General features: G+C 44.8%; 1 protein-coding gene across 1 annotated transcript; it reads left to right on the top strand.

Moving 5' to 3' along the window:
• The first annotated feature begins 34,091 nt into the window (after positions 1-34,091).
• LAPTM4B (lysosomal protein transmembrane 4 beta) lies at positions 34,092-136,519 on the top strand. The gene is made up of 7 exons (XM_074985675.1): positions 34,092-34,193; positions 56,538-56,649; positions 76,006-76,079; positions 77,087-77,209; positions 95,986-96,084; positions 104,000-104,095; positions 134,599-136,519. The coding sequence occupies exons 1-7, from the start codon at positions 34,092-34,094 to the stop codon at positions 134,671-134,673; spliced, it is 681 nt and encodes a 226-aa protein (XP_074841776.1). The 3' UTR covers positions 134,674-136,519.
• The last annotated feature ends 1,102 nt before the right edge of the window (positions 136,520-137,621 follow it).

The following is a 137,621-nucleotide window of genomic DNA, read 5'->3' as shown; positions in this document are numbered from 1 at the left end:
GCAGAACCCCAAAACTCATTCACTTTAAAACCTGATCATGTTCAATCGTAACTATACTTATTAGCCCTAGAACTCATTTTAACAGTGGCCTATCCACATAAAGGGTATCTCTCAATTTACAGGCCTGTTGACAGCTTCTGTTTTTAAATACTTCTCCATTGCAGTAATGCAGTAAGCTGATTTTTCTAGTGAAAGTACTTTTGCTTCGATGGTGGAAAGAGGATATTATCAATGTTTCTAGTACAAGAAGACACAAAAATATGTGTTTACGGATCTGCCAGAGACTGGCAATCTCAGATGAGGATTTGTGAAGTTGAAGCAATTGTAGCAATTGTCTTTCTTACCTTAAATTTACTCAGCATGTTAATTTCAGTGCATAGTGGAGCAGAAGGTACAATTCAGTAAGGAATCAAGTTTCTCACAAAGAAGTCTTAAGGGGAGCTGGGACCAAAAGGAGCTCCGCATGCTTTGCCCTGGCATGGATTCTCTTGGTCAGATTTTTGCTGGTGAATGTTTCACTGAGCTACGCCATGAAATTTACTTTGTATTTGTTCCTCCCCATTTCAAAGTTCTAATCTTGCAAGTCACTGTATTACTGGGGTACTGTGATTTCCATATCCTTGTGTGATGGGGAAGGCTGTCCGTCCTGATAAGGTGCCAGTAAATACTGCCACAAGAGCTGGTAAGCATTCAGGATAGTGGATTTGAGGAGGGTGGGGTCATTGTGGCACTTTGCTTAAAGTTGTTAGTGGGCCTATCAAATGGTGTTTATGCTTCATTCTACAGGGCAGCACTTATATGACTTTCAGTATCTAGACAGCTAGCCAATACAGGTAAAATCATTTCAGGTATCACTCAAATTGTCAGTGAAGCTTGGTCCTTCCTGGAAGCTCATTCTGGATTATAAAGGCAGCCAGAGTAAACCACTGACTTCATGCGCTGCTGTAGAGAGGGGTACTGGTCTCCATTCTTGAGCACCCAACCCATAATCTGTCTTTTTTTGTGGTGAAGTCTCTCATTCTGCTGTAGTTAGAGCTATTGAACATATGGGTGGGTGGTCTGAGCCTCGGCCAAAGTGACTTAGAGTGAGAGCTTTCTCTGTCAAGTGGTGAGTTTCCTTGATGATAATGGGAGATGTAGGCACAAGTGATGTAGTGGTCACTGAGGCTAGTTCCCTATCTGTAGTTGTCCATGCCTTCACTCATGAGACTTAAACAGGTATATGCCATTGCCATCTTGTGAATAGAGAACATCTTCAAAAAAAATCCACATCCATGGATAAAGATTTTTCTGGTAGTTGCAAAGTAGTCCAGGAGACACCTCTCTAATTCCCATAAACCTGACCCTTAGTGTTTGCCATCCATCTTCCTCTTGGAAGATCTATTTTTCTGTGGCCAGTGTTCCCATGGAGCCTTTGTCACCTACTGCTACATCCCCTAGAGCTTTGGGGGGGAGAGTGTTTTTTTGTGGCGGTAGAAAATACGCACCATGCTCCATGCATGATAAGTTTACTATTTTTGTTTTCATGTGTTTTGGTGGACTACTGCACGAAGATATGTGTGTTTGTTTACTCTTGAAGTTCCTAACCTACTTCCATAATAAGCAAGAAGTTTGCTATTTGCCTGTAGATTGAAGCTGTGGTCTTTGAACATCTGAAGGGTAAAAGAACATCCCCCAAATACTGTTTCATGTGTTACTTTCCTCACGGTTTTATTGTGAGTAGCTCTGATGAATGCAGTCTAGTTTGTTCATCTGCCTGCTAGCCTTTAACTTAGAATTCTCCATTTTTGAAAGTTTTTTTTTTTTCCTTATCTTTGATGGTTTCCTATGATAGATTTCAAAAGCGTTTATTCAGCTGGCATGGTTCATATTATAAAGAGATGGTTTCCCAAAGTTTTACTTTTTCTCCAGTTGCAACTAGGGCATTTTATTACCAGCTGCCTTGAATGGAGAACTACTGGACCAAGAGAACCTATAATTAATATGTATTTGTAGGCAAGACTCTTTAAAATAGTTGGATAGTTACATTACTTTGGGTTATAACCTGGGAGAGTGGAATATTTTTAATACCACATTGCAGCTTCCTTTTTCTTCTTTGAGTGGTCCCCATGGGTGCTGCACAGTAGGTGTCGGGCTCACCCAGCGCCACAGATCAGAAATTTTTTTAGCAGTCTCCGTCGGGTTGCGCATGCACCCATGCTTTGTGCGCCTTTGTTCACAGGCGTGATCCGGTCCCCGCCAGTTCCTTCTCAACCGCCAACGGCTGCAGACGGATTCCGCTTCGGCTCCAATACCTGCAAAAGATAAAACTGTGTTTTAATTTTGTTAATAGTTAGTAGTTGATAGTTTTAGTTAGCACTGTTAAATTGTTCCATTAAATGAAGATATAGTTTTAAAAAAAAAAAAAAAAAAAAAAAAGGAGAAAGAGAACGGAGGCAGCTGCCTTAAGCAGTCTGCTATCCTAAAAGCCGCAAACGTTAAGTGCCCTATTAACATTCAAAGGCTTAAACGCCCGGGCCGAGATGTCCTCGCCGGGGTTTAAGAAATGTGCGTCATGCTGTGAGGCCATGCCTGCCTCAGATGGGCAGAGCGAGTGCATTCATTGCCTGAGGGAGACCCACGTTCCACAAAAGTGCCCTCACTGCTCCAAGCTCACAGCTAGAGCCAGAAAGGACAGGGAAATGAGGCTGAAAATAAGGCCCTCCACCCTGAACCATTGGAGAAGCCCCATAAAGAGGGGCCCTCAGGGTCACACAAGAGGAAGGTGACTTCCCTAACCTCTGTACAAAAGAGAAGGAAGCTTTCTCCAGCTCGATCCTTGCCGGTAACACTTGTGAGCAAGACGAGCGGAGCACAGGGCTCTGGGCCGTAGGCTGATCAAAGCGGGATGACTGTAGTGCACACAGTGGTGCCGGGGCCTCCAACCCTTAAGCAGTCGGCACTGGGGGCGCCGCAGGCGCCAGAATCAGCAGCACCAACCACGGCACCGAGCCCTGGGGCACTGACGGCACCAGAGCAGGAGTACACGGCATGGTACCCAATGGTGCTGGAGGAAGCTACCTGCGCGGCGCAGTGCACAGGGGCACCGAGGTCCCCAGCACGGGAGGGGGCGGCACCTGCTTTGCAGCGACGAGGAAAAGTAAAGGCCAAAACCCGGCACCGCAGCCCATCCCCGGAGGTCGCTGCGTTGCCATTATCGCCTAGCCCCCCACCCCCACACCCCGAAATACATTGGGCAGCAACTCCAAGGGCCTGCTTCAGACCTCCATCCCCGTTCCTTCAACCACCATCCCCCTGGCTCAGACAACCTTCACCAGTCTTCAGTATGGACCCCTATGAATACTATCAAAGAGCATCTCCACCACTGTCAGCGTCATCACGGAGGTCACGCTCGTCTAGACCCCATGCATATGTTTTCCGATCCTGGTCCAGATCCCCATCACTGGGCCCTTGCCCCTGCCATTACGGCCATCCCTACCATACTGAACACTGGCACAGGGGGGTCCAGATGCAGGGATAGATCCCCACCCACACCTCGCCAACACCCCTTCACACAGTCTCACTCCGTGAGAAGAACACAGCCTTCCCAGGTGGATGTTGGTCCACAGGCCCTGGACCTCCCCTCTGAATCCTCAAAAGGGCAAGCATATGAATGGATCCAGGAATTGGAGGAATTAGAGGAGGTATATCATGGTGGTGCCTCTTTGTCCTCCCCAGATGAGGGGATTGTCCCCGGGGATATTCTCCCCCCCCCCGCCCCCCGGATGACCGTAGGCAATTCCAAGAACTATTCAAGAGAGTAGCACAAACACAGGACATTCACGTAGCAGAGGTGCAGGAGAAACATCAAACTCCTGAAAAATTTAAGACCCCCGGCTTCATCTAAGATCGCTATCCCACTAGATGAAGCGATTATGGAATCAGCCACCAACATATGGCAGACTCCAGCCTCCACCCCTGCCACAAATAAGAGGGCGGATAAGAAATACTTTGTTCCAGCCAAGGGCATGGAATTCCTGTTTAGCCACCCCCAACCAAATTCCCTGGTAGTCGAATCATCACAGCAGAGATCCAAGACACCCCAATATAAATCAGGAGGGTCAGAAAAAGACACGAGGAAATTAGACATGTTCGGTAGGAAGGTCTATTCCTCCTCTACCTTACTACTCAGAATGGCAGACTATGCAGCACACCTGTCAAACCACAACTTCAACAATTACTCCAGACTTACTTCCTTCATGGATTTCCTTCCAGAGGGTAAGAAACTGGTGCTAAAAGCGATCGTCCAAGAGGGCTATGCGGCCTCACGAACAGGAGTTCAGATTGCCCTGGATGTGGCAGACACGGCAGCACGCTCCACAGCCACAGCAGTGGTAATGCATAGGGAATCGTGGCTCCAGAGGTCCAGCATTCCCAGAGATCTGCAAACAAAAATCGTAGACCTTCCATTTGATAAACAGAAGTTATTCGCAGATTCAACTGACTCGGTCCTACACTCCAGCAAGGACTCGAGAACCACACTTAGGACCCTGGGCATATATACCCCTCCATACAGGAGGAGGAAGTTTTACCCACAGCAAAGACGCTACGCTTATCAACCTCAACGTACACAATACCAACGGAGCTATGACCAAGGGCACCACCAACAGCAGCAACAATATAGGGCCCCCAGATGACGCCCCCAGCAGGGTCGCGCACCCTCGGGGCAAGCCCTGAGACAGCATGTTTGACAGGTATGTCGAGGACTGCAGTATCAAGATCATCCCTCAATGACAATCCCAGCACATGTTCCATCATCGACTCAAACCATTCTACTCTCAATGGCAAAACATCACCACAGACAAATGGGTACTGGAAATTATAGCCACGGGATACACGATCCCCTTCCAATCACTACCTCCACCAAAACCGCCCACCCAGCCCTTCTTCAAGGACCCCTCCCACGAGACAAGGCTAAAACAGGAGGTAGACCATCTCATGTTTATAGGGGCGGTGGAGATAGTTCTGGAACAATTCCAAGGGAAAGGGTTCTACTCACAGTACTTCCTAACAGAGAAGAAGACAGGAGGCTGGAGGCCAATCCTGGACCTATGGGCCCTCAACCGGCATCTGCGCAAACAGTGTTTCAGGATGATTACAGTTGCCTCCATACTTACGGCATTGGATGATGGAGACTGGTTTGCAGCCCTCGACTTGCAGGACACGTATTTTCATATAACTATTCGCCCGGTACACAGACTTTTCCTCCGCTTCACAGTAGGCAGGGAGCACTTCCAATACAGAGTTCTTCCATTCGGGGTCTCTTCGGCGCCCAGAGTGTTCACCAAAACACTGGCGGTAGTATCAGCTTACCTACACAGACAGGGTGTGTTCATTTTTCCATACCTGGACGACTGCCTACTGAAAGGGGCCTCAAAGGCAGAGGTCCTACGCATGAAACACATCACTACAAACACAGTCGCCTCGTTGGACCTAGTTATCAACCTCTCGAAATCAAAGACCGAGCCTACGCAGAATATAGAGTTCATAGGGGAACACATAGACTCTACCACATCAAGAGTATACCTGCCCAAGGCCCGTTTCCGCACCATCAAATCCCTGGTACAATTGATGACGTACAGCCCCACAGTGCCAATCCTAACATGCCTACAACTGTTGGGGCACAGGGCGACCACCACATTCGTGGTACAGAATGCCAGGCTGCATATGCGGGGCCTGCAGCATTGGCTGGCGAGCGTTTACAAACCAATAGTCCATACCATCCACAGGATAGTATCGCCCACAGCGGAGGTGCACAAGTCACTGGCATGGTGGGCAGATCCCAAGAACTTACTAGTAGGGGTGCCCTTCCACCAACCACAAATTGCGATTTTTCTTACGACAGACGCATCCCACATAGGATGGGGAGCGCACATCGGCAACAAAGTAACTCAGGGGCTATGGTCCCCCACAGAAAAGACATTGCACATAAACATACTAGAACTCAGAGCAGTGTTCAATGCGTGCAGATGTTTTCGGAAATACCTGCACGGCAAAGTAGTCAGGATAAATACCGACAACACCTCCACCATGTTTTATATCAACCGGCAAGGAGGGGCCAGATCCCATGCACTATGCGCGGAGGCAGTCCGGTTGTGGAACTGGTGCATTGTCGTCAATATAATGCTGGAAGCCTAATACCTACCCAGTGTCCACAACGTGAAGGCAGACCAGCTAAGCAGGCGCTTTGCGCTCACGCATGAGTGGCAGATCCGTGCCAATCTGCTCCGACAAGTTTTTCACAAATGGGGGGTTCCCCAAATCGATCTGTTTGCCACTTACAACAACAAACAATGCCCTCAGTACTGCTCCAGAGCAGGCATAGGACAGGGATCCTTGGGGGACGCCTTCACAGTGCCATGGAAGGGACCTCTACTCTATGCGTTCCCTCCCATGACACTCATTCACAAGGTTCCAGAGAAAGCCAAAAGAGAGAGAGCACGCATAATACTGATAGTCCCGACCTGGGACCGACAGCAATGGTTTTCTCTGCTTCTGCACATGTCATGCCGCCCGCCACTCCCCCTACCACTAGTGCTGGACCTTCTCACGCAGGCTCAGGGGTCCATAGTGCACCCACACCCTCAAAGACTCCGCCTACAGGCTTGGCTAATCCATGGCTCAGCGCCTTAGAGAGCACATGTTCGGAGGGAGTGAAACATGTCCTGGAGTCCAGTCGAAGGACTTCCACCAGAAGGACTTATGCGCAGAAGTGGAAACGATTCATTTCCTGGTGCTCTTCCAAGCAGTTGGCTCCTCAGGGCATCCCTATAACTGCAATTCTAGAATACCTGCTGGAGCTAAAACAAGACGGACTCTCCCTATCCTCACTAAAGGTCCATCTTGCAGCTATATCAGCGTTTCAACATAAAGAGGAAGGGCCAGCCATATTCGCCCATCCTATGGTCACACAGTTCCTAAAGGGGCTGGTAAACCTGTACCCCCCTCAGAAACCGCTATCGCCATCATTGAGTTTGGACTTGGTCCTCCACATGCTGTTGGGACCACCCTTTGAACCATTGGCCACAGTACCCCTCCAGCTACTTACCCTGAAAACACCCTTCCTTCTCGCCATCACATTGGCCCACAGGGTGAGCGAACTCACAGCAATAATGGCAACACCACCCTGCACAGTATTCTCAAAAGAAGCGGTGATCTTACGATTGCACCCAGCCTTCCTTCCACAGGTTTCCTCAGAGTTCCACATTAACGAACCAATAGTATTACCCTCGTTTTATCCTAAGCCTCACAACTCTAGCAAAGAGGTGCGGCTGCACCTACTAGCGGTAAGGAGAGCATTGGCCTTTTACATAGACAGAACTAAGCCCTTCCGGAAAACGGACAGACTCCTGGTATCTCTCGCACCCAGGTCGAAAGGGGAAGGCCTATCCTAACAAAGAATTTCAAATCACATCGTATCCTGCATAAGACTGTGTTATGAGCTGAGCAAGATCCTTCTGCTAGTTCCGCCCAGGGCTCACTCCACCAGAGCGATGGCAGCGTCGACGGCCTTCTTCAAAGGCATCGCGTTAAAAGACATCTGCAGAGCGGCGACTTGGTCATCTTACGACACCTTTGCCAAGCATTATGCCATGCATTGGGTGTTCGATGAGGATACACGCCTATCAACAGCAGTCGTATCAAGGGCAAGCTGCACATAAGCAGACACCCACCTCCTTAACTGGGGTCACTGCTGGGTAGTCACCTACTGTGGAGCACCCACAGGGACCACTCAAAGAAGAAAGAGAAGTTACTCACCTGTGTAGTAACGATGGTTCTTCGAGATGTGTCCCCGTGGGTGCTCCACTACCCACCCGTTCCTCCCTGCTTCGGAGCTCTGTTTTCACGTTTTTCAGAAGCATCCGGGGCGGTTGGTCAAGGAACTGGCGGGGACCAGATCGCACATGTGACCGAAGGCGCACGAAGGACCGGCACGCGTCGGCGCATGCGCGACCCAACAGAGACTGCTTAAAAAAAATTTCCAATCTGCGGCGCTGGGCGAGCCCAACACCTACTGTGGAGCGCCCACGGGGACACATCTCGAAGAACCATCGTTACTACACAGGTGAGTAACTTCTCTTTCTCACTACCAAAGAACTCTAGAAACTATCAAGATTTAAACATTTCATATTATACCAGAGTATACCTTCAGATACAAGTGAGCAAAGTGGGGGGCGGGCCTCTTTGGGGGGGCATGAAATTTCATAAGGGGGAGCACAACGATCAGCTGCTAGGTCTCAGTCTTACCCGTCTCCTTAAACATCTGAGATGTTACTGTTTTTATGTATGTGTATTCACATTTATAGACCAATTAATACAGTTTTTACATTCTACGTACTTATTTTCTTACACATCAAAAGAGGTCTTTTCATATGAACATAACCAAAATTTCCATCCATTTGGATTATATTAAACAGTTTGGGGGGCCCTGCTACTTACAGGGATGAAAAGTGAGGCCCAATGTAAAAAGCTTGCTCAACCTGGCCATAGAATATTTTACATTCCAATAGGAAATGAGCAAAAAAGGCTCTAATAAAAACAGATGGAATTTTGGCCCTGTTAAAGTCCAGGGCAAAACTCCAGCTGATTTCAGTAGGGCTGAGTTTTCACTTCAGGTGTTCAGGCCAAGTGGCATCTGGTATTTCGGAATAGAAAATGTGCATATACACCCATAAATATTTGCTTTTTGGATAATGAGCTGTTGAGTTTGTGGCGTATTCTAATGATGGTACTTACCTGGATTTTGTAGAAAAGCTAGGATGGGTCAGGTACTGCTGGGGAAGATAAGATAGTTTTCCCCATGCATTTAACTTGTTCTGAATTTGGTCTGTCGGAAGCCTTGACCCTCCCTTCTCCCATGGCAATGCAGCATGAGATGTCTGTCCAGGCCACATCAGTGAGGGATGGATTTTTTGTTTCTCACTTGTGTGGCTCCTGATTGATTTTTGTGGGTCAATGGCCCCTGACCCTGCCATAAATAAAGACAATGTTGACACCTTTTGTTTTGGGCATAAATTAATAATATAATATAAATATTTAATATTTAAAACAAAGTTGCTAAAATAGCAAGATCTAAATACACACCCTCATGTTATAGTTGTGTATTTGGTTTTATGCTCCAAATGCCTAATTTGAATAATTTAATATGCTCCAAATGCCTAATATGAATAATATTTAAGGTACAGTAGTCCCTTGTTATGCAAGGGTTGTGTTCCCATGCACCCTTGCATAACTCAAATTTCATGTAAGTTGGGGGCGGGGTGGCTCTTTCCCATGGCAGAACACATGTTCTGCAGCTGGGGAAGCAGCAGGAACACCTGGATCTCTTTTTGAAAGGTAAGTCCTGGGGTTGGGCGGGGGGAGTGCAGTTAGGGAGGGTTAAGCATGGCAGTGGGTTGGGGCCAGGGAAGGGTTCAAGGGGGTTAAGCCAAGGGTGGGTTAGCGCTGCCCTGGGCGGGGGGGATGGAGAACAGGGGTTTGAGCCAGGGCTGGGGGGAGCAGGATTTTGAGTTGCGCTTAACTTGCATTAATGCGAGTTAAGTGCAAGTCAAAATCACACATTTTGAGGGATAAGCATTTCCCCTGTGCATTTCGAGGGAAAAGGATTTAGAGATAAGCAAATGCATTTTGTCATTGTGGGTGGTTGGCTGGGGTCTGCAAAAAGGTTTGCATGGAGTGGGGTGGCCATATGCCAAAAAGTCTGAGTCACTGCTGTAGTAGAATAGTTAGCAGTTTTGCAGTAAACTCTTTCATATCCAGCATTCTGTCATGCAGAACTCTCAAATAACCAGTATTTTAACCACAAGTAAATGTAGTTTGTTTTCCATAAGTACACTATAATGAAAGTAAATATAAGTACAATAGTTTACTGTGTACTAATACACTCATCCCTCACTATGCAAGCACAATTGGTTCCCAGCTTTCTGCTCATTAGTGAAAACTCGTAAGAGGGATGCTAAATTACCATTAAAATGCATGTAAAAGTCTGATAGGAGCACTAGGAACCAAACTCAGGAAAGGAGTGGCAGCATGTGCTGCTGCTTTTGAAAGGTGAGTGAAGTTTGGGTTTGAGGGAGGTTGAGGGAGGGGGTTGAAGGCTGGGGGGCAGTTTGGGGCCATGTGTGGGAGGAAGGATTAAAACCTGGTGGCGGATTGGGTTGAGGCTGCAGTGGTTTCAGTGTAGGGGGCCGGCAGGGTTTCAGGGTGCAGTGGGTTGGGGGTGTGGGGCCAGAAGCAGCACTCCCTCCATAGGAACTGCTCCTCTGTTCACCAGCTAGGGTTAATCATACGGCAATGCACTCAAATTCCAGTGCTGCACAAGAGAAAGAAGTCGGAGCGGGTCTGGTCACCTATAAAGGTATTGCACAAGAGCTCAAGCTGGGCACGCTCAGCATCAGAACACCCACAGGTTCCATCACAGCCAGGCTGGTGCAGTTGAGCCCAGTCATCCTGGTCTCTCCAGCTAAAGACCAATTGGAAGAAGATGTTGACACCCTACACCGTTGAAACCATGAGGGATCTTGTAGCCATGATGGTACAGTCCCTGGTATGACCAGGCACCATTTTAGCACTGGAGCAGGAGTCACTGCAGAGATCTCTACCTTTTGTCTTGCAGCAAGTGACAACAGCACCATGTGCTGTAATGTTCATAGCACCAATGATAGCACTACCATCAATTTAACGTAGGCTTGTCCCTAGAATGCTTCTGTGACTCCCCTTCACTGCAGTGCCGCTGTCCAGCAGGGTCAGGCTCGGTGCCTCTGGGGTTTCACACAGAATGTTCCTCAGGCTCCAGCGATGAATGTTCAGTGTTCTCTCATACCTAGTACCGCTCTGGCTCTTGGCACCACAGATAGTAGATCAGTAGCCACTGACCTATGATGGCACTGATGGTCTCCTGGCCCCCTCTATGGCAGGGTCCAGCATCCTCACCCTTCTGAACCACTCTCCAGGACCTGCCCTTTGACTGTGTGGGCCTGTTCACAGAGAATACTGATTGCACTGGCACAGTCTCAAAGACTCTCAGGCCACACTAAAATCCTTGGGGACTCATATGCCAGCCCTACCCAGAAAGTCCTTCAAGCCATGCCCCAGCCTTCCTCCCACTTCCACCCTGGTCAGCAGCAGCACAAATCCAGCAGATGAAGAGGCAGAAACAGTAAAATACACCAGCCCCACTTCTCCTCAGGAGAGGGGTGGAGCCTTCTAAACAACTGCAGGGTCCACAACCCAAATTTTGAGGGTGGGCCCAAGGTCATTGTACCAGAAACCAATCCAGGTCCTTCCTCTCCTTTGGGAATTGTCTGTCCCACTTGCACCATGTCTAGTCCCAAATTGCATTAGACTGATGGATCCTAAGCTTGGTGGGGTGGGATACCCTATTCACTCATTCCTTACCACCTACCCACCCTCCTTCCCTTTCCTTCTCTTCCAGCACCCTTCTCACAAGCAGCTCCTGCTGGAGGAGGTTCAATCATGCCTAGTTCTTGGAGTGATAGGGGAGGTGCCTCGTGAATTCAAGAGCAAGGAATTCCACTCCAATGCTTGCTAATTCCCAAAGCAAAAGCAGGACTCAGGACCATTTTGGACCTGAGACCTCAAGGTGTTTGCAAGAAAACACAATTTTTGCATCATGTCATTAACCACCATTTTTCTCTCCCTGGATCCAGGGGATTGGCTTGCTGCTCTCAACATGAAAGACACCTATTTCCATTATTCTGGCCCATGGGTGATTTCCTATACTTCACATTCAGGGGTCAATATTATGAGTTTCATGTGCTCCCATAAGGCCTCTCAACAGCTCCACAAGTTTTTATGGAATGCATGGTGATCCTCTGCAAGTGCATTCTGGTGTTTCCATGTGTGGACAATTGGCTCATCAAGGCCAGCTCACATGCACTGGTGGCAGAATGTGACCCTGGCATGTGCCATGTTCCACAGGTGGGGAGGGTCTCATATTGACTGTCTTCAAATCTACTCTTGTTTCTAACACACAGGATAGAGTTCATAGGGGCTCTACAGGACTCATACCTCACCAGAGCATCCCTACCAGAAACATGCTCACTTCCAAACCCTCCATCTCCTCACTGAGAACTTCATTTGGTTCCTCACCACAATGATCAGGGACAGCATGGGGCTACTGATGGCAGCCTAGGTTTTTTTTTCTTATCCCCCCCCCCTTTTTTTTTTAAAGAGTTGCAATGTTGTCATCTTCAGCACCACACTGCTGCCCTATTTTAAACAAATTTTAAACTAAAATCCTGTAAACTAACACAAATCCAGAAACTGTTTTGCATCACTATATACCTGTGTTGGCCAATGCCTGTTAAACGGCTTCATTACCACTGGAGTGGCTCTTTCTCGGGTTCAGTGTAGGTCTGGTAGGCTTTTTTACTTGTAAGCTAACTATATCGGTGGTGTCCCATAGAAGCTTAGGAATCATCACACCTCCCACCCCACTCAAAATAAATGCTCTCCGTCACCTCCAGAGTCAGGCACCCCCCCCCACCCCCCCAAGCTGCTGGCGACTCACCAGAGCACCAGGGAGGTGCCGCTGCTGCTGGAGCCACCATGGCTGCGCTGCTGCTGCTGTCATGCACTTGGCCCAGTGAGGGGTGGGGCGTGTGTGCAGAGTGGGTGGAGAGCAAGCCGCATCTGCGGCTACAGGAGCCGCTTTGCGCCACGTCGAGGTGTCCAGGTCACTGCACGTGGCACATTGGACACCGCGGAACTGGATCCCCTCCAGAAGAAGCGGAGCCCCAGAGCAGTGGTTGGAAGAGGCACGTTGGTGGACATTAAAACACAGCAATGCCCTAAATTTTCAGATTCCCTATGCAGCTCTGTGTATTCTGCGTACGGGTAAGACGAGTCCTTGCAATGACAGGCACACTAATGAGAGGAAAGGCTCCAAACCAGTAGCTCTAGGAAAGCAGATGCCTTTCCTTGCAACAAACTTCTGCCTTACTCCATGTTTTGCACCCGTGAGATATACAAGGGGGTGCATTTGTGAGAGAGAGCGAGAGACAGACACAGTCGACTGCATTAGTCTCTTACTCAAAGACCCATGAGGAAAAATCAGTGTCCTTTACTGATAACCTCTTGCAAGTCTTAATGTCACATGTGACTACACAGTACAGTAATGAGCCTTCAGGATGCCATCGGCAGAGAGGAATTAGGAGGAAATGGAGATACTTTGTACAAACTGACAGCCTACGAATTTTAGGAACCATGCAGCAGGATGATCATGATCTTCATACTCAGAGAGATTTCACGTAAGTGAATGGCACTGGGCGTTAAAGTACACCATCCCTATGGTGGGGGGGAACTAATACTGAAATAGCAAAACGTGGAAGAGCAGAACTTTTCATGCACCTTTTACTTTGCACCCCAATACAATTCATTTTCATTGCATCTTGCACACTTCTCGTTTTGGTTCTGTAGTGTATTAAATAATGCCTCATAAAATGCAGAAGAATTAAATTCAGTGCTAGCGTAAAAAGGTGCAACTCCTGTTTGAGTCCGAATTTAGTCTCCTTTATAAATTGGGGGGTACAACAGTGTAAGATCAGACATTAGGCCTGCTGAGGGGTAAGGGATGATGTGCTTGTTTATCCCAAGGCTGAATTTGGTCCAGAGTCCTAGATGCTAATGCGTATTGTAACATATGTTATTACATCACAGACCAGGTGAATCATAATAGCGGCCTTCAACTTCCTGACGGGGAGCTCTAAAAAGGAGGGTGAGAAACTGTTCTCACTGGTGTCAGATGGCAGAACAAGGAGTAATGGTCTGAAGTTGAAGAGGGAGAGGTGTACGTTGGATATTACGAAAAACTACTTCACCAGGTGGGTGGTGATGCAGTGGAATGCGTTGCCTAGAGAGGTGGTGTATTCTCCATCCCTTCAGGTTTTTAAGTCCCGGCTGGACAAGGTCCTGTCTGGGATGACGTAGTGGGGGTTGACCCTGCTTGAAGCAGGGGGCTGGACTAGATGACCTCCTGAGGTCCCTTCCACCCTGTGATTCTGTGATAATGGATTGACATAACAGGCTAACCTCCAGATAAGAAGGGATGTCACTCTTCAAAGTCACAAAGGAGTTTTGAGAGGATATCTTGCCTGTGTGGAAACAGGCAGGTAACGTGACGTCTTCATCTTACTTAATTACACCACTCAAATTTACAATGCCAGCTTTAAAGGTGTTGATGTAATCTTCATGTTCTTTGAGTGCTTGCTTACATCCACTCAATGTAGGTGTGTGTACTTGCCACATGCAGTGGTGACAAAAGATTTTCCCTCACTAGTACCTGTAGAGGAACTGGATTAGTGCCCCCCCACCCCCCTGGAGTGGTGTGCTTGTGCCAGTCTATATAGGGCACTTCTGGCCCCTTTCCTCCTCAATTCCTTCTTGCTGCCATTGACGGTGCTTCCAACTGCATGTTCAACTTAGATGTCAGTCTTAGCATACCACTTCCCTAGTTTCCACTTGTAAATAATTCTTTGTTAATAGTTGTAGATCAGTAGTTTGTCAATACCCCGTTTGGAACTTAGCTTGGGGACAAGACATGTCCCGCTCTCAGCCTTCAAAGCATGTGTGTTGAGGGGAGGACCTAGAACTTAGAGCGATCCTTATGCTGATTGCCTTCATTGTCTCGGTAAAGGTCACATCACAGGTAAGTGTAGAATCTGCAGCTCCTTTCATCGGGAACAGTTAAAGGCACAGGGTTATCTGCTTAAAGGCTCTACTTACTTAAATTCCATGCTCATCCCTGAGGAACTACAGTCTGACTAGGCACCAAGCCCCAGCACCTTGGTGCAGAATGCTCCACCAGCACCATAGGCTCGGCATGGTACATCTTTGGCACCCACGTGGCTGGAAGTGGCCCAAAAAGAAAAAGTCCCTGGCTCCTTGTAAAGAAAGGGGCCCAGAAAGCAGACCATGCTGCAGATTGTGCATTGGAAATAACGCCAGCTTTGACAGAACAGCACAGCCCAATTTGGCCCTCTCTCCAATGGTCCAAGACTCATCCTTGCCTGACGCATTCCAAGGCACAGGACATTATGGACATACGGATGGGCCACAGGCATAGTGGGAAGCTGCTGTTTGCTCCTTAGTCACCGAGCCCATCGCTCTCGAACTCCCATGAAGAGGATGAGGAGAGCCAGCTGTAGCCCTGCATGATCTGTCAGAGACACCGGGGCACCAGAAGCCAGGTGCAGACCTGTGGAGGCACATGTCCCTCTGGCACCAGTGGCATGAGGGTATTGGTCACTCCTCACAGCTGTGCCATTGCTCTCGGGATGGTTCCCTGAGAACTTGGTGCTGCCGCTACTCACTGGCACTGTCATATCAGCACCGACAAAGCAGCTTATGGAGCTTGTGGTCATCATCCTGGCACCAGGGTTCTACCACTTCCCATCATTCTCTGTTGACTAAGAGTAGACCTCGGGATCACAGATGGTCTCCAGACCACTGACCCAGATGCCTGAAAGGTTGCAGGCGGCAGCGATCTCAGAGCTCACACCTATGAATGGACATGGGCAACACATGCATGTTTTGATCACATTTGTTTCCAAAGCCAATAAAGACTGGAGATACTTGATTTTGACTGCTACCAAGGAAATTATTGGAGGGTTATTGAAAGAAGGATGAGAAAACAAACATGGGCCAGTGCCCCTGTTGTCCAAGCCCTCAATTTCCCTTCCTTGACACTGCACTTCCTTTCTTTCTGACCCCCCTCCCTTGATGTTTACAGTGTAGCCTCCTCACTCCTTCCAACAGGTTAAGCCCATCACAAAGTCTTCCTTTTTTGTCAGTTGTTCTAATCATCCCACTTATTCTCAGTACGTATTCCCCTGCTGACTCCCCCTTCTCCACAGTTTCCAAGTCAAGCGCCCTATAATTACCTTCAAATCCCTCCCTACTCTCATACGCTTGTTACTTGGACCTGGCACACACTTCCCCTCTATTCTGCTCATGTCAGTCTTGACATTCTCTTTGTGTGCTTCTCTTAAAGTAGCCCCTCTGCTTTCTTCTGTGCTCCCCCCATACAGAATTACCCTTCCTGAGCTGCACTGCAAATCCCATTACCCTCCTGCACACCATCTGCTTGAACTGTGCCTACACCACACCATAGCACCAACATGGTCTTGTCAAAGTTGCATCTCAAGAGGTCTTGTCATGACCAATATGGTTTGATTTAAAATTATTACCTAACCTCCTTCAGGATTCAAAGCGGAAATAGGATGTCCAAAGGTTTAATGTATGAGCTGTGCTCATAAAATGTTTATGGTGGAAATGCAGTCATATATTTTCTATATAATCCATCACAAAAGGGAAAACACATGGGTAATGCATGCTTTGCTTGAACTGACAATTTACGGAAACAGTGTTTATAATGAAGTTTGAGAAGAGTTGCCAAATAATGTGATTTCAGTAGAATTACAATAGTGTATAGTGCAGGAAGGGATGAAAAATTAGATATTTTAAGTCTCTTTTTTTTTCTGGCAAAAGGGATTGTAGAAGGAAGTGCTAGAGGTGAACTGATCTATGGTGGAGAGAAGCCAAGAGCTTCTTGTATTTCTGTATGCAGAAGAACAGCATTAGTGGCCCAATCAATCTCTTTTTAGAAGGAGAAAAAGAGAATGCGAAGCCACAAATTAGACTTCAGTCTTTTCCATATGTCAGAGCAGGAAACTCTGCTACATGCTGCTTTTGACCTTGTATTCCTGTCTGCATTTCCTGATATTCCATAGAGAGTTTATTATTGAAGCTGTCCTAAGTAGGACTATTAGTGGCTTTAAAAAGTATCTCTGACACTCAGGTGTTTATAGAGTTCAAATTTCAGCACTCTGCCTTGGACAAGTTGCTGACCCCTGCCATGGAGTATTTCTAAATCTAACTAAACTCGATCCTTAACTTCATATGACATTAACCTAGAAATGACTGCCTTGTTTCATTAAGTAAAGAATTCATAAGAGATGTACTTCAAGTGCTCAGTGATGGAGAAACCCCGAACTGTAGTATACATGCCTTTGCAGAGTTGTGAGTTGCTAGTTTATTCCCATGCAAGCTGCCTTTATTGCAGACTACAGGACTGAAAACACCTGATGTGGCCGATACTTCCCCCAGACAGACAGGCAGGCAGCATATGGGACTTCTGGCTCCAAGCCAGCAAGTTGGAGGAAGAAAGCTGTACCAGGTGAAGGACTTACACCCTTACCCTGTCAGTCCTAGAAACAAGAAGAAACTCCCCAGCACAAGACCCAGTTCAGTGGCTGGTCTGCTGTTGTGGCAAGATAAACACATGCTGCCCCTTCCTCAGGGGTTGTTCTAACCCCAGGACTTAACCCTAAAGAAAAACACATTTGCTATTGGCTATGGTTTGGGTTCCATCTACAGAGTAGAAATGGAGTGTTTGTTTCCTAACACATTGTGATGCATTGTGTGTGATGCATTTATTGCTATCAGTTTAGATTACTGTTACAAGCTTGTAACAGTAGTGAAAGGATTTTGGTAGGATTAACTAGATGTTCTGTAAGAAACTGTTGTATTGCCTCTCTTCTTCCTCCTTCATATCTTTACCCGTTGGTATTAGAAATTCCAGTTGTGGAACAACTCTTTGTTTTATGTATTCCAGTAGTGTCTAAGAGTCCACTGAAGATCAGGGCTGCATTGTACCAGACGCTGGACAAACATTCACTGCTGTGTAGAGGTACCCTTAGCATAAGCCAAGGGCTAGTAAAACTCACGTCAGCTGATCAGTGTCTATGAGCCCCGGACTTGAATGGCTATACGGCATTTTAACCCTAGGTTAAGGACTTCCTGACCTGTGCTGAAACCTACATCTCTGGTCTGTGCACTGCAATGTGGATGTCAGAGTAATCCTCTCCCAGAGTGCCTAGAACCCCACACCCAGTGTTAACACTCTAGCCCCATGCATATGATCCAGCGTGCAAAAACTCTATGGCCCATATTGCCCCAAACTGACGGGGGAGGTGGAGAGATGGATGGCTCCACGGTCCTAGAAGGGGCATAGCTTCAGGCAGAGGGACACGGCAGCCAGCCCTCACCATTGCTTGAACTGTCCACCCTTCTGCCTTTAGCGCCACCCGGAGCACACCACAGAGCATTTTAAAGGGGCCCATGGCTCTAGCTGCTGCCCCAGCAACTGGGAGCCCAGGGTCCCTTTGAATCTCTGGATCCTGGGACAATTGCCTCCTGTGCCACCTTCCCCATCCCCACCCTCAGCAGGTCTGGCCTGACACTGCACACTTTTGTTTGCAATAGAGAGCAATAGACTACATAACAGCTTGTTGGCATGGAGAGGACCAAGGAAGTTGCCCAAAGCACAACATTGGAGGGGAGGCTTTGTGTACACAAGCAAGCAACAGGGCTTGGACCTAAGGCCCCAGTTTAACATGGGCTTGAATAATTGAACTTTGCAGGGACCTGGAGCCTTAGGTTAGCCCAGTACTAGATTAACACGATTGGTACGCAGACACAAGGGGAGTCTGGGCTTATGTTGCTGTGTAGACCTCTGCTACGGAAGCAGCGACTGCTCTGAAGAGCTAACACCCTGAACAAAGTTTACTGACAAAGTTGGACAGGCCCAAGGCACAGCAGGTAAAGTGACTCAGGTGAGGTCATACAGCACCTCAGTGGCAAATCTTGGAAAAGAACTCAGGTCTCTGACTACAGGTCAGGGCTTTAACCACCATTCAATGGTTTCAAGCAGGGATAAGCCACACTGATGTAAATACAGGCTTTGCCTCTCCACGCTAAGGCTCTTCGCCATTCCAGTTATACGGATGGCTATACTTGAGAGGAAAGGACAAGGGTTATGCAATGTACTCAAGAAACTCATGGCATGCATATCAGCAGGGTGGAGTAAGAATTAGAGACATACTCTAGCTACATCATATAACCAAAACGATTCCTTCTGCAAAATTCAGCAGCTTAAAAGTAAAATTGCTTTTAAAAAATTCCCTCACCTCTAGACATTTTTCCATTGACAATATATAAGCCATTCATCAACTTTAATATCAACAGATTAACAACTTCATGGCTATGTCTACACTAGCACATTACGTCGAAGTAGCCTATTTCGAAGTAAGAACATCAAAATAGGCTACTTCGACGAATATCATCTACACGTCCTCCAGGGCTGGCAACGTCGATGTTCAACATTGAAGTAGCGACGGGGAATGTTGAAAAGAGCCGCCCTGGAAGGAAATGCAGAGCGTCTACGCACACAAGCACCCTCTTTCGAAATCAGGGGCCAGGACAGACCGCGGACTGGGTCACAGAGCACTCTAGCCCTTCCGGGGCAGCTGCAAGCCGCTCCTTTAAACGGCCCCCCCCCCAGACACACCCAGCCTGCACAGCACAAGATCTGCAGAGCAGTAGCCACTCTCTCGCAGACCAAGTCACAGCAGATATGTAACCTAGCAGCAGCTGCAGCAGCAGCAGCAGGAAACGGAGGCCCTCCAGGTAGTCAACCAAGGGGCAAGCGCCCTGCTAGGTGCTGCCTGGGAGGCCGCCCAGTGGCTTCTGCCAGAGGAGCCCACCCTGGAGGCAGATGGGGATGCCCCAACCACGGGGCTCCCCTCTTCCTCCCTCACTGGCTGCTCCCCGGCCTCTGGAGCTACCCCACCAGCTCCGAGTGGTGGGAGCAGCTCATCATGCAGGAGTGGCTCCAGAACTTCCGCATGCGCCAGCAGACCTTTCTCGAGCTCTGCCAGTGGCTCACCCCAGCACTGAGGCACCACGACACCCGGATACGGTGCACCCACCCCGTCGAGAGGAGGGTCACACTAGCCGTCTGGAAGCTGGCCACTCCAGACAGCTAGCGCTCCGTGGGACACCAGTTTGGAGTGGGAAAGGCCACGGTTGGGGTCATCGTCATAGAGGTAAGGAGGCCCGGGAATGCACCCACTGGGGCGGGGGGGCGGCTGTGAGCTTGGGGAGGGAGGGATGGGGGGGAGGGAGGGGCCGGGTATGGGACTGGAAAGGGAGGGCTACCGGGGAGGGATGGGCTGGGCAAGTGGGGTACCCAGGGAGGTGCCCGGGAGGGGGGGCCTGGGGGAAGGGCCCTGGGGCACTCTGCACAGCCTCATGGGCACCTGTGTTCCCTCCCCACAGGTGGTCCATGCGCTTAATGCCATGTTGCTCCAGAGAGTCGTCTGACTCGGGGACCTGGACGCAGCTGTCGCAGGATTCGCCTCCACGGGGTTCCCCAACTGCTTCGGGACCCTGGATGGGACCCACATCCCCATCTGCACCCTGGACCACAGCGGAGGAAGATACATCATCCAGAGGGGCCACCACTCTGTGGTCCTGCAGGCCATGGTGGACAGTCAGGGCCGCTTCCAGGACGTGTACGTGGGCTGGCCCGGCTGTACACACAATGTCCATGTTTTTTAGGAACTTGGGCCTGTGCCGCCGGCTGGAGGCGGGGCCCTACATCCCCCAGAGGGAGATCCCTCTGGGGGACACCACCGTGCCCCTCTGCCTCGTGGTGGACGTGGCCTACCCCCTCCAGCCCTGGCTCATGCGCCCGTACACCGGCCACCTCAACGCCAGTCAGGGGCAGTTCAATGCCCACCTGAACCATGCCTGCCAGGTGGTGGAGAGAACATTTGGCCGTCTGAAGGCCCGCTGGAGGTGCCTGCTTGCCTGACTGGACGTCAGACTCCAAAACATTCCCCAGGTTGTGGGCGCATGCTGCACGCTCCACAACATCGTTGAGAGCAAGGGGGAGGCTTTCGTCCAGGGGTGGGTGGTCGACGCCGGCAAGGGCTTCCCCCAGCCAGCCGTTGCACCCAGCCGCCAAGCCCACCATGAGGGGGTACGGGTGCGCAAGGCCCTGCAGGCCAACTTCGATCAGAGAGACCCCTGAGCACCTCCCTGGCCTTCCCCAGAAGACCCCCCCCCCCCACACACAGCCTGCAATGCCCGCACACCACTCCCAACACCCACACGCCACCCCCCCCCAACAAGCACATGACTCCAGCTTTTTGGAAAATAAAACTTTTTTTTTTAAACTGGATAACTTGTTTGATTAAACAAAGAAACTGCAACTCATCTACAAAAAGGGGAACAACTATATACATGGGCCAACAGCCGAGCCGTCCACCGGGCCCCCATCAGTCCGGGGTGGGGGTAGAGGGGTGCGAGCCCTGGTGGATACAGCTCGCAACCCCCCATCCCTGTGTCCGCGGTCCCCGGCGTGGCTGGCTGGAGGCTGGGAGGACTGGCAGGTAGGGCTGGGAGGACTGGCAGGTAGGGCCGGGATGCCTCCACTGACTCGTCTTCAGCCCCAGTGGGCTCTGTGGAGCTTGACGGTGGTGAGATGGGTGGGGCGGCAGGCGGGGCACCAGGCGGGCGGAGCGGTAGGTTGGGCAGCAGGTGGCGAGGCGGGTGGAGAAATGGAGAGGCCACAAGCCAGGCATGAGTGAAACTGACTAAACTGGCTGCACTATGCAGTGGAGCCACTGAAAAGCAGCTCGAGCTGCTTGGGAAAATTGCCTCTGTGGTTTTCCCTCATTGCCTCTTGTTCCTTGCTTAAAATAGTTGGTTTGCCTTTGATTTCTTTTTTCTCTTTATTTTTTTCTCCAGGTAATTGAAAGAAGGACAGTTGCTTGTGACTGAAGCCAGCGGCAATCAGAGAAGAACTGAGGAAGCGGCTGCCCACATGTGAGCAGTGTCACAGGTGTCTCATGCCTGTGCCCTGTGCATGGGGGCAGCCGGAGGGGCGTGGCACTGCTACATACAAGTCTTCAGTCCCTGGGTGCAGTGGTGCTGACATGCCTAGAGATGGAGCACCCATGGAGACCCTCAAAGAATAGGCTTGAGGAGTGTACTCTCTATGCCATTACCTGAATCATTGATGAAGATATTGAATAGAACTGGTCCCAAAAACTGACCCCATGGAACCCACTTGTTATTCCCATTACTAACTACTCTTTGACTGGTTATTCAACCAGTTATGCACCCACCTGATAGTAACCGCACCTAGACTGTATTCCCTAGTTTACTGATAAGGTCATATGATATCATATCAAATGTGTAAGGGACCAAAGCGGAAGAATATTGTACATGCAGATCTAGGGGATGGAGAAGAAGGCCCCTTACGCTGCTGTGACCCAGGGAGAGCAGCCTAGCTGCCCTGTGCATGTGAACAATGACTTACATGTAACTTAAGCAGCAGTGAACAGATAAGGGGGAAATCCAGTGTGCTAACTGAATGAACAGTTACATAATCATGGCTCAGCAAGTCAGGGAACCTGTAAAAACCACACTGCTGGGTAGCAAATTGGACTTCTCCACTGGACCAGGCACTGGTGCCACGTGACTTCCTTGGGGCTGTCTGCAGTAGATCCAGAGTCCCCAACTGCTAAAGGGATGCAACATCAATGCTTCTTGCCATATAGGGTTGGGAAATTTACTTTGGAGTGCTGATTACCTCAAATAAATGTTTTCCAACTAGCCTTGGTGTGAGGTACTTTCTTTTCACTTCTGAACCTCGATCCTGTTTCCCATTCTATCTGGATGATACAAAATGCTCTACTAAAGTCTAGGTATACCAGGGGCACTGCTTTCCCTTTATCCATGAAGAAAGAAAGCTATCAGGTTGGTTTTGTTCGACATGATTTATTCTTGACAAATCCATGGTGTTACCTATCACCTTATTATATTACAGATGTTTGCAGATGAATTCTTTATTTGTTCCATTATCTTTCCTGATGCTACAGTTAAGCTGACTGTTTTGTAATATCCTGGGTTATTTCCCTTTGTATAGAGGAGCACTATATTTGCCATTTTCAAGTGCTCTGGAATCTCTCCTGACTACCATGACTTTTCAAAGATGAGAGAGGTGGTACCCAAGCCATTACCTATGAGCTCCTTGAAGACATCTCACTTTTCTAAGTAATGTTTAACTTTTTCTTTCCCTATTTTAATTTCGTGACCTACCTCATTTCCACTAGCATTCACTATGCTAGGCATCCAGTTTCCATCAAGCTTCTTGGTGAAAACTGAAACAATGAAATCATTAACTTTGCCATTTCCACATTTTCTACAATTGTTTCTCTTCTCCCTCTTCATTGAGCAATGGGCCTGCCATATCCTTTGTCTTCCTCTTGCTTGTAATATGCTTGTAGAATGTTTTCTTGTTTCCCTTTGTCTCAAACTAGACTGAGCTTGTTTTGTAATTTTGCTTCTTCTTTGAGTAGTGTTTCTGTGGGCACTCCACTCTGTGTGTCAATACATCCTTGAGCCGGCACTCGGACATTCTTCTATAGATGTGGTTTCCTGTGCTGCGCGTGCACAGAAGTGCCTCCTCATGCTATCTGGTGCACGTGCGGTGTGGGACCCCTCAGTTCCTTCTCTTCCGTCCTCTAATGTAGATGGAGCTTTGTCCTCTCTCTGCACAAGAAAAGTTGCTTATTTAGTTAGTTGTTCTGTAGCCTATCCGAGTTGCTTTCCTATTAATGTTTGATAGTTCTACAAAAAAAAGTTTTAGTTAGCATAGGTTTCTTCTGCTGCATCATTGTCATGCCGGGTTCCCTGGGCTTTAAGTGATGTAGCACATGCAAGAAAGCTATGCTGGTTTCTGATGGCCACACTTTCTGTGTCAATTGTTTGGGTGAGAGCCACCAGAAGCAATCCTGCACCCATTGCTTCAGCCTTACTGCAAGGGTCAGTAGGGACCAAGTCAACAGACTCAGAACATATAGTTATGAAAAGTCCCTCTGACCACCAGTCCCAGAGCAGCCGTCTATGATACACATTGGGTTGGTGTCCCTCATGTCCCCTGCCCCACAATTTTGTCCATTACTCTTCCCCCGTATGTTTGGCTTTTGATTTTTCCCAGGAGATGAAAAATCACTTATCAGATTTTCAGCTCAATTCCTCATTTTGGAGATTTAGCCTCCATTTACAGATGTAGTTAGTACACCAGAGGCATAGATAATTAAAATTACTTAATACTTAAGTAATACTTAAAATTACTTAAGTACTTAAAAGAACTTAAAATACTTAAAATTAAGTAGAATTATAACATTTGATATTCTGTTACACTTGTGTTTCTGAATGGAAAGAGATGTACTTGGAGTTGAACTAGAAATGCAGGGAAAGGGTGTTGTTATGAACATATTTTAAACAATTCATGTATTTATTTCCTTATTTAAACAATCTATTTTGAGAACTGCTGTGATGCTCTTAAGATGATTTCTCCTAATGAGCTTATGTCAGTTTGACTCATTTCAATTATGGGTCATAGCCTATTATTTAAAGATCAAAAGCTGGTACGGGCTGCTTCCAGTTCTGAGTCCAGAGAAAATGCTCTTCTCACCTTGAGATTTTTGGTACAGGACCAGGGAATTACTGACCTTGGAATGAATCTGCATGGCAGTAATAAACCTCTATTGAATGCTGGTTGCTCACTTTAGCAGAGTGATGCTCCAAGCAATTTAATAATTAGAGCTAAGATTTTGCCCTTAATAGTTTTGGTATAAATCGGGGATGTGTCATGAGCCATAAAGACAAATTTACTTACGCCTGTGACCTGTTCCTAAATTTTACTAAAAATATCCATGGCAAAGATGGAAGCCTCTGGGTAGCAGAGTGGCTGGCGGAAAGCCCTCACCACTCTTGGGGACTTGGAGCTCCATGGTCCCCCTCCACCTAAGCTTGGGGCAGAAGGTGTCCCCCTGCCCCAATGATGGGTGAGACTTGCAGGGAGCCTCCTGTTACCCACAGTAGTGGGGAGCTCTGAGGGTCCCTCCGCTGCCAGATCAGCAGGGTTTAACACTGTAGGCAGCAAGGGGCCATGGGGCTGCAACCACTGGGATCCACTGTTGCAACCAACAGCTGCTGGGGGCTGCCAGCAGCTGACGCCGCTGGCATCTGCGGGCTTCCAGGATCTGCCACCACTGGTGGCTGGAGACTACCAGTATCTCTGGCTGCCAGGGACTGTGGGTGGCAAGGAGTTGCTGGGTATCCCTATTACTGCAGCTCCTCGCAACCACAGAAGGCAGCAGGACCCTGCAGCTAGCTCCCAGGCATCTCAGATTGAAGTCAAGAAGGTTTTGGAAGTCAGATACCATTATTTCTCCAACCCGCGTGACAAAATAATCATTTAAAAGGTAACAATATCTAGAAAACTTTTTAAAAAGCCATATATGTAAGTACACAGTTCACAGCCATGTTACAGCAGAGTGAAATGCAGTATAGACAGAGACTAATTTGCTTTAAATACAGTTTGCACAGTCTCAGCCATATTTAAGTAGAGTTTAGAAAGTGTCCTAGTGTCACGACCAGTGTTCCCTGTAAGCTGTTAACTTATGCAGCCTCTCAGGAGAGATTCAAATGCCGCCCAGCTGATTAGCAGAGCACCCACAGCTAGGTTTTTTGTTTCTACTGGTGGTGCACACAGTGTGTGCCTCAGTGTACATGCATTTATTCTGCATATGGATGGAAAAAAATTAGCAGGAACACAGGTCATAATCCATGAGCCTGAGTCTTCAAAGATCATAGGGGCAGCTGAGCACCAACCCTCCATCTACTGATGCATGTGTACGGAATGTGGCAGCAGGAATGCAATAATGCTGAAGGCTGGGAGGAATGTGTCTCCCAGAGGTCATCTGCACGAGAATGCAAAGGGCTGCATGTGTGATGCTGAAGCTGGGAGGAATGTGTCTCCCAGAGATCATTTGCATGAGAATGCAAAGGTGTGCATGTGTGATACCTTTCAGGCAAAGCCTAATGGGTAGCAAGTAAGCCATGAGATTTGGTCTATTGTAAACACGTTGTTGTAAAATCACAATTTAAGCTGACACTCAGTGTGGGAGTTGTGAGATCTCACCAATGCTCTGGGTTGTTGCGGGGGACAGGGCAGTTGCCATAGCTGTATAAGACATGGACTACACAGGGTTCCCTGCTTTAGCTGTAAACCAGGAGGGGAGAGGTACTAGTTGAGTCAGCTTGCTGAGTGCCTCGGCTATACCGCTATAAGCCTGGCTTGACTAGCCCTCCCCACCTGTTGAAAGATAGAGCTGGATACTAGGGTGTTCATGAAACCCCACACTGGAGATATTAAGAGCTGAAATCACAAAGTGGCAGCTGAGACCATGCAGAGCTGAAATCACAGGGTTCTGCCTCAGGGCAATCCCCAGCAGTGTGATTGGTAAGGGAGTGATAATCGTGGGCAGCCGGTAGGAGGAGTGGCAGATGACAGCGGGTGGCCGGTAGGAAGAGAAGCCAGAGGCCAGCAGGTGGCAGAAAGGGGATGCTGCAGACAAGTGGACAGCTAGTACTGCCCTGATGATGTATCTGTGGGCTCTGGGTTTGGGACTGCACCACAGAAGGTACACCCTGTAACTGTGTGTGGGGTAAAGGGCCAAGAGACTTGGTTCTATAGCATATGGGGATGGTATCTTGTTAAAGGGGTTTGTCTCCTCTTTGCTTAGATATACTGCATCTGTCACTGTAACCTTGGGGTAGGTTATGGTCATTAAACAAGTTGTTTCTATCTTAGACTCTATGCGTGCGAGGGCAGGGGAGAACTGCCTTACAGGCACCCAGCAAGTGGGGTGAAATTGTCCCAGGCCACTGGGTGGGGGCTTGAGCTGGTTGCTTGTATCCTTGACAGGAAACCCCCAGGAGCTGAACCCGGCCCTTCTGGCAGGCACCTGGCATTAATAGAAGGGTTACACATGCTTCTCTGGGACCAAAGAAGCCTAGCTCTAGTTTGAGGCATGGCACCTGCAATCCTATTGATGAAGTCCCAGAACAGCTGATTGGCCTGCTGAACCTACTTAAGCCAGCAGCAGGAATGCAAGCTGTCTGCTTTATGGCTCTATATATTCTGGACTGCGTGCTTTGTGCTTCCTGTTCCTATGGCTTGGTTTCATCCTGACCCTGCATGACTTCTGGCATCTCATTCATGGCGCTGATCTCTTGGCATCCTGACTCTGGTTCCTGACTTGTGGTTCTGACCTCCCGTTCTCCACTGGGTCAGGACGCCAGAAGGACATTTCTATCATGTAACTGCAGACTCTGATTACTAGGTCTGGCCATCCGCACTTTGTCCATGACGGCTTGTTTGGAGCACAGTTACACTGAGGGGCTGAGTCTGGTGTGAGAAAGACGGACCCAGCAGCAGCCATGCAGCTACTAGAAGCATCATCTGTTCCTAAATGGGCCCACCATCTTCAAGCGGATAATCAAACACTGCTAGCCCAACTTGTGCAGTTGATCTCAGACTACCAGCATCTTCAGGAGCTAGAGAGATGACTCAACTTTAAGCAGGGTGACCATGTTTCTCTATGCTGAATATGGGACACTTGGTAAAAGTACTCACTCAAGTGATTTCAATGCCAGCCAATCAAAACTGTACAGTACAAATGTTCAAATTATCAAACTGATTGAGCCCATTTTACTTTTTCACCCTAAACTGGACAGAGTATTCCAGGGGCAAGTGCTCCACCAGTTCATATAGTGGCACAATGGGATTTTGTGCCTCGTAAGAAATCATTGCTGACCATATGTGGGTGACAAATTATGAGCAAAGTGGTACAAAAGGCTGGGGCCAGGGCTAGGATTACAGAGCAAGCTGGATCATTTGGGAAGCCGGACCCATGTGAACAAGACAGTTTTGCACAGAGCCCAATACAAGGTCCTACCCTCATTCCAAAGAACGCAGGCCACACCCCTGAAATGGAGGACTCTACCCAGGCCAGCAGTGACCCTGACAAGGACTTAGGGGTCATGCTGGGCAAGAAGATCAACAGGTGCACCCCAGGTGACACTGTGGTGATACAGCAACGGCCATCACTAGACACACAAGCAGAGGAGTGAGCAGGGCAGGGAGGTGACGCTGCATCAATGAGACCGAGATTGGAAACTGAAGTCTGTTTTAGGGGACCACGTTTTAAAAAGATGTTAAAAAAATTGGAGAAGGGTCAGCAAAGATCCCATTGTTTTGAGGGTGAAAGAAAAACACCTTCTTGTGAGCTATTAAAAGGAGCCCAACCTGTTTAGCTTCTATAAAAGAAGGCTGAGAGTTCACTTCATTGCAGTGTCTAAGTGATTTCCACAGGAGAAAATGTGCGGTATTAAAGCACTGCATCAACAGCGAGACGGATATTTCAAAGGAGGAAGTAGAAAAAGCAGTGAAATGACTAAAGAACAACAAGAGCCCTGGAAATGATAAGATCACGGGAGAGATGATCAAATATGGCGGAGAAAGATCACAGATAGAAGAACATCTAGCAGACGAGCAAAAAGGGTTCAGAAAAGATAGAAGTACGATATAGCAGATATTGGCACTAAGACTGATAGCGGAGAAAGCTCAACAGAAGAACAAAAACGTATACGCTTCCTTTGTCGATTTTCAAAAGGCATTTGACAGTATAGATCAGAAAGGGACTTGGGGGGTGTTTGGAGTCATACGGAGTAGACAGCAGACTAATATGGTTGTTGAAAGATATCAGCGATAATGCGGAGGCAGTGGTGAGAACATGCGGGGAGTTGGGAAGTTGGTTTAAAACAAGCAGAGGTACAAGACAAGGAGAGCCAATATCGCCAAGTATCTTCATCTCACATCTGGAGAGAGCGATGGACAAGATCAAGGAAGAGGTAGAAGGGATATCTGTGCACGGGAAAAGAATTAACAACTTGAGGTTCGCGGATGATATAGTTATCATTGAGGAAGATGAGGAGAAGCTAGCGAAAACGGTGCAGGTGTTAAATGAAGAAGGGAAGCAGTACGGACTGATTATGGACATCGATAAAACAAAAACAATGGTATTTGGAGATAAGGAAATAGGAAGGAAGATCAGTGTGGATGGTATTGAACTAGAAAACGTAGAGAAGTTCACATATCTGAGGAACAACATAACGTATGATCTAGACTGTAAGAAGGAAATAGTGACTAGAACAGCGAAAGCAATAGCGAGTTTGAAGGTGATGGATAAGATCTGGAAAAGCAAAGCAATTAGCTTAAGAATGAAGCTGGGCATTTTGAAAACGTGTGTATTCAGCAGCATGTTGTACGGATGTGAGGCATGGGTGATAACAAAAGATTCAAAAAGAAGAATATTGGCTTTCGAAAGGAGTTGTTATAGAAAGATTCTGAGAATAAGATGGATGCAGAAGGTCACCAATGAGGAATTATAAAGGAAAATACAGACGAAAGAGAACCTGCTGCAGAACGTTATAAAACGGAAGCTACAATTATTTGGACATATTTGCAGAATGAACGATGAACGAAAAATCAAGACCCTACTATTCAGCATAATGGACGGTTTGAATAGGAGAGGCAGACCCCACACAGAATGGATAGATGATGTAGTAGATCAGTGCAGAGCTAGTCTACAGACACTAAGCCACTCTGCACTGGATGGGGAAAGATGGAAGGACATAGTGAGAGAGACATCAGACACCAAAGGGCGCTGAACCCACAGTTATTGATGATGATGATGAATGTCACAGCAAAAGGCAGAACAAGGCCTGTGGCTGGAAGGAGAAAACAGACAAATTCGTATTAGAAATAAGACACAAATATTTCACAGTGAGGATGACTTACCGTTGGAAAAAACTAACAAAGAAAATGATAGTCTACATTTCTGGATGTTTTCTGATGAGGACTAGTAGACTGTGATATGCAGGAGGGCTGGGATATACAGGGGTCAGATTTGATGCTCTGCTGGTCCTTTCTGGCCTTAAAGTCTACTGATTAATGCATGTGCATAGGGAGCAACCTTTGGGGCTTTTGATCCCCAAACTCAGCTGCCATTATGTGGGAGGATTAAGGGGAACGCATTCAAACATCCAAAAAGTCTGGCCAAGATCAGGACATCAGCCTTACAAGGGAGGGGTGGGTGTGGCAGTGACATCACAAAGACCTGTTGCAGGACCTCAGCCTCTTGGGGGACAGTGGTGGGGAAGAGATGACCTCACAGATAGGCTGTGACATCAGCTCCTTCTCAAGGTTTCTCCTGGGGCGTTGAGAGAGAATTAGAATCAACGTGCGTAAGCATAAGGAGAAACCTCGCCAAGTTTTCTCATTTCTTACTATTAATTTTGTAGTCCCTGTAAGAGCCCCAGAGGTCTGGAACCTGTTCAGTCTGATCCACCTAGCACCAGCTGAACTCTAGGTGTAGAAATCACTAGGTTTAAATAGAACTGGAAAGGACCCCGAGAGGTCACTGAGTCCAGTCCCCTACCCTCACATCAGCACCTATCACCATCTCTGATAGATTTTTTTGTAATCTAACCAAGGAAGTGCATGCGTGTATCATGGTGGGGGGTTGCTGTCACTGACCCACACAGAGGTGGAGCAGAAATAGTGCTCTGGGACGCATCCCCCCTGACAGCGACCTGGGCCATCCTTTGGGACATCTGTTGAGACTTCTCAGTCTCCCACTTCTCAGAGTCTCAATGCTGAGTTGCTGAGCAGAATATTATTGATAGTGAGAAGTTTCCCCAATTTCACAACTCTGACCCATGGCTGTCCCCTCCTTTTCAGGCTCTGCATAAGGCCTTGTCTGACCTCACGCACGCCATGCTGGGGAACCTCCTGGCAGACTCCTCAGACACAGACGATCCCAACACATCTTGTTGATGAACATGGTCAGGAGGGGCAGGGGGCACTTTTACCCCAATGCTGGGAGGAACTGTAAAGGCAAGACTGGAAATCCATTTTCCAGTCTGTCCTCCTAGCCTGCACCCCAGTGGGCCATCCTTGGTTAGGGCAGTGCTCTGTTGGGCCCTTTCTCCATGAGGGACAGGAGAAGGAGATGTAACTTCATGTCAGGGCCTTGGCTGGCTTTCACAGCGGAAGTATCAACGCCCCCACTCTCTGTCCAGCCGTCCCGGCTCTAGCCGTGAGATCCAGGAGATGGTGCCCACTGAAGAATCACAGAGTCCTTCCTCAAGAACCAGGTGGGCTCAAAGGTAATCAGCTTCTCTCTCCTACCTGCACTGAGATTTAGGGGAGAAGGTTTGGGGAGAGAGTGGGAATTGTTTTCACAGTTACTTCCTTCCAGGCCAGTGAACGAGGGCTTTTGAGCCAGCAAGGAGAAATAGGTCTGTCCCCATTCTGTTCATGAGTCAGGAGTTCAGAAAGGATGGAACCAACCCAGTACTGACCATTGTCCCAGTCTAAGAGACAAAGACAAACTGACAATCTCCTTCTCAAGCACTATGATCAGTGAATCAGATCCTCCAGCCGGAGCACGTCTCAGTTCTGAGGATGGGGGTGGCCTTGTTTGCACAGCATGTGCATGGGTCTTCTGATCCTGACCTGTCTCCTTCCTCCACAGCATGTCAACTTCTGCATCAGGTCCAGAGTGTTCCAGGAGAGAGCCATGCCCGTCAGGAGCAGCAGAGCACCATTGTGATTCACTATCCCCTGCCCCCCTCCCCGCCCTCAGCTCGCTCCCTGAATTTGATATAAGGAACTGCTGACTCCAGCTTCCTGTTGCCAGGCACAGGCAGAGTGGCACTAGCAGGCTGTTGGATCTGCAGCTCCAGGGCCCATGGGTTGGAAGTGTTCCCCTTGGGAAGGCAGAGCCAGAACAGGGAATGAGATAGACTTGAGTCAAGTTCATCTTCCCCTGGTTCCGTGGAGATTCTGGGACTTTAAGGGGATCGTGTTCCAACCCCTGTTCCAGCCAGGTTCATGCTTAGCGTGGGTCTCTTCTTGCACCCCTGGTGCTCCAGAAGGACAAGTCCTCATGGAGGGTCCTGTTCAATATCCCTGTGCTCCAGGATCCCTTGGGAGCAGAAGGAGCTGAGGGTCTAGCTCCTCTCCCACAGTGTCTCCAGCAGAGGGAATGGGGGAAGAAAGACCCCTCGCCCAGGAGGAGACTGGGAGCTGACAGTAGAATATACTGATGGAGCCCCCTCTCCTTGCCTTCCATTAGAACTCAACACAGTTCCCCACAGTAGGGAACTTGGTGGCTTAGTTATGATAGTCCATCAGCAAGTCTGCCAAGAACATTGGCTGGCCGGCCAGGGAGGATTTTACAGATTCCACCAACTTCTGCTGCGTTAGAGGTGAGGAATCCCAGCTGGGAAGTAGGATCCAGTAGAAAAGTGGCACTGACAGATGCCAGGCACGGCACCCCCTTAAGAAATGATCCACCTTCCAGCTGAGATTGTCCCCCATTGCATAATGGGAGCCCTGTTAATACACACCAGATCCTCTGAGATTGGCCCCAATTGGAAGATGTCTCTCTCTTTCCTTCTCCCCCTACTCCATTTAGGATCAGCTCCCCTCCCCAGGCACCACGGACACTTTAAAGGTGTCAACTTATGGAGAATCCACCGCTTAACACTAGCTGAATCCAGCAAGTGACCCAGGCCCCATGCTGCAGAGGAAGGCAACAAGGTCCCTCGTCGAAGGATATTTATCAAATAAGCTGTCATGGGATAAGAAGGATGTGACACACACCCATGCTCCTATACAGCTTTCTCAGCTGGGGATGGGGATGACTGGGCAACCTGACCCAACTTTTCCCGCCCAGTGCTCTTCACCCTCCATGCCCAGCTGGGCCCCTGAGACGGAACTGCCTATGTACTGAGATCGCATACTTTTGGTCTCTCCAACTGCCCCTGGCATGCGTAACTGGAAGCATTCCAGGAACAATATTTCCGCAGTACTAGCCTTCAATCTCTTACTTAGCAGCTTAAGTTTGGCCACCAGGATCCCTCTTTTTTAACCTTCCCTATGTTCTTAGTACCTACATGTATGTTGAGTGTCTCCATGTAACTGCAACCTACTAGTTACACTGCAGCCTTTGCCATACTGTGGGACGCCAGTATGCATTGTATGTCGTATACATTGCACCCATCCCTTTAGACAGCACACACACCTTCAGTGCATCATCTCTTTGAGGGAACAGCATGTCAGTGTATTACCCTAGTTACCCAGACACTTTAAACACATTGCATTAGATAAAACTATAAAATAAGTTTACTAATTACTTGTGCTTCCTGAAAATCTCTTTGCAAATTAGAAGCATTAATTAGTAATGATTAGAAGAAAAAAGAAAGAAAAAATGGTTATAGGTAATTAACATGATATTGAAGTCAGGCAAGATCTCTCAGCACAAGCTTTCTGGAGTCAGTGATAAACTCCTCAGGTTAGGACCCCTCTTTCAGAGGGCTGTTTCCTTTTGTATTTTCCAGTGCAGAGAATAAGAGGAGCAAGTTTCTCCCTCCTTTTTCTGGCTTCAGGCCACTGAAATGCAAATGAAGGTAAGCATTTAACCCTTTGTCTAGGATCGACCTGTCTGCTTGCTCCTGTGCCGGCAGAGCTGTGGGGTTCGGCCGCTGGGATAACAGCAGCGCACGGGCTATTACACCGTCCCGTACAATGGTGCCACTCACGTTTTATCAGGACACTACTGAGGAGCGAATCTGGAGTTTTCAGATGACACCTCGTGCAAAGGCGGTGCCCGCGGCGCGCAGGACGCGAGCACGGGGTGTGCCGGTGCCCCGCACCAGAACCCATCGCTGTAACCCACCGGCACGGAGAAGGACCTGCGTGCCCCGGTACGTCTCGATCACAGGGCACCACGGGCTCATGTCTGACGCCGTGAGGGACGCCCCAGGCTTGCACGCTGCCTCGCCGGCACCTGCCCCTGCAGCGCCTCGCTCAGGGTCGCAGCCCTGGCCACCGCCAAGGCGGATCCGAGCCACGTGACTTGCTGGGCCCGTCGCTGCGGTCGCGGCTCCGGGCCCGCCCCGCGCGCGCGGGCTGCCCTGTAGCAGCGGCAGTCGGCTGCCGGCACGTGTCGCGTCCTCTTCCCGCACGTGGGAAACCCCGCCCGCCCGAGAGGACTCTGCGGGGGGGAGGGGCTAGCGGCTTAGTGACGTCATGGAAACGGGGGCGAGGCCGAGCTGATGGCGGGCGCTGCCCACGTGGGCTCTCTCCCTCGCCTCGCCCTCCCCCGCGCGCTGGGTCCTCCGCCGCCGCAGTGCTAGCGCAGTGCCTCGGTCGCAGCCCCGGCCCCTGCGGGCGGCCCCAGGGGGACGCGGAGACGATGAGGACCATGAGTTCCCCGTGGGCTCGGTTCTATTCCAACAGCTGCTGCCTGTGCTGCCATGTGCGCACCGGCACCATCCTCCTCGGCGTCTGGTACCTGGTGAGCGAGGCCCCCGGGGAGGGCGGGCGGACCGGCTCGAGCTGCCCCGTGCATGGGACCCGGGAGCTCGCCCTCTTGGGCGGGGGTGCAGGGCGCGACCCAGGACAAATGGGCGGGCAGGTGCAGGGGGCAGGAGAACCCCTTGGAAATGCGCCCCCTGCCCTGAGGCTTGTCCTATTGTTGGCAATAGAACAGCCAAAGCAGGACTTGTCCTTTGAACCGTATGGTGCCTGCCAAAGGGGCATAGCTTGGGTGTGTGGCGGGGGGCTTGAAGGGCCCCGCCAGCTCTGGGCCCCAGCCCTCAAATGTCAGAGCTCGGCAGGCCCCAGAGGCCAGGTCCCAATGCTTGTGTCGCTGTTGGCCACACATTTTTGTGATGCAATAGGTGCCACTAAATCTTGTTCTCTGTTTAGTTGGGGGATTTTCAGAACGAAGGACAAAAGTGAGATGATCCAGGGGCTAGTGCTGTTTTACCAGGATTCACTGAGGCCGGGGGCATTGGGTGCAAAAGCAGCAGTTTGAGTTGGGAATAGGTCTCTTCAGACATAGAACTTGGGGGATCTGAGGTCAAAAAACACAGGAACCTAGTTTTTCTCATTTGCTCGTATTGTTACGTTTGCTAATGCCCAATGAAAGTACCTTGGGAAAGGCTAGGCAATGTGCGCATTGTGGTTGCTTGGAAAAGAAGCTTCAGTAAGTTCCCTAGTTGTTCTTTCTTACTGTCTTTCTGTTAGAGGCTTCATGGAAGGAAGCAAGCCAAATGTGCCTTTTTATGGTTTGAACAGGCAATGTGTATTTGGGCCTGATTCTCTTTTCACTTATTTTGGTGTAAACCAGGAGTAACTCTATTGAACCCACTGGTGGTCCACTGATGCAGGTGCAGGAGGAAGCAGGCTCAAATATTTCAGTGCATGCTAATAAAAGAGCCTCTGACACTGTCTACTGAAAATATCAGTAAAATAAATAGATATATTTACATAAAAATAGCTTCTGAAATTGTGCCTAGTACTGCTATCTACTTATTGCTTCGGAGAGCATAACACACAAGTTTTCAGAAAACACACTGTCCAAATGGAAATCCTGACTGCTGTTCTCCTCTGATCCAGTGAATACTTCTGTAAAATAGAATTCTGTTATATTGAAATGGGAGGTGATTCCACTGACTATCAAAAGAAACTGTTATGCTATGAAAAACAGCTAGCCATTAATGGCTTCATAGCGGGTTGGATGGGGGTGATGGATTGTTTAAAATCTACAAATTCTTTATGTGGGTTCTCTTCTCCATGCACAATTATTTCATTTGTTTCTCAGATTTTAAATTCTTTGGTCAAGGGATTGTTTCTTTCTGGGTCGCATCTTTTTACTGATTTTTAAGCAGTGACTTTATTGATCAGACCTGTCTCAAAATGTTGAGAAAGGATGTTCATTGTGAGCACTTCTGTAACACAAATAAGAAGAATCACTGGTTGTTTGCCTCATTCCATGTTTATTTCAAGTGCTTTCATATTTGGCCTGTTGTAATAATTGTTCTGCATCTTTCATTGTTGTTAATAGCTGGTGCAGAATTCTGATTTCAGCGCTGGTGCTGATTTTCAGGAGAGTAGCTATTTCTGGACAAAAAGCCTCTACAGAATTGTATTATTAGCAACAAAATCCTTATGAGATACAGTAATTCCCTGCAGGCTGCCACAATCTAAATCTGCAAGCAGTTTCCTTCCTAGACAGATCATAATGAACTCAGACAGCATCCAAATGCTAGTCTAAGTAAGAAAATACATTATGATCAGGACATGGAAAATGTATACTTTTTAATATTATATTTTAAATTGGCATTTAAGGGATTCATGGTTTTTAATTTGCAGCTGAGGTGAACTGCTGTAAAGCACTAAACTAATGACCGAATAACATTAAGCAAAAAGTAGTCCTGCCTTCCAGTTAAATAATGATAAACCCACACTTTTACATTTTGGAAATTACTTAAAAAATAGTGTTGAATATAGAGGTAGCAAATGGTAGATTATAATGTTAGCCAAAGTAATGCTTATCTTATTGATGATATATGTTAAATATATACTGGTATTAGGCTGGAGATCTTTCTGACATCCAGGATTCAAGTTTTATAGTCATTAGTGGTAGTACACCTCTTTATTTGCCTCATAATTTAATATTAAGACTTTTATGTCTCATACATTCTTAATTTATTCATCAATATTGTTTACCGGAAAAAGTTCTTTGTCCCTACTACTTCTGTAGGAAATTAGCTAAGCTGCCCTAGAGGTGTGAGTTTGCTTTCTGACTATCGTATTTCTATTCTTTGGTTAGCAATACAGGGAAATCAGCTATGCAGAGGTCACTGCTGACATTGCAGGATTTGCATGCGTGTCACTATAATACAGAAATCTGGTTCATTACTTCAGACTATGCAATTGTATTTCATGTTATGTTCAGTCTTCTCCACCTCTTAATGCTAGAGACCGGAGTCTGAATCTGACTCCAGAGTGGTTCATTTTTCTCAGATATGCAGTGTTGCAGATTTGTCACAGGTTTATTTGCTAACTCCTGAAGTTTCTTTGGGAAACAAGTAGATATAGCAAGGCTGTAATTGTTGTAGGGCATCTTGCTAAATAAATTCATCAGAGTAATGAAAAGGATAATTTAACATTGATCTGTTTAAAGTCATATAAAACAGTCAGGATCCTATAAAATATACGTTATTCTGCTGTGTAAATTATGCAGTGATTTATTTATTGCTTTTACATTAATATAGTGTAATGAAATCATTTCTATGCATGTTCTGTGATATCTGGGATATTTATAGTGCTGAAGGAAAGGTCCTCATTTATTTCAGCTCCATTGTGGTCATGTACTAAAAGCTTTTGAGCCTATCTTCCAGGAGGCATAGCTTTATCAACTCAGTCTCCTGTCCATGTGCAGGGCTGAATGCAGCCTTTTTATTCTGGCTCAAGATAAGCTAGGTGAAGGATAACTTGGCTTTCAAATAATTTTTAAAAGAAGGTTTTCAGTAAGAAATGCTAATTAAATGCAATAGTTAAACTTTCATATGATCAAATGTATACTTATCAGTTTCTCTTACACACTGTCTTAATTGAAATACTACCATATTATTACCCTGGTTCAGAAAAACACTGAAGTGTACGCTTAAGTCAGTCCCCATTCAGAAAAATAGTTAAATACATGTCTCATTTTAATTGTGCTCAAATCCTGTTGACTTCAGTGCATCATAAGCCTCTGCTGAAAATTAGGCAGGTACTCAAGTGCTTTGCTAAATCACAGCCCATATTATCTAATTGTTATACTTTAAAGAAGCACACAGGGTCTTTTCAGATGGAGGTTATAAGCCAAAATGCCACATTATTTTGGCATATATGTGTACTACACGTGTGTGTTCTCATACATATTTCTAATATTTATAGTTACCAGTCTATTGTTCACGTGAACCTAGTGGGCAGCTAAGATGAATGCGAGGCTGGAGCCAGATTTCTGTCTGTCCTGACGGATGCTCTGATTTTTGACAGGATGGAGACCTGAAGAATCATGCAAGACATCCCATCCTCTAGAGCATTTTCCTTCCATTTTAATTAGTGCATTTTACTTTGTCAGTTCTTAATCAGTTAACTTTACATTACAATAATCTGTTGATATGTTTATCTGAGGGTTGTCCATGTCATCTGATGTCAGCATGTCAGTGCTTCTTTCCAGATAGTCCTGGCCTGGATTTGATGAGCTGTATTATCTTTTTAGAGTTGGAGGTGCTCATTCCTGGCTTCAGGCTTACTCATCTGTCCTGCACTGGTCTTCATACACGATGGGTCCATGGATAGTTCCATGGAGCTTCTGAATCTCTAGCTCCTTCTTTGGCCATCTGGATGCTAAACAGCCTTCAAGTTTCTTTCTTTACACATTCACATTCTTCATTTACACAAACAAACATTACATAGTTGCTTTAGCAAAAAATATATTTAGCACAAAAATTCCTAGGTACCATTTTTCTAGTACTAAAACGTCTGATTATCAAGCATATTTACATTTAACTATTACTAAAAGTAGCAGAGTGATCACAATGAATTACAAGGGTCATTTCGATCTGTTTCTGCCTTGACATCAGGTGCAGACACATACAGCCTGCCTCAGTCACTTTACCCTAATGGTGTGGAGGCTGTTCTTTTCCCCGGTCTGAAAGGGTGACTGACAGAGTCAAAGTTGCTTGAGACTGCTACACGAAATTTGCTAACTTAAACATACTACCTCTGATTATATTATTGGAAGGTAGTAAAGTGGTAGGGAACAGCCAGCATGGTTTTGTAAAAAACAAATCATGTAAAACCAACCTGATAGCTTTTTTTGACACGATAACGAGACTCGTAGATAAGGGAGAAGCAGTGGATGTGGTATACCTAGACTTTAGTAAAGCATTTGATACGGTCTCGCATAATATTCTTATCGACAAACTAGGCAAGTCCAACTTAAATGGGGCTGCAATAAGGTGGGTGCATAACTGGCTGGCTAATCGTACCCAGAGAGTAGTTGTTAATGGCGCTCAATCCTGCTGGAAAAGCATAACAAGTGGGGTTCCGCAGGGGTCTGTTTTGGGACCAGTTCTGTTCAATATCTTCATTAATGATTTGGATATTGGCATAGAAAGTACGCTTATTAAGTTTGCAGATGATACCAAGCTGGGAGGGGTTGCAACTACCTTGGAGGATAGGGTCATAATTCAGAATGATCTAGATAAATTGGAGAAATGGTCTGAAGTAAACAGGATGAAGTTTAATAAAGATAAATGTAAGGTGCTGCACTTGGGAGGGAATAATCTGTTTCACACATACAGAATGGGAAAAGACTGTCTAGGAAGGAGTACAGCAGAAAGGGATCTAGGGGTTCTAGTAGATCACAAGTTAAATATGAGTCAACAGTGTGATGCTGTTGCAAAAAAAGCAAACATGATTCTGGGATGCATTAGCAGGTGTGTTGTGAACAAGACACGAGAAATCATTCTACCGCTCTACTCTGCGCTGGTTAGGCCTCAGCTGGAATATTGTGTCCAGTTCTGGGCACCCCAATTCAAGAAAGATGTGGAGAAATTAGAGAAGGTCCAGAGAAGAGCAACTGGAATGATAAAAGGTCTGGAGAACATGACTTATGAAGAAAGGCTGAAAGAATTGGGCTTGTTTAGCTTGGAAAAGAGAAGATTGAGGGGGGACATGATAGTGGTTTTCAGGTATCTTAAAGGGTGTCATAAGGAGGAGGGAGAAAACTTGTTCTTCTTGGCCTCTGAGGAGAGAACAAGAGGCAATGGACTTAAGCTGCAGCAAGGGAAGTTTAGGTTGGACATTAGGAAAAAGTTCCTAACCGTCAGGGTGGTCAAGTACTGGAATAAGTTGCCAAGGGAGGCTGTGGAATCTCCCTCGCTGGAGATATTTAAGAACAGATTAGATAGATGTCTATCAGGGATGGTGTAGATAGTGGTCGGTCCTGCCGTTGGGTCAGGGGACTGGACTCGACGGCCTCTCGAGGCCCCTTCCGGTCCTAGTGTTCTATGATTCTGTGATATTATTGAAGGTCTATTTTCTGCATGTTCCCAGTGAGTAAAATTTATTCAATACTTTTCAGCAATATCTCTAGTTTTAATCTTATATTTTCTTCAGTCTAGTTAAGAAAAATATTGTTTCACATTAGCTAATTCTTAAATCTCACAGTCATTATTTGCATGCTCTTCATTTTTTTGTTTTATCAATAAAACATTCCTTATCTTGCCTTGTATCTCTCTTAGTTTCATCTCCACTCTTTGCTCAAATATCCTACAATATGAATTTGAATGATTCAAACTGATATGAAGTAATGGCATGTGTGAAGGGTAGATTGCCCACGCATGCCATATGGTTATAGATCATTTTTAAATTGAAGTTGAAAAGCTGTAAATGCAATAGAAATTCTGGATTAATATGGGAAAGTGTTCTTGAAGAAATTTACCACTAGCAAGTACACAGATGCAAAGTATTAAGAAATGTAGCTCTGATTTATTTAAGTAATCAGCTAACCTGGTTGAATAGACATAGGATTCACACTCAGGTATGAAAAGCTTTTTTGTATTGCAGGATTTCAAGTCTGACCTTTTAATGCACAGGATGGCAGGGTGTGTGGGTGTGTGAGAGAGAGATGGTGGATGCTAGCTACATGATTCTGAGGTAGTCGTGTTACTTATGAATAGCACAGCCCCAAATGAATTAGGCAGATTATTTCAAACAAGCTCCAAAAAAAAGTTTTACCCACATCCATATGCATTCTGCAGGGCAATATTTTATGATACATGGCTGCAGATGGATTTCAGATGACAGTAAAAACATTTTGCAGCTACCGTTTTTAATATCCCTGACCAGTAAAGGCAGTCTGTTTTAGTATCATTTTTTTCAATTGTACAGATCTCTGAGAGACAGAAATAACTAATATGCTTTTGAAAGCTCTTAAAATAACATTTCCATGAGTTGTGATAATTTCCGGGTCCAAAATTTCACATTTAGGAAGGACACCTTTCTTTGGGTCATTTTCTTTGGCTGCTTATAGTAGTTTGGCCATTCAGAATACTGGGAGCACCCATGGCAGAGTTCTGAACAGAGTGCAGGTGATGTAGTCACAGTGACTTGATCAGCAGATGTTGTTCCATAGCAATTGCAAGAGCTCTGTGATGCTATTTTTATTTTTTCATTTTATTTTGTTTTAACCATTAAAATATTTTTCTATTTATACCATTTACATTAAAATATACCAGCTCTTTGCATGTAAATTAAAAGTGTGCAAACTCCTATTTATCTGTGGTACATCATTTTATGATACCACACGCTGAGTTATTTAACAACCCCCACAACAGTTACCCAACCCAGGTGAAATTTACTCAGTACTGCTGCCCACAGATAATCCCTGCTTCTGCCTCTCGCTCAGTGACACAACCCCCGCCCCCAGGCACTGTGGATCTTCACAATCCTGTTGTGTCCTTTTGCAAGTTCTACTCAAGTCCTTTCTCCCTTTCCCCAAGAACTCCTCACTGAGCGTTAGCATTCCCCTAAAGTTTTCTTCCCTCCTTCACTGAGTCATACCCCTCCCCCATTATTGTCAGAGACCCCTTCTCTATTCTTCTTCCCTTGGTTGGTTGGGAATCCCTGGTGGGAAGAAGGTTACGGAATAAGACCACCTCACGACTGCAGCTTCTGTCTCACAGGGCTGGTCTAGCTCCCCACTGTGGGCATAGCTATTTAGCACATGGGGTTGCAGTGCCATTAAGGTGTGGCTCAGCCTCCCATTCATCATGGTAGGGAGGGCAGGCCAAATATGAGTGAGTAGTTCTGTGAGTGGGAGCCAGGCCCAGCTCCACTGGACAGGAGCTGCTGCTGAAGGGGGAGTTTTCATTTTATGTTCTTTTTTGTTTTATTTTGTATTGTTTCACGTTTGTGAAACGGGGGGTGGTGGTTTAGATATTTCTGTCACATGTGGGAAGGGGCAATGTCTGTGTACACTCCCAACATGCACGCAATAAAGTATGGAATACTGAATGTAGTTTCATATAATTAGATTAGCAATGAGACAAATACTCATCCCTCATTAGACAAGTACTTTACTTATGAGTACTTGCTAACATGAAGGACACACATAGTTACCTTTGTCCACTAGACAGGTGAATTCCCCCCACTAATACGAGCCTGACCCACCTGCCAGCTCCACAGCCCCAACCTGCCACAGCCTGACACCCTCCCCCCGCCGCCGGCTCCATGGCCCCAACCTGCCGCAGCCTGAGACCCACCCCATGACCTGGCTCAGTCCCCTAACCCACACTCCCCAAAGGTAAGTTAAGAACTTAGAGCTGGTGCAGGCTGGAGGAGCTGCTGGTACCTCCAAGCACATGTCAAAACGACTCCCGCTGTGTGGCAGCATGGCCACATACTGTGAAGCGGCTCCAGCCGTGCGATGGGGTACCCACAGCCATGCGGTCAGGCACCTCCAGCCACGCTCCGCAGCTCCCCTCTGGCCCAGCCCGCTACTAACATTCCCCCAGCCCACAGTACGCCCTGGCTCGGCCCATTCCTAGCACCCTCCTCCAGCATGCAGCAGCCCCTGCAGCCTCTGGCCCAGCCTGCCCACCTCCCAACACGTCCCCCCCCACTCACATCTCTGCCTGGCCTGCTCCCGGTGCACCCCCTGGGCCTGGACTGCCCCCCCCCTACCCCAGGTACCGCTGGTGCAGCTCAGAAAAACAAGCCACCACCTCCTCCACTGGAGCCACCACCAGGTTTTAACCCTCCCTCCCGCTCATGGCCCCAAACTGCCCCAACCTTTAAGCCTCTCTAACCCCCCTCCCCGCAACCCAAGGTTCACTTACCTTTCCAAAGCAGCACCACAGGCTGCCACTCCGAGTTAGGAGCACTAGGAACCAATCAGAGACTTTAACGTGTATTTAATGGTAATTTAGTGTCCCCCTTGTGAGTTTTCACCTACAGGCAGGAACCTGGGAACCAATTGTGCTCGTATAGCGAGGGATGAGTAAATTTGTAATGTTAGCAGTCATTTCCATTCAGGGGTTTTTAGTTTATTGCACTGCATTGGGGCTTTAAATGTGACCTGTAGTATTAGATATGAACTGTAAGGGCAAATATAATGTTCAATGACCAAACTAGTTGTAAGTGTTAAAAATGAAATGGAAACTATGAGAAAATGACTTCTGGGTAATGGTTCCTAATTAAAATGTTATGGCAACTGTGAAACCACATCAGGACTGAAACCAATCAATTTCTATTGGAAGTTATAATGGTGTATTAAAAGTCAGAAATTATGCTTGTACTGCTCATCCTAGCTATCCAGTTAACGTTGACTAATCAGTAACAATATCCTCTCATTGCAGAGCTCTGTAATAGCACTTACAAATGCAAGCTATCAGTAATCTAACTTGTTTCCTTGCTTGTTTTTAAATAAATAAAAGAGAGGCAGGTGTGCTGCCGTTCTCTGTGAAAGATTTTTCCATTACCTATATGCATAGTGAGGGATGTTCATGTAAGCACACAGGATTTGCTCCTACACCATTCAAGACCTTGAATTCAACACAATGAAAAAATTCTTAAACAGGATCAAGCCACAAGACAAAAAAAATTAAGCATGTGCTTAATTTTCAATTCAATGGAATTAAATACATGTTGAAGTGTTTCTTTAATCAAGACCTAAGAGTCTCTACTGAAACCTTGCTACTAAAAGGATAAGAAGAATGTTTCTCTCTTCCTGGTCCACTTTTTTGTTGTTCTGTATAAGCGTCTCTGTGCAGCTATAACACTAATGTATTCTGATTCCTGGTCCCCTTTTGATCCCATTCCAAAGCTTTCTTTAATGCATTTGCTTCAATGTGTTGAAAGGAGCTGTCCAACAATTCAGCACCAGAATTTTTTCTGCTGTGGGTCTGGCATTTGCCAGAGGTCCATTCCATATTTAAATAAGGGTCTTAAGGGGAAAATGTCAAAGGTGAATGTACTTTCAAAAACAAAACTATAGCATTTTGTGAAAATGTAGCTAGTGAGGGGAATGACATAGACATAAATCAAATGTCTCAGTTTGTAGCTTGTACTTGAACTATTTAGGGGAAAGACTTCAATATGAATTTCCAATCTTAACATTTTGATTCTCCATTTTATTGCAGTTTATCACTGTTTGCAAGCGCCTCTCTCTCATTGTTCTTTTCCCACAGAAGAGCAGAATGTTAATGTTCTGAACTTTTACTGGCAATAATATTTTTGTAGATGGGAGGCAAAACAATGTAACCTTTATGAGAAATACCTTGTGCCATTGATTTTTAAAGCAGAGTGTAGTCCCCATAAACACTAGAACAGTCAAGTCAATTGTGGTGCCCTAGAAAATGGGGAACATCAACAGCCAGTTCTAGTTCATGAGAGTTCCAGGTGCCTAGTGAAGGTAGGATGAGGGTAATATGTTTTGGTTAGAAATTGCAGGATCTCCTTATTTTATGTCAAGAAAATGGATTCTGGAAGGGCTTCTCTCAGCTTTTAAATGCTGCTTTTGATAGCTATTTTGTGATGGTGCCAGGCTGGTTTCTTCCTTTAATCAGATCCAAGGGACGAAGTCTCACAAAGATGGCCCATGGAGTCTCTCATCATTGTGGTGTTTGAGGTTTATTGCCTTTGCTGAATGACCTTTCTGGCCTGCTGGAGTTTGCGGGACACAAAGGCAATCCCTGTGATTGCTCTGCCAGCTGTGGAGACCAGTACCTCTTCCTGGAAGTGTGGTGACAAAGAGCTTAGTCATTAGGTTTCCTGTCCCTCCACCCTCCTGCCCCAGTCACAGCTGCCTCCAGTAGCTCCCCTAAAGAGGGCTTTTCACTCCAGAGGTATCTTCTGAGTAGACTGGGGCTGTCTTACTTGAGAAAAGGTCACAGGACTAGCACTGGTTTGAGCTCACCAAGTGATTGCAATTCCCTAGTTTACTGTAGCCCAAAACCCAAGGTCTTGTAGGATCTTGGGAACAGTGAGAGCCATGGAGGTGTTTATAATGATGATGCTCACAATGACTAAATATTTGTCTTTAAAATTCTGTGTATATTTAAGAAACTTAACTATAATCTTTACTGCTAGGAACATAATTTACAAAATCAATGCTTAGATTCTGCAGAAAACTGGAAAATTCACAAAGACCCTCAATCCATGGGGAATGCCTCTTTTCTGTGAATTCTGAGTTCTGTTTGCCTAATACAGTTTTTCGAGGAAGAAAATGAAATGAATACACCTAGACCTGCCTCTTAGCACTGTAGAGAAATAGTTTAAAATGAATCATAAATCGTCATCCAGTAAAAAGACTTAAGAAAACCATAGGAACTCCAGGGCTGAGACTTGAGATTCTGCTCCCTTAATTCAAGCTGGCTAGTAACTAATCAAGAGAACTACCCACAAAATGAGTTTCTACTCTAAAAGAACTGATCTACAGTCAAATGAGAGTGCTTGCAAAGGAGGTACTAGTTACTGAGGCCAGGTCTACACTAGACCTTAAACTTGATTATAAATATGCAATTCCCGCTACAGGAAGCTGGAATCAGCTTATCTGGAAGCAGTTTACCTGTCCATCCTCACAGTCGACATCCCTTACTTCTCATGAGATTGAAGAGTATAGGGATTGACTGTTAAACCCAGATAGATCGATTATGTTTATCCCCAGTAGGTGCGTAAAATCAAGCCCAAGAACATGAACCATGAATGGGAAGAAGGGGTCTCCGGAAAAAGGACTTCCTTCTGGAAGCCCCACCAGGGCCGTGCTTCTACATGGCATTTTGGAGTCTGGAAGAACGATCTTCTGGACTCCAAATCACGTGACATTATGCTAATGAGGTGTGGGGAATTTGCATCTGTGCCTCATTAGCATCTTCGCTCCTTGTATTAGCATGTCACTTCCGAAGGAAGTAGACTGTGTAGAAACAGCCATAGTGAATATGGACCTTAATTGTAACCAGCTCTCACTACTTAAAAGAGGGTTTAAAAATGTAAGTGAGGAATCTAAAAACTCTTAGGGCTTGTCAACGCTAACTCCCTACTTTGAAGGGAGCATGGTAAATAGGGTGTTAGGAGTTCACTCATGAAGTGCTGCAGTGCATATGGTGTTTATAATACAAAATTTTGAGTAAAGGGACTTTGAAGTACTGGCAGGTGGGCCGCAGCTAGTCACGAGCCAGCACTTTTGAAGTTTAAAACTTCAGAGTTGCTGGGGGTTGGGAGGGGTGGCGTGGGAATTTGCTTAACAAAGTGATGTGTATGCACTGCAGCACTTCATTAGTAAACTCCAAACACCCTACTTCCCATGCTCCGTTCGAAGTAGGGAGCTAGTATAGACAAGCCCTTAAGGAAACGGGAGAATGAAAGATAGCACATAACTTGCCAAAGGAATTTCAATATTGCTTTTTCATCCACTCATATGCACATTTCTTTAAAAAAAATCGTGGTTTGACATTTTGAACGGGCCATCAAAAAGAGTGACTGTTGCAACAAAGCTCCAGGTTATTGTTTAATAAGCACAATGATACAAAGTTTCTTTTTTTTCAGTCACTTTTCTATAATTGTTGATTTTTAAATTTAAACCAATGGAAGTATATAAAATAATATAAAGTAATATTAAAGTTTATATTTTTAAAAAGGGGTCTCGTAGATCTGTAATAAACCCCTTTTTGAGAAGACCGATGGTTGATTGCAAGAGTGACAAAGTTTACATACACTTGTGAAGGAGGCAAAGATGAATTTATAATATAACAAACATGATAGTTACATTTGTTTTGCATAAAAGTGTAAGATCTTGTATAATAATCTCAACTGCACTTACTGCAAGGAGTTGATGTATTTTGTTAATCAAGTGAAGTATGTTTAGAAGTTCTGATTAAAGGTTGCTCTTAATCTGTGTTTGATAATGAACCAGAGATGAACACACTGAGCATCGTAAATTTACTATTGATGATACTGATGTCAGAGAGATCCTGTCCTGTCCTGTCCTGAGAGATCCTCTCCTCCTTCCACCACCTCCATAGGCAACGCATTCCAGTGCTTCACCACCCTCCTGGTGAAGTCGTTTTTCCAAATATCCAACCTATTCCTCTCCTTCTGTAACTTCAGACCATTAGACCTTGTTCTGCCATCTTTCACCACTGAGAACAGTTTCTCTCCATTCTGTTTAGAGCACCACTTCCGGAAGTTGAAGGCTGCTATTAAATCACCCCTCAGTCTTCTCTTCTGCAAGCTAAACAAGCCCAAATCCCTCAGCTTCTCCTCATAGGTCATGTGCTCCAGCCCCTTAATCATTTTCATTGCCCTCCACTGAACCTGCTTCAGCACATCCACATCCTTTTATACTGGGGGCCCAAAACTGGATGCAGTACTCCAGATGTGGCCTCACCAGTGCAAAATAGAGGGGAATGGCAACCTCTCTAGATCTGCTCAAAATGCTTCTCCTAATGCACCCCAATATGCATTGGCCTTCTTGGCTACAAGGGCACACTGTGGACTCATATCCAGCCTTTCATCCACTATAATCCCTAGGTCCCTTTCTGCTGTACTGCTGCTTAGCCAGTTGGTCCCCAGCCGATAACAGTACATGGGATTCTTCTGTCCCAAGTGCAGGACTCTACACTTCTCCTTGTTGAACCGCATCAGATTTCTTTTGGCCCAATCCTCCAATTTGTCCAGGTCACTCTGGATCTTATCTCTACCCTCCAATATATCTATCTCTCCCCCTCTCTTGGTGTCATCCACTAGCTTGCTGAGGGTGCAGTCCAGTCCCTCATCCAGTTCATTAATAAAGATGTTGAACAACACCGGCTCCAGAACTGAGCCTTGGGGCACTCCACTTGAAACTGACCACCACCCAGCTATTGAGCCATTGACCGCTACCTGTTGGGCCCGACCATCAAGCCAGCTTTCTATCCATCTTCTAGTCCATGGATCCAATCCATACTTCCTCAACTTATAGGCAAGAATATTGTGGGAGACTGTATCAAAAGCTTTGCTGAAGTCAAGGTATATCACATCCATTGACTTCCCCATGTTCTCCAGGTCACTCAAGTGTTCTAAGTTTGGTCTTGCAAGGCTTGTAAATAGCCTGACTCCTGGCAGAGAGAGCTTTTTCTGGCCAATGACTGAGTGCTGGCAAATATCTGTTTGGATTCATTCCTGCATCCTGATCTTCTTTGCTTGATAGCTCCCATTAAACTCAGAAGCCAGGAATAGAGGGCTAGAGACAGTAGGAACTGTTGTTTTTTTTTTTAAATCAAGGTGATTTGAGTCATCAAAAATTTAAATCAAGTTACTAAACAACAAAGATTGACTGTGCTTAGAGTGCACTTAATGATTGAAATAAGCCCCATTGAACTCACTGGCACATCTGTTTTTTTCAGAAAACATGTATAGAACGGAGTTCCCTTGAAAAGCTGAGTTATGCTGAAGTAAAGTAGGGAATACCTGTGGCATCACCATTATGTCTGTGGCCATCATGTTCCAAAATAAGGGACATGTATTATGTAATATAAGAAAACGATACTGGTATCTGGCAACTCTAGATGTCTCTTACTGTAGCATTCTGTATTCTTTACTTGAGTGGTGGATTCTAAACCTAGTTAACTAATTATGGCTACGTCTACACGTGCAGCCAACATCGAAATAGTCTATTTCGATGAATAACGTCTACACGTCCTCCAGGGCCAGCAACGTCGATGTTCAACTTTGACGTTGCTCAGCCCAACATCGAAATAGGCGCAGCGAGGGAATGTCTACACGTCAAAGTAGCACACATCGAAATAGGGATGCCAGGCACAGCTGCAGACAGGGTCACAGGGCGGACTCAACAGCAAGCCGCTCCCTTAAAGGGCCCCTCCCAGACACAGTTGCACTAAACAACACAAGATACACAGAGCTGACAACTGGTTGCAGACCCTGTGCCTGCAGCATAGATCCCCAGCTGTCGCAGAAGCAGCCAGAAGCCCTGGGCTAAGGGCTGCTGCCCACGGTGACCATAGAGCCCCGCAGGGGCTGGAGAGAGAGCATCTCTCAACCCCCCAGCTGATGGCCGCCATGGAGGACCCAGCAATTTCGACGTTGCGGGACGCGGATCGTCTACACGGTCCCTACTTCGATGTTGAACGTCGAAGTAGGGCGCTATTCCTATCTCCTCATGAGGTTAGCGACTTCGACGTCTCGCTGCCTAACGTCGAAGTTAACTTCGAAATAGCGCCAGACGCGTGTAGACGCGACGGGCGCTATTTCGAAGTTGGTGCCGCTACTTCGAGGTAGCGTGCACGTGTAGACGCAGCTTATATGAGCCATAAATATTAGCTAAACTTTTTCCCTAGCAACATCCAACGCAGGAAGTAGCTTAGGAATTTACTTATCAAATCACACTCCTACCAAAAGGCAGAGAGAGTATCTTGAAGAATAATGCATTGCAAAGTGAATTATTTGTTACTGACCAGTTGATCCACTCAACCGTATCCACATCTTGATCCATGTTTTCTCCCAATAAGCAGTTTTCCTTATCATGTTTCATTCTTGCAACTAGGCATTGCATCATCTTCTTGCACTGCATATGTTTGACACCTTTTTTACCTAGGGAACAAATTTCTTCAAAATAATCTCTCTTACTTCCAGAAGCCATGCCCATTTTTCTGTGTGGGGGAAATATAGGAAACTCTGTGTGCACTGAATAATGTCTTGCCTTTTTCTTTCCAGTTGTCCCCACTGTTCTATATTGTCTCCGTCCTTTCCTATATATTGTCTCACTGTCTTTAAGACAATGCCTTAACTCATTCTTCCACCATGCTTGGCCAAGGTCATCCACCACGTTAGCAGAAAAAAATCCCAGTCTTATCCAGCTTGTGTCTTTCTTTGCATGTATTATTTGTTAGTCTGCTGAGAAAAAGAAATTGAAAGCCGAGAACTTTGAAGTAGTAAGAGCTGGTATTTATCCTGGACAGACGAGAGCCATTAATTCATAGTTAAGAGACTGTAAGTGTATGTGTATCAGGTTTGTGGTGAGATTTAATTGTAAGCCTTAATTTTAAATGAGAAATTTAGTGTTTTTATTAATTTAAATCAAATTTGTTTTATATAAACAAATGATATTAAAAAAAAAATGTCAATTTTTGTCCACCCTGAATAGAGACAAGAACCAAGCTCCTTCCCACTCACAGCAAGAGGAGAAGTGTGTTCCAAATTGATCAGAAATTTAGGAACGCTGGCGGGGTCCAGAGACAGTACTTTGATGATTGTTCAACAGTGCATACCTTCTAGCAAGTTCAGGGGAAAGAGCACTTTGAGATTCTAACTAATGCAATGCTCTGGTCCCTGCCATAGGTATCCCATCTTTCGTATGGCTTCCGTGGGCTTAGTTTTCAAGCCCTGGGATTCTCTTCTATTTTACTTTGTTTTTTTATAGAACAAGAACTTGTTCTGTCAGGAGATGCCATGAACCATTTAACAACTTTCAGGATGAAAGTTTTCCGTAGAAATTCAGCTCTGTGGAAACTTTTGGTTTGCAAAGTTCCATGTTCTATCTCCAAGGATAATTTGCAGCTGGTCTAGGACCTGTCAGACTAGTGTGGACCTGTCATTTGCCACATTAGATATATCAGGTTCCGCCACTGTCCTCAGCACTATATACGGAGGATTGCTTCTTTCCTACCTAGAGTGGTATTACCGGCATATCACTTACAGTAATTGCATATCTTTTTTTTTCATGATGTAAAAATTGATGCAGATTCTTGGACTAATAAGACTTACATCAGAACTTTGTGTGCATGTTTCACTGGTTTAGTAATTCAAAGTGTAAATAAGGGGGGAAGAATAGCCAAGGTAGTGGAAATAAACTTTTAGCATAGGAAACCAAGCCCAGACTGGCTCACTGTAAACATATGTTCTCAGGATTCCAATTGATGTAAGGGGGAAAAACGACTTTTCCCAAAAACGTAAAATAATATGAAAACAATCAGAATGAAATTGTCTTGTAAACCAGAAGTCCTAAGAGTGGAAAACTCAGTGATCGGTACTAGGATACCACATTTTCCTCGGCACCAGTTTGAGTCAAACTCAGATACGCGTTGATCTTTCAGTTGTCTTCTGTGTGGGGCTAAGGACAGTGTGACACCTTCATGATAGACTGATGGATGATTTAGAAATGCTGACTGATTTCTAACTACACACTCTTCCTAAACAAGATGAGGGAGATTAAAGGACTGGAAAGGGGTAAATATAGTGCACATCTATAAAAAGAAATAATGCTAACCTGGGGCATTACGTACCAGTCAGCTTAACTTCAGTATTCGGAAAGATAATGCAACAAATAATTAAGCAATCAGTCTGAAAACACCTAGAAGATAATAGGTGGTAAGAGTCAGCATGTATTTGTCAAGGAACAAATTGTGGCAGATCTGATCAACCAACAAGCCTTGTGGACAGGGGAATGTAGTAGACTTGGTATATCTTGAGTTAGGCTTTTGATACTGTCTTGCATGATCATAAACTGTAGAAATACAACCTAGATGAAGCTACTGTAAGGTGGGGGCATAACGTTGAAAAACTGTTCCCAAAGTGGTTGTGAGTGGTTCACAATCAATATGAAAAGGCGTGTCACGTGGAGTCTCCTACAGGAATTACTTCTGGGTCTGGTTGTAGTTAATATCTTCATCAGCTCTTTAGGTGGTGGCACAAAGTATACTTATGAAGTTTGTGCATGATGACAAACTTCAGTGCTGAGAGGGTTTGCAAGTGCTTGGAAGGTTAAGATTAAAATTAAAAGTGATCTGGACAAACCAGAGAGAGTCTAAAGAAAACAGGATGAAGTTAAATAAGGGTCTGTGGCAGGAGAGAGGGATAGCTCAGTGATTTGAGCACTGGCCCACTACCCCCAGCATTGTGAGCTCAATCCTTGAGGAGGCCATTTAGGCATTTGGAGTAAACAGATTAAATAAGGGATGGGGCTCGGTCCTGCCAAAAGGGCAGAGGACTGGACTCAGTGACCTCCCAAGGTCCCTACTAGTTCTGTGAGATGTGCATCTCCATATATTATTATTTATTAATATTAAAGGACCTCTGGAGGTCATCTAGTCCTATCCACTGAGGCAGGGCTATGTATCACCAGACCATCCCTGATTAAGGTTGGTCTATTCTGCTTTTAACATCTCCAATTGTGAAAATTCCACAAGTTCCCTGGGCAACTTATTCCAATGCTTAACCACTCTGGCACATTGAAGGGTTTTCCTAATGCTAAACTTAAACTGCCCTTGCAATTCTATGCCCTACAATTCTGTGCTCATTGGTCACTCCAAAATAGAATTGAGGAAAGGCACAGCAGCAATAACACACTTCCCACTCTAGCACACATGTTGTATGGGCTAATAAAGGGCTTTGGTTATCAGTGTTTAGTTTGCAACTTTTCATTAAATTAACTTGGTTTCTCTCTGCTCATCCGTCTTTGGTCTAGCTCATTTGTCCACATCACAAAAACACCACACAGTTTGCAGGAAAGAGATATCAGGATTGACATATGGTTGGTGTTGAAGGGCAGGAGTGTGTTTGCTAAACAGTGTGTTGAATTTTGCAAAAATATCAAGGAACAGATTTCAAATTCAATAATGCCTTACAATTGATTTTTTTCATCTTCTCCCTTTTGTTTTATTTCTGTTGCAGATCAATCTTTGTTTTCCATGGCTTCAGATAAGACAGCATTGTAAAGTGTGTTCAAATTAGTGGGAAGTATAGTTTTCATTGTATACCTTTTCGTCTTTTTTATTGTCTGAATTGAGTGGATCAGTGTTTATCATCATATAAGGTCATACCCTACCCCCATTCTGTGCTTGTCTCTCTAGTAAACATCCTTCTGCTCAAAGACTGAGAGTAAAAATTCTCCTTAAATATTTTTAAGATTCTTTAAGAATCATAAATCCATTTTCGGAAGCTGAGAGCTACTGCAGGCGAATTAAACCTTTCCTCATTGTCCATTTAAACAATTAATTCTTGCTGAATATGGGTTTAATAGATACCTGATCTTTATTATAGCTGGCTTCTTTGTCTAACTTTATGAAGTCTCTTTGATTAGATATCTTTAAACAGGAATTCTAGCTTGTCATAACAATATTGTAACCTGAACATTAATTGCTTAATGGAATGAACTGTATTTTTCAGATCCCAGTCCACTGAATAGATTCTCAGTAGAAGCCATTCATTGGGGAAAATTTCAGGTCCCCACTGAGGTTCGGGCATAGCTCTTTCTAAGTACAGTGTTTAAAAAACTTAATAAATAAATAAAACAGAGCTCATTGATAAATTTACATAAGTCCGTTTATCAAACTGGAAAGAATTAACATTACCCTTAATTGCTGTGCTTATTAAATTAAACTGATCTCCCCAGGAAGGCAAAAAGATATTGCAACCATCTAAACTTTCTTGTATGAATTTCATAATTCCTGTTTTCAATTTGGGACAGGTCTGTTGTGGTTTGGACTTTGGGGCTTCTTACAAGGCTGCCAACAATCAGAAGTGGTCATTTGCAAAGAAGAGTGGTTGTCAATTATGCTAGATTTCCACTATTAATTTATTAAGCATAGACTTTAAAGTTCAGGTTTATAGTGGCGTTATAATAATCTAAAGCTGAGATGTAGTTAAAGAATAACTGAAATCTTTTCTGCACCTCCAATATGTCTGATAACTTTTCTGCACCTCAGTTTTAATGTGCTGGGCCATTTATTCTCCTCACACTGGTGAGGAAAGTTGAAGTAACAACCTGGTCATTCATGTTAAGCAACAAGAGTGTCAGACTCCAATGTCTTTGAAATCCCTTGTCCCATAAGAATATAATGGCCACATGTGGTCACACTAATGTTCTGTCTTAATCCAATATGTTGTCTGAGACAATGGTCAGAGTCAGATGCTGTGAGCAGTCCCACAGTGGAGAAGTACAGAGTAACGTGTGTGGGGAAAGTCCTGTCTGCAACGCCTATTAATTTAAGCTTGACATATGGCCTCAAAGAGGAGGGTTAATACGTTTCTTAAATGCTAAACTTAATGCTGTAACTATATGTATCTGCATAAATAAAAGTTTTTTGAATTCTGTTAAGCCTGTGTCTGTCAGACTTTTTGAGCTGAGCCTCCCGCTTGGGTTACAAGTTTTGGTTGTGCTGCCTACCCACTCCAAACAAAAGGAGAGGAGTTGGGAGCAAGGTGGACCTGGCACTTTCCCCTCAAGCCCTGTCATGTAGGGTTAAATACAGATCTTCTTGGCATCACTGCTCACCCCCATAAGGGGACATGCCCTGAGCTTCACAGGCTATCTCTGTCATAGAGATTTGTTTCCCCTTTAACCCATGTTTAAATTGCTGTTTTCCATTTCCCTCATTTTTTTGTGAGAGAGGGGGACTGGACTGGTTTAGATTAATAGTTTAGTGCATGCTGGAGAGTCAGATTGCAACACTTTGGAGTTCTGCATTCTAAACTGTTTCTCTTCTCGCTGAGCCCTCAGAAAACTTGGTCAACCTTCTCTATATAGTTAATTAGCGTTGTATATTATCAACATGACTTCCCTGCAACACAGTGTTGTCAGTTGGCAGCAGCAGCTCTTACTACTTTTGCATCACAGAGGATATATGTTTTATTCAGCATTAGCCAGAGGGCTTGTGTACAGGGAAGGAAAAACAAGAAAGATCTATTCTGACAGGTCAACATACGGGTTATATTACTGCTGTTTTCCGCAGGACTTTAAACAGTTGAGTGACACGTTCTCTGGTATACCAGTTGTCCCTGAGCCTTGTACCTCCACTAATTCTGACATACCTATTTTGATTGTATAAACCTTCATGGAAGACATAGGGAAATCCTTAGTCCATCTTTCTCAGAGGAAGAAAAGGTCAAGCAAGATTACCTCTCCTGTAGTAAAATGCCTTGGCTAGTTGGTACTATGCCTCTTTCTCCTTCTTCCACTAAACTGAAACTAATTATTTTGTAGTTCTATAGAAGGCTTCTAGTCTACCCTCACAATGAGGTTCAGGCCTTCTACCTTATTTTAGTCCTCTGATCCTTCTGAAAATGTTAACTCGGTTCCCTTCAAATCTGTCAAGGGAGTCTGTGAGCTAGCCCTTTTCTCTTCTCTTCCTGGGGCTTGTCTACACTACCACCTTCCTTCAAAGGAAGGATGGTAATTAGGGTGTTGGGAGTTTACTAACGAAGTGCTGCAGTGCATAGGCAGCACTTCATTAAGCAAATTCCCCCCCGCGGCAACTTCAAAGTTTTAAACTTGGAAGTACCGGCTCGCGTCTAGCCACAGCTCACCTGCCGGTACTTCGAAGTGCCGGGGCAACTTCAAAGTCCCTTTGCTCCTCAGAATTTTGAGGAGCACTTCATTAGTAAACTCCCAACACCCTAATTACCATCCTTCCTTTTTCTGGTGTTCTGACAAGCACCCTTCACTATCTGTTGATAATATGGATACGTATTTTTCCCTGCCAAAGAAAAATCCCAGAGGAAGGGCTTGATGCTTCTTGACACTATCGGGTCTGCTAATTCTCTCTAATCCGGTGCCATTTTGCCAGCTTCCCAGCCCCAACATTTGATCCATGTGTGAATTGGATTTTGGTATGTGCACCTGTATCCAGGTAATGTGTGCATATGTGCCACCAGTACAAACCAACTAACCTCTCACTCTATATTTTTAGATGTTCACAGATATGGGAGACTGACTATTAAGCATCTGGTTAGTTATCCCTTGCTTTAAGAGATTTACTTATTATGAAATCGGATAAAAAGAAAATTTTAACACTGCCCTTGGAGTACATATATTTTACCATCCTTTCTAACAACTCAGGTTACTAAACACACCAAAATGTGGCATTCTGAAAATAGGTAAGTTAAACAGCTGGTGGCCTTTAAGGCTAGGTCTGCACAGCAGCCTTATTTCAAAATAAGCTATTCTGAAATAGGGCTGTTACACACAGAAATGTATGTCGTAATAATGCTTCACTATTTACAAATACGTAGCACTTATTTTGAAATAATTATTTCAAAGTAGGTGCTATTCCTCCTGCAATGAGGTTTACCATTTTTGAAATAACACACCCACTTCTTTGAATTTATTTTGAATGGCATGTGCAGAGTGTAGACAACAACATTAATTTTGAAATAACAGCTGTTATCTCAAAATAATTGGGCTGTGTGGCTGTAGCCTAATTGTAAGCATAATAAAATATATATATATCAGAAGCCCAATTTAATAACCTATTTCTACCATAGACCACTTAATTTTCAGGAAGAGTTGCTCTCAGAAATGAAGCGCTGTCAAAACACTACTAGCCAGTGCATCCTGGGAGCTGGGACGTGACCAGTTAGAAAATACAGCTTGCCAGGAAGTGATCTCATCCTCATTATCCAGATTAGTAACCTGTGAGGGGTGAATGTTCAGTTACAAAGATCTCAGGATTTTAAAAATAACTAATTCTTGGAACTGAATGAACTATAATAGATGATCGTCACTGTTTATAATCCAGAAGAATAGTGTTGGTGAGGTAGATGGCGTGGTCTTGGTTTCATTTTTTTTAAGAAATGGAGGTGAGTGGAAAAAGAGGTTCATCGGGTTTTGTATCACTCTGTAGTTTGGGGCTCTGGTACAAAGAAACTACACGGTCTGTTCAAATGGGGAGAAAGTTATAGTGACAAGTAAATGCATTTCCTAGTATGAACGTTGTCTCTGCAGCAGTGAGAATATCCCTCTCGATAGTGTTTAAACTAAGACATTACACTTCCTGACCTTTTGCCTTCCTTCTCTCTATAGATCATCAATTCAGTGGTACTGCTGATCCTGCTGAGTGCCCTGGCTGATCCTGACCAGTACCACCTACCAAGTGCTGAACTAGGGGGTGAATTTGAATTTATGGATGATGCCAGTAAGTACATAGTATTTAATTATCCGTGTTCGCCGGTGTTTTACTTCTTCTTCTGAAGTGTCAGTCTAATAAGGGTTTTGTCCCCCAAACATTGTTTCTCTAAACTATCCTAGCATTTTGGCTGTTATGATGGAAGGCATATATACACTACAGCACCACCACCACAACTTGAAATGATTGGTTGAGCAGTCTCATCTAGTTGCCTGTTAACTGAATGGGCACAGAGACCAACTACCCCTTCACATCTAGCAGAGATCCACAGGAGTGGTGTGGCCCATTAGTAGGGCCATGTGGAAAAGGCAACCCTACCACTGGCTGAGATGTAGCCCCTCTCAGTGAACACAGGGAAGACTAGAGTCACTAGGGCCGTGTCTACATAAGCCCCCAAACTTCGAAATGGCCACGCAAATGGCCATTTCGAAGTTTACTAATGAAGCACTGAAATGCATATTCAGCACTTCATTAGCATGCGGGTGGCCGCGGCGCTTCGAAATTGACGCGGCTTGCCGCTGTGCGTCTCGTCCAGACGGGGCTCCTTTCGAAATGGGAATAAGGGGACTTCGAAGTAGGCGGGGTCCTTTTGAAAAGGAGCCCCGTCTGGATGAGACGCGCGGCGGCGAGCTGCGTCAATTTTGAAGCGCCGCAGCCGCCCGCATGCTAATGAAGTGCTGAATATGCATTTCAGCGCTTCATTAGTAAACTTCGAAATGGCCATTTCGAAGTTTGGGGCTCATGTAGACATAGCCTAGAGGTGCAAATTGGCATGTTTATCATCACTTAAAAAGGAGTAATTCAGGATATGAGTAGTATTGGTTCTGAAATTATTATATTAATAAAATCCATACATTTGCATGGAGCTACAGAAACGAATCCTTGTCTTTCCACAGATATTTTCACTATCTCTGTCATGCTAATAAATGGCAATTAGCAGTAACTTAAGGCTGCCTCTTTCTTCCCACTAAAAGATACGGAAAATTTCGTTTGAATTCGTGGAGCCAAAATGTTCTGCCAGGAAGGAGTCATGACAGACTCGTGTAGGCTGTAGTCCTCGGAGGCTTGAGGAGGAACACACACATATCTTTTGTGTAAACTATCCCATATCAGCCATTGGGGTTCCCTACTTGTGGCCTTGTTGTTTGACTCAAGGAATCCTGTGTGCAGAGGCCCATTGTATAAGGGTGAACAGATCGTGGCAGGAATCCACACCCTGAAAGTTATGAGACTTGAGGATATAAGAATTTTTAGGTATGAGTCCTTTAGGGCCATCCTGAGTGGGTTGTGGGCTCCTGGGACAAGTCACTTATATGGGGCATGAGATCTGGTTACAGTCAACTTCAAGGGTGGCTGTAATATTAAATATTGATAATGCCTAGCTGTATAATTTAACATTGTGGTTCTTTTTAATGAAGGTCATAATTAAATAAAACCAAAACCAAAAAAACACCAACCCTCACTGATCATGCTCAATGTCATACTAGTTACATTCCAAAATCCACTTGTCCAGACTTCTGTCCATATCATGATAATAATCCAAATTTGATGCTACTTCCTTCTCAATGGACAGAATGGCAAGTCCACCCAGCCTGTCTTGAAACATAGTTGGCTGTTGGTAGTCCTTAGTTTTTAATTGGGGAAAACTTTGCTCCCCTGAAGCCACTGTGACTAAGATGATCTGCAAAATCCTGTATGCTATTGCTGTGTTTGGGAAAGAACCATCAAGTGATCTAAGAAACGTATCCTTAGTTATGTTAACTGGTAGTGGAGTGAGTTCACAACTATCTCAGTGAAGTCTGTCTGATTCATCCAGACACATATAGTACCTTGCTCTGTGCTTAACAGACCAGAAGGAAATAGGTTTGGGGAGCAGCCTGTAACTCGGGAGTCCCTCAGTCCTCACTAGTGCTGCTCTGCCTCCCTAGGAGGAAGATTTCCAAGCCTTCAAGAGTAGCCATTGTGGTTTTAGAGCACTTGGGTTGAGTTTTAAAGCCCATAAAATGGTGGGAGTCAGTTGAAAACCTTTTGCTATTTTTCTGTAATTGGCCAGCCCTGGTGGGTGGTGGTGGAGTTGTGGGTCCTTAGGCCTTGGCACTGTGTGAAGGGAAGCCCTCTGGTTGGAGCCTGCTGCTGGAGAGCTGAAACAGGTAAGGAGGACCATGAGACAGGAGGGGTGTGTGTGTGTGTGTGTGTGTGTGAGAGAGAGAGAGAGAGAGAGAGAGAGAGAGAGAGAGGAATAGGGAACTGTCTGTCCATCCAGTGCAGAAGTCTGGAGGGGCAGAGGCAGGCCCAGTCAGGCTGTCCATCCCCCTTGCACGCTCCAAAGATGCCTGGTTCCCACAAAGTGTAGGGTCCAGGGTGGTAGCCCCACTTTGTCCTACAGACAGGACAGCTATGGTAATATTCACCCTTCCCAGACAAAGCATTAGCTGTGCTATTTTTGGTTCCTAGATGGCAGGAGCTGATAAAACCAAACAGCAAAAAGCCTAAGTCCCATTGAAATTCTTTCTAGTTGAGGGCCTTTGCCTTGTACAGATATTCAAGTTTCTTATTGGTGTACACCTGGACGGGATACTGGGACCATTCTAGGCAGTAGCAAAAAAGTTGTCTTAATTACTGGGGCAAAAAGCACTTTAAACTAACTATTAATTACTGGAAATTTTGTCCAAGATTTCGTGACTTTTGTTCTTCAGGTGTATGTTTCCTGGAAGAGAAGGCACATAAGTGTAGCAGTTACTGAGCACCGTGCCTTGGGGATAGCAAGATAGACATGTTGGGAGTTGGTGTGGACCAGTATGGGAGTGGTAGAAAATGTGTGTGTTTATTGCTTGAAGGCTTGCTCGGCCTTCGAACACCTGAAGAGCTTGGTAGTTTTTTGGAGCATGACTGCAAAAGGGGTAAGCCTTACTGAGAATGTTGTGGTGAACCACCAGCAGAAGTTAGCAACCTCAGATTTCCTATTTCACAAACATTCTGTGGCACCGGCCACTAGGGGACTGCGTTTCCCTTGCACAGGTCCATGTGAATACTAGCAGGAGATAGAATTCCTTGGGTTCAGCCTATGGAGGACTGATCAAAGGCACATTTTTCTAGCTTAACATGGTGGCCTTGTTTGTGGTGTTGCTTCAGAATGGAAAGGATGTGCCTGGTGTTTTTGTCTGAAAAAATATATATCATCCAGTTATGCTACCATGTATTGGTCCAGAATACCCTGCAATACATCTCATTTATAAATGCAGTATGTTGCATGCCCCTGGGGGTCTAGAGCTCTGGATACCCTGATGGTGCTCATGTGATCCATCATCTTCAAGATTAGTGGTATAGTAAAACCTCGATTTTTACAGACCACAGTTTAACAGACTGTGGAAACAACGGACGTCCCCTGTTGTTCCTGCAGCCCACTAAATAGGCGTCAGTAAAATCTTGAGTCCCTCCCACCCAAAAATTAAGGGACTTACCTGCTGCAACCCAGAGGAGCCTCTGCCCCTGTCACCTATTTTGCCACAGCCACCACATCCTGCCATGTAGGGCCAGGCAGCTCTTGCTGCAAGGCCAGGCACCCAGCAGCCAGGTGGCTTCTGCCATGTGGGGCCAGGCAGCTCCAGCTGCATAGCCAGGCACCTGCAGTGAGACGGTTCCAGCAGTGCAGGACAGGAGGCTCTTGCCGGGAGGCCAGGCACCCTGTGGCCAGGCAGTTCCAGCCGTGTGGGGCCAGATGCCCATGGGCAGGCACCCACCCCGCCGGGACCCACGGCTGCCTGCAACCAGGTGCCTCCAGCCATCGGGCTCCAGTGGCTCCACCACTAAGGCTGGTGAGTGGCAGGGGTTTGCTTTTTTTTTTTTTTTTTTTTGGAGGGTGTTTTTGTGTGGTTTGTTTTTTGGGGCAGGGGGGGAGTTGGAGTGGGACTGGGGCCGGGAGAGCCTGCAGGTGTGGGGAGTAAACCCTGGCATTTATTGGACTGTTGGGAAGAGTGGGCAGCCCTCCCCCCATTAGTCCATTGGAAGGAGGGTTTACTGTAAGGGATGGCTTTCAGTTGGTGCTCTGTTTTAGGAGCCAATAGTCCATGGGTAGTCCGAGGGTTCCATCCTGTTGTAGCAAAGAAGACTGACACCTCTGCTAACAAAGGGGGTTTATGCATAGGTGTGCAGCTTGGCTGTTTCAGGCTCTGACGTAGCCTATACCCATCCACACAGAGTGTTGGGCTCTGGTTGTGAGTCAGTTGTGCAGTCAGAGTCCCTGTGCATGGGCGAGGTGTCTGTGTTGTCTCTTTAAAAGAAATTTCCGGTCACTGTATGTGGGTGGAAGTTGAGGACCAGAATTAGCAAGCAGTGCTTCCATGCAAGCTTCTCCCACCTGTGACCCCCGGGCCATCCTCCTGCCTATGGCTCATTTCCTGGGTGCAAGCAGTGCAGCTGGCAGCATTCTGAGATGTCAGGGGGCAACCACAAGATACCCAGGATCAGAGGGAGGTGCGCAGAATGGCTGGCACTGAACTGTACTTCCATTCTGCATGTGATGCCCTTGGTAGTAACTTTGAAAGGACCGTCTCCGTGGCCACTGGCCTAGAGGATGAACGCGGCTTATCGATAGTCTTTGCCAGGTCTGGAATGGGATTGGGTCACAGGCATCTGTTGTAGCCAGTCTGCCTCTGCAGTGTTAAAGTTCTCTGCTGCATCTGGGTCGGTAAGTGTCTGCTGCAGGGGCTGTGCTTTTTTCTTCCTCAAAAAAAGGGTGCCAGAACTCAAGCCCCAAGCCGCCCACCCCGCTCCAGCCTTAAACCCCCACTTCCCGCAGTGCCCCCCCATGCTCTAAATGAACACCCTCACCCACCCCCAGAGCCAGGCACCCCCAGCCCTCCCTCCCTGCTGTAAATGAATGCTTTCCCCTTCCCCCAGAGCCAGGCACCCCCAGAACCTGCCCTGCCCCCACCCCCGTAATTCAACTTGACTTGCTGGAGCCACTGGTGGAGCTGGGGATGAAGGCATCTCTCCAGTCCTCCTAGGCCAGGACAAGCCGCAGGTGCTGTGCTGGGCCCTGAGGCTGCATGCGCTGTGCTGGGCCACAGCCGCTAGGGCAGCGTCTGGTGGCAGGAGCTGCACAGCTCCTGAGTGGCATGCAGGAGTTGCACTGGGACCAGAGGAGCTGCGCAACTCCCAACTGGAGCTGTGGGGCAGTGGGAGGGGAGCACCACATGTGTGGCTTTACTGAGCGGCATTTTGCTGCCCCCTCCCCTGCATCCCTGAATGGGGAGTTTAGCCCAGAATGGTGGCGCTGGGGAAGAAGGGTGCCAGAACGCCAATCTGTGGCATTCTGGCAGGAAAAAAACGTCTCGTGCAGCGGTGTTGGTTGGGGTGGATTCGTAACTTGACTGGTACTTGTAAGCACGGTGGCAGTCATCAGGGGAACCAGTGGCTGTTCTCATTGGGACTTCAGTTGGGGTTTCAGGGGGATGGTGTCAGGATGCCCAGTCTAGCCCGCCCGTTCGCCAGTCCTGGGCTGTTTGCTGAATTTCCTGAATTCCTTTGGACTGAGTTCCTTGTTGGATAACTGGATATAATGTCCCAGCTAACCACAGTAGTAACACAGGTTGATGTTGCCAGCATATACGCTCTTCAAGTGCAAATTGCTGGTGGGTCATGTCTCAACTGGTGGAGCAGAATTTGATAGTGGGGGGCGGGGAGGCAGTTCCAATACCCCTTTTTCTTTTTTCTTCCTGTGGTTTGCGTGGGTGATTGTCCATGTGTATTACAAGCTCTATGAACATGTCTGCCAGATCTATTAGGTTTTCAGCACTGGCAAGTCCATCCTTAACCTTGTTCTGCAAATTCCATTACAACTGACATCACTGGAGCTACATAGAAGATGTCTGTGCCTGACCCCTGTGGAGTTTATGCAGAGGGTGGCTTCAGTGGAGGAGTGCAGATGGGGGTCATTGAAAGAGGAGGCTCTTGCCTCCTGGATGGCATTCCAGTTAGATAGAACTGAACTCTTGGCTTCCAACAGGAGAGAGGCCCAATTTAATGTCTCCCCAGCCAGCAGGCTGATTATCAAGCCTACCTTGGCATGACCGGAAGCATACCTTTGTAGCTGAAGCAAGAACAAGAGCTGGCATTGTTTCATGAAGCCTCAAATTTCTGAGTGGCGCCTGCAAGAGGGATAGCAGGTGACAGCACAGCCAGGTAGGTTTCATATGGTTTTTGATATGAAGTTGATTATCCTGATCCCGCAACACCTAATTCTGGTGACCAAGTTGCATTCTGCACATGCAGTGCTCAATTATCTGCCTGAAGGCTGATCATCTGCACACACAGGGTGTGGCAAATTCCACTGGGTCCAACCGCTGGTTGGCTGACTCAGGAGTTGATAGTAATCCAAGCAAGCTGTAGGGACTGTGGTGTGGGTGGTCTTGCCTAACTGTTTGAGTCAGGTACCTGGGACTAGAGCTGTTGTCTGTCAGATACCACGCCAAAGGTCAGAGCAAGAGATAGTCAGACATCAAGGCTGGGGTTTGAAGCCAGTATCAGCAGCAAGGGTAGGGCATAGGAACAGGGACCTGGAGCGTGATGGAAAAGCTGGAACCAGGAATCTGGGAGTAGTAGAACAGGAACCAGGCAAAGGCAGGAAGATAGGACTCAGACAAGTAGACAGGGTCTGTAGCAGCAACCAGGTAAGGATTCCCCATGTTGTTCTTCCTGGTTTAAGTAGAGCTTCTCAGCTAATCAGTGAGATTGGACATTGCATCCTGCCAGGAACTTTGTGAGTGAGGCCCTTTGGAAGCTGGAGCACTGGTCTGAGTATTTCTTGATGACTTGCAGACCTGGGTTCCATATTTGTCACTTCTTAATACAATGTGGAGGAAAGAGAAGTTACGCACCTGTAGTAACGATGGTTCTTCTTCGAGTGGTCCCCGTGGGTGTTCCACAATAGGTGTCGGGCTTGCCTGGCGCCGCAGATCGGAAATCTTCCAGCAGTTTCTCCTGGATCGTGCATGCGCCGGTGCGCGCCGCCCCCCTGCGCGCCCCCAGCCGCGTGCACAATCCGGTCCCCGCCAGTTCCTTCTCAGCCGCCATCGGCTGCAGATGGAATCCACTCAGGCTAAGGCCGGAGTCAGATTACTTAGTGGTTTTTTCCCACGTGTAATTTGTTTTCGGTTATCAAACAAAAAAAAAAAATGAGAGAGAGAAAGCAAAGACAGAGAATATCGGCAAAAAAAAAGGAAAAAGAGAGGAGCGGAGAAGAGAAAAGCGGATGTGAAGGCCATTTAGGGCGCCCGCTGCCGCAGGCCGGTGATCACTATTGGGGTGGAAAGGCACAGATTAAGTGCTAAGTACCCTATTAACAATAAAGGACTCACCGCAATGGCCTCTTCAGGTTTTACAAAGCGTGAGTCATGCCGTGAAGCTATGCCGGCCTCCCTGGGGCATAGCGAAGGCATCCGACGCCTGGGGGAATTACGGCTACCCAGACGCGTTCTCACTGTGCTAAGCTCACAGTCCGGGCCAGGAAGGACAGACCGATGAGGCGTAAAATGCTCATGTTGATAAGGCTCTCCAGCCGGACTTGCCGGAGAAGCCTCACCCAGAAGGGCCCTCTGGGTTGCATAAGAGGAGGGTAGTTTTTCTCTGATCCCCTCAGTGCAGAAATGGAGGAAATTCTCCCTGGCTCGATCCTTGCCGTGCGTTTGCAGCGAGCAGGACGAGCGGAGCACACAGCCACCAGCCGCATACTCAGGCAAGCGGCAGCACGGCAGCGCACATGGCAGAGGCTGAGCCTCCGGTTATACAACAGCCGGCATGTGCGGCGCCTAGAGCGTCAGCCAGGCAAGCGCCGGAACCGGCGGCATCGCCACAGGCGGCACAGACCCCCGCGGTGCAGGGGCGCCAGGCACGGAGCCTGCAGGCACCGGAGGACGATACCCGCGCGGCACCGCAGCTGACGGTGCTGAGCACGGCGCTGACAGCGGGGCCGCGATCCCCGGCATGGGAGGGGGCGGTGCTGGCCACACAGCGGAGGGGCAAGGCAACATCAAAAACCTGGCACCGCAGTCCATCTCTGGACAGGGCTGAGCTGCTGTTAGCGCCAAGCCCTCCCCCTGTGATACACACGCCGCACCGAAGGCCTGTGTCTCCATTGGCCCATCCGGGGTTGGGTGGGGGAGAAAGAAAAGAAAAATCTCCTTCTCCGTTCCTCCAACCAATGTCACCATGGCTTGGGCCACCTTCACCCATGCTGCCATGGTCGTCCTTATCATGCTGGACACAGACAAACCACAGGCCTACACCCAGGGGCAGGTCCTCCCCCGGCTGCTCAGTACCCCTGTGGGCACTCCCGATTGGGGACGGAGACATATCCATACTGGAGCTCAGAGCAGTGTTCAACGCCTGCAAACATTTTTGAGATTACCTACATGGCAAAGTAGTCGGGATTCAATACCAACAATACCTCCATTATGTTTCTACATCAATTGACAAGGGGGAGCACAATCCCGTGCCCTATGTGCGGAAGCAGTCCGATTGTGGAACTGGTGCATCGCCAACAACATAACGTTGAAAGCCTCATACTTGCCGGGCACTCACAACGTGAATGCAGATCAGCTGAGCAGGTGCTTCGCAATCACGCACGAATGGCAGATCCACTCCGATCTGCTACAGCACATTTTTCGTACATGGGGGTTTTCCCCAGATCGATCTGTTTGCCACCCAGTACAACAAAAAAAAAAAAATAAAAAAAGTGTCCCCAGTACTGGTCCAGGGCAGGAGTGGGGCGGGGGTCCCTGGGGGACACATTCATGTTTTCATGGAAGGGCTCCCTACTTTACGCGTTTCCCCTGCAGCGCTTATCCGCAAGGTCTTGCACAAACCCAGAAGGGAGAGAGCTCGCGTGATACTCATAGTCCCACTTGGGATTGGCTGCAATGGTTTCCCTTGCTTCTGCGCATGTCGGACCGCCCACCGCTCCATCTACCGGTGGCGCCGGACTTACTCACGCGGGCTCAAGGGTCCATAGTGCACCCGCACCCTCAGGGTCTGCACCTACAAGCATGGCTAATCCATGGCTCAGCTCCTTAAAGAGCACATGTACGGAGGGAGCACAACAAATCCTGGAATGTAGCCAAAGGACCTCCACCAGGAGGACTTACAAGCAGAAATGGACTTGATTCACAGCCTGGTGTTCCGCCAAGCAGTTAGCTCCCCTTGACGTTCCTATACCTGTAATACTAGAATACTTATTGGACCTCAAGAGGTGGGTTTTCTCTATCCTCACTAAAGGTCCACCTCGCTGCTATATCAGCCTTTCGGCATACAGAGGAAGGGCCCACGGTATTCACCCATCCTATCGTTACCAGGTTCTTGAAGGGGCTGGTAAACCTGTACCCCCTCTCGGAAACCGCTTCCACTATCGTGGAATTTGGACTTGGTGCTCAGCACGCTATCGGGTCCATCTTTTGAACCATTAGCCACAGTTCCCATACGTCTCCTTATGATAAAAACAACCTTCCTCCTTGCAACTACGTCAGCCCGCAGGGTGAGTGAGCTCGCGGCAGTGATGGCAACGCTGCACTACACAGTATTCTCAAAGGAGGTGGTAACCTTAAGGCTGTGCCAAGCCTTTGTTCCAAAAGTCTCTTCGGAGTCCAATCTTAACGAGCCAATAGTTTTACCCAAAGCCTCACAGCTCCGACAAGGAGGCACGCCTGCATCTCCTAGATGTGAGGAGGGCATTGGCCTTCTACACAGACAGAACTAAGTCCTTCCGGAAAACGGACAGGCTTCTAGTCTCTCTTGCTCCCGGGTCAAAAGGAGAAGGTCTCTCTTCCCGGAGAGTCTAAAAGCACATTGTGTCCTGTATAAAAATGTGCTTCGAACTTCGAAAGACTCCTTTGCTGGCCCCGCCCAGGGCTCACTCCACCAGGGCGGTGGCGGCGTCAACGGCCTTCTTCAAGGGCATTGCGTTAACAGACGTCTGTAGAGCGGCGACCTGGTCATCCTATGACACCTTCGCCAAGCATTATGCCCTACATCGGGTATTCTGAGAGGATACACGTCTGTCGACAGCAGTCCTCTCGGGGGCAAGCTGCACATAAACCGATTACCCACCTGCTTACTTGGGTTACTGCTGGGTAGCCAGCTATTGTGGAGCACCCACGGGGACCACTCGAAGAAGAAAGAGAAGTTACTCACCTGTAGTAACGATGGTTCTTCGAGATGTGTCCCCGTGGGTGCTCCACCACCCGCCCATCCTCCCCGCTTCGGATCTCTGTCTAGTGTTTTTTCAGGAGCATCCGAGGCGGTTGGTCAAGGAACTGGCGGGACCGGATCGCGCACGTGGCCGGGGGTGCGCAGGGGAGCGGCACGCGCCGGCACATGCGCGATCCAGGAGAAACCGCTGGAAGATTTCCGATCTGCGGCGCCGGGCAAGCCCGACACCTATTGTGGAGCACCCACGGGGACCACTCGAAGAAGAAGCGCTTTTCATACCGTGTATTCACCCTTGTTCAGTCTCATTGTCGTCAGCAACCAGGGGCTTAGTGCCCATTGGTGTCCAGTGCTTCCTTCTCTGTTTTCTTCCATCTTTCCCTGCCCGGTGCAGAGTGGCTTAGATTCTGTAGACTAGCTCGGCACAATCTACCATGTCATCTTCTCATTCTCTGTGGGGCCTGCCTTTCCTGTTTGAACCGTCCATTATGCCATATACCAGGGTCTTGACTTTCCGTTCAATCTGCTTCCCATAATACAAGTGCTTATAGTAAAAGCTCCAGGTCCTTACATTACTTTCCCTTGACTCAATTATTTTAGAATGTGAAAATTAGAGGGAGGTATGCATCAGTGCTTCTACTATGTCACTGTAAGTAACCCGTCAAAATGATATTTATTTTGACACCTTCCTTCAGGTGCCTTTGCCAGAAGCTAAATATTTGAGTCTTTACTTTTTATGTTTTCTCACTGGAAAATAACTTGTCTATGCATCTCTTTATATGACGGTGTTTAGAACAGTAGTGGCTGTAAAGTCAGATGGAACCTAGCTAGAACTGACATATTAAAACTGACTGCCTTGTCCTAATTCTCAGAGATTAACCTTGCAATGATTATCAGCGTGGGGTTTATATAGCTGATGTTAGATGTCTGCCAGTGCTGGAGGCTTTAAAAGAGTAATTGTGCTTTGTAATGCTATAGCTGTCAGACTAAATATGTATGGATTTCAATCTAGTTTTGAAAATCACGTTTTCTGTGTGTCCTTCAGAGGTGAACTCTGAAACAGTAAAAGGATGACTTGTGGGCTGAGTGACCTCGTATCCATTTGAGGATCATTGAATAAGGCATGATTTCTAATTATGAATGGACCTCAAATTCTCCTTCGCTCTGTTTTGCTTGCTTGGTTTTCATGCTCAGTGAAACATGGGTGACTGATTTAACTCATTTGCTATTCAGCTTGCTTTCAATACCTGTTCAGAGAGGAGGGTTTTTAAAATATTATGAAGATTGTTGAAACGTCGTCATTTTCTTTTTGAGATAATGTGTCAAGGCAAATGTTCACATTCATATTCTTAACACATCCTGCCCTTTTTACTGGTCTTGATCAAAATAAATGTTTCATATATTTTGTTTTATGTTTAATAAGAGCTTTTAATTCTTATGCAAATCATGTACAATATATAATGCGTGAAAACTACGAAATACATCAGTTGTCATGGAGTTAGGGCTTTTGGTTTCAAGGTGTTCTGTGAGTAAAACATAGCATTCCAAAATCATTGTCTAATTGTCTTTTTACTGACAGTGCATTCTAGGCAGAGATAGGATTCTATTAGTATTAGAGACCACATTCTATTGATAACACAGAATTGCAGACTCAAGTTGTGGTTGCAGAACTCTTGTTCTTCACTTCCCAAAACAGTGACCCCATCATTGTAAATCAGCCCTTAAAGTGTCAGGTACATACAAACGGGCCCATCAGTAGTCATGACGGGTGAAATCCTGGCTCTAGTGAAGTCAGTGTGAGTTTTCCCATTGAATTCAGTGTGGCTGGGATTGTACATCTTTATATGTGTAGTTGTGAGCACGCCTGACTTCTAGAGCACTTTCAAACTTGCATTAATGGTAGTTGAGAAAATTCCCATCTTTCTCAGGATGCAGTGTCTTGAAACATTCTGCCTTTGTTAATGTCAGTATGACACAATTTCTCCAAATGAATACAGGAAACATTTATAAACTGCAGGGTAGTGAGGGAGGGTTGCATGCCGCAGGGTCTGAAGTGAAAGTAAGGGCAGGGGTTTCACATGGCCAGTTGAGGAGGGTAATGTTTCTCCTTTGGATTTTGAAGACAGGAAAGGGACATGATGGCAAAGGATCTGGCGAGGCAGGCATTTTGGGCAGACCCCAGAGCACATGACATGGCAACCTGTGCCTCTCTCTTCCTCCACCCCTCCCCCACACTCTCTCTCACTCACTCTCTCTCTCTTACCTGAGCTCAGGGTCATTGAGGAAAACTCCAGACCTCATGTTTACACTTAAGATTGGCATTACTGGGTTCAGTAGACCAGGGGTGAGCAAACTTTTTACGTCAGGCCCCACTTTTTGTTCCTGCAATTAGCAGCCCTTCCCCCCACCATCTGTGTAGTGTAATCCAAACATACAGAAATTTCGATTATGTTCATATTAAAAAAAAAAAAAAACCTTTTGTCAAGTGTAAGAAAGTGTCTGTAGAATGTAAAAACTTCATTAATTGGTATATAAATACGAACACACACACATACATAAACACAGTAACATTTCAATATTTGTAATGAGAGAGATCAGCCTGAGACCCCGCTTAGGAAATATCCCATACCCCTAAAGGGGCCCACCCCCCACTTTGCACACCCCTGCTGTTGACGGGGCCCTTGAAAGAATCGCCCCATATTTTTAAGCACCTTGTGGTCAGATGGAGATCTGCCACGCTCCCTGTTCTAGTTTGCAGAGCTTCCCTTTGTTCTTATTTTTTTTTTTAAAGTGTGATACGCTGCATATAAAGGGAATGCAAATGCCAGTAAATAAACCTGAAATATTTGAATTAAAGTTTTCGGTGGCTGTGTTGGGTCTGAGCTCAGGGCCCTAAGGATTTTCATGTTAGTTGCCATCATTTGTTTACTTCTCCCTGTTGCCTGCACGTGAATTTCTGCCACTCACAGGCTTTTCTCCCATCTTCATGGTAAGCAACCCTGTGAGAGGTAGCGAGACCAGGTGAGTGTATGGGATGGTTATTACACCCTGAAGAAAGCTCCAGTCTTGGGGATGGGGGCGGGCTGTGCTTCCTGCAGGTGTTGTCTTACTGTTTTTCTTCCGAGTTTCCACTCTAGGTCCCCAGTCGTGCTGAACACTCTCTAGATGATTTAGGCTGAACACGTGCATTGTTGCTGTGTGTGATGACAGAACTCCTGGCAGGAATCTGCCCCCAGTCCTGTATGGTGGCAGCTCACTTATCCCTAAAACAGGAAGTAAAGATGATTGGGAGAATGCTGTCTATCTCAAATTACGGAGATTTTTTTTGAAAATGCACTGATTATGTCTCTTACACTTGTATTAAAAAGGGTTTTTAAAATCTACTTCAAACAATAATAAATCACACAGAAACAGCTCAGCTAATAATCACTAACAAATAGAATGCATTACATGTTAGTTGTTATGAAAGCACACTCAAGGCTACTTGTTAAATATGCTAATATCTAGTTTAAATTTTAACTAATTTAAACAAACAGAACTGAAAAGAGCTGATGAACATTGGAATCAGAAAAAAAACAAAAACAAAAAAAAACAAAGGCCTGCTTGAGCCAGCTAGGGCTTGACATAGGTGGAGAGAGCATGCCCGCACGCAATCAGAGCAAAGCGGAAGTGTCACGTTTTGTAACAGCTTCTGATGCTTTGCCAGTGAAATGACCCTGTCGCTAGTAGTAGTACTATCACGGTGCTACTTCAGTCATAAATGAAAAGTAAAAACAATTTCTGCTCAAAACAAAGAATGGGTAGTTGGTCTTTTTGATGTGATCTGCAGGCCCCACACTGGGAGTAGTGCAGCGTAGTGCGAGGGAAGTCAGTCTTCAGGAGATACAAACTGTGCTCCAAGGGGAGGGGCAATGTAGAAGGACCCTGTTTGACACAGGAAGAGGGAGGGGCTGTTTGCTGCACCAGGAAAGCAAGGGTGATGCTGAAAGCTATGTCCAAAGTAGCAGCAGCTGTACGAAGGTTATTTTAGGACTTGGATGCTCCACTCTTTGGGAGCTGAAAGCCCCAAAAAGAGATTGAATGGGATGCTGAGACCAAGGATTGTCTCCTAAGCCAGCAACTATCCTGCCCCAAACTGAGAAGCTCCAGATTTGTAGGAAGTGACACAACATAATTTTGGAATAGCTCAGTAACTGTGCCAGATGCTCTGGTTAAACCCTTATGGCCTTAAGTCAGGACCCAATATCATGGGTGGGCTTGGGTCCCACTTCCATCTGTACTTCTCCATACTGAGGGAATGTCTAGGAGAACAATCTGAGCCGGGGTGGGGGCGGGGCAGGGGACATAAAGGCTGTGGCTGAGGTCCCCTCTGGGTGACTAGGATGGCAGAAAATGTAAGATGACACCTGGACATCTGGTCATGGGGCCTTACAGTCTTGAAAATGAATGGGCATGGTATGGGTAAGAGCTTGTCTTGGGAGATGGGCACATTGGGTCCAGATTGAAGAAGTTCAATAACAAAAGTCTGGGACTGATCTAGTCCTTCTTTGCTCAACACAGTTGAGAAGCACTAATGCCACCAAATCTAAGCCAGTCTCTTTCCTTAATATATTTGTACCTGGTTTGCTCAGTCATTTTTAGTTTAAAGTGATATATTCACTGTCATAGGTATTTTGCCATTTCTGTAAATGACCAAAGGAAACAGCAGAAGGAGGCATGCAGGATTGTGGTTCCTACTTAACAAAGCCATGCTTTTCTGGGTGCTTCTTTTCTTGAATTAGTTAGCATCCCTATAAATAAAATATACCCTATGAATGAGTCCGGTATCTCTAGGTGTTGGGTTCTCTGCGTATCGTGTTCCTTCTTCCAACCTTTGCTAGTGCCTCAGAAAAATGGATGCAATGTTCACACACTTTCCATAGCTTATATTTTAAACTTTCTGTACTAAAGGTGAGCAAGTGGGGAAAAAAATAATCAAAAGCTCTGTGGTTAGGGAATGAAAAGACACATTCTCCTTGCAGCTTCTATAAAATTTTTAAAGGATGTCAAGTTTCTAACAATTCTACTTTTCAGGTAGCTTTTCCCAAACTTTTGCTGTTCATGAAAGCTTTATCAGATACATATACATCTTTGAGCGTATGGTGGCTTTGTTCTGAATAAGGATTTTTAAGTTATTTCTGCTGTAGGAGGCCTTGTGGCTGTTTTGCCTGGTTTTATAACATGCTTTTTTTTCATTTAAATTGCCAGAGATGTTTGAGCATTGTTGTAGTCATTATGACAAAGCCAAGGAAGACAGCAGCTGTATATTCATTTTAATTGCTTTTCAAGACCAGTGTTAGACTAGTCATCCTTTCTCTGAGTTGCAAAACAGAATCCGAATTCCATAGATAAAATCCTGCCTCAAAGGGAGTCGGTTTTTGAGTTTGACTGCATTTGTCACTAGCTGGTTGCTCTTAGACTATTACATCAACGTGAGGTACGTGTGCTTTACCAATCAAGCTTTCTCCAGGCTCTTGAAAGCTGAACCTCCACTGCAGCAAAATGAAATTGACAACACTCTCTGTAACATCACCACATGTTAGTCTTGTATATCTTAATGTGTACACTGTCTGCCACTGGGTAGGCTGTGCACATTTCACATTTGGAAGGTAACAGAGATAGCTGTGTTAGTCTAGATTCTATCAAAACAAAAAGGCAGTCCAGTAGCACTTGAGACTAACAAAATAATTTATTAGGTGATGATCTTTCGTAGGACAGACCCACTTTTTCAGACCATAGCCATACCAGAACAGACTCACATTTAGAAGGCTTTTTAGTAACCATAATATCACACAGTATGCTAAACTTATTTTGTATGGCAGGTCTGCCACCTGACATTGGCCTACTTCGGCAAAAATAATTGAAGTAGAAATAAAAATAAGCCATCTTAGTAAGCATTTACATTAACCTTTTGACTTATCGATATTTCCTTTTCTTAAACTTGCTAGTTTGGTGTATCTGCTCTCCAGCCATTGGGTAAGCACTTTTTTCAGTGCCATTTTCCTTTGCCTGGACAAGTACCTTTTTCCATCAGACTTATGTCTCGCTAATGTCTCCTAAACATGACTAAATTGTACTACAGCAGAATGTGAGGCTTAACTGTATTGCTGTGCCAGTCTGGACTTTGGAGTGTGATCTGGAGGGTGCAGCCATGTGTTGTGCTCGAAGTCCCCTCTGTGGATCCTGCTGGTGCACCCACCGTGTTCCTTAGCATGCATTGACATTATCCTGTCTCTCACCTTCGGAGGGTCTACACAGGGGAGCTAGAGCACTCCTGTTGCATGTGTCATCCTGCCGTCTGGAGTGGCTTACAGCTGTGAATGCCAACTTGAGGGCATACTGTCAAGAAGCAGGTAGAGATGCCAAACTGGTTGTAGGCTCTGTAATTTAGAATTCCCCAGCCCAGTAAGAAATGTGACTTCCTAAAGCGCTAAAACAGGTTTATCCTGGAGCCACACACAGTCCACTGGACTTAGTGATAGCTGGTTGCTGAGATCATAAGATACTCAAGTTGCTTTGAGGCCCAAGAAACAAGTCACTGGCACCAAGTCAATTTGTACCTTACACCTCTCACCAAAGACAATGCTTGTAGTCAGTCCTGTAATAAATGAATAGAAGATTTATTCAGCATTTTACCTATAAATTAAAAATATAAATATTACCTTTATAGCAAGTGATAAAAGATATGTGAGAGTATGAAATACTTGTAAATTACTTCATACATAGAAGTCTAACACCAAACATTTTGCATAGTTAATAGACTCACGGGTAGCCATGTTAGTCTGTATCTTCACAAATAGGAAGCCATCCTGTAGCACCTTGAATAAATTTGTTCTTCTTTATTAGGTAATGATATTTCATGAGTAAGACCCTCTTCAGATGGCTCAGATCTGAGGAAGTGGGTCTCAGCCACAAAAGCTCGCTACCTAATGTCAGGGCTGATTCCCCATCCTGGCACTTCTAGTGCGGGTAATGCAGGCTAGTCCAATAAAACGCTGCTCTATCCTGTCTCTGCAGTTTCCAGAGAACTTTCCTGATTTTGGTTTTTCCCTGAAATCCAATGAGTAGCTGCCACCACCCAGTGTACAAAATCCTCCTTTTCCAGGAATGAAATTACTTGGAATCTCTTCCCTGCCCTCTTAATGCAGAAAGCTTCTTTCTGAATCTTATCTCCCGCCTGGTACATGCGGAATTTTCTAAGGTGTCAGTCGATGATTGGAGCAGGAGCTGGGGAGAAGCAGTTAGATGTTGCACCTGGAGCATCCTGCTTCCTACTCCTCTTCAGTTTAATTTCTGCCTGCTTCACTAGTAGCTCCATCTCCACGTGCCTCGCCTCTGCATGCTTTTCCTCTATCTGTACGAGGAGCTTTACCTCTTCCTTAGTGAGCTTACAGCCTGTTTGCCAGGCAGCCTTTCACCCTGAAGTCCATTGCGTGACAGGGTTAAGGCTGTTTCCCCGGTCTCTGTTTCCACTGAACTACTTCCCTCTGGACCCTTAGAGCCGAAGTCCAGTCTCTTCCCCTTGGATTGGGATATTCGGCTCATGTCTGCAGTCGTTTCCAAGCTTCTGTGCCCATCCCCCAAATTCTTGCACTGGACTGTTTCCTGCCCTGTTTTATCCTAGCTATCTGGTTTCTCTGGAGGATAGGAGAAATAAACTCTTGGGGTTGGACTGTCTGGCTTTACAAGGTTAACCTACAAAGCCTTTCCCCAAGACAGCAAAAAAAAAGGGGGCGGGGGGGGGGAACGTTTTCAGTGCTTGCAAACAGAAGAAAAACCTTTGTCCTTTTAAAAATGTTGGCATCTCAGAATGATCCAGGCATGTTGCCCACCACGTCACAGCTGATTCTGCACCCTGGCACTTTGAGTGCAAGTTCTGGGGGGCTGGCTAGTTAAATAAAACACTGCTAGACCCTGTCTCTACAGTTCCCGGAGAAAGAAAAGTTTTCCTGATTTTCGGTTTTCTCTGAAATCAATAAGTAGCGAGCTGCCACCACCAAGTGTACACAATCCCCCCTTTCCAGGAAAGAAATCACTTAGAATCTTGCCCTGAGGGCAAAACCCCCAACCTCCTTTTCCCAAGGGGTTGGAAAGAAATTACAAGAGCCCCCTCCTCCAAAAAGAGAGAGAGAAGGCAGGGAGCTGTGGACTCCTTGATAATCTGTCTGCAGCCAGGCATGTAGTTTTAAGCCCCTGTAGGACACACAGGATCAGCCAGTATTTGTTAAAAAAATGAAATAAAGCAAAACACAGGGATTTTTCCTTGGGTCAGATTCTTGGTTACAGGAAAGAAGAAAAGGAACAAATAAGCAGCTCAGACATAATTTCCAAACCCCCAAACAATGAAAACAGTAAACTGTAAGCTACTACCTAAACTTTTTCCTACTCACAAATTCTGATGAGCCCAGGGATCTCTTCTGGAAAGGCTCATTTCTTCCCTCCGTACTTGGAGAAATACCCCTCTTTCTCTGGAGAGCTGCTTCTGAGATTGTTTCAGGTCTGAATTTTTCCTCTAGCTCCTATTGGCTCTTTCCCTCCACACTCCCTTCCTCAGAGGCAGGTTACCTTAACCCTTCCATAGCTCTCCGGGTGAGTTGAGGCTTTCCTTTGCAGCTCCCATTCCTAACACCTAATAAATAAATGTGTTAGTCTTTAAGGTGCTACAGGACTGCTTGTTATTACTAAACTCTTTTTGTTGTAAGCCCATCTTCACCCTATCGGTACACAGGTGAAACAGCATGGTTTCCAGGTATGGATCCCTGAACACGTGGCTGAGGCCTAAAGCCTTGGCAAGACCTGGCTTTTAGCCTGCTGCATCACAATGTGGATTCTGGATTGTGCAGACAAGCCCAAAGATTCATGGGAAGTCACTGGGCCAGATGACAGTGTTTTTTGGGCAGCATCCAGACAGAAGACTGCACATTTGACACCCTGAGCTAGACACAAGCTTTAATAAATAAACAAAACCTGAGACAGTGGAATAGTGTCAGCACCTCTTGCCCTCCCACTTAATTTTTTGTCCACACAGGCATGCACCACAATGAGGAAAATTCTGCATTAGGCAGATGGCAAAATTGCAGGTAAATATGCAGATGTTTTGCAATCACTTTAATTTATCTATTTCAGATATGTGCATTGCTACTGCGATTTCTCTTCTTATGATTCTGATCTGTGCAATGGCTACATATGGAGCATATAAGGTAAACACAATCGGGTAAAATAAAATGTTGATCTTCATCCCACCTCAGTTATTCCTCCTGTGAAACTCCTAACAAGCAGAGATTAAAAAATCTGTTTTTAACATTTTTTGTTTATAATCTACATTTATAAAAACATTTTGTTTCTTCTATGGGATGACAGGAAACCCTTGTTTTGAGTTTGGATAGTGTCAAGTGACATTGTGCTGATCAGGTGAATGCAAGACTAAGGCTGTATCTGTGCCATGGACCTTACCGCAGCACTGCTACAACTGTACTTCTGTAGGGTCTCTGCAAGTAGTGGCTCTGTTAGCAAGAGAGCTGTCCTGCTGGCATAAACAAACCACCCCAAGCAGGTGTTGGTAGCTACATTGGGAGGAGAGTGTCTCCTGCCAACACAGCAGTGTCCACCCCAGTACTTTGGTTGGTGAAATTTTTGTCAGTCAGGGGTTTGATATTTTTTTCATAACTCTGACAAGAAGCACTGACATGCATAGCTTAGGGTTGTCTAACTGTTCATTGTGTGCAGCTTCAAATGTGAGATCTATTAGTACCATATGGGAGGACTTTAAATACAACTGGCCAAAGCCTGGTTTTATACAAGTGAGTGAAATTTTTTCCCATTCACTTTCCTGGAACTGGAATTTATCTTAAACAAGGTATTTGTGAATCCCACTTGGAAGTTTTCGTATTTTAGGAAGCCAAAGCAGTACTGTGTGGATTTATTTATTTATTTATTTATTTATTTTAAACCTATTACCATATAGGTTCTCAGTAGCCTCCTACACTTCAAATTATCGCAGCTTTGCTGCCCAGCATCTTGGGCTGCATATCATATTTTTTGGCAGATTTAACGAGTTATTTTCCCCCTGGGAAATCCATTCACAGAAGAGTGTTTCATTACATTGTGTCAGTTGCACTGCGGATTCTGAAGCATGAGGAAATAATAATAATTGTATTTGAACCTACAACTGTTTTTTTTTTTTTTTTCTTTTCTTTTCTTTTTGTAGCAACATGCAGCCTGGATCATCCCTTTCTTCTGTTACCAGATCTTTGACTTCGCCCTCAACACGCTGGTTGCCATCAGTGTACTTGTTTATCCAAACACAATTCAAGACTATCTCCGACAGCTGGTAAATCACTTGATGTGAACATTTGTTCTCATGATGACGAGAGAACTTTGGAAAGGCATTTCTTCCTGCACTCTCATCCAAGGCTATGCCAGTGACCTCCTGGACAGCTTTGGCAAGTCATGCCCCCTCTCAGCTTTACTTTGCCAATCTGGCAGATTAGGGTGACCATCCATCCCGTATTAGGGACACCAAAAAGGCATCCCTGTTTAGCTTTTAAAAAGGACCAATTGGACTATATTTGCGCCCTTCTCCTGGCTGACTTCTTCCACCAGCAGCTGGGCAGGCGCAGGTGCTCTCACGAGTCACTTCCCCCAAGCCTGGGGGAAGTCGGGGAGCATGGGTGGCTGCAGTGTCCCTGCTGCTTCCCTGGAGCTCCCTGGGAGGGCCGGCAACTGCCACCTCCTTCCCTGCTCCCCCGGGGCTTGGTGGAGCTGCCCCTCCCCCGCATATCTCCCTGCCCTGTATTTGGGACAGGGAGATATGGTTGCCCTAAGTTAAATGGGACATACTTATAGACAACACTTAGAGTTGCCACTAGGCGTAAGCAGACTAAGCAATTGCTTAGGGCCACAAGCAACTCAAAGGGATTCCCTGTTTGCTTTATGTTGGGCGGAGCCCCCAAAATATTTGTGATTAGATCCTCCAGTGAGCTATTATAACCCCCACACCTACTGGCCATGGTCACCATCCCGTGAAATTGCACTCAGATCACTTACAGAGAGAAAGGAATAAGTCCCAGCTCAGGCTGTAGGAGAGACCCACCTGGCTCTGGCCTCAAGCGGTAGAGGCTTCATGCAGTAAGCTGTAAAGGTGCCAGGTTCGTTTCTGTCAGTATTGCACTAGCATCACCTCTGCTCATTTAATTACCTCACAGGAATGCTGGAAGAGCCAGTTATTTAAAATATTTGTACACTCTCTTGACATTTTACAGGGCTATAGAAGTCTGAACATGATTAAAAAAGAGTTGCCTGGAATCGCAGGTGATTGGATTCGGTGATGTAAGACACAAACTGAATACAGGGAGATCTCTAAGAGATGTGGAGAGAGGAGTGAGTGGTGTCTGTCTGGATTGTTGTTAGGCTGATGCACAGTTATCATTCCTCACTCAGAAGTTTCTGGAAGGAATAGTAGTTTTTGGAACGCTCAGTAGGTTCCATGCTGCATTCGTAGACTCCATGGCAACTACTTTATAGAAGGGCTTGAGACCTGCATGCTTTGAGAGAAACAAAGCAGGTTGCTTTCTCTAACTGGGAATCATTTTGCAGTGGCTGCTTAACTCTCCAACATAAAGAAGCACTGGCAGAGTTAAAGAAAATTTCCCTCTCCAGTGTCTGCTAACTTTTCGTTTTAATTATATACCTTGAGTATTTGATTTTATCCAAATAGTCTTGTTTTCAGCAGTATGGCTCAGCAACAATTCATCTTGTTTAATGGTGATGGGGAAAGGGTCACACACATATTTTGCTCTTCTCAGTTTTGTACTTCTCTTGTAAGAGGGCTTTTCATTTCTGTACTTAATACTGATTGGCAAGTTAGCTAACTAATGGAATGATTCCACAGCTCAGAAGATGAGGAGAAAATGTTTGCATGTGTTCCATTTGGAGATTTCTGCAAAACGGGAGAGAAGACATTGCAGTGCTTTTGACGTAACACTACAGAGTTAAAAACAACAAGCAGTCCTGTGGCATCTTAGAGACAAACCCATTTATTAGGTCATGAGCTTTCATGAATAAAACCCACTTCATCAGATGAGTTGGAGAGGAAATTACAGAATCCAGGGTATATATTTTTCTGCTGTACATACCCTAGATTCTGTAATTTCCTCTCCAGTTCATCTGATGAAGTGTTTTTTTACCAATGAAAGCTCATAACATAATAAATGGATTAATCTCTAAGATGCCACAGGACAGGTGGTGGTGGTAGTTGTTGTTTTTAAAGTTACATAATACTAACACAGATACCTAATATGAGACTTGTATAGAGTTGGTGAATAAAGACTAATTGAGTGGGTGGCGGGACTCAACCCAAGCATTTAGAATTCTAAGTTACTGACTTTGACCTTCACAAAACAAACCAGCAGTCATATAGCACTCGAAAGACTAACAAAATCATGTCTCGGGTGATGAGCTTTCGTGGGACAGACCCACTTCTTCAGAGCTGGAAATAGTAGAAGAAGTGGGTCTCCCCCACAAAAGCTCATCACTTAATAAATGATTTTGTTAGTCTTTAGAGTGCTGCGTGACTGCTGTTTTGTTTTGTGAAGATAGTCTAACATGGCGACTTCTCTGCGCCTATGTCTACGCTACGAGATAAAATAAATTTAAAGTCATTTAGCCTGATTTTACCAAGTGCCTGTCTTCACTGTAAATTCCATTCTCTCGATTTACGGTGCACTAAAATCAACATAATATTGCTATATCGTAGTAACCTGACAGGTGTAGCATTCAGTTTGAATTTCAAATTCCGGATGAAGGGTAGTGAGGAAGCTCCATGTCTTTATATCGGATTCATTAGCCTCCAGAGATGTCCTGTGGATGTCCCACAGTTCTCCACTCTGGCCTCTTCCATCTCCATTGCTCTCAGGTGCAGAGAAATTAGGCAACAGGAAGACCGTTACGATTCGGCACCTGGAGGCCCATGGCTCTAGGGTCATGGGAGACTGAAAAATCTTCTTTGTTTTTCTGTGCTAGTAGCGCGGCTGTGGGGTCTGTGGGTCTATGTATACCCCTGCTAGCTGCCTTTTTCCTGCGCTGCCTGGCGCCAGCCACTGGCCACCCCCGTACAAGGTGTGGGTGTCCTAGGCTGTGGGTGGGGGTCATGCTTGTATGATAGGACGAGAAACTTCTTTTGAGCTGTTTTCATGTTGTCCTGCCCCCCACATCCTCTCCCTTCCTTATCCCTGGAGGTGCCACAGAGTCTGGAACTTTCCCGCACCCAGACTCCTATGGCTTGGCCCCAAACCAATAGAAGGATATGCTGCACCAGGTACCAGGCAGCTTGCATGCGGTGAGGGACTTGTAGCCGGCCGGGGGAAGTCTCCAAAGTCAGTCACGATTTTTGGGCAACAGAAGAAAATATTTTGTCACTAGCGTGGCTGATCTCTGAGGAAATTTTTGTACGGGCCTTATCCAAAGGCCAAGGGGCTGGCCGTAGGCAGGGGTCTTTTAGCTGCCTGGGGGAAGTCCCCCGCGGCGGTCGTGATTTTCAGGTGCTGGCTGTAGCTGGCATTTTTTTATCCACTCGTGGGAAGTCTCCCTCAGTGGTCGTGATTTTTAGGGCTGGCTGTAGCCAGGAGTCTTTTAGACACCCTGAGCTGTAACTGTTTCAATCAAGGCAATGTAGCAGCTATACAGTTACCACCGTTCCCAGGGTCTTTTAGCCACCCGGGGGAAGTCTCCCGTGGTGGACGTGATTTCCGGGGATCGCAGTAGTCTGGGGTCTCTTAGCCACCCTGAGGCACAACTGTTTCAATGATCAGTTGCAGTTTCTGTGTAGCACCCGTGTCTACTTAAAAAAAAATGGGTCGTCTTTGCTAGGAGGTTTAATCCAGATGCAGTTGGTGGGTCCTACCCTGGAGTTCCCGCCAGCATGGATGTGACACCGCTGGACCTCCTTCACCTTCGCCTGCGCTTCCTCCGTGCTGCAGCAGGGGGTGGCCTCGTGCCGCCAGGGTGTTGGCCATCGAGCGTAGGCTCGGGCATTGCAGCGCTTCACCTTGGGGTCTTGGAATAGATCCTCCTCGCCCCCAAAGGTCCATCAGAGTCTGCAGCTTTTGTCCAGTCCAGGAGGGACCACCTGTCTCTTGGTGCCCTGGGCTGGCTCTTGGGCCTTTGAGACAAAATTATTGATCTCAGGATCTCTTTTGCCAGGAGGTCTAAGTCCAGCCCCAGGCCTGCACAGATCCAGCACTTTTGCATCCCGTTTTGAAAACCTGTCAGTTGGGAAACCCAAAATCTCTTTTTCTAACCTTTCCTAAGCGCTTTACTACCCCTCCTCTCCCATCAATTGTAAGAAGCACATTTCCTATACAGGCAAGCCAGATCCCACCTGGAAAAAGGGACATTTGTTTAACACAGCAGGGGAATGAGGGAAATGTGGGAAGATGTCGTCAGATACCCACAGCCACTTGCGGGGCATCTTTTTCCCCCCCATGCTGCAACAGTGAAAGTAGCCAGAATGCTACGAGGCTCTGGGAACTGTGGGATAGGTTCCCACAATACACTGCTGCAGCAGTCGATTTAAGCTACTTGCGTGTGGCAGCAGTAAGTCAATTTTGTGGGGCACGTGTGGGAATGTGAGGATGCTCAAAATCGAATTGATAAAACCCAGTGTTGTTAAACTGATTTTAGCTCATAGTGTACGTGCAGCCTGGGACTTTGGTCTTGTACAATTTTTGCTGGAAACCCCCAATTACTAGGTGTTTTTTCTATAAGATTTGTGTTTAAGTACTAGGAGAAGAGCAGGAGGAGTATATCGAGAGAAGCAGATGAGTGGAGGGTTGATACTGGACTCAGAATCATTGTTCAAAATCAACCCTCTGTACTTATTCCTTCATGACTAGTTGCCCTTTTGGACAGACATGGTGATTTCAGGGCAGATTCTGGCGTTCAAGGGTTTATGTGACAGATAACAACTATTCCATTTGGCACCTTCATTGCTAGGTGTCTCTTGAGAAAGTACAGGAGCAGAAGTTTGTTACAGCACCGTGTAACTTTGGCTGGCTGAACGCTATTTGCCCTGGTCTGTGCAAGTTAGCCAATGCTATCTGAGCCCAGTATGCTTTTGAAACGCTGATTTCCTGTGGAGACACGCCTTGAATGGGCTGACCTATCCTCGCCCCAGGAGTTGGCTTCTCCAGGTCAGGGTTGAGACAGAGTTACACGGTACCAAGGGAAAACTTAGTTTGCAGCTGTCTCGCAAAATCTACCTGGAAAAATTGAATTGAAATGGGCTTGGTTATGAAATCAGTCGTTTAACGGAAAACTAGCAAGAGAACAGTAAAAGAGTAATGAGAAGCAGCAGGCAGAGTAATGATAAACACTAATGTACCAGGAGATGGGAGGTGGCAGTGTATCAGGTCAATGGGAGTGGAGTATTGCAAGGATCTAGTTGTGAAATTACCCTGTTTAGTGATCTAGATGCAGGAGTAAACAGGCCATGCTAAAGAAATTTACAGATGAGTTTACACTTGGAAGCAAAGGCAGAGGAATAAGTCAAAGGACAAATAAATTACAAATGCGGGTGGAAAATAAAATAAGATTCAGCTTGGAAAAACTGAAGTCAGTGCATCTACAATAGAGGGAAAAGTAATCCAAATCACAGATGCAGTAAGGGGAAGTACCTGCAGAGCAGCGGTTCTCAAACATTTTGGCCACGGCCCACTGTGCTTAATGCAGAGCTTTCCGTGGACCACCAGCCAACGACTCATGATTTGAGCGTGCTTTTGTTTATCTCTAAATGCCTTAAAATACTTAAATTATTCATATCAAGCTGCTGGAGCTAAAACGTAAAGCAGTGCATATAACTGGTAAGAAAGGAAATATTAACCTAAATTAAAATACTTAAACAGATTAAGTACTTAAACTTTATCATGTTCATTTACCAAACTTTGTTTTGAAGTAAAGTAAAATATTTTCTGTCCAAAACAAAAGGTTTAAACTTTGTCTTTTTGGGAGAGGTGGGGAAACTTTTGTGTTGGGGTCCACTGAGCCACAGAAAAATCAGTTGGGAGGGCCACAGAAGTGAGAGGCAACTGCCCCCAACCAAAAAACCTGTCCCCAATCCTCACTGATGTGGCCCCCAACTGAGATTCCTCACTCTCCTGTTTCTCCAGTCTCATGGGGAGGCCGGGGGGAAGGAAGGGCCAAGGTTCAGGGCTTCCTGTGGGCCAGATTAACTCTTCGGCCCCTTCAGTTTCTGGGGTGAGATCAAAAATGAGGGCTCAGTGTGGGAGGGAGCTGCAAGGAAGTGGGAGAGGGGTGAGGGTGGTGGCATGGGTGGGAGGGAGGGTGCTGGCGCAGGCTAGAAGTGGGAGTCTGGAACAGGGGAAGGTGCAGACACAGGCTGGGGGGAAGGTGCAAGAGTAACGGAGAGTGCGTAGTTTGGCTGGGAGTGAGGGTGAAGGAGCAGGGTGGGGTGGGGTGTCAGTGGAGTGTGTGTGTGAGGGGGTGTGGAGTGGAGGGTCTGGGCATGGGGAGAATGGGGGAGCACTTACCTGGCTTTGTGCTCCTTCCCCTCCCCTGCTCCCAAGCACTGTATCCCAGGCCCAGCCTCCCGCTGTTCCTATTGGCTGCGATTCTGGAATTGCAGCCAATGGGAGCGGTGGGGAAAACCTCTGGGCAGCGTGTCCCATATGTTGCTGTTCCCCCAGCTGATGGAGGGGTTGGGGCAGCACTTGGAGCCACTTGCCCTCTCCACAACCTGGATCCAGTGGTGAGGCTTGGGGCTTTTTTCCTCCACCCCTAACGGGGAGCCAGCACTGGCACATCAGCCTTGCGGAGGGTGATGCAAGAGGAGGATGGGGAGCTGAACTCTAACTGCAGCCCACTTGCAAGGACTGCAGTTTAAGAACCGCTGAGACTAGACAATTAAGTGAAACAATGACTGTCAAAGAGAGAAGGAAAGAGAACTCTCTGCTCCCCCTCTTTGATATAAGGCAGAGAAAGCTATTAACTGTATAGGTTGTTCTATAGGAAAAAAGGTGCCACTGTTACAAACGGTGCCTATCTATACGTGCGATAAGCTTGTCTTTTTAAAACTGTGTTACGTGATGTGATTTTTTTTTTTTTTTATGGATTGAGAGGACTTAGGAAAAGGGGCATGGGAGTCCCAGCTTCCTGTGCATAGGGAATGGGAATAGTCTGTTTAATCGGTGGTGAAGGGTTTAATTTAACAGTGTTGATTTCTGGCTCTGTTTTTGTGCATGTCTGGGTGAAATGCAGAGGAATGCCTGCTTGCCTAGTACTATGGACTTGTAATTTGCTGTTTCGGAAATTCCAGAAAACTAGCAGGTAACATACCTGTGCTTTTGCTGTTTTTGTCACATTTTTGTTAGGAGGGTTTGTTTTCCTATGTTCTAGGAAATAACACTAATATCTTCAAACAGTAGGAGAGAATCCTCTCTTTCTGAAGCATCTAGTGCTGCTGTTAGACAGTACTAGACTAAATGCATGAGGAGCGTTAAACAGTGTGACAACTGCTACCTTCCCTCCTCCTCTGTGTCACAAGAATCTCATCTCTCTCGCTTGACTAGCTACAGGTCTGGGTGTACGTAAGAGTAAGATGATGATAAATGCCACACTGTTTTTTAAATCAAGATGTCCTGCGGTCCAACATTCAGAGGCTGTACCTCTCTTTGTGTTGCTTTGGTGAATTGAAAGATGTGGAACCTCCAGGTGTACAGGGCCAGCTTCTATGAAGTTCTGAGGGCTCCACACTGGACCTTCTCTAAGAAAAGTGGCGAAGTTTGCTGCTGATTTGAGTGGTTCTTCCCTGGTATTCTCCGTGCCATTACCTGTAAACAGTGACTACTTTTTTTAGGGCTGCATTCAGTTTCACAAACTTTTTGAGCCTGACTCTCATTTGCATTAAGGCTTCTCTCATAACTGCTCCAGCAGCATGAAGGTCGATCTTGAACAACTGGTGAATTCATGCGCCCCTTACACAGCGAGAGCAGGGAACGTGCACTTTAATATAAATGAAAATTCAGCTGTCTGTCATATTCCTGCGCTAGTCTGTGTACAGAGCTTGCATCTGAGCAAGGTAGCATATGTGTGCATCGTATGATCCTTAACCACTGCCCAGGTGTGTCTGAAATTAGCATAATTTATTTTTCACTCACAGTGCCGTCTGGTGGCTGAAATGTATAATATAGTTGAGCATTCATTAGTGATAGAGAGCCATGTTAGTCTGAATTCTGTTGTTGCCTCCTTCTTAAGGTGGCACAGTGGCAGTTCGTGCCCGGTGTGCAACGCTGGCCCAATAACATACCGAGAGTGGAAGAAGAATCTTTATTTGGCATGCCAAGTAAGGTGCAGGGGGATCTCTCCTCAAAGCCTGCACACCTTGCAACACAAAGTGAGCAATACTTATACCTCTCTCCTCCTTTGTTCGCCACCCCCCCAACAAACCAGGAGAGAGTTTCTCATACTCCCTTTATCCATTCCTCCAGCTCAAACTGAATTCCTACTGCGCATATGACATTCTGCTCTGGTAATTCCCTATTAATCAGGCGGTAAAGTACCAATAGATTGTTAACAGAATGTAAGTTACAGGGAGGTAGAGTTATTCAGTCGTATAGAACATGAACAGGATTTCAGTAACAAAACAATGCTGAATTTCATGAGAAAATCAAGGAGGATTCACTAACAATGCTAAATACAATATTGAACCTCATGGGAACATCAATAAGCATTCATTTACAAAACAATGTTTCTATGAGTACAGAATATAACGTTTCCCCTGCCAACACTGTCAAAACAAAAAAGCAGTCAAGTAGCACTTTAAAGACTAACAAAATAATTTAATAGGCAATGAGCTTTCATGGGACAGACCCATTTCTTCAGATCTTCAGACCTATTAAATTATTTTGTTAGTTTTTAAAGTGCTACTTGACTGCTTTTTTTTTTTGTTTACCATTCATTGTATTTCATCTCCCCTGAAGTTCTCCTTTCCTACCATTTACACTATCATGCTGTCTTTGTCTCTTAAGTGTCTCTGAATCACACTAGCTTTCTAATTATATAACCTGAACTCATAACAACTTGGCTGGCTGGTTATCCATTACAAAAGCTGGCTGTGTTTTCTTTGAAATCTTAGTCATTGCCTTGGTCTACATTCACCATCTTTCTAATTCACTCTGGTCTTTGTGAAGATCAAACTATAGATGCTGCCTGCTTTTGTTGAATTCTCTTCTGTTGGTCTTGGCTAACATGAGCTGGACAGTGAATTTTTATACTGTGACAGCTGGAGTTGTCCATTTTTCTCCATTCAGTTTGACGTGAATGAAATCAACAGGTTCTAGACCTGGAAGTTCACCGAGTGGTGTCTGTAGCCACATTTTCAGTTTTCTGGCTTTTCGGTGGCTGTTTTTTTTTTTTTTTGGTTTCATAAATCTTTAAAAAGGATTTTATTGACACCTGCTATCCTGTGTGAATCTCTTTGAATGATAGATCTCCCTGTAGCATGCAAGAGCCCTGGAGACTTTGGCAGACCCTCCACGAAAAGGATCGCTGCTTCTGTCTGGCTTCCTGACCTGTGTCTTTGTTGTCAACATTCTTGCTTTCCTTGGATATCTGTTCCTCATCTGTCAGCTTTGCACCACAAGATTCCATCTACTTCCCCTCCTCAGAGCGGACATCCTTTGCCAACTTGACAATTTCTTGCTCAACAGCGGGAGCAGTATCCTATCCCACAATACTCTGAACATCACCTGGCTGTGTGTGGTGCCAAGCACCATCCGTACATTGCAAAGTGACCTTTTCCCATAAAGCACCGATGTTTTCCATGCCATTTAAGATATTAAGATAAGACTTCTGAAACTACTTTACACTGGGCTTCCCTTCACCTGCCATCTCTTTAAGGAGCTTGGAGAATGTTCTCTATAGGTAAAAAGCCATGAATGTGGCTGATGGATGAAAGTACAATACAGGACAGTAGGAGCATGTGTTCCAGTTCACATTGGTCCTGATCTGAGCAAATAATAGATAGTTATTAGTAATTTGTGCCCAAACTGAAGGGATTACATAATTCTCTGACCATGCAAGAGCAAAAAGGAAAGATGAAGGTCTCCTTATTGAAGGCTTTTATTCTCATTCATATTTTTACTCGTCACATTTTTTTAGCCTTGTGGTCAGAATAAAACTGGAAGTAATATGTTTGCCCCCTGGCTTAAAAAAACGAGTCCTGCTGCACAAATTCTGAGATATAGCTGTGTTGGTTGGTAACTTCAGGGTAGGCCCAACAAGGAAAATAACGGAACAACACTTGTCATCACATCTTTCAGAGAGATCAGCCACCCCCAGAAGAAAGTTTAGTAATAGACTGACATAAGAACTAATCCCCAAATGCCAGCTGGAAAAGGGGCTTGCAAGAATATCCTGAGATCTGACTTTACTTCATGGTTCACCAAAGAATACCATGTGAGGTCTTAAATGGAAGCCGGAGTTACGCTGGTCATCTGTATCACTGAGCAATGTAGGTACAGATGTAAGGAGTAACATATTATTACTGAAGATATACTCCTAAAGTCTTTTGTCAAGACAAAGTTAACAGGCTTTGTTAGACACAAGATTTTTTTTCCCTGACCCTTGGTTGACATGTAAACTAAGCAGTGGAAGCCAACACAATGGAAGCCCTGAATACATTAAAAACTCACCTGGTAGATATAAAATCAACAGGGAGACAGCACAGTTGGTGGGGTAGGGGCAGAGAGGTTATCCTGACTGAGGTAGAGACCATGAAATTGGGGAAATTTAAGGAGAAGGGAAGAAAAACACCTGTTTGTCCTGCAGATGGACAGTAAGTGGGAAGTACACTTCACTTACTTCACTTAAACCCTTGGACTCCAGGTGGAGCATAGGTCATCTACAAGTATCCTACATTTTCCTGTCTCAGAACAAAACTTCTAGCTGAACCCAGGAGTATTCCCCTCCCTGGTGTTGTTTTTTAGTCTAAGTAGATCTTCTCCACATTGTCAGAGGTCTTCCTTTTTGGCATTGCCATGAAAATGGGATTATAGCCAGGCTTGGTGGAAAGGCTGCAAAGGATATGTGGGATGAGAATTTGTAGACAGGAGTTAACCTTAGCATCTAGAAAGCATGTTATGCTCTTGTTTTATGTTCAATCTTTTGTTTTTGTTAGCCTTGAATCTTTGATGATAACTTGTTTTCAATATAAATATTTAAGTGCTGTGATATTAAGCTAGGACAGGGTTTCCCAGCCTATGGGTTGCAATTACATTTCAAAAGGGTGGCTGGCTTGGCAGCTCCACAGGTGGCTATTGAGAAGCCATTCACACCCCTGAAGTGGCTCTCAAGTTCTTAATTGGATTAACAGCTGTCAGGCAGTAAAACCAATCAATTACATTGACAACCATTTCAGCTGCAGGGTAGAGAAGTGCATACCTGAACAGCAGCACCTGGCTCAGGTAAGGTGGGGTCCTGAGTCCAAGGTTGGGAGGGAGGTCAGAGCTGATCAGCTCCCAGGCTTCCAGCTTCTGCAGGAGATGGGGTCCCCAGCAGGGCTGCTGCAGCTGGTGCTGCCAGCTGGGACTCTGTGCCCCAGCCAGTTTCCAGCCGTGGGGTTCCCTGTGCCTTCCTTAGCTCCCTCCAGCCTGTGAGTGACTCCCAGCCCCTGAGTGAGGACACCCCTAGCCCCATGCCGCCCCTGAGTGACTCCCAGCCTCTGAGCATGACTTTAGGCCTCTGTGTGACTCTCCTAGCCTGTGTGTGAGTCCCCTAGCCCCCCCGCAGCCCCTGAGTGACTTCTAGACCCTGAGCGTGACCCCTCTAGCCCCTTCCAGCTTCCGAGTGTGACTTCCCTAGTCCCCTGCAGTCCGAGTGGGACTCCCCTAGTCCCCTGCAGCCCGAGTGACTCCTAGCCCCTGAGTGTGACTCCTCTAGCCTCCACCAGCTCCCGAGTGACTCCTACAATCCCACCCTTCCTTTCTTCCCAAAGTATGTTCCCAATTTCACATCAACGAACCCATAGTCCTCCCTACCTTTTATCCTAAGCCTCACACCTTTCATACAGAAGCCAAATTACACACCCTAGGTATCAAAAGGGCAATATCCTTCTACATCGACAGAACATGGTCATTTAGAAAGTCTCAAAGACTGTTCTTATCCATTGCCAAAAAGTCAAAGGGATTTTCTTTATTTAATGGGAAGGAGGATTATTTCAAAGATGGGATTTACTTTCGAAAGAGTGGCGTCTACGCTGGCTTTCTTCTTTCGAAAGAAGCTCTTTTGAAATTAGAATATGCAAATGAGCGTATACCTCATTTGCATTTTTGATTTACCTCACTTGCGTGACTCTTTCAAAAGAGGAATGCACGTGTAGACACACCCGTTCTTTCACCTTATCCTCACTAAAGTTTGCATGCATGCATTTCCTAAACCCTTAAAATTAAACTTTTAATTTGTCTTCTGCTACAGTATGCATAACGAATCATACAATCATAGAACACCAGGACCGGAAGGGGCCTCGAGAGGCCATCGAGTCCAGTCCCCTGCTCCGATGGCAGGACTGACCACTATCTACACCATCCCTGGTAGACATCTATCTAATCTGTTCTTAAATATCTCCAGCGAGGGAGATTCCACAGCCTCCCTTGGCAACTTATTCCAGTACTTGACCACCCTGACGGTTAGGAACTTTTTCCTAATGTCCAACCTAAACTTCCCTTGCTGCAGCTTAAGTCCATTGCCTCTTGTTCTCTCCTCAGAGGCCAAGAAGAACAAGTTTTCTCCCTCCTCCTTATGACACCCTTTAAGATATCTGAAAACCGCTATCATGTCCCCCCTCAATCTTCTTTTTTCCCCAAGCTAAACAAGCCCAATTCTTTCAGCCTTTCTTCATAAGTCATGTTCTCCAGACCTTTTATCATTCTAGTTGCTCTTCTCTGGACCTTCTCTAACTTCTCCACATCTTTCTTGAATTGGGGTGCCCAGAACTGAACACAATATTCCAGCTGAGGCCTAACCAGCGCAGAGTAGAGCGGTAGAATGATTTCTCGTGTCTTGTTCACAACGCACCTGCTAATGCATCCCAGAATCATGTTTGCTTTTTTTGCAACAGCATCACACTGTTGACTCATATTTAACTTGTGATCTACTAGAACCCCTAGATCCCTTTCTGCTGTACTCCTTCCTAGACAGTCTCTTCCCATTCTGTATGTGTGAAACAGATTATTCCTTCCTAAGTGCAGCACCTTACATTTACCTTTATTAAACTTCATCCTGTTTACAACAGGCATGAAAAGATGCTGTTCTGAAAAAAAACTTATGCAAGCTCAGGTTTTACTTATGTATAGAAATGTTAAAGCTCATCAATTAGTTTCATGATACATTCCAAATCAAGTGTACTAAAATAGCTTCACTGTGCATCTGATTAGTGTTACCTTGCAACACTTCATTGAAGGCTGTCAGCCTTAAATCCTTATGGGGAAGTCTTTATAAGATACAATGGAGATGAAACTAATAAAAACTGCATTTTTAATATTGAATAGAAAATAGTTTTGTCATCCTGTAACATTCTAAAGTAGGAATTTATCAATTGAGTTCATAGCAAGACTTTAAAACCCCTATAGAACATTGGTTTTCTGTTAAATTCTAATGAATTTGTAAACCTTGGAATGTAAACTGGTTCAATAAGAATTCACTCCATATTTAAACATGCTTTATATTTGCCCCCAGTTTTGTAAGTGTGGCTATGTAAGGGATTCTGGGGAGAAGAGAAGGTGTTTATTGCAGTTATGCTTTGTAAAAATAAATGTTAAACCATTCATTCCTAAACTACATTTACTGATGACACAAGTCAAAGCTGAGTTTGTTATAACTATTATTTATACAGAATTGTCGGTGCCTATGGTGCTATATAAATAAAACATTCATTATACTTTTAACATGCAAGCATTTGAGCGCAGGCCAGATGATGCTTAATGTACAAATGGAGTACCTAGGTGTAAACTAGGGATATTAAAGAGAGAGAGAGAAATCTGCTAATTGAGTAACCACCAAAATTTGTCAGTTATTCAGTTAATTCCCTCTCCTGCCGCTCTGAATTTAAAATGCTGAGCCATCCTGCAGGCTGCCTGTCTGCTGGCTGAACACTTTAAATGCAGAGCAGTGAAGGTGGGGGAGGACCCAAATCCTCACAGCAGGGACAGAAGCTGAGCCAGCCTGTGTGCAGCTTGGCCTTTTAAATGCAGCGCAGCAGTGGGGAAAACTTCCTGATCCTGGTGCATGCTGGGATATAGGCTGAGCCACCCACTACCTGTTTTCTTGTGGTGAGGCTGTGAGTAAACGGTAGCATGTAACTCTGTTACACCCCGAGTGCAAATTCACTTGTGATTTCTTCCTACAGACAAATCAAACCTGATGTAACATCTGACAACCCTTTCCCTCTGACTTCTGCTCACTAGTTGTGCACCCATCAAGCTATTTATTCTGAAACTTGAGTCTTAGGCCTTTTCGCTGTTGAGTTTTCAGTTATCGGTGAAGCTGCACCACTGTAAAGCCCTAAGGTGAGCATGCTTTGGATATGCATGACTAACCCTGCTAATATATAGGATAAAGAACTTTCAATGATGAAACTGTGTGGACCAGAGGAAACCTGATGTTAGTCAAAACAGACTGTTTCTTTGAGTCTCATCATGGTGCTGTGTTTTGTCTCATTACTGCGCTCCAAAATGCGGCCCTCAGGTCTAATTTCACATATTCAGTCTTTAACCATGGCATCTGTATAACATACCTCACCAGTGTCTTAATTCCAGCAGAATAATGCCTCTCATCATATTTAAAATCTCTCTTCCCAGATATGCCTTTCATACGTAGAGACCTTGGTGCTCGTTAAATCACAGCCTTGTTATAATATTTCTTTTTTCCAGTTTGACCTGTGAACCTTATGCTGTCAGTCAGCCTTCACCTAGCCTTTTCCTTACCCTCGGCAACATGCAAAACCACCAGCATATGGGGCCACGGCTTGAGCTTTCCCTCTAATTGTGAGGTGCTGAAAAAGATCAGACTGCACAGTGTTGCTTCAATAAAACTCAAATGGCACAGCCCACGTAGAAAGAGACCTAATCCATTATGAGGCTGTATAGTCAAAATGAAGGAGGGGTGGGGGAAGACCATCTGAGAAGAAAAATCTGGATTCTCAGTCTGTAACATTCCCATTAGATTCACCTCTTGCAAAAACAAACCCTGTTTTATACTTACTGATGCTTATTGTAGCTAGCTGGTGTTTTTTCCCATAAATCTGAAATTTCTATTGACTGACACTTAACAAGCCTAGACGTGATGAATAGCACCTGCTTCTGCTGAACTTGGCTAGCTGACAGTTCACAGCTCTAGCAGATGTTCCTGCTCTTTAAAGAAGTTGAAACTTTATTGGTTGTTTCCTCTTTTCCATCTCCCCACCCTCTTTCTTTCCTTCAGAGAAGCAAATTCCAGAACAGTTGAAATCTGGAAATATGCCATTTGTGTTTGAACAAAATACTGGCTTGACACACATCCAGCCTCAAAACTGTGACAGAGGCTCTCTGATATCAGCGAGCCTAGTGTGACAGAAGTGTCAGTTGGAGTCTTTATTGCAGTTTCAAATTGGGTTTGTGGGGAGGGCCCCTTTTAGTACAAGTTCAGTGGCAAAGAAATTATATTCAGGAAGTTTTATTGTATATCTGCTCCATACTGGCTGCTGAAGACAGACTTTAAGGTTAGACCAACAGTTTTTAAACTGTAGTTGGGGACCCCAGAGTGGGTTACAAACCTATTTTAATGTGGGTCACGAGGGCTGGCTTATACTTAGTGAGGCTAGGGCTGAAGCTGAAGCCGAAGCCTGAGTCCAACTGGCCAGATCCAAAACCCAACGGCTTCAGCTGTGGACAACAGGGCTCAGATAGGCCCCCTCCATGAGGTTAAAGCCTTTTGGGTTTGGGTTTTGCCTCTCAACCTCCCCACTGTGTGGGGTGGTAGAGCCCAGGCTTTGCCACACGCACACACCCATCTCAGGCAGCAGTGATTGAGTCAGGTCAGTACTCCATTCTCGTGTTGTGGTAAATTTGGTGTCAGAAGAGAATTGCCACGCAATGACGTTTTTGAGGAAACATGGGTTAGACTATCCAACAAAGTACACCCCCACAGCTGTTGTCATGAAGTATATGACATGGCCATGAAGCTGATACATTTTTAAAGGTACTGTTTGTTTTTCATTAGGTTTTTTTATCAAGCTTCTTTCTAGCTCTTTTGGGTCTCTGGGTAACTATGGTAGAATCTGAGTTATGAACACCTCAGGAATGGAGATTGTTCATAGCTGTGAAATGTTTGTAACCTACAAAGAACAGCCATAATGTTTTATTTGAAATTACCTCAAAATAGCCTTGAAACGTTACCATGCAAAAGAAAATGCTACTTTTAACCATCTTAATTTAACTTAAATAAGACCAGAAACAGTTTCTGTACCTTGTCAAATCTTTTTTTGCAAATATTTCCTTTTTTTTTTTTTTTAAAGTAATTTACACTTAACATAGTTGTAATCTGTTCTTTATTTTGGTTGGGGCGGGGGGAAGGGTCCCTCCTGTCTGATGGCATGCTTCTTGTTCCAAGTGCTGTGTGGCTCACCAATCAGTACTGAACTCTGGGGCTTATAACTCTGAGGTTCTATTGTATGTGTTTGTGTAAAGGGTATTGTGCATAATAGTATATTGCTGAGTAAATTCCTCTGCAGGCATTGGATCAGTGAAGTTTTAATTTAGGCTTCTGCAAGAAGCAGGACATTTTATAATGTAAATAATGTGATCAAAACATTAGTCATGAAATTCCATGTAAGAATAACACTCTCTTAAGGAGCTGAACATGTATTTTTGTAATACTTATTTCCAGTTTGTTGTACCATCTGGTGATCTTAAGCATTAAACATTTCATCGAAACTCTAAATAAAGAGAACTTTCCAAAAACACTTATCAAAAAGAAATTCCTTAGATGCAAAGCTGAATTCTGCTCTAAGAAATAACGGGGAGTTACGCAGGTGTAAATCCAGATTAATTGAAAGCACAGTTTGGTTCATTTAAGGCCTCAGGGACGCTGCTAGTTAAAAGTAAATGGAAAGGATATTCAGAACTGTTGCATACAAGAAGTGATTTACAGCGAAACCCAGCACTATTACTAGAAGTCAGCTTGTGTGACTGCTCTTTGTTGGCACTTTTTGCAAACAAAATACTTCCATCCCCTACTAGGGGTTTTCACTTTGTGGACAGCAGAGTGCTCCTCCCAAATCAGTATTCACACTTTCACTTGCCACAGCAGGTTTATGTAATGTTTTATTTAAGCACTCATGAACGGGAGGTTTTGTCAAACAAGTGTGTGTGTAGACGTGCCCTTAGAGTGAAGTTCTTTTGCAAATAACAGTTTCATGTAACAGAGAGGTAGCTGTATTAGTCTGTACTCCAACAAACCAAAGCAGCAGAAATGTAGCACTGTAAAGACTAGCAAAATGATTTTATTCGGGGAATGAGCTTTCGTGGGACAGACCCACTTCACCAGATCAATTTCATTTCCAGTACCGATTGACATTTATAAGTACAGAGGACCAAAAACAAAAAAAGAAAACTGATAAGTCAAACAGAATAGAAGGAAGGGGGTGAGAGGTGGGGGGATGTTAAGTGTCCTGTCTGAGATAATTATGAGCATCAAAGGAAGGGAAGCAGCCCTTGTAATGCGTGAGGTAACTGATGTCTCTGTTCATAGGACGTGTTAATGTGTTGAATTTGAATATGAACTCTAACTCTCAAATTTCTCGGTCTAATCTGTTGTTAAATTGTCTGTTTCAGGAAACAGATTCTCAGGACTTTAACAGAATGGTCTGCTCCACTGAAGTGTTCACTGACCAGCTTATGTGAAGTGGTTAGATCCCACAAAAACTCATTACCAAATAAATCGTTTTGTTCGTCTTTAAAATGCTACATTTCTCCTGCTTAATAATTTCATGTATAAGCTGAAACTACAGCAACTGAAGTTGTCAGTTGCACATTGCACAGCTTCAGAACAATTTGATGATCTCACTTTTTGTGGTTTCCACTCTTTATTTGAAAACAAAGTAACAAGAAACAAAAATACTTCTTCACAGTTCTTTCCTTTTCTCCTCCTTCCCTCTCCTCCTACCTCTTCCAGGTTCCCGCAGCTGGGGCTGTGGGGGCTCTAGCTCCCAGCCCCACTCTGCTCCACGCTGTGGGGGCTCTGTCTCCCAGCCCCATGCAGCTTCCTGGCCCCTGTGGGGCTGACAAGGGCTCCGGCTCCTGGCCCCACACTGCTGTGGGGCTGGCAGGAGCTCCAGCTCCTGGCCTGACCTGAAAAAAGGTGAAGGTACGCAATACCAGCATGTACCATCACAAGAAAGCACTGCTGCTTAAGTCCAATGATCTTAAAGTGCCTTTCATAGGTAGGGTTTTATTCATTAACAGCAGTCTTCCTGTGAAGTAGGAAGAGTGTTGTCTGAGTGTGTAGATGAAGACTGAGGCATAGAGAGCTGTCACAAAGGAAGTCTGACAGGACAGACAGGGTAGTACCTAGTGCTCCTGATCCCGAAGCCTGTGCTTTTGCCCCAGGAGGATGTTATGTTGCCAGCAGCTGTTCCAGCCTAAACTGAATGGAGAGTTTTTAAGACAGTAAATGTTGTTACTTTTATTCCTTGCGCACCTTGATTTGATTTGACCAGTTCCAGCAGACTGCTGTTCTCTAAACTTCCCCAAGGTCTGTCTAGTCTCCTTTTGGGTTAGTTATGCGGCTAATGGGCAAAGAACAAAACATAACCCTAAAGTAGCCTCCGCTTTTCTCTTCACTAGGATGTGTGTGATAGGTTGAATTGTCCTGTCTTCTGTACTATGAAAACATTACAGTAGTTATAATTCTTATTGTATCCATATGTGCCAGAAACTAAACTACAGGTCCAAAGAAGAGCAGCCAGATTTAACTGCCTTCTCGTAAGCTGTGAAAGAGCCTCGGCAATGACTTCCTAATATTTCAAGAGATTTATGTTATGTTTTGTTTTTGTTTCTGCAGCCTGCCAACTTTCCCTACAAGGAAGAGATCATGGCAGTAAATCCTACCTGTTTAGTTGTGATTATTCTGCTCTTTATTAGCGTCATTCTTGCTTTCAAGGTAAGCACATATATAGACGATGAATTTTGTACATGGAATGTTTTTGGAATCACTTTCAGCCTTTCTTTGCAAGAAATGCCTGTGTCAACATAAAAAGGCTGAATGGCCAGTGGGATATTACTTACAATTAACATGGATTTGACAGCAAGGAAGGAGATGGTAAATATTTGCAGCCATTTGTAAATAAACAAAAAAATGGAAGTGCCTTACCCATCCACATATAATTTAATATAGTGTTCCATATGAGCAAATGTGACAAATATCTAGTCATTTTGAAAGGTATTAGTGATATTTTCTTAAATTATGAAACTGAGGTGTCAGCTCACTCCATTTCCAAATGTTGTGATATTTCATTTAATAAACATGGTCTTTATCACAGGTCTGTATAGGAAAAGTGATAATACTGGGAAGTACAGAGTACAAAAAAAAATCCTTCTGTTTTGGTTTGTCACGTACAGTGTATATTTGCACCAGTAAATCACTACTGCAGTTGAGATCAATTAATATTCCTTTCTTCTCATATTCACCTACTTCCACTAGAAAAGGCATCACATATACTCGCTTTCCTATAATGTTCATTGCACCAACATCTCATTGGTGCATGTCTGAAAAGTGTGACTCACTGATAGTAGAAATATAATAAAATCCAATCGTCAGTAGTATTTTTATTTGAATTGCGTGTTTGCAAAACTTGTTGTTTTGCACACTTATTGGACCTGCTTAATTAAAAGAAAGATGCCTAGTATCAAAGGAGTCACACTATTTATCATTCCGCTAGACATGACAGATGACACCTCATATATTGAGACTGAAAGGTACTGTATGTTTAAAAAAAAATTGAGTGCCTTCATGAGTTGGAGTTCTGCTTTTAAAAGTAGAGAAGGGCACACCATAGCATGCTAAATGTTGTAGCAGGGAAAAGTGATTCATATAGTAAAAACTATGAAACAAAATAGCATATGCAATTTTTAAAAAAATGGCAGAATGACACTCTTAAATTTGGGTAGGGGGATGTCTGTGTAAAGTAACCATTAAACTAAATGGGGGCCATAGTCCCTGTTGTGCTTTGCAAATATGGCAAAAACCAAACATTTTTTCGACTTCTTTTGTGTGGTGTATATTAAAATACACATTTGTACATATAGCCACCCATAGACATATACATATACAACTACTATACATATATTTATTACATACATATATTCTGTGTATGGTTGCTCCATTCTCTGTTTACCACCCATGCTTCAGGTGTTGGGCTGTCCCAGCACTGCAGCACAGAGACTTTTCCTGATCAGTAATGAGTGGGGCTGTGCATGCGGTAACCCAGCATGCACCGTTGGCACCACATCTAGAAGAATCATCGTTACTGCACGAAGTGAGTAACTTCTCTGTCCCAAAGCAATAGTGCTTTTGGCCTTCCGTTTTCAACAGAAATGGACTGTTTCAGAACTTCAATCTTTCCAGGCAAAGAATCCGATGTAGGGCAGGTCTACGCTTGAAATGCAGTATTGGCACAGTTGTAGTGATGCAGCTATACTCCTGGAGCATCTTAAGTGCTCCTATGCCAGTGGAGAGCTGCTTCTGTCTGCATAGTTAATCTGCCTCCCCAGGAAGCTTTCCCATGGACGTAGTGTTGCTTATATGTGAGGTCAGCTTGGTGGAACAGCGTTTCTCAGCAGTGTGGTTTTTCACATCCATGAGGGTACATCTACATTTACTGGAAGATGGATGTGGTGGCGGTTGATCTTCCAGGGTTCCGTGTAGCATGCCTAGTGGGACTGCACTAAATCAAGAGATGGGGGCTCCATAGTCGAACCTGGTACAGTTGCAAGGAGTTAGGGAGATTGATGGGAGTTTCTCCCATTGACTTCCCGCTGTGGGGACCACAGGAAAAATCGATTTAGGATACATCAACTCCAGCTACACAATTCATGTAACTGAGAGGGAGAAAGCCGTGCTAGTCTATATACTATCAAAACAAAAAAGCAGTAAAGTAGCACTTTAAAGACTAACAAAATAATTTATTAGGTGAGCTTTTGTGGGACAGATCCACTTCTTCAGACCATAGCGAGTCTGTTCCGGTATGGCTACGGTCTGAAGAAGTGGGTCTGTCCCATGAAAGCTCACCTAATAAATTATTTTTTTATTCTTTAAAGTGCTACTTTTGCTGCTTTTTTTTTTTGTCTTAATTCATGTAACTGGAGTTGCATATCTTCAATGGATTTTTTACCCATAATGTAGACCTGTCTTAAGCCAACATAGTTAAACCAATATAGGCCTATAGTGAAGACCTGGCCTTGGACACCATGAAATGTTAGAGGTTTTTTCCATCTGGCTGAAGGAAGTTATTCAGTACCATATATGTATTTATTTAAAGCTGGGCGTCTGACTTTTTTTTTCCCGTTTGATGGCAATTCCAAAAATGTTGAGTCAAATGAAATGTTAATTTCAACATGAAATGAAACTTTTTCTTTTGATTCTGAACTTGATAAAGCTTAAAGGGGGAAAAATTTGGGAACAAAAGTTTCACATGTAGAGTTGACATTTCAAACATGTGACAATGAGATTTTTGACTTTGATGAATGGAGGGGAGGAGTGGTTTAATTGAAACTAACATGACTTACCAAAATGTTTCAATCAACCCAAGTTTCCATTTTATATATTTTTATTTTAGGGGGAAAATTTTGGCTGAAAAGTTTCCCCTATTATTTAACTCTAATCATTTATATGTAAACGGTTCAGCATTAGTTTTATCATTGAGGTGTACTTCAACAGAATACAGGTTGAACCTCTTTCGTCTGGCTCACTCTGGTCCAGCAATATCTGTATTCAGGCATGATGTTAGTTAGCCAGATGTCCACTAGCCATTGGTCTGGCCAAGTTTCCCGGGGTCCCATAAAGTTTGTTTACAGCCCCCAGTGTTCTGTGGTGGTGTTCAGCCCTGGTTTATCCCAAATGTCTTCTGAGAGCCCAGTACACAGCGGATGTGTGGTAATGCTGCTCAACAGTATTGACCCCTGTGATTCGGCAAATTCTCTGGTTCAGCACCATCAGTCCAGAAGATCCTGGACTTGAGAGTTCAACCTGTACACCAAATCCTTCACAAAGAGCCAGTCACACACACATTGTCACCTGTATTTGGGTTGTTGTGCATATTATTGTTTTTTAAAGTAGGCTCACTCAGATGAGCATGGAGGGAATCTGTCATAGCATAGACTTATGGCTCCTAAAACACACTGTTCTCTTCAGCAGACTTAGGGAGCATAGCCAAGGCTTCCTGGCAATCTCCAGCTGTCATGAGGAAAACTTGGGAAAACCAGACAGGCTGCTTAACTTCAACTGGGGAGTCGGGGAAGGGGACAGTCTTGATGCTTTACTGACCCAGGTGACAAGTGAGCACAAAAGCAGCGGAAAGCCAGCTTTGTAACCTCTCCTGTTCAGGTGCATTGGGTGTTCTTCAGCTGCATGACCTTCGCCCTTATTTTCCTTCTTTGCAAATGAGCCAGCAAACTCCAATTTTTTCACATTTTACAGAATCCATTGCTCTCCAGGGTAGGGAATTTTCCTGTAAATTACAGGTACACGTCCCTGTGCCCTGATATGAAATGGTTCTCTGTATCTGCATATCCTAGGAGAAGTTGAGGGTGGGGCAGTGTCTTGCAAGATGAGGTTTTGTAGTCATTTAATGAGATTTTAATGGCTAAATTTGCTAACCCACAACCATTTCTGGATACACCACAATGGAAAAGCGAGGAGCATTGAGCCTCTCTAAAGCATGGTAGTTTGATTGCATTAAAGATAAATTCAAATGTTAATTATGTAAATATTTTGGGAGCAACAAATCAAGCCCTTTCCCATGTCAGATGCAGCTGAAACCTTGTAAAAACAAAACCACTGGGTCATATTAACCCTTCACAAGCAGCTTAGCTCTGCAGTTTCCTAGATGTGAAGTGTTGAGCCCCCTTATGTTCTGAAAATGTGTATTGATATTGTGCTCACAAGATGGATATGTATGTGGGTTGTACTTGCATAGGCCTATGCAAACCTGGTCCTTTCATGGTACATTTTCGTAGTGATTGGCCAGTCCATTGCAGTGAAGCTCAGAGCCTGGGTTGACAGATTCAGGTTTGCAGGCCTCACCCTATGCCACTGAAAACAGCTGTGTATACATTTGGTCTTGGACTCTGAAGCCTAAGAACCAGGGTGGGCTTCATAGCCCACGTTACAGCCTGGGCCCCAGTTACTATATCTGTATGTAGGACCATAGCACAACACCAAGTTGGTCAGTCTGGACTCTGAGTAGTTGAATAGTAACAGAGAGGAAGCCGTGCTAGTCTATACACTATCAAAACAAAAAGCAGTCAAGTAGCACTTTAAAGACTAGCAAAATGGTTTATTAGGTGAGCTTTCATGGGACAGGCCCACTTCTTCAGACCACAGCCATGAGTCTGGTCTGGCTGTGGTCTGAAGAAGTGGGTCTGTCCTACGAAAGCTCATCTAGTAGTTGTGTAGCAGTACCCATTGAATCTGGTGTATGTTTTTCCCCTACGGCACTGAAACAAGAGTTAAACTTTTATGCTGCCCAGTACCATGGCAGTATTCTGATCTCTAATGATGAGCAAATAGAAATTATTTGGTGGGGGATGGGAGGAATTAAAGATTTGTAGGGATGGAATTTAATGAATTTTAGTATTCTTGAAATGGAGCTTAGTAGGCGCCATGCAAGTTCTTCCCATTCATCTTTATCCTATCTTGTCATCCCCTTGTGTTTTGACTCTTCTGAGCAAAGATTACCATTCCTGCTGACTGGGTGTGTGTGTATGTATGTATGCAGTTTAGTGCGTGTTGTGCATCCATACCACTTAAGGAGAGGCTAGACTGAGATCATTTAATTCCTTTCACATGGATCTCCAGGGGTCAGACTAATGTATTAATTTACTGTGCTGTTCAGTGACACTTCTTTTTAAAAGTTCTATTTGAAAACTCCAGTCCAATTTTTTTTTTTGGGCGGTGGAGAATTAGTGAATAGGTCAGTGACTCAGTCTAATGACACTTCAGCATAAATACAAAGTGAGTTCTTAAGCATAAATCTAAAAGAAAGTTGTTGGACTTCCAGTGTACCCTGGGCAAAATGAGTTTCCATTACTAATGTTCAGCTTGCCAAGAATGTGTATGTTCAAAGCTCTTGGCCGGTAAAAGAGGTCAGCTGCTTGTATTCTCAAATGAGTGTGGGTTAGCATTTCATCAGCCAATTGCTTACTGCATGCTAGCTGGTGACCCCTTCAATTATGGCACTCCCATCAGCCTGAGAAACAGCTCAGCTTTAAACAAGTAAAAGCAGCAGACCTGACTTACTTGATTAAGACTCATACAGTATGTGTGTGTTACTGTTCTATAATTTTAAACACATTTTTATTCACCAGGTCAAAACCAGCTTTGATCAGAATTGCAAAAACTTAGATCTGTGAAAAACTAATGTATTGTTTCACATGGTGGAATCAAGGGAAATGATATCTGAATTTGGATTTTTGACATTGGGAATTTAAACATCAAGATCCAAATAAATAGTCCCTGCAGACAACTTTCTATAGACAAGGACTAGTGTTTAGACCTCTTCAAAATCATGAGTGATGGGGGGTGGGGTGGGAAGTGAACAGAGAATTGATACTTATTCATTCCCACAATATGGAAGCCAGGGGTGTCACAGTGAAACAAATACAAACAAGAGGAATTACTTTTTCACAGAATGCAGTTAACCTGTGCAACACATTACCATGGGATGATGAGGTGGCCAAAATTATAAATGAGTTATTTTAAAAAAAAAAAACGAACTACATAAGTTCATGGAGGACAGATCCATCAGTGGCTATTAGCCAAGATGCTCAGGGATACAGACCCAAGCCCAGGAAAAGCCTAATCCTTTGATTGTTAGAGGGTGGGTGTGGATCACCTCAAAGTGGCCCTGCTCTGTATTCTTTTTCCACAAACTCTGGTGCTGGCCTTTGCTGGGAGACCAGTGATGAGTCCCATGGCATCTTAAAGATTGATTTTGTTTTGACGTAAGATTTTGTGGGCAAAAACACAGATCCCTAGAGTTGAAATTAGAGGCAGGCATATATATACTAGCATATGCAAAAGTGGAATTTACTTTATCAAAGGCTAGCAAAGCTGGGTCAGTCAAGGTGGATGCGGCCTACCTCAACAGTTGATTAGGGAGGTGTGAATACCAAGAGAGGGGAAACTTGTTTCTGTAGTGAGCCAGCCATTCCCAGTTCCTGTTCAAACCCAGATTAATAATGTCAAGTTTTGCAAATGAATTGCAGCTCTGCTGTTTCTCACTGAAGTCTGTTTTGAAGTATTTTGTTGAAGGGTGGTCACTTTTAAATCCGCTACTGAGTGTCAAAGGGAGATTGAAGTGTCTTCCAACTGGTTTTGGTCTGACCCAGTATGGCAGCTCTTAAATTTTTGTTTATACAGCAGTTCTGTTCTGTGTCCTGTATATGATCTTACACTACACTCATCTAGTAACTGAATTATGAAACCCTACAGTGAAACCATGCAGAACAATTGAAGTTGTTTTTTTTTTATTTTGCTTTTTTCAAATTACTTGAGGCTACTGCTACTTTACCAGGCAGTGATCATGTTCTGGTCTTAAACTCCAAGGACAAAAGCAGGAAGCATATTAAAGTCAGGATACAATTGTTTAATATTGAACTTTTATTATACTGAAAAATATAAATATCTAAATAAAAATAATTTGAAATATCATAGAAATCTGTTCAATGAATTATATTGTTTAATCTGACCATGTAATATTTGCATTATTAAAGGTTAACTAATGTGGGATAGGTTCTGAATAAGAACTCTCCGAATGTAATTTTAAATGCATCATGAAAAAAAAATCTTAAATCTTCTGAAATGACCACTTCCAGTCCCTCAAGAGATGTAAAATGTGTGTGATAGAGGAATATGATAAAGAAAATTAGTGAAAATGTCACTTTTGCTTAAACGTATTATATCAGATTTAACATCTTATTTTAACTTTCCTTTTCTCGTGTAACATTTATCGATTTATGTATACGCTGTGTTCTGATTGGCTAAAGACCAGGGTGTGCAACAATTTTTCATGGGGGGGCACTCCAAGAATTTGGTAAATGTTCAAGGGCTGTGCTCGTCCATTATGTTAATGGAGGAGGCGCAGGGTCTGGGATAGAGAATGGGTAGGGGATTAGGGTGCAGAAGGGGAGGGTATGCAGTCTGAGAGGGAGGTTAGGTGCAGGGGAGGGGCTTGTGACCTGGGGCAGAGGATTGAGGTGCAGGGTCTGGGGGGTGGTGCAGGAGCAGAGAGGAAGAGGATTAGGGTTGTGACCAAGGGCAGGTGTGTGCGGGAGCAGAAGGCAACAGAGGGTGGGGAAGGAAGGAGGGTGGAAGTGCCAGGGATGGGCTCTGGCCAGGAGGCACTTTAAGTGGGTGACTCCTGGCCAGCAGGTACCTCAGACAGATTTCCTGTCTTCCACATCCCCACAGTGCTCAAGGCAGTCATCTGTGGGGGGCATGTGCTTCATAGAATCATAGACTCCTAGGGCTGGGAGAGACCTCAGGAGGTCATTGAGTCCAGCCTCCAAAGCTGCTTTTGCCTCCTCTCAGCACCACTGTGAACCCTGGAGAGGAGGGGTCGCACACTGCCCCCACCCCCAGGCTTTCCGCAGCACACAGAGAAGCACGTGGCCCCTGCAACCTTGAGTGGTATGTGGGGGGGGAGGGGGAGGCATGTAGGGGGCCTCTTTGAGGCTCCTGCTGGACCATGGTCTGGATCAAGCCAGTGGGCCATGTTTTGTTAAAGATGTTCTTTAGCTAATCCGAGTTCACAAAACTGTGGTAGGAAAAAATATATTCAAATACATTCTTTTTGCAGGGTTATCTGATTAGTTGCGTGTGGAACTGTTACCGTTACATTAATGGCAGGAACAACTCCGATGTGCTGGTGTACATTACCACCAATGACACTGCGGTAAGCCAATCTCTTGGCATTTGTGTTTTATTTTAACAATTTGTCAGTTTACAGCTTCTGAATCTTAAGCCAAAGTTCTCAATTATCTTTGTCCATTAAATTTCCATATTCCACCTACTTGTGTCCAAATTCCAACTCGTGGTGAAGCAGATCAGTCTGAGAATAGCTCTTAGTGATTATTTTGTGTGTGTTTGTATATAAAAGTACACATTTGTATATATAACCACCCATGTACATATGCAACTGCTATACATATTTATTAACATACATATATTTTGTGTATGATTGCTCCATTTTCTGTTTACCATGCATGCTTCAGGTATATAGTATCTAAACCACTACAAAATGTTAGTTGTGATTTGGTGCTCAACAGCTATGAATTAGGCATGACATTTATATAAGTTGGCTGCTGTGTTTTAGATTGTAAGGACACTGAGTAATATAAGACTGTTGAAATAAATTAGCCAAGTCATCATAAAGGAGGGGAAGTTGTCAGTTCTTTCTGCAATAATTTAGTGTTGCAGTTGTAAGGAGAACTCAGTGTGCTGTTTGCTTATTGTAAACACAGTTGAATGAATAAACAAAAATGGGTAACTGAACACTGCTGGTTCTGTCCAGTGTAACATTCTTATGGAGATACTGTACCCATGGAACCAAAGTTTGCTTTGTTACACCCAGGCTATCCCACGGAGATCAATAGGCCAAATTCATCTCTGATGTAATTCCACTGACTTTTAAGTGAAGTGGGATTTCAATTTAATCCTTGAAGTTACACCAGGATGAATTTGACCTGTTGGGCTTGCATGTGTGGAAAAGAGGGCATATCCCACTGATGAAATTTCAGAATCGCCAACCTCAAATAGTCAAAGAGCATAATACAAGCTCCCAAAATTGAGAAGGGTTTGATCATGAGATTTTTAAAAATTGAGGATGGGGCTGCTTTTTGGCTTCAGAATATTTAGAATGAACTTGAATTACATTTTTCGGGCTCTCCTGTGTAGCCATAAGAACTTGAACATTACTCTTTCGTAAGTGGAAGCTAAGCGTCTTATATAATTTATTGTCTTCAGGACCCGGGACTTTAAAACCAAAACCAAAACAACCCTCTCCCAAATATTGCAACACCCAGATAAATTAATGAGTTGGCAACATTATGATCTGAGCATACAGCTATGGGTTTATTGAAAGCTAAATGTAGTGGAGAGAAAAACCTACTTTCTGCACTGGAACCTACATTTTAAGTAAAACCAGAAGTTCTGCATGAACAAAAATTGATAGCTGTCTGTGAAGTCCTTAGATAGTTGTAATTCAGAATTTAAAATGCTACAAAATATATAATTCACAGCATTGACAGGCTTGGTTGCAAGACCCTGCCAACTGAATTAACTGACTCTGTAATCATACAGGTTTTATGTAACTTGAATTGAAACCATCTGCTTCATCAATGACCTCTGGGAAGCAGAGGCTTGCTGTTTCCAGTGCTACTTTGTTCTTATTGGAATGATTTACCCATAACTTCCAAGGGAAAGGAGCAAGAAAACAACATGTTCTGAATCGGCCATGAAAGCAGGATAAAACTGTAAATCAAGTCAGCAGGTCAAGCTGAAATTAATGTACATTTCACACAAAAAATCAGTCAGGATAAAATGTTAGTCACTGCAGTAATAAGGTTGATTAGAGACAGGGAGAGAACTGTCTCCCCCACCCCCGCCCCCCATCAAGAAGACTACCTGTTTTTCTCTGTTTGGTTACATTCTTAAAAGCATCGTATCCATAAGTACCCATAAGTTTTCTATGTAGTGTTAATACATACATTTCACTATGGTATTAGTGATAAGTGCATCACCGGCTTTCATTCGATACCTTACAAGATGCTTTTTGAATAAACAGAATAACAGCAATGGGTTAGGTATGGTGAATTTGCAGACTTGAGAAGTTGTGGACAGGGCAGTGAACCACAGACGGATGTCTGTGAGGCTGCTTGCTGGATCCCTGCAGGCACAAGGAGGAGGTCAGACCATGGCTGAAGGGGAAGGCTCCCTGCTATTGAATGGATTCTATCTGAGGACCAAGCTCTTTGGCAGCAGGGTGAGCTCTCGGCAGCAAGGGGCTTTTTCTTGCAGAATGTTGAGACCAATGTGGCTTGCTTCAATTTTTAATCAAAATGTCTTGGGGTGCCAAGTGGAAAGCTTTACAGAAGTCTAAGTACATCAATGCTGACAGCTGCTTTTCTCAAACAAACCTTTAATCTCACCAAAAAAGATTCCAGGTTAGTCTGACAGGATCTATTTTTTATGAACCCAGGTTGATTGATGTTATTTATATTACCCTGTTTTACTTCTTTATTAATCAAGTCCTGTATCAGCAGTGCCATTATCTTGCTCACAGATCACTGTCAATCTGAAAGTCCTATAAATATCTGCCTCATCAATCTGACCCTTGTTTAAATATTCGCACAAAATTAACTTCCTTCCTTCCAACATTAACTTCTGGAACATCCCCAGTTAATCCCACCAAAATATCACTGTGGTGGGGTTTGATTTACTGCTGTGGCACCTCCTGCTGACTATTCCAAGAACTAGCCCTGTTCTTGGCGTGTGTTGCCTTCTGGCCCATCATTGCTCCACTGTCTCCACCCTCTAGTCCTGAACCTACATTGCTTTGTAAACATGTGTCCTCTTCAGAACAATGCCTTGTGGCAGTGCCACTACTCCATTCTCAGCCTCTTCAAGGGAGGGGTCAGCAGTCCTCATTTGATGTATTTGCCACCATAACTAACAGCTGCTACAAGGTCTGGTCTTCTGCCCCAGGGGCAAGCTGCAGTCTGTATAGGCCACACTGTAGTATATTAGTTGCAGTACAAGGGGAAACAAGAGGGACCCAGACCCTACTACTATTCTGAGTCCTGGTGGCAGCCTTGTCCTGCCTTCCTACATGCTGCTTAACTGGCCCTGTGACCCTTGCACTTTCTCAGCCTTGTATCAAGGCCTACAGCCTGGGAGATATCCAGCTGCCTTGAGTTTGCCCAGCACTGCTCCACCCAAGGTGCTTCTTCCTGGGAACTGGTCCTTCCCCCTTTGCTGGTCAGGCTGTAACTGCCCACTGCTCTACAGCAAGCTGCCTTCTGATTGGCTCCCTATAAGCCTCTCTCAATGGCTGGGTATGTACAGGCTCTTTCTGTTCTGCTTTTAACTCCTCCCTTGCTGGGTGGGACTGCCATCCAAGGAGACTCCTGGAAACACCTGAGAATCAGACTGAACTCAATTTGAGGAAGTTCTGGACCCAGTCTAAGAAGATTTTTAGCCTGTGAATGAAATTCATGGGGATTTTAAGTTGTAAGTTACTGCAGTTCACCCCTTAAGAATCTGCAGCCTGCGTGCGTAATTATTTAGGGTGAGACTTTGCTTTCATATCCAATCTCTTCAGTATGTTAAACTCAGTTTGCATGTTTTGTTTATTTGGTAGGTAATCTACTTTGATCTGTTTGCTATCCCTTATAATCACATAACATCTATATTTTTGTAATTAATAAACTTGTACTGCAGGTGGGGTGTGTGTCTGTGTGTGTGTAGGTGAAAGTGCAGGCTGAAGTCTGGAGGGGTTGGCAGCTTGTCATAACCGTACAATGGAAGTAGAAACCCAGGCTGGTGGGCTCCGGGGGCTCAGTGGTAACCCAGTTCCAGGTGGCACCCCTGGAGTAACCCATCACATATTGCACTTAGGTGTGTGCACACAGCCTGCTGGAGCTGGTGACTTTTACTAATAAACCTATCAAGGGACTGTGCTTGGTTGTGGTCTGTTCCCTGGCAATACTAGGTAGCACTGCCCTGACCCACTGCAGTTCCTTCTTGTTGCCTGCAGCTGGACTCAGAGCTCTATGTGGTCATAGTTTGACAATCTCACGTTTAGTCCTAGAGTAGTGTATTGTATACTAGGGGATTTACAGCCCTTTGCTCGGGTCCTTGTGGGGCTCAGGGCGGGGATTGGGGGTGCAGGAGTTATGGCAGGATATGAGGAGTGCGGGGGGGTGTCTCATGGCAGGGGAAGGAGGTATAGAAATTGTTGCAGGGGTTGGTAGGTGTGTGAGGGTTCTGGGCAGTCCCGAGGCAGGCTAGCTGGCGATGTGGGGTCTAGGTGATGGGCAGGGGGGGCACTTACCTGGCATAGCTCCCTACTCCTAGGCACTGCCCCCTGCTGCTCTGATTGGCTGAAACTGCGGCCAATCAGAGTGGTGGGGGAAAACCCTCTTTAGGCAGTGCTGCACTGCCATTCCCCTGGACAGAGGAGGTGGAGTGGGAACAGTAATGTTTGTATATTTATAAAGGGCCTGCCACCCAGAAAGTTTAAAACACTCTGCAGATTTTATAAACTCATAAGAAAGAGAATGACCTAGTCCTGCTTCCACTGCAGGCTGTGGTAGTTTTGTCACTAAATTCAGTTCAGTTTATTTACCACTGAAATGCAGCCATTCTTGGGAATGGATGAGCCAAACCTTAAACTCAACATAATTTAAGATAGGAAGTATGGAATACCACCTTCAAGTGGAAATACAGAAGGTAGTTAGGGTAGGAAGAATGCAGATGCTTGTTTAGAATTTGTCTGTGACACCGGAGGTAACCTAGAAAGCACTCTGGGTTGAATCCAAAGACAACTAAATTCAATAGAGTCCCATTGACATCACTGAGCTTTGGATCAGGACTTTTGGATATTTAATGACCAGAAATTTTAAAGGTTTTGGCTTTGCTATACTGTAAAGACCTCCAGTTGTATGCTTTTCTCCTGAATACCACGCTGAGCATTCGTATACAACGCATCTCAGAGAAAACTGTGTATTCTGTGGAATTACCAACAGTGGCATTTTCATTTAGTCTCCCATCCAAGTTATGACCAATGTCATTTCTCCTTACAATATCCAGTGTGGTCAGAGAACTAGATACGAGGCTGTAACTTTTCAGGTGCCCGAAGTCCAAAGCTTCCCTACACGGTAAAACCAAAATTACTTTAGCATGTGGCGGGAAGGCAGTTTAGTCCTTATGTCCATTTTATCTGTGGCAGTTTTATTGAGCCCACCAACCAGGATGCACATTGTCCATGGTTTTGTTGTAGGGACACTGGCATCCTAGGAATTAGACTGAAATCTGCATTCATTTTTCTAAGATCTTTGAAAGCTGCTATCAAGGGGTATCGAGCCCTGTCCAGGGGGAAAAAAGATGATTTAAAGGATCTCTGCTTCTTTACAAATGTTACATTTTTATTTTCCTATTTTTGAACATTTAGATTACTGAAATTGAAGGATTTGAAAGATGTAACTTTACTTATTACTGTATGTCTCTCATTTGTTTTCTTATTTATCCTATCGAATCTTCTTTTGAATGCATCACAAGTCTATATTTAAATTGTTCAATTATTTTACTGCTGCATCATCAAAGGTAGTGTTGCAGTCCACTTTCTAGTCTTCTAATTGTGCACTCCTCCATTACATCTGCAGCCTTCTTTTGATGTCCCTGGGAGTAGCATTAAAGGACGTGAAAGCACCCTGAATTTTGTCAGTGCTTTTACATTCTTTTACATAATTTGACAATCTTTGGGTTACAAGTAGTACAAGAGGTGCTGTTTTTAAGTGTCTGATTTTTTTCTTTAATAGTTTGTTTTTGATCCAAATTTGACTTTACAATGAAATGTAAATAAATTGATTCCCACTACCAATTAAAATAACTGTGAATGTCTCCTTCCTAGTCATTAGTGAGTGTTTGCCCAGAATTGACATAATTAGCAGTCCCTATCCAAAAAAGTGTAACTGGGTTCCATCAGTCAGTCTGAGAGCTCATCGCCTAGTACATAGTGTTAGTCTTTGAAGTGCTACAGGACTACTTTTTGGTGTTGTAAAGATAGACTAAGACGGCTACCTCATTGTGGCTCTGCCTACACACTAGAAGCATCTGTTGACAGTAATCTCTGTCAACAAACTCTGACAGAGTGCATCGACACACAAAAGCGTATTGACAGAGTAATCTGTTCTGTCGACAGAGAGCAGACAGACTGCCTTGCCTTCTGTCAACAGAACAGCTGACTGAAGCTCCTCAAACAAGGCTGCCCTGGGAACTGGAAGCCCTCTCTGTCGACAGAAGTGTCTACACTGCACCTGTTCCTCAAATTTTTGAGGGCTAATGCTGTTGAGACAAATGCAGAGTTCTGTAAAGACTGTCGACAGAATGCTTTGTGTTTAGATGCTCCCTGAGTTATGGCGACAGAAGGCTCCTTCTTTCAACAAAACTCTCTAGTGTAGACACAGCCTGTGACTATTGCATGCAAAATGTAGTTGCTTCATTATTGTATCTGACTTCTGTCAGTGTGCATCCCTGGGAGGGAGGGAGAAATAAAAATAGTTCAGGAAGCTCTCTTCTCCTCAAGCAGCCATAATCTTACCTAAATATCGCTGTTTCTTTGTAACGTGTGTGCTTATACACATGCCTGGAATACTGAATGAATTGTGTTTATTTCATGGAACTAACATCTGTTATGACAAATTTTTAAATGCTGTTTTCTTAAAACAAATTCCTCGCTGTCCTAGAAATGATCAGTAGCTTGAATAGATGGTGACTTTTGTCAGAAATATATATGCACCAATATGTGCCTTGTCACAGAGTGTTCTGTATCAGAGAGGCCTACTTTTTCATTCCCTTTTGTTATAAATTATCTCTGAGCTGTGCTACTTCCAGTTATTCCATCTGCAGTCATTCCCATGTGGTTTCTAATGGAAGTGTATGCATATAAACAGTGTGAGGCTTCATCCCTGTGTAGTGAGGGAGGGTTCCTGGGATTTGTTTGAGATATGCCATTTGTTTAAGTTTTCACGATATGGTACTTAACCAACAATGTTCATCCAGGCTGTCGAAGCAAATTCCTCCCTAAACAGAGCACAGATGAACATTTCACTTTAACAGATGTAATGTAGCTCTGAGGAGAAGCCTCAAGCTCACAGCCAGTTTACTAGGAAATGAAGTTGTTCTGTTATGAGTAGTAATAATTTCCTTTAGCAATTTCTCTTAAGCTCCTTAGAAGGAGACCTTCTTTCCCTGTAATGTGGTTTTTAACATGCCTGCTCTTGGGTCCTTCTTGCTTGGAGCCTGCCTTGCTCTACGCCCAAGGCACTCTCAGATAAAATTAATCCTATTTATTTTCTGTGGGAATGAAGTATGAGCAATATGTTGTGCAACAAATTCCTTATGTCCAGTAAAAACTTGCGTGGAACAACAGAAACGTGTTATACTTGTGGCAGCAGTACATTAGCAGCCTCCCACAATCAAATTGCTTATGCTGTTATTTTGAAGTTATCTTGGCCCTCTCCACTTCCTCTCTTGCTCAGCTGTTAGACCTTTCCCAGGCTTTGGACTGACCTTGTTCACCAGCACCAAGTGAGGGTAAATCCTCCCCTTCCCCACCGTCAGTGTCTTAAGCCCAAAACCCGACATGACCTCTCACAAGAGACCAAAATATAGCTACCTCTTCTTGAAAAACGCTGCAGTGAATTAATCCCTAGAACCAAAAGGATGTTAAAATATTTTTAGGAAGCTGGGAGAAAGTAAAATTAAGGCAACATAAAGTGGTACAAAACATACCTGCAGCCCATCTCACTTGCATGGGCCCTACAACCTTTTAAATAAACTAAAAAGCAGGAGGATAAAAAATGGTCACCTCTTTAGGTGTTCTGAGTTTGTATCAGGTCCTTGAGACTTGTTAGCGTGCTCATTTCTTGTGTCAGATGTCTGCCACCCTGTCCATAGTCCTTTTTGTGGTCTGTCACTCCTGGTTTATAGATGAAAGTCAGGGATTGAGTCTGTATTGTCAAATTAGCTTACCTTATATATGAAAAACTACTGCTTCTCAAAAGGCTAGTAAAGGGCACATCCCTTCTTTGTCTATAGCATATATATTTTTTGCCTGTTAATGGGCTTCTCCCTAGAAGGGCGAGTGTCTTTTCCTCAGGTTCACAGTATTGTTTTCTGAAGTATCAAGCAGTACATATAGCCTTAAAAGATCCTACTTTTTCCAGTCAGTTCTTCTTCCTCAAACTCCAGTCTGTGTCATAGGCATTAGCAAGTCTTTCTGGGTTATTCGTTAGAAGATGAGTGTTCAGTGCTTAAAAACACAGTAATCGCTCATGACTCTTGCAACTTATAGTTTAAATATTCAAACGATGAGTAATGATTTTTGAGTGTTGCAGGTTTTGTCTGTCTAACTTGAATCACTTTGGAGGGCTCTACTCTCTTCAAAGACCTGAAAAGGACTGGCCTGTCAGACACCCAAAATATTATACCATTTTGGAACATCTGCCTATATCAATGTTTCCCAAAGCGTGGCACACAAAAGGATTTCAAGGGGTATATAGCGGAAAATAAATGACTAAAAATCCACTGGTAAGCACTGGGACGGCACTGGGAGAGGGAGTATGCCAATAAGGCCAAAGTCCCAAAAGGGGTATGCAAATGTTTTAAATTTGGGAAACAGTGACCTACAGAATATCAACAGTTATTAAATAGACACACACTGTTCAATTTTGCAGAAGAAACTGTTTGGTACGCTAGTTCAGGGGTCTGCAACTGAAATAGCGAGAAGAGCCATTTTTTTTCAAATTTTACAAAATTAATATTTCAAGAGCTGGATTGTATGCGAATACAAGACACTCCCTAATAAATAACATCGCCCATACTTTGTCATCCTTATTTTAAGAACAGCGCGCGCACAACGATTTGTACCAGTTAGAAAGTTGTTACTCCCATCTCCAGGCTTAACCCACCTCAGCCCCCAAATCTGCCCCCCATCCCCAAGCTGTACCCTCCCTGTCTCACAAACCCACTCCCCCACCCCCAGGCTTAACCTGCCTCGGACCACACTGCTCCTCCACGGCTGCTGCCGCCTCTCCCCCACCACTCCTCCCTGTCTACTTCTCAGCAGAGCTGTGCATCTCCAGCAGGGGCAGCCTCAGCCGCCGCCCCTCCCCACAGATCTCCTGCCAGCTTAGTGCTTTGCCCACATGCAGCTTGCGTGGCTCTCTGCCCTGCCAGCTTTCTCTTCCTGGGCTCCCTGCTGCAGATGTCTGCTCAGTGGTTCCAGAGGCTGCCGCCGCTTAAGTTCAGTTGGTTTAATGGCAGGCCAGTGAATTTAATTTTTTTGTTTAAGCGGTGGCAGCCTCCAGAGCCGCAAGAGGAGTCAGCAGTAATAGCGCTTGGAGCTGCAAAGAGCCACATACGGCTCCGGAGCTGCAGGTTGCTGACCCCTGCACTAGTTATTTCATTTCAGGTAAGCTATATTTATGTGTCAGGGTTACACATAATATTTAAGACAACTCAATTTTGAATTGAATTTCAAAAAACTTTTCAGCAAAAACTGACATTTTTTGGAGGGGGAAAAATGTTCCCATTTTGCATCAACGCTATTAAATAGACTTTTACAAGAAAATGTCCAGAGAGGTTCTGGTATGGAGGGTTTTGCATACCCTCTTCTGATTTTACATTTTCTTCTTTCTCTGTTTTTGCTGTAATAGAGTGGATCAGTGGATTAGTGCTTGTAGGCATTTCACAGAAAATGCATTGGCAGACTTGTCTGGGGAAAAATAGCAGAGAGAAAATAATGTTCTGCCTTCCCTGTACTTAAAATGAAGAACTGTTAACAGTGTTTATTCATGGCATAGCTCCTCTCAGTCATGCTGTGATGTCTCATCATTCCTGGGTGGTCTTAAAGTGTTTGTGTAGTGAAGAACATAACATTATGAGAGGTTTAAGTTAAGCAGGTGGCCAACATTATGACCTTCCCTTCAGAACCACCCTGATCTTGCTGGTTAGTTGATTGCAATGTTTGGTTGACTATAGTTTTTAGGTTGCAGTTAGTGGCTCCTAGCACCACCACAGCTGTGGAAGGAAATTCCATTATTTCTGCGTAAATGAATGACATGAGGGCAGAGAAGTGAATGGGATTAACAAAATCTGTATATTGATTGATCAAACTGTGAACCTTCTAAAACAAATACATTTGGCAGTACTGAGAGTTAAAATGAAGGGGATAGCTGATTAACCTCTTACTGCAATGACAAAGGATTGAAGGTGAAAGTAAACTTTGTGTAGAGGGGTTAGTTAGTACAAACACTGCACCATTTAAATCCTTAGATTAGAACACTAGGGCCGTGTCTACACTAGCCAAAAACTTTGAAATGGCCATGCAAATGGCCATTTCGAAGTTTACTAATGAAACGCTGAAATACATATTCAGCGCCTCATTAGCATGAGCGCGGCTGCCGCACTTCGAAATTGACGCAGCTCGTCCAGACGGGGCTCCTTTTCGAAAGGACCCTGGCTACTTCGAAGTCCCCTTATTCCTATCTGCTCATAGGAATAAGGGGACTTCGAAGTAGCCGGGGTCCTTTCAAAAAGGAGCCCCGTCTGGACGAGCCGCGTCAATTTCGAAGTGCGGCAGCCACGCGCATGCTAATGAGGCACTGAATATGTATTTCAGCGCTTCATTAGTAAACTTCAAAATGGCCATTTGCATGGCCATTTCGAAGTTTTTGGCTAGTGTAGACATAGCCCAGTAGTGCGAAATAGTGCTATGTTCTGGTTCTCTGCTCAAGAGTGAATTTTATCTTGAATTGGCAGTTTGATGAAGTTCCAGACACAATCAAGGGGGCAAATAGTAACCTTGTCATGGATTTAAAAAGTCTCTGCTAAACCCTGGCCTTTAAACAGTCTTCTGAAACCTCCACAGGTTGAACCTCTCTACGATGGCATTCTCTTAGCCCGCAATATCCGTAATCCAGCATGATTTTAGTTAGTTGAATGACCACTTATCATGGGTGTGGCCTAGTTTCCCGTGGTCCCATAAAGTTTGTTTACAGCCACCAGTCCTGGCTCTCAGTGTTCTGTGCTGTTATTTAGCTGAGTTAACCAGTGGGATTGAGTGATGGGATTATTAGTTTGAGAAGGTTTGCCAAACTGATTTAAAGATTAAGGGTTCACACCTTTTCCCTTGGTCAACTTTAGTCCAGAGCAAGAGACACTCTGGGCTTGTCTACACTAGCTCCCTACTTGAAGTGAGCATGGTAAATAAGATGTCGGGAGATTACTAATGAAGTGCTGTGCTGCATATTCAGCATTTCATTAAGCTAATTCTCCCCCGCAGCAACTTCGAAGTGTTAAACACGTAGCCGCAGCTAACCTGTCAGTACTTCGAAGTGCCTCAACATTTTGAGGAGTAAAGGGACTTCAAAGTTGCCCCGGCACTTTGAAGTACCCATGGGTGAGCCGCGGCTGCACGTGAGCCAACACTTCGAAGTTTAACACTTTGAAGTTGCAGCGGGGGAGAATTAGCTTAATGAACTGCTGCATATGCAGCACAGCACTTGATTAATAATCTCCCAACACCTTACTCCCCATGCTCCCTTTGAAGTAGGGAGGTAGTATAGACAAACCCTCCGAGTGGTTCTCGAGCTCCCCCGTGACAACACAGGCAACACTGTTTAGCAGCACTTACAATATGCATATTTTTAGCAGCATGATAGTATTAAACAAGTAAACACTCAGATAAAACAAATACAAACTGGATGGTGCTGAGTTACAGAGTTAGTATCTGATTACAGACACAATCACTTGGTTGAGTGCTCTAATACAGTGCACTTAACTAATTGCACTTATGGCTTAAACTTAAGCTGCAAAGAAAAATAGAATACTCACTACCTTCTAAGAGTTGAGACCCACTCCACTCCACAGCCAGTAAAGGGAGATATGACAGTAGTAAGTATGAGTAGAGACCTTAAAGATGTAGCAGTAAAAGAATGTGCTCAAGCGCATGACCCCTGAAGATGTTGGACGCAAGCCTACACCACATACAAGGTGTTATAGGTCATATTGTGTCATTGTGCTTAAACTTCTTTGATAGCAAGTAGGCATCCCTGCCTTCAGAATTTCTGGGGTGCTCAGATCTGATTGGCGACATTAATTTAGGGTCTCTCTTTTTGACCACTCAGCTATTCATGAGGTGTGATGCCAGTCATTGTGGACAAATTCTGAGCAGAGGTCAAGAAAGCAACACAAAATATTATATGACCCTTGGGCTACAACTTTTTAGTCCCCAGGGTGATGACCATCATGCCTTCCCGGCAATGGCTTGGGCAGGGTGCGGGGTTGGGGAGGTTGAGCACAAAATAAGATGGGAATTTGACACAAACATACAGATATTCATCAGTGCATATTAAGTTGACCTTACATTTACCATAAACAGGGAAATAAGGGAAACCAAAGAAAAAGCCCCTTCTTGCAGATGCCTCTGCGGGTCACTTGTGGTAACTGCTAAAGTGGACAGATAAAAATAGGCCTACCCTATGGCCTAGATGGACTAGACTACAGCTTACATCTTCGAAAAGCCCCATAAGCAGTGGAAGTGTTGGTAATGCTGCTAGACAAGATTGACCTCCAGTGATCTGGCAAATTCTCTCAATCAGCATTGGTCAGGTCCCCAGAGTTCTGGACTAGAGAGGTTCAACCTGTATTTCAGTGTGCCTGACCCTAGTGGGGGTCATACTTTCTCCCCATAAAGTGGTCCATGTGACCTCAACCGATCTGAGATTGAGCCTTCAGACTAAAGCACTCCTTTTTCTTATTGTGAGTCCTGCCCAGTGAATTGAACTGTGATCTGTTCAGAGACTGTTGCTCCTTTAGGGATCAATGCACCTTGGCAAGTATCCGCAGGTAGCCTCTTCAAAACAGAGGAGGTTTTAATAGTCCAAGTAGAATACCAACTTTGGGAATTCTTTAGGTTAACATGCAGAAGCAATGTGAAGATGGAATTCAGACTGGCCAAAGTCAGAGGTCTACCAAACCACATTGCTGTAGGGTCAGTCTCTGTCCCTTTGTCACCCAGTCAGGTGACAGTTCACAATCTCTCTGACCACAGTTCCTAGCACGTCTGTCCATTGTTCTTCCACTGAAAAACTATGCTGAGTTTTCATGTTTAGCCTGCTTGAGCCTGTCATATTAATGTTCAGTCATTCAGGTGCCACTTCTCTCCAGATCCTCCATTGATATGTATTGAGTCCAGCCAGCCCTTGGTGGCTAATTCATTCCACTACAGACAGCCAAGAGACCCAAACGCATCGTCTCTTTATCTGCCTGAGAGGAAACATTTACCTCTCTGTACCCACTGGGCAGCAATAGCAAGCTAAGAAAGTCACACCCTTCCATAACGTTTATAAAAATAGTACAGAAAATTTCCACTACCATCGCACCATTGTTATGTACTACAGATCTGTAAGTATTCTTTACTAGGGGGCAATGGACAACTCCATAGAAACTACCCTTACCATGGATACAGCGTGCAGTCCTCTCTGTTTGGCCAGTCCTGCCTGCTTCATAGCTTCCCACCCATTTTCAATACGAGCAGTAAGGGTGAGCAGGCTGCTATGTAGTCTATAAGAAGTTGAAGCTGCTTCGGTCCTCCTCCTCCTCCTCTCTCACTTCCAGCACATCTTCTCAAGGATCCTTGTCCCTGACCAAACATTCCTGTAGCTTGTTTACACGAGATTGTCCAGTCGGTGAGGGTTGGTGGAGCTTCTTCCTTTTTTTTGATGTTCACTGTGAGGCCAAGGTTCTTGTATCCTTCAGCAAAGGCATTTAAGATGGTCTGAAGGTCTGCAGGAGAAAGAGAAGTAACCATGCTGTCATACCGCATGCTGGAGCTCCATGATCGAGGTCATGGAATTCTTGCTTTTTCTTGGAGGCTCCCCACGTGTGTTCCATCAGCGCTGCTGCACCCACAGGCTGAAGATTCGTGCCTTACAGTGGTGGGGCAATTATGCAGCCTTGTTTTGACTGCCATTTTGACCTCAGAGGTGCCACTTTGGGATTGGTTGTTGCTCAGCACTGTGGCAGTCGTGTTATTGTGAAGTTGCCTTAAGATGCTTATGAATATTTTGTTGGCATCGTTGAGCATCTCATGACTCTCCACTTGAAGCTTGCCAAAAACCAACAGGCAACTGTCACCAGTGTTTATGCCCCAGCTCTTGATGCCAAAGATGACGTGAAGGAGAAGTTCTACACCCAACTGGGCGCACTCCTGAAAGACACCTCCAAAGAAGACAAGATTACCCTCTTGGGGGATTACAATGCCAGGGTTGGAAGAGACATGGACCTCTGGCAGACGGCCACTTGGAGAGAAGGAATTGGCAACAGCAACTCCTGTGGAGTGCTCCTCCTTACGAAATGTGCAGAACAAGAGCTTGTCTCACAGGTGCAGTTACTAATGCTGATGACTGCTGGACTGATTGCCGCCTTATTCAATCCACAATGGCAAGTAGGATTGTCAACAAATGGAGAAGTCAGAGGAAAATAATTCGATGAAAGATCAACAAATAACGCTTGAAGGACTTCATCAGATGAAGTGACTTCCATATAGCGCTCCAAAGGAAGCTGCTTGACAGTACACCCTGAAAATGTGGATGAACGCTGGTGTCAGTTGAAAAATTCCATTGTTAACACCTGTGAAGAAACCATTGGCTACAGTCCAGGAAGTGCCAGGACTGGCTGGGGAATGATGTGGAAGGTGAATGCTTGATCGAGGCAAAAAGGAAAGCCTTTAGAGTCTGGCAAAGTGACATCAACTGCGCAATGAAGAAAAGCACAGGCCAAGGCCGAAGTCCACCATAAAACAAGGACTCTGAAAAGCCAGTGGTGTACTGAGAAGGTGCGAGAGCTCCAGCATCTCGCAGACATAAACAATACAAGAGGTTTCTTCAATGCTACCAAAACAGTTTATGGAATGAGAAGCCATAGAATCAATCTCCTGAGGCCAAAGGATGGGGTCCAACTCTTGAAAGACAATGGAGCCATTGCTTCTCGCTGGAGGGAGCACTATAATGAGCTTTTGAACCATCCTTCCACCATGGGTCTAGAATCCCTTAACCATCCCTAGGTGGTTGCTGAAGGGTTTGATCTTGCAACACTTCCTACCCTGAGTGAGGTCCAAGCTGCCATCAAAGTGATGAAGCACAACAAGGCAACTGGGCTAGATGGAATCCCTGCTGAAGTCCAGTGGCATGGGATCCACAATGACTGGGAGTCTCCTGTCCATTGCAGCCTTCAACTGCCTTCACAGCCATTGTGCCATTGCCCTTGCTGCTATCCTCTGCCTGTTCTGCCGTTGAGGACTTTTAGGATCGTTCTTTGTCTGGACCCTGCTGTTTGACCTTACTGCTACGGGTGACCCTGCTGGGAGAAGGAGACTCCTTACAGCATCGCTCTCGGCTTCATTGGAGCACACATGGCCACTCACCACGACAAGGTGACGATTCAAACAGTGATCGTCAGGTGACTTACCAAGTCATGCAATGAGTTAATGACTCCCAATTCCATATTTCTCATCACTTGACTGCACTACAGTGACTGGGTGTTTACTACAGTGAATAACGTGTTTACTAAGATTTGTATGATGTAAGTCAAACCTTACATTTTTACTGAGAAAAGGTGTATTTACTGTGATAATCCAAAATTAGTTTACAGCCGCTTCCAAGAATCTTCAGCAGTAAAGCCAGAGATTACTGCATAGTAGAAATTTTTTCTTCAGCTGTATCTGCCTCCTAACTAAGAGATGATCTTCCTACTAGTTGAGTCCAAAAGGTGCACTCCTCCCAGATTTCTCTAGAAGGAATACATACTGCTGAAGCGAGTTGATTCCAGAATTTACAGTTCAAATACAGAACATTCATTAGACTGGTCCTAGAATAAACTGCATTGGGAATTGATTCCAGTTCAGATTTTTAGGCAAACTCCTGGAACTGAATCCCGAGTGTTTTGATTTCACTTTGAATTATTTCACTTGTCAAAATAATTTGTAATTATTTTATTATAAACCTCAATATTGGTTTTATGATTTATTCTGTTTGATAAAATCCCACTGCGTGTTAAACTTATTCCAGAACCTAAGCCAAAATTTTCAACAGATGATTGAAGAGCTGCTGGCATAGGTCTCTAGGAAAGGAATACATGATAAAGCAAACAGGATAATTCCACTAACCACTTTCCAGTGGTTTAATCCAGGGGTGAGCAAACTTTTTATGTTGGGCCCCACTTTTTGTCCCTGCAATTAGCAGGGCCCCCCTAACCAGTCTAATATAATCCAGTCTGATAGAGATTTCAGTTAGGTTCATATGGAAAAACAATTTTTTGCTATGTGTAAGAATACAAGTATGTAGAATGTAAAAAACTATTAATCGGTAAATAAATCTGAATGCACAAACATAAAAACAGTAACACTTCAGCAATTTTAATGAGATGGATGAGTCTGGGACCCAGGAGTCGATCGGTCAGCACCTCCCTTTCAAAATTTCATGTCCCCCCCTGAAGGGGGCCTGCCCCTCACTTTGCTCACACCACTTGAATCCATAGCTACATTCTTGTCAATAGTAGAGTCCCAGAGAGGTTTTTCTGTAGATCTGGACCAAGTAATGTTTTGGCTGACAAGCCCTTTGCCATGGGAACCACAAAGGTCCAAGATGAGAGCATGCCATTAGTTTATAGTCCAAAACTAAATAAGATTTTCTGTAATACTTTGAACTGTTCAATGCACTTAGGCCTGGTGCATCATTAAAGGATCTTTCTACTGACTTCAGTAGTCCTTTGCAAGAATAAAGCTATTCATTAAATATTTATTATATGGATTGATGAGGAGTGACAACTGGTGTAATTTATGTACAGTTGGATTGAGCACCTCTAGTCCTTTAAATTTAACTGTGAGCTGAAGGCAACTGGGTCCTTATGTTCACTAGGGAATAAATAGTGTGGGTGGGTGGGTGGTGGTGGTAGATGAATGTGGTGTACTGGATGTTCAGGTAAATATGGAAACAGCTACATAGATGTGGGAGGATCCGGTACAGTCCACAAATAGGCATGTCGAGAGCCAAGATTAATACAAAATATTTGAGTAATGGTTCTAGTCAGGCATCTCTGCAAATACAGTCTTAAGGAATTTATCTAGCATCCCCAAGACCAGTTTTTCACTAGGGAATGGAAAAGTAGGAAATGGCTACAGTTCTTGTCCATTGATACACTGTATAGCTAGTGAGGAACTGAGGAGGTGTTTTATCTGCAGGAGGGCTACCCTGTTTGATGGTTAGGTTTATAAAAAGTGTCTGTCCAGGCTTCACAGAGTTTCATTTTTTTTTTCTCGCTCTGAGGTTGTTGTAAAGGTTTTCTTTTTAATTTGTAGCTTTTTGTTTTTACATTTGTGGGGGATATAGTTAGGACAGCGCTTGACAGCAGGTCTGCAGAAAACTCCCTGTGTGGCTGAGGGGCCTAAGATCCCAGGGCTGCAGGGTGCAAAGGAGGCTGCAGCTGTCCTGGCTCAGCAAGGAAGAGACCATTGGCCAAGGCTGTAAGGAGGAAGAGCCACCCATGCTCCCTCCACCCCTGACCTGTCGAACAGCTCCTGCCTAGGGACAGCTCCCATTCTCCTAGCTCAGTGGTTCTTAACCTTTACTGCAGCCTGCACCCCTTTGGTTCTCAATATATCAAAAATCAAATTATGATCTCGCATCCCTTATCAAAAGTCAAAAATGTGGATGGGGGGCCTATGCACTTTTACATGCATATTAAATATAGGTAAAAGTCTTATTACTTACCACAAACAGTTGTCCAGTAGACATACAAAAATACACAAGTACTACCCAGAGATGTTGCAGAATTTTGCTGTGGAAGTAAACTGTAACCGACGTGCTAACTGAATTCAAATAAAGCCGCTGCACTGCCACATCATCATCTGCGCATATGTCAAGAAATACCCCACAACGTGGCAGTACACTGTATTTTGTAGCAAGATAATTTCACTACAATTAGCTTAAAAACGTGAAAATAAATTTGTTTGTATATTACAGTAATTGTTTAAAACAAAAGTACAATGTTAATAAATACATAGGTCTGATTAAACAAAGCAGTAGTATTTATGTGCCTGTGCCTAATTTGTGTGTCTAGTGATTCACCTTCTAAGAAAATCTGGTATGTCTTGCACCCCCAAAAGGGCATCATGCCACCCCCAGGGGCTGCGTGCACCCCAGGTTAAGAACCACTGTCCTAGCTGGTAAGTGAGCAGGCAGGGCCATCACCACAAAACTGTAGAGCTCTCCCTGCATGCCTTTGAGGCCGCTAATATGTAATCCCTGCAAGCACAAGGTGTGGGGAACGCTAGACATAGCGGAGGTCCCCTGCCATGGTAGAGGCAGCCTCTCTTGGGAGACGAGGACTCCTCACAACCCGTACCAGGTTTTGGTTGTTCCAGGAAAATGGGAAATGCGGGGAATTGAACTATTTTCCATAACTGGGAAAGGGAGGGGGGCAGAGAGAGAAGGGACTCAAAAGGGCGGGGCACAGAGAGGAGAGAGACTATACTGAGTGTGGCCACTGGAGGCAGCTGCACCTCCAAGGCAGTGGCCCCAGCAGGGCTGGGGTTCTACCATCTTGCTTCTCTCCAGATCAGATAAGTAGCCCTCCAGTCCCCCCGTCCCGCCCCCCCCCCACACGCACCCCCTTGGTTAGCTGGGGAAGTGGGGGCAGACAGTAGGCCCACTGGATGGGACTGCTACCCTGAGTCCATCATCACCTGCAGCCTTCAGAGAATCCCTGGGCTGGAAGGGACCTCAGGAGGTCATCTAGTCTAGCCCCCTGCTTCAAGCAGGATCAACCCCCACTAAGTCATCCCAGCCAGGATCTTGTCCAGCTGGGACTTAAAAACCTCAAGAGATGGAGAATCTACCACCTCTCTAGGCAACGCATTCCAATGCTTCACCACCTGCCTGGTGAAGTAGTTTTTCCTAATATCTAACCTACACCTCTCCCTCTTCAGCTTCTGATCATTACTCCTTGTTCTGCCATCTGACACCACTGAGAACAGTTTCTCACCCTCCTTTTTAGAGCTCCCCTTCAGGAAGTTGAAGGCTGCTATTAAATCACCTCTAAGTCTTCTCTTCTGTAAACTAAACAAGCCCAAATCCCTCAGCCTATCCTCATAGGTCTTGTGCTCCAGACCCTTAATCATTTTTGTTGCTCTTCGCTGAACCTGCTCCAGCAAATGCACATCCTTTTTATACTGGGGGGCCCAAAACTGGACACAGTATTCCAGATGTGGCCTCACCAGTGCCAAATAAAGAGGAATAATTACTTCTCTAGATCTGCTCGAAATGCTCCTCCTAATGGACCCTAGTATGCCGTTAGGCTACAAGGGCACACTGTTTACTCCTATCCAGCCTTTCATCCACCATAACCCCAGGTCCCTTTCCATCCTATTGCTGCTGCACCAGTCAGTCCCCAGCCTGTAACAATGTTTGGGATTCTTCCGCCCCGAAGCAGGACTCTACACTTCTCCTTATTGAACTGCATCAGATTTCTTTTTGCCCAGTCCTCCAATTTATCCAGGTCCCTCTGGATTCTCTCTCTACCCTCCAATGTATCTACCTCTCCCCCTAGTTTTGTGTCATCTGCAAACTTGCTGAGGGTGCAATCCAGTCCCTCATCCAGGTCATTAATAAAGATGTTGAATAACACCGGCCCCAGAACCGAGCCTTGCGGCACTCCGCTTGAAACAGACCGCCATCCAGATATTGAGCCGTTGACCACTACCTGTTGGGCCCGACCATCAAGCCAGCTTTCTATCCATCTTATAGTGCAAGGATCCAATCCATATTTCCTTAACTTATGGACAAGAATGTTGTGGGAGACCGTATCAAAAGCCTTGCTGAAGTCAAGGTATATCACATCCACTGACTTCCCCATGTCCACAGAGCTTCTTACCTCATCGTAGAAGCTAATCCCATTGGTCAGGCAGGACTTGCCCCTGGTGAATCTATGTTGGCTACTTTTGATCACTTTCCCTTCTTCCAAGTGCTCCAAAATGGATTCCTTGAGGATTCCCTCTATTATTTTCCCAGGGATTGAGGTAAGGCTGACTGGTCTATAGCTCCCTGGATTGTCCTTCTTTCCTTTTTTAAAGATGGGCACTACGTTTGCCTTCTTCCAGTCATCCGGTATCTCCCCCGATCTCCAAGAGTCTTCAAGGATAATGGCCAGAGGTTTGGCAATGACCTCTGCCAATTCCCTCAGTACCCTGGGGTGCATTAAATCCAGACCCATGGACTTGTGCACATTAGTTTTTCTAGATAGCTCAGAACTTGTTCCTTCGCCACGGATGGCTGCCTTCCACCTTTCCATACTGCATCATCTAAGACCGTCATGGGGAAGTTGACTTTGTCCGTGAAGACTGAAGCAAAAAAAAGTATTGAGTACTTCAGCTTTTCCAGCATCATCTGTCACAAGGTTACCTCCCTCATCCAGTAATGGCCCCACACCTTCTGTGATAACCCGTGTATTGGTCACATGCCTGTAGAAACCCTTCTTGTTACTCTTCACATCCCTTGCCAGCTGCAGTTCCAATTGTGCTTTTACGTTCCTGATTTACTGCCCAGCATTCTCCAGCCTTATGTTTATACTCCTCCTTAGTCAACTGTCCACGTTTCCATTTCTTGTATGCATCCTTTTTGAATTTAAGCTAAGGATTTCCCTGTTAAGCCAAGCTGGCTGCCTACCACATTTGCATTTCTTACTATGCAGTGGGATTGTTTTGTTCTTGTGCCTTCAGTAAGACTTCTTTAAAATACTTCCAGTTCTCTTCAACTCTTTTCCCCTCCATCTTCATTTCCCACAGGATCCTGCTCATCCGGTCTCTTAGGGAGTCAAAGTCTGCTCTTCTGAAGTAGAGTCAGAAGTCTGCTCTTCATTCTCCCATGACTCCAACCTTCTGCCGTGCCCTCCATCCACATTCCTAATGCCCTGCCCTGAAGGATCCAGGCAGTGCCTGGTTAAATCTTGTATTTATTAAAATAGTAGTAGTATTTATTATCTTTGTGCCTTAAAATGTTAACTAGCCTTTGTGGAAAGAGTGTTGCATTCTAATCTTAATTTATAATTAACCTATTTGGACAATTCTTTTTTGTTTTGTTTTTTTGCAAAGCTACAGAATTGTAATGATTTGTAACACTAGAGTAGTTGATGATGAGTACTCTGAAGGTTAAGTGCAACTTATTTGGTTTACTGATTATCCAGACAGAACCATAACCTACTCAAGTAACTGGTAGCAAAACAGTTACAGTAACAAAGAAATGTTTTATATACTACTATAAATAAGGAAATGTAATTAAGTTAACCTTAAACCCCAAACGACCTAGCTGTTCCCATGTAATGTTCTGGCTTTTATTACTTTCCTCCAAGTGTTGTCTTACTTTTCATTAATGCATAACATCCTTGTGACAATGCAATACTGAATTGTGAATGATTTGACTTTTCTGCTGCATGGGAGAGAGTTGCTGCAGTTCATACAGGAAGCAAAAGCACAATGGGGGGGGGAGGAGGAGATTTAAGGCAATTCACTGAGACTTTTGATGTAAACAGGTGAGTTTGAACAGACCTGTGGCCTTTCTGATACAGCAGATGGACAGAGCATTCTGTTCAATGGGGTCCCAATCCCTGTGGAAAGGCTGGAAAGACTTAGGTCTACTAGGGCCCATGATACTGACTGACTGATTTGACTCCTGATATGGTTAGCACATGTTTAAATCTGTTAAGTATTTGTATTATTTTTTTCTTTAATATCTTCACCTTAAGAATAAATGTGCTTGCATAGAAGGAGCTGTCTGGTAACTTGTAATTGGCAGCAATACACTTATCATAGCCCATGTGGGGGAGAGCTAAGCAAATTCTGGCCATTAGATCAATGGGCTTACTGTGGAATAAGGTACGCAACTCCAGATCCATTAATTACATAGCTGGAGTCAACATACCTTAATTCATGCTTCTGCAGTCTCTGCTGCAGGAGGCTGACTGGCGCAAACACTCCTGTCAACTTCACTTTCTGCTTGCCAGGAGCAGGAGGACTGGTACTGACAGGGAATGCCCCCTGGGTTTGATTTTGTGCATTCCTACCAGAGATGCTAAATTGAAATCCAGAAGGTCAGCCATGGCATCATTGATCTTCCGCTTAGTGAAGGTGTACAATAATTGGATAAAGATTGTAATTTTATATTCTCCTCATGGTAGACCAGCTAAATTTATAAAGCTTCCTCCCTGTTTGCATCAGCAGATTGCAGGACCAGGTTTCCTGAATAATCAGTCGGTGACAGGAAAAATTCTTGTGAACTATCATTCATAAAACTCACCAGTTGTGATTTAGATAACTAATTTGAGTATAACTCAATTCTAGTCCATGAACATAATTTTTATGATTAGTCTTGTATTAGTTTTCATTAAAAAGACATAACTTACAGCTTGTATGCCCTTTATCACCAAATACAACACATCACAGCTGGTTCAATAGAAATATGCAGTTATGCAAAATATACAACTTGTCAAAGCTGCAAGAACAGATTATATAAAATCAGATAGTATCTCACGTATGTACCATAGACTCCGAGGGGTAGCCGTGTTAGTCTGTAGCTTTACAAGTAACAAGCAGTTTTGTAGCACCTTGAAGACTAACAAATTTATTTATTGGGTAATGAGCTTTCATTGGAAGACCCACTTTCTCAGATTCCTAATCCCATCTAAGATTATTACCTAATAAATGAATGTGTTAGTCATTAAAGTGCTATGGGTACTGCTTGATATGCATAACACGTTAGAGTGGGGATAACAATTATAGTGAAGACGTACACAAACAGGGAAAAAGCACAGGATTATTTGAGCCATCTCATCATTCTTTGTTGAACTGTATCAAGAAACAGCATTTATATTTCTTTAAAATATGTATAATTTCTCCATCAATAAGATTGATTCTTGAGAGAGACAATGATTAGCAATACACGGTTTACAAAAATGGAAGTGTAGGCATATGCCCAGAATAGAACGGGTTAGCTCAAAAAGAGCAAAGTCTTTTGTAGAGGTATAAACCCAACATGGTAGATATGTAATCTAGGGTAGGGGTGAGCAAACGTTTTATGTCGGGCCCCGCTTTTTCATCCCTGCATTTAGCAGAGCCCCCTCAACCTGTATAATATAATCCAAATTGATGGAGATTTTGGTTATGTTCATATGAAAAAAAAAACAAAAAACCTTTTGATGTGTAAGAAGATAAGTGTGCAGAATGTAAAAACTTTCAGTATATAAATGTGAATATCATACTTCTCCATTTTTAATGAGATGGAGGAGTCTGAGACCCAGCAACCAATGATGCTGCATTCCCCCACTTACAAAGTTTCATGCTCTCCCATCCCTGAGGGGGGCCGGCTCCCTGCTTTGCTCTGCCTGATCTAGGATATAATTTTCAGCTGTGGTTTAATTGCTGAAGCCAAATACTACTACATTCTTGTGTCCATCGTGTTCCATAGCTACCTGGCTGTCAGACAGCCCTACAGCTGATGCATCTAGGTTCCTTTTTCTTCATTACAGTGCCAACAAACAGAGCAAGAGGCCCATCTTGCACAACTTTGGTGGTATCCATTATATTTTGCATATACTTTTGCTGTTTCAGGTATAGCCTGAGATTTACAGAAGTATTTTTATCATTCCATAAGATGTTCTACAACTGGGGATTTTTAAGGGCTAAATTAACTTTTCTTGCACTTTCACAAAGAACTCCAGACCAGTGGAGTTCTTTATTAGCAATATAAATGTAGTAGACATGGGCCAAAGGAGTTTCTCAAGTGTTTCCAAAGTTCTAAATAGCTCTGGGGCCTCTAGACCAAATTAACACATCAAAGCAAATTTCAGCGGTAAGCACTGCCACTCCACTGAAGATGGCATGTCACTGATTTAGTGTTAGTAAAGAGACAATGCCTTCATCCTTGACTGTTGGGAAAGCCATGTAATTCCTGTGCTTAGCCAGTTCCGCTACCTTATAGGGTTCCTCCAATTTGCATGTCTAGCTTATCCCAGATATCTGCTTTCGCAAGATGGTAAGGATAAAATTGTTACCTATTAATTGGGATAGCCCACTTGCTTAATGCTTTGGGCTCAAGACCTACCCCAGTGCAATCAGTGTTAGATGAGGGGCTTCACTGGCTGCTGGGCCCAATTTTGGTTCTAGAAGGTATGGGCCAATTAGGAGGCCTTCAGGAGGTTTACATGGTACATGTGGTGATCTTTCCTTTGTCTGGGGAATCTAACTTCAGAATCCACCAGTCCTACCTATCAAACAGTCTTGAATAGTCCTTGCCATTTGGCTAGCATCTTTGAATGTGATGACAGCAATAGGAGGAAGACCAGGTCCTCAGACTTGACAGTCCACAGTTTGGCCTTCTGTTGTATTAATGTTCCTGGGTTTGCTGGGTCTAGAGCAAATTTTCCCAAGGAAATTGCCAAGCTTTTGAAGGCATTCCCACATCTGCAGGATGTGAAGGACTGATTCTGTGACCCTTGACTCTTTGTTCTTCCTAGGTCTATCAGAGGAGGTCTAGGATCTCCCTGGCTGTCTCCCATAAATAAGCACAAATGGGGACAATCCTGTTGAAGTTTGGGGGGACCTCACATAATGCAAACAATAGTGAGGGAAGTAACTTGTGCCAGTGTTGTGGATCGTTGTACACAAACTTCCTAAGCATAAACAACAAGAAGTCCTGTGGCACCTTATAGACTAACAGATATTTCATCTTTGCCCACGAAAGCTTATGCTCCAAGATATCTTAGTCTAAGATATTTTTGAAGATACAGACTAACTCGGCTACCTCTCTGATACTTGTTCCCGAGCATAGTTTTTAGTATTTCATTAAATCTTTCTACTCATCTGGTAGTCTCTGAGTGTTATACAAACATCTTGAAGGCATGGATGTTTGAGATGACAAAATTTGGCCATCAGTTTGGAAGAGACATTTATTTGTTGCCTGGTCAGTCCATATTTTTCTGGGTATTTCAGCCCTGGCAAAAATCTTAAGTTGCTCTGTGGCTATAACAAGCACTGTAGGGCAGTGGTTCCCAGCCTTTTCAGTAACACTGCAGCTGAAACTGTTGCTCATGAATGTCACACTTACTTACATTTACTGTGGTTACAGTCTTACTAGAGAGGTTTGCAATATAACAGTCCATACAATAAGCTAAATAATGATCAAATGCATTTGTGCTTCAAATCCACCACAGAATACATTGTCTTCAACAGTGAGCACAGGCACATTTTCAAAATCTTGTCAGTGCTATGCTAGAGATGTTGAGTAAATGAGGAACCACTGAAAATTTTCAGCAGCTACTTGGTTGCTCTTGAGTGGGGGAGGTGGCTCCAGAGAGCAGGCTCCCCTCCCTGGCAGCCCATTGGAGCAAGGATGTGGCATTTAAAACTGCACAGCCTTGCTGCTTGGGCCTCGGTTGGTGCAGGATCATCAGTTCTCCCCACACAGTGACTCTGCAAAGGGCCACAGCAAAGGGAAATTGAAATTTCATGGCACACTTGGACCGTTCTCACAGCACACCAGTGTGCCATGGCACGCTGATTGAAAACCACTGCTGTAGTGGTCTGTAGCAAGACAATTTGTAGGGAACACCTGTCATAGTCAACAAATGAGAAGATATACTGAAACCTGGATGCACTCTTCTCCTAAGGGTCACACTAAGTCTAGGCCAATCCATTCAAAGGGTATTCCCACTACTGGGAGTGAAATCAGAGGCGTGTGCTGTATTCCCTTTGCCCCAGTGCACTGGCATTGTGGGCATGAAACACGGAAGTCCCTCATTTCCTGGTGTATGCCATTCCAGAAGATCCCCCAGTGCTATCTGTGCACGGTCTCTTCCCACCCCATGTGTCCAGCCAAGAGTACGATATAGACCACCCACAGCAACTCAAGATGGAACTTCTTGGGAACTAGCAATAGGCAGAGGTCATAAGAACATAAGAATGGCCATACTGGGTCAGACCAAAGGTCCATCCAGCCCAGCATCCCATCTGCCGACGGTGGCGAATGCCAGGTGCCCCAGAGAAGGAGAACAGAAGACAATGATCAAGTGATTTATCTCCTGCCCTTGTTCAGAAGGCTAGGACACCATACTTTATCCCTGGCTAATAGCCATTTATGGACCTAACCTGCCATTTATGGACCTAATCCTTTCCGATCTGTGGCATTTGAGTCACCCTCTAGAGGCAATTGGAGTAGACCTCAAAGAGCAGTCCCTGAGGTCATCTTGGCTCGGTGGCCCACTGACCTTGTGCATCCTGGCCTAGTTCCCAGGCTCAGCTCAAGGTCAGGTCTTCCCTCTTTTCCCACAGGAAATCCTCATCTATTTCCAGATGCTCTTGTCTGACTTGTTCTGTTATCTTGGACCCTGTAGGGCATGGTATGGAGTTTCTCTGCTGGTTGTAGTCACCCTCTTCTCGGTTGTCCTGCTGCCCTTGGTCCAGGAACTCCTTTACCAATCCTGGCCTCTCCTGCTTGAAGGTCCAGTCCCCGTCTGTTCACAGAACTTCACTGAACCAGGGCTAGTCATGTCCTAAGACCACTGCATACACTGGCATCTGAGCTAGGTCCACCTGGCATTTTTCCTTGTGCTGGCCTATCTTCAGGCATACCTTGGTGTTGGGTAATGGCTGCACCTCCCCATGGGTCTGCTGCATATATAATGGTTCCACCTCTGGATTTGAGGAGTCCACCAGGCTGGCCCAGACCAGCATCTGGATGCAGCGTGAGTCAGTGAGGACCATCACCAGGGTATCTTCGACCTGTCTGGGCACAGGGAGTTTGCTCAGGTCCTTCTTGTGGGCATGGCAATCTGCTGTCCAAACCTGGCTGTGTGGGAGCAGTCCATAAATGGTCAGTCTCACAAAAAGTGTCCCTCTTGCCCATACTCCATAGCATTGCCCTTGGCAATGTCAGTCTGCAGCTTATGTCCTGGAGCCCCTGACATAGCAGGGTTGTTCTCTCCTCCAGCCCCCTGAAAGGCATTCAGTGTACTGCCCAGCTCCCTTGGTGATCTGTGGATGCCCCGCTTAAGCTGGGTTGATTGTGTGGTCTCCTTATTCCAGGTCTTAATTGCTGGGCCTCAGGTTTCTGGCTTGGTCCTGCTAGACCTTGTGATTTGGACTGTTTCTGTCCTTCGGTGGCCAGGTAATTCTCTGTCACAGCCCGCTTCGTTCTGGGCTGTCAGGCATGACCTTGCACCCATTCCTTCACCCCATGGGGGAGGATCTGTGTGACTTGTTCCAGGGCTCTTACCTGTGCCAGGCAGGGCCTGGTTAAATTCTCTGGATTCAGCCTTCTCTGTAAATAATCCCGCAAGTATTGGACTCTGGCCCTTGGTACAGCTTCTGGCAGGCAATGTTCATTGCAGAACTGCTGTCAGTGGATCTTCAGGCTAATGCTGGTAGGATCTAGTATGGCAGCTTTCACACTGGAGTGATCCAAGGCCTCCCGAGGAGCCATGCTGTGGTAGGTAGTTTGAGCTCGACGTGGCTAGTCAAATAGATGGCCAGCAGGGTGGCCCCATGTTCTGGAGGCCAATGGGCAGCTGTAGCCACCTGTTCAGAAGTGACAAGGAATGCCCTGGGGTCGTCACCTAGTTCCTTCTTCATGCATGTATAGCCACACCAGGGCATTCCCAGGTCCTGCCCCTGCCAAGATGGGACTTGTGGAGTCAGCCAGTTGTAACACTCTTGCCACCCATTGGACCAGGTTTTCCTAATGGATCTGGTGCTGGGTGACCAACTCTCATAACAGCTTTGTTGTTGGTCCTGGTGCTGGACCATCTGCAGTTGGTATTACGCAGCAATCCAGTGCATCAGCTGTGCTTGCTCTTGCTGGGCTGTTGGCGTTTGACCTTCCAGCATCCACTTCAAGAGCTTCTTGATGTCTGTTTCTGTCTGGTGTGTGGGGTTAGGCTGGCTAATTCTGTTCTTCTGGACCACTCAGGATGGCCTGGTCACAGCCTGCTTTCTCCACCAAGTTGCTGCAGGTAGATCTCCTGGCTAATGCCAGTATGAAATAATGTGCGTCTCACACAGAAAGTGTAAGGCTTTGTCTACATTAGGCAGGTAAACACAATTGCTGATGCAATTTCTGTAGCTAGAATTGGATATCTGCAATTGACTTAACTGGCCATCCTCACTGAGGAAGGTCAACAGAGTTTCTCCAATCAACTTCTCTTACTCCTCGTGATAGCAAGGAGTACAGGGGTTGATTGCTGAACCCTGAGAAGTTGATTTCACATGTCCCTACCAGACCTGCAAAATCAAACCCTGGAAGATCAACCCTGTGCAGACCTATCTTCCAGGTGATGTATACACGTCCTAAGCTGCGAGATACCATGTAATCCCAGATCTTTAATGGACAACTCCAGAACCTTTCTAATTTTGGTTGTCTTATGACCCTGAGGCTGGGATTTGTGCACAGAGGTATCAAGTATCTTAAGATCCCCAAGCCTGGTAGTATAACTTAGGGAGGTTGTTTTTTTGTTTGTTTACACTATAAAAGATTTCAAGAGCATCAGTGTTAGGTCTATACATATTAGCAATGATTAATTAGATTGTTTATGTTGACTTTACAGGGATAATTTTTTTGCATGCAATTAAGTTCCAGAAGAGCCTTATGCCTATAGCCTTCCTATTTATGGAACCTTAAACTCTTAGTGGGCCTCCCACATCTGCACAGAAGCAGGAAACCTTAAAAGGAGTTAATCAGCAACACTAGAGGCTCATTGAGTTCTGCTCCAGATAGGATCATTCTGAGTGAGCTCTTTGGGAAGATTTCATTTCCTGCATGAGACAGAGGTCCAAGGGGCTTGGGCAACAGCATAACTGGGAGGCCTTTTTTCCCCTTCTGCTTAGTAGATTCCCTACAAAACATTGCATCACTGTATCTTTCACCCTTGTAATTGAACACCCCATTGCAAAGGCCAACATTTCGAAACTTAGCCAGTATGAGAACAATATAAAAGCGAGGCCAATATATCACAACCATGTCATTGGTTCATTTTTGGGTTCATTTGTAGTTAAGTTTTAGTTACTATTTAAATAATAATTCATTAATATACTAATAAACATTCTGTAGTATAATGGGGGAAATGATATCTTTAGAAATAGAGCTCCATGGAGCATCTGCTGTTAAAACTTTGAGAGGTCAGAAGAGGCCATCAGGCTTTGTGTGGATTATAACGTGCAGTTTAGGGAGTCTCTTATACGGAAACATAAACCTGGCTTTATCATAACATTTATTTATTGTCTTATAGTTACATATAATTTCAGTACATGTTGTCTGTTCCAGTGTATTTAGCTGGACATTTTAAAGCAGATATAAAATATTAGATGTTGCTTTAATTAATGCAGAGCTTTTGAGAATTTTGTGTTGAGTAGCATATATGTACTCTGGAGTCAGACCTAGTCACATTTTAAAATGCTAAAGCACTCTGAGCCTTGTTTTGATGCAGGACTAAAGATGCTAGTGTCTGTTTGCCAGTTCCACAAACGTGCATAGAAGCACACACATATAGAAGTGTGTGAGTTTGTATACAGCAAGGTCCCCACATTCACAAACTTAACATTTGTGAATTCAATTTTTCACAAGCAGCTGCTTCTCCGAGGCAGGGAGCACCAACAGCTATTGCCCCGGGGTGGGGAGCACCAGCAGCCACCTCTTCCCTGGAGCAGGGAGCACTGGCAGTTTGCCACTTCGCCATATTCGTGAAATACGACATTCGCGAGGGTTCTCAACACCGAACCCTCACAAATGTTGCAACCTTATTGTATTTATAATGTGAATCATTCTTGACATTTTTCTAAGAAGGCCCAGTTCAAAATTTATTAAAGTCAGTAAAGCGACACATTGATTTCAATGTGGTTTGGATCAGGTCCTGACTTCTTTAAGAATAAAGGTAAAATTCTTGCCCCATTGGAGCAAAAGGTAAAACTCCTGTTGACTTCTCTGTGTTCAGAATGTCCCCTTACGTGTATTTAGTTGTTTAGCTGTAGATTTCAAGATCCCATCATGACTGAGAGGGTATATAGGCAACATCTGGGAATTACACCATGGTCTCAGTGTACATAAAGGAACTCTGTAAGTGGACCAAATACAAAATCCATGCACTGGCACATTTTAGGAAATATGCAGCCATCCCTAATTTAAATACTATTCTTTTCTCTCTAGTCTGTCTCCAAAAGCAGTAGAGCACTTTGTATAGTAGCTGTACAGCAAAACTTCAGTCAGTCACTGACAGACTATACAGAGTCTATCAGTGATCAGTAAATTATAGTGAACATCCTCTGGGGCTGTCATATTTAAGATTGTGACTAAAGATTGTAAGAAATTGCACAAGAAATTCTGTTGTACTTCATAATGAAAACATTAAAATTGCAGTGGCCTGTGTTCTTTAGAAATATTTTATTTGCCAACTGCTAATTTTGAGGCAGCTTTTTCATTTTATTTTGTTTTATTTTAATTACTTATTTTGCAGGACAGGATTGTAAATTCCTGTCTTGTAATTTTTGCCAGTTATTTTTTTTTGTTTTCTTTTTCACAGGTGCTGTTGCCCCCTTTTGATGATCCTGCAAATGCAGCTGGTAAAGAACCACCACCACCTTATGTGTCAGCATAAGGAAGAGTGTGAAGTGTACCTTGGAACAATAGCTTTACTTTTAAAGCAGTTGAGCAATAGTTTATTTCACTTCCAGGATGTGTAACCTCTAAGATTAATGTGTTGCTGTTTAGCTGAAATTCTGAAATGTAGATATTGCATTCAAAATGCTGTAGATTGTTTTAATGTGCTTCAGCTGAAATGTTTTGAATTGGTTTCAGGAACTATAGTCGGGGTTAGTGTTAAGTTGACAAGAGTCATGCAATAGCTTTATTTGCCTCATTTTGACTTGCAGTGCTAGAGAATTTAGAACTTTTATGTATAAATCAGGTGTTAAATTTCCTTTTGTATCTACAAAGCTTCCAAATTAGTAGAAACAAGTTTCTGAAATTTTCACTTTTCATTTTTACAATGTATTGTACGAAATGTAGGCTGAGAATCCCAAAAAAGCAGCATTCCACTTTATCCCAAAAAAGCATATTAAACATTGTGCTGAAGTGAATAGTTTGTGAAGGGATGGAAGTAAGGTTTATATACTTCCCTCTTTAACCAGGCTCTTCAAACACATTTAATCTGGGAAGATGAGCATGACAAAACATGATTCCCTAGCTCCCAAAACTATGGCAAGTCACCGTCCATGTTCCAACATGTACTGTCTCTGTCTCCTATCGCCACTCTTCTTTTCAAAACAAAGAAACATTACTGCCACTGTTTTGCTGGTATTTCCCTCCTGCCTAACCAGCCCCTCCCTTTTTAGCAACCTGCAAAAAATACTCAGGCTTTCAAAAGCACATGGCTTGGTGACTGAATATACCTTTTTGGTCTCCAAAATTTTGAAGTTTCTGTGGGAGCATGCCTGTAAATAGAGCAAAGATTTGGAGTGTGTATTAAATTGTAGCAATACAGGGATCAGTTCTCTCAGCCTGTGGAGGAAAACATGAATGTGATATCTTTTAATATTTTCAAAAATCTTTCACCTATGTAGGTACTGTCTTTTCCCCAAAAAGTGCTGCATGCACTTGTAATTATTCTGTTGAGTTCTATTTTTAAAAAATGTCAACTTAAAGATAATCATCTGTATGATATGAATGGCCGTGTGTCTGTCTGTCTCTCATTTCTTGTCATATGGCACCTCTGGCACTTATGGAATTTCCAAGCGTGTTGGGGTGCAAAGCTTTATGCAAAGGAGCACTGTGGAGCTGCATTACCTCTGTGGGAGCCTCGGAAGAAGTTGTCCTTAAAGAAGCATGCTCTTTTCTGAAGCTTTACACGCAACACTGCTCATCAGGACCACGCAGATTTTGGTGCACTGACTCAACTCAGCAGGCCTGTGGTCCTGCCTTTTTCTGAACAATGCAGTCACTGTTCTGAGACTGCTGTTGTGATCTGTCCTTGTGCAAGCCATGAAATGAGAAAAAGGCTTTTTTAAATGTCTCCCCCACCCTCCCACCCACAGTCTTCTGGAAAAGCAGATCCTAGTCTGGCCCAGTCTAGCCCTTGCCCAAGCCAGGCAATACCTTGATTGGACCAGTGGTTATTAATGGTATGAAGCAAAATCCTATTGTTTTCTGCAGGGTAACTCTAGTGTAGGTCTCATAACCATTTGAATATCAGAGCAAAATTTATTTTTGAGGAGGTCTGCCTGGACTTCTGATCCTATTGGCTGTTCAATTCTTGACTGATTTTGAAGGATTTTTAAACACACATCTGTTTGGCAAGTAGATTGTACATACATCCCATTGAATCTTGCGTGCATAATAGCTAACCTCTCTATAACAAAATGTTTCTGTGTGCCTATGGCAATTTCTTTTGTATCTCTTCACTAACACAACACAGCCATACAAATCCAGTATTGTTAATTGGATGTAACATCTTTTCAGGCAAACAGGGAATAAAAACTACGCCTGTTTCAAGTAATCAGTACCCTCATCTTTTTTCTCCTACCACACACAAATGCTGAAAAGAACAGTTAGTGGTTGATAATATTACTTACAGAGCAATGGAAATTAGAGATTGAACAGACTTATTTTGTTAGCATCCAGGAATGTATTTAGTGTTCTGAGTTTGATCTCCAGATCAAAGCATGACTGCTAGCTCTGGTCTACTGCATAATACTTCCCCAGTTAGGTGTTAGGTTTGATTTTTTTTGCCATTACATTGTTTAAATGGGTATTTATTTTTCTGTAGGTTTTTCTTAACTTACACATGGAGGAAAACACGGCTATTTCTCATACATGTATGCATTTTTCTCTTGGGTCTCCCCATACGTTACAAACGTTCTTTTTCCAGGTTGCATCTCATTTTATTTTTGTTTTCCATTATGTGAGGTCATTATTCATTTACATATTATCAAAGACTTGAATAAAAAATATTAGTGTAGTCAAGTCGGACATAAAGGGCCAGATATACCAGCGAGGGATCTGGGCCTTGTTGTTACTAGATGTACAAATATGTGCTTGGCTGAAATTCTGTGAATCTCTTCATGTCAACTGTAGAATTTTGCAGGCATCCAAACTCAGCTATTGAGTCTAAACCCCCCATTTCTCTTCCTCAACTGAAGCTCTATTATTATTGCTATATTTATATAAGAGCTGTAGGAAACACCGGTTAAACCTCTCTTGTCCAGCCATGTAAAGGGGTCGGCCAGTGGAATGCACCCCCTCTGGGGCGAAGTGAGCCTCCACACCTCTCCCAAGTCTGGATGAGGCCTAACCTTGGGCAGAAAGCCATCTCCTCGGAGTCCATCCCCTTTAACAGGACTGCAGGCAGGTAATGTATATGCTCAGGACCTGGGTGGGGCTGGCTTGCAGCCCAATCTCAGCCCTAGGTCCGGACAAACATCAGACATAGTCAGCAGTTCAAGGAGCCTAGGTGGCAACCAAACAGTTAGAAAGGTCAGCAGTGGACAAACTGTTAGCAGTTTAGGTCACCGTGGCCTCAGTTTCATGGCAGGGGGCAAGCAAACAGAG

This window comes from Carettochelys insculpta, chromosome 2 (genome assembly GCF_033958435.1).
Source record: "Carettochelys insculpta isolate YL-2023 chromosome 2, ASM3395843v1, whole genome shotgun sequence".
Classification (NCBI taxonomy): Eukaryota; Metazoa; Chordata; order Testudines; family Carettochelyidae; genus Carettochelys; species Carettochelys insculpta.
This window is presented reverse-complemented; position numbering and strand designations above follow the sequence as displayed.

Bases quoted from the DNA above. Each gene is read 5' to 3' on its own strand.
- LAPTM4B (XM_074985675.1), top strand. From the start codon at position 34,092: ATGAGGACCATGAGTTCCCCGTGGGCTCGGTTCTATTCCAACAGCTGC. The intron at 76,080-77,086 runs GTAAACACAATC...TTCTTTTTGTAG, and splicing joins CTACATATGGAGCATATAAG to CAACATGCAGCCTGGATCAT. The intron at 77,210-95,985 runs GTAAATCACTTG...TTGTTTCTGCAG, and splicing joins AAGACTATCTCCGACAGCTG to CCTGCCAACTTTCCCTACAA.